Consider the following 144179-nt stretch of genomic DNA (forward strand, 5'->3'; position numbering starts at 1 on the left):
GTGTATACTTGGGATTGTTATGATGGACTGTGCCATGACTAAGGTCCTTGTGGGGACAGAAACGTTGGTTTACATGCAGTCATTTTAAGGAATAAAAACACCTTTATTGCAAAAAGAAGACTGGTGAGTGCCCTGTCTCTGGACTCTGTGTGTATATTATATATACTGGATGAGTGCAGGAGGCTGTTCAATTATATAGGCTGTGTAACAACGGCACTCCGGTCTGCTTGCTAATGCCAGACCATGTGGTGTAGATTTATTCTAGGAAGCAGACCGGAGTGCCGCTGTTACACAGCCTATATAATTGAACAGCCTCCTGCACTCATGCAGAAGGCACCCGGCAATGCAGACATTTGGGAAGCTGCTGTATATAGGATTCATATGGATATTCACACAAATTCTGTCACTCTCCACCAACAAATAAAGCAACCAAACAAAAGGTTTTTAGGTCTTTGACGAGGAGCGTGCCAGAATTTGTGTGAATACCCATATGAATTATATTATTGGCTATCCGTGGCACCCGATTGTTGAATGGCAGCTGGAATGCAGTCTATATTAAGACCCACTTCTTCACCAAACCCAGCAAACTGTCCTCCTAACCTTCTGTTCCTCACCCTGTCTACCCCTCCGGGGTCACCCCTGTCTGTCTGCCCCTCCTCTGTAGAATGTAAGCTCTCACAAGCAGGGACCTCTTACCTCATGTGCTTATCCTTTGTTACTTCAGTAGTCTTCGACTGCACTAAAGCATGCTGTTTGCTGCCACCTGGATACTTATGTTGCAGCAATCGGCTGATGTTCCTATAAGCATTTACCCTGTATTTGTCCTGTATTGTCTTCAACTGTAAGTCACTGTTTTCCTGTTTTGATTATGTGTACTCTGTAACTTGGTGCTGCGGAACCCTTGTGGCGCCATATAAATAAAGGATAATAATAATACAGTAAAACGCAGAAATATACATCAGTATGTTGCAAGATGATAAACCACTGTTTGCCTGATGCCCCTCACCACTCAACACCTTGAACCCCGTGACCTGTCTCCTCCCAATTCTTTCCCCTTTTGTAACCTTCCCCTTGTACCTGAAATAACCATTCGGAGTCAAGTAATTTTGGCGAATTAATTGGTCACAATTTATTAACTTGTTTACAAATTCTCTGTTACTTAATTTGGGTGGCAAAGATAGCACTGCGGGCCACCAGCCCCTTATCAACTGAATCATGTAACCGCCTGGGAGACCGGGATCCCCTTCTCACAACTGACGACCTGTAACCGTGGGTGATCCCGTTTTGCCCCCCGACGCCAGGCCTGGCGCCCTCCGTTGGCTGGCCCGCAGTACTTCCGCCCCCGACGCCAGGCCTAGCGCCATACCATGGCTGGTACGCATTACTCCCGTCTGCTGCTTTGCCATCTTGACGTTGCTTGATGTTGTTCCTTCTTCCTCTTGGGATGGGTGGGTGGGTTCCTTGCTGCGATGACTCTGAGTGTGCTGACACCTATCCTCCCCCCTCCTTAAGTATGGCCTATACCCTGGGCTGCCTATTCCATTGTCTTTTCCCTATCTCCCTCTTGCCCTAATCTGGCCCCTTCCCCCCTGCAGCACCTATGTCTCTATTTTGTGGGACACAGGCTAAGTTTTTATCTTCCTTCGCTGCTGTTTGCAGCTCACTCTCTTTTACTTCCTCTTACCCTTTATTGTACATACAGTCAGCAAATACATTTATTGTGTGTTGTATAATGAACTTTTGAAGAGACAAGATCATAAACCACATGACATTGAAATCAGACTCACGTGTCATATGCCCATGAGAAACTCACCCCACCTTCCCGGGAAGGCGAATAAAAGATCCAATTGGACAGCATTTCCTCTTTCTTTTTTTGCCATTTCTGTAATATAGGGGGTGATTCTGGTTGACATTGTGAAATTCGCAGCTTTGCAAGTTCGGCAAGTCATCTATGCGCCACCCGCACAAACGCCCGCACACTGATATCCCAGTATGCATGCAGATGGATGTTTAGCATAAACATCCATTTATAGCCTTGCGCGTAGTGAAACAATCATTCGATGGTCACAGACCATCAAATGATTTTGCAATCGTTCGCAGATCTAAGGCCCCTCTCTGGAGTCTTAGATCTGTGGGCTCCCTGTATGGGAAGAGGGCAGGCAGCATTACTGGCGCATTTACATGGGAAGGCCCAGTGTTTTCATGGGGATGCCCATGAAATGATGGGTGTTCCCATGGGCACAGCCCCTTGCTGCCACCCCTCACCAACACTGTGGGCCCCAAATAAGTAATTTGCCGCCCCCACTCACACCTTATATGGATAAGAATAACCCCCATAATGTAAAGGCACCAATATTCCTGTTATACCGCAGTTGGCTGCTTGGAAGGTTAGCATAGTCATGTGAAACAAATAAATGCATAATAAATCCCTGCAGCACTGGCATTATCTATTCCATTAGAAGAGAGATTACCACATACTTTTCTTGCACCCCCAGAGGAAGTCTATCGTTAATTTAGGGTGGAATAAAATTCAATTGGGAATGATGTTCAAAAATATCTTGCGGACCATGCACCCTTTTTGGATTACTGCATTTATGCACACTGCCGATATCCGTTGCCATAGCCGCAAATTAGCGGCTACTAATTACCCAGGTCTGACACAAACACACACCCCCCACCCCCCCCACCCCCTTCCTCCTACCCGGGCAGCAGCAGCAGCATGAGCTGTAACGCTGTTACAGTGTATGAGAGCTCATGCTGTGCCTGTCAGCACAGTACATGCTGTAGAGTGTGCTGTGCTGCTCCACCCTCTACTGTTTTAAAAGCTTTTTAATTTTATTCCCACTAAGGGGTCATGGCCACGCCTCCCGCGATAAGGCTACACCACAAACATTTTTACCAGGGCCCGGCTTAGCTCGTGGCGGCTCTGCCCTTTGCATCCAATATGTGGGATGCTGCCAGGGTGCCAGAGCAGGTCCCAGTGATTTCTCCTAAAATGATGGGGGTTATTCAGATCTATTCGGTAATGGGCTATTTTGCAGAGCCCTACAATCAAATAGTCGCCACCCAGACAGATGAAAAACCAGCCCTGTGCAAGTCTGCAAATGGATCACTGATCATCCACCAGCTGCATATCCATTCGCTACTCACCCACCACCAAATTAATTTTCCAGTCTGTGCAAGTGGGTATAACTCTGACCCTTCCATAGCTCTGTGCCAGAGGCAGGCTGATCTATGCTGGAGCTGACATCATAGGCTCTCCCCGAAAATGCCTGGGCAAGCATGAACTAGAATAACCCCCTTAGTGCAATTTTTAGTAATGAGGGGTCCCCCCTCCTGAGCATAACCAGCCCCGGGCTAATCGAGCCAGATCTGGTTCCAAAAATACGGAGGACAAAAGGCGCAGAGGTCCCACGTATTTCTGAAACCAGCCCCGGACTCTTATACCAGTCCTGGTTCCAAAAATACTGGAGGTCCCCCGTAGTTTGGAACCAGTACCTGGCTCCAACAGCCCAGGATGTCATGCCACAGCCGGGGACAGTTTTTACGTAAGGTCCCCCAGTTGTACCATGTGCACCATGGCTGCAGAGCCGTCATTAGCCGCTCCGCAAGTCCTACAAAGCAGGGAGGCGCCGTACTGGATAGGCACTCTCCCCGCTCTGCTATAATGCTGATGTGGACTGCTGCTGTCAGCTGCCGCAGCCTGCGCCTGCCTAAGACACAGTCAGCAAAGAAGATCGCCAAAAAAAGTAATATCCCTAGGGATATTTCAGGAGCGCTGGTAGCACTATAACTATACACTGCTGCTGCCACTTTTATCAAAAGTGGTTGCTTTGAATTAGACAATAGAGGGGGAGGGATAGCAACAACGGCCAAGGTCATTAATGCTAATTAAAGAGGCGCAGCTGTGTTTAGTTGAAATTAATACATAGATAATTGCATTTCAATAAATAGATTTATTAAAAAGCATTAATTCATATTAAACATATTTTCCGAAGTGCACTTCATAATAAAAGATAAAAAAGACAGACAAGACATACAACATTTAACACATACAAGCTGGCAATAATTATTAGTATGGAGGCTTAGAAATTGGCTCAGAATTCTTTAGGCATCAAATTTTCATTGTGATCAGTCTCTGGTAGCTATATAGCTATATTACAGTTGTAATCCTGGAGTTCTTTGTCCAAATATAGAATTGTCCAAGTTGTACTCCAGAGTCCATTGGTTGAAATAGTGACCATATATAATAAGATCCGCCAGACTGTATATAATGAGCGGTGATGGTGTCACACGGCGGTGACTGTGCTGCAGTACTTAATATGCGTTTCTCCACCTTTGTTATGCAACTCAGTGTCTTCCTCAGGCTTTTTAATAAAGCAATATATTGAAATGCAATTATCTATGTATTAAGTTAATCTAAACACAGCTGCGCCTCTTTAGTAAGCATGAAGAGCGGGCAGCGCCTAGTCTCTCCTCCTATACAGCCCTGAGCACTGCCTTTCCTCTCAACATATTGTCTATGGCAAGCCGTGTAATCAATCTAAAATCCCAACAGCATAGCACAGCTTGCATTCCAGAGAGGCTTTTACATTGATTATAATGTCTGCCACAGACTGAATGAGTTGAGTGCTGAGTGAAGCACAAGAGAACCTCTGCCAGGGACCCATACCTCCCAACAGTCCCGATTTTATCGGGACAGTCCCGATTGTCAGGGCCTGTCCCGCTGTCCCACCCGCGGGCGACAGTGTCCCGCGGTGTGGGGGGGCTGTTGGGAGTCCCCCCTGTCAGCTGCTAAACAGCGGGGAATAAACGCTGTGCGCATGCGCACAGCGTCTATTCCCGCAGGCTGGGGGCATGGCTAGAGGCTCACAGAGCCTCTGGGTCATGCCCCCATAGCGGCAAAATGGGGGCGTGGCCTCGCGAAAGAGCCGCAAGTATAGGCCATGTCCCAAATTAGGCCACGCCCCCACGAAAATGTTGGCGCGCATCCGGCGTGCAGCAGCATCCCGCCTGCTGAAGTGCCAAAGTTGGGAGGTATGGGGACCCCAGGCTACCTGCTGAACATCTGTAGGGGCAGAGGGGTGTCCCTATCGGCATCAGGAGGCCCTGACACTCCATCTCTTTCTGCCCTGTGCCAGGTCAGATACTCTGTCACCAGGTTGTATGTGTGTGATGGGGCACAGGATGGATGTGTGATGGGGGCACAGGAGGGATGTGTTTGATGGGCACAGGAGGGATGTGTGGTGGGGGCACAGGAGGGGTGTTTGTGATGGGGGTCTCACAGGAGGAATGTGTGATGGGGGCACAGGGGGATGTGTGTGATGGGGGGCACAGGAGGAATGGACAGAGCCGGCAGGACCTGGTAAGTGGGTTAAGCGTGGTGGTACTACCCTTCGGCATCTATCTCCCGCTGGAACACCTTCCATTTAAAAAAAATTAAACACCAGAGCCAGGATAAGTGGACGAGGGTGGGGGGCAGTGACTCAGGGGCAGAGAGTCTATGTCTACTTACAGACAGAGACCCTGCGCCACTCCGAAAATGGCTGCCATCTTAGCGGAGAAAGACTCTAGCGTCTGTCAGGGCACCCAGTGCTACCCAGAAGTACAGATTCTCAGAGCGCTGGCCTGCTGTGTGCCTGCAACCCCATGGGCATGTAAACCTCCCTAGCAAAGAGCATGTAACCCTCTGGGCAATGAGCATTTAACACCCCCCATGGCAACTAGCATGTAACACTCTGCTGCAAAAAGCATGGTACTCTCTGTTGCAATGAGCATTTTACACCCTGTGGAAATGAGCATGTTACACTCCACGTCAACGAGCATGTAATCCCTCATAGCAACGGGTATGTAACCCCTGGGATCATCAAGAAAACCCTGGCAGCGAGCATGTAGGTAATCAGCACTTATTTAGCATTATATATATATATATAATAGGAATTATGGTGTGTGGCATAATATGTTATAGGCATTACAGTGTGTAGCATAATATATAATAGGCATTATGGTGTGTGTTATAAATATGTAATAGGCATTATTGTGTGTGCGGTATAATGTATACTGAGCATTATGGAATGTGGTATCAAATGTAATAGGCATTACGGTTTGTGACTTAATATGCAATGGGTTTTACGGTGGGAGTGGGATCATTCATCAGACTGCATTTAGGTCTACAAGCATTAGGTCTACACCATTAGGTTGACTTGCATTTAGGTCGTCCTGACTGAAGGTCAACATGGGTTAGTTCGACAGGGTCATTAGGTCGACAGGTATAAGGTCGACATGTTTTTTTTTTTTTTTTAAGCTTCGACAGAGTGTCCCCGTGCTGCGCTGGCCATGCGGGCACGGTGCCTCGCTACGCTCGGCACACTATTTTATTCTCCCACCATGTCTAGTGGATGGTAGGGCAGGAAATACCGCCTGTTGGCACATGTCGACTCATAAAACTGTCAAATGACCCCATGTCGACCTTTTGCCTGTCGACCTTCCCCATGTCGACCTAATGACCCTGTCGACCTTATAAAAGTCGACCTAATGACCCTGTCGACCTTCAGTCATGTCGACCTAAATGCAGGTCGACCTAGTGGTGTAGACCTAAATGCTGTAGACAATATGACCATATCCCTTACGGTGTGCAGCATAATGTGTAATTGGCATTATGGTGTGTGACCATTGGCCTTATTCTAGTTCACTCTTTCTGACAAAATCCTTCTCAGATGGACAAAACCATGTGCACTGCGGGGGGGCAGATGTAAAATGTGCAGAGAGAATTAGATTTGGGTGAGTTATTTTGTTTCTGTGCAGGGTAAATACTGGCTGCTTTATTTTTTACACTGCAATATAGATCTCACTTTGAAGTAAAACCCCACCCAAATCTAATTCTTTCTGCACAAGTAACATCTGCCCCACCTGCAGTAAACATGGTTTTGTTCATCTACAAAGGATTTTGGGTACTTGTTTCCTAGCACGGCCACAATCGCGGCCATCGGGGGTAATTTTTAGTGGCCTGCGACGCGACCGACGCGATGCCCCCGATTTTTCCATTGAAATGCATTGAAAACAGTGAAAATCGCGTCGGTCGGGTCGTATGTGGCCAAAAATGCTTAAATGGTCCACCCGCGATGGCCGCGATTTCCCCATAGGGAACAATGTTAAATGCCTCAATTTACCCGCGATGACCGCGATTTCCCATAGGAAACAATGTTAAATGGGTCAATTTACCCAAATCATCATAGGGAAGAATGGTAAATGGGCCAGAAACCCCCAAAAAAAACCCTGAACATTGACATGTCCCCCCAAAAGTAGTTCACGCCACCCCGCGATCAACATGAACCCGAAGCGTGGCGAGCGCAGCGAGCCCGCGAGGGGTGGCGGTACGCGTCCTCCGACCTTTTCATACCCCCACTATCCACGTCGGCGTGGAGTTGAGAATAGAGAAGTGTGGCGAGCGCAGCGAGCCACCGAGCCCGAAGCGTGGCGAGCGGACGCGGATACCTTCACAGGTAAACGCCTCCCTTCGCGGGCTTCACAGGTGTCCGCGTCGCCATGGACACCTGGGAAGCCCGCGAGGGGACGCGTATAACTGTGAAGGTATCCGCGTGCGCTCGCCACGCTTCGGGCTCGGTGGCTCGCTGCGCTCGCCACACTATTCTATTCTCAACTCCACGCTGACGTGGATAGTGGGGGTATGAAAAGGTCGGAGGACGCGTACCGCCGACCCTCGCGGGCTCGCTGCGCTCGCCACGCTTCGGGTTCACGTTGATCGCGGGGTGGCGTATAGTACTTTTGGGGGGCCATGTCAATGTTCAGGGGGGTTTTTTGGGGTTTCTGGCCCATTTACCATTCTTCCCTATGATGATTTGGGTAAATTGACCCATTTAACATTGTTTCCTATGGGAAATCGCGGTCATCGCGGGTAAATTGAGGCATTTAACATTGTTCTCTATGGGGAAATCCGGTACTTGTTTCCTAGCACGGCCACAACGATCATGATCGCGGTCATCGGGGGTAAAATCGGGGCCATCGCGGGCATCGCATGCACTAAAAAATCGGGTGCGATGGGCCAGACGCGATGCCCGCGATGGCCCCGATTTTACCCCCGATGACCGCGATCATGATCGTTGTGGCCGTGCTAGGAAACAAGTACCGGATTTTGTCAGAAAGAGTGAACTAGAATAAGGCCCCATGTGTAATGGGCATTACAGTGTGTGTAATCCTGGTGCAGTGTGTCTAAGGGGCTCTAGCTGGCGCAATGTTTAAGTGGCACTAATCTGTAATGTGAAATGTGTAAAGGACACAACTGCATGGTGTAATGTGAATTGGTACTATTACGTGGCCATGCACCTTCCCCGCATTCTACATTTTTCTACGCGCACTGTCCCTGTTTTTAGTGTGTGTGTGTGTGTGTGTTTGGGGGAAGAGGCATCAATTCCTTTTGTGCCACAGGGCAGTATAATATCTGCTTATGGCATTGCTGCTGCTGGGCACATTATAGGACTAATTCAGCCCTTGCTCCGATGGCCACGGTTTACGCATACACTTCTCTAAGCAAGTGCACACCGCGAATGAGAAAAGCCTCAGCAATTTACAATGTCGCCGGGTCATTCGCAGAGGGGTAGGAGGGATGGGGGCAGGCAGGTGGCGCTGGGACATGGGAATGCGGGCGGGATGAAGTCTGCTGGGGGCGAGCTGCTGACACCACATGATGTCAGCCGCCTACCCTGTCTTTGTCCTGGCGCCGACAAATATAGGTCAGTCAGACTTATATTTCTGATGACAGGAGAAATCTTTTAATGGTCGACGGCCATCTAATGATTTCTCCTACTGCAGGGGGTTGTATCTCCATAACACATCCCCTCGCATGGCTGCAAGGGGAAACGGCTGCAAGGGGGCGGAGTGTGTATTACCCAGGGCAGCTTCGCAGCGTACAGAGTTAGTTAGAACCACCACTACTACAGGCATTATACAACCTTTTGTAAGCATTTGTAAAGTATTGCAGGGCGCAAAGTTATTTTTTTTTAAATTCCATGAATTTTTATTTGATTTTTCATTGCAGTTTACAACTTATACACAACAGCAAAACAATGACATGAAGACAAAAGAAAGAGGAAGTTTGAAAACAATATAAATTACAGCATATATTGGTGGAGTACTTTCAGCTTCAGATTGTCAACAGCACAAGAATACGTAGAGGCAGCGCGGCTTGATGTTACATTTGTTACTAATATTTATGTAAACAGGTATACTAATACCCCTTTCACATCGCACTTTTAAAACGGTATATTGCCGTTTTTTTCCCTTTTTAAAACGTTTAAGCCTGCACTGTGAATGCACCACAGCCAATTTACCGTTTCAAGTTAACTGGCATTTCGAACCGTGTAAAAAGCAGAGTCCTACACGGTTCCTTGCCGTTTTTTCTGCAATGTGAATGTGTACAATGCTTTGCATACACAGTGCAGGCTTAAACGTTTTAAAAAGGGAAAAAAAAAAAAAAAAACGGCCCCCATGTACCTGGAAGTGTTAGCTGCCCGTGGCTGCCGGGGATTAACATGGAAGCCCCTGAAATGAATCCGGCCGCCTTATAACGGGGATGACCGTGAGTGACGTCAGTCCTATGCCCTCCGTATACTCTTGGTGCAGGTGGACGTGAAAGACCCTCACTTCTCACTGAAGGAACTGGCAAAAATCTGTATCCTGGCAGACTGCACCCTGATACTGAGCTGGAGCCCGGATGAGGCTGCGCGGTACTTGGAGACCTACAAATGCTATGAACAAAAGCCGGCAGATGCCCTGAAAGAGCGGACAGAAAACGGCTTCATGTCCAAAGCGGCGGCATCAGGCTGGGGAGGACTCATGCGGACAGCGGTGGAACATGGCTGACCTGACAGCAGCCTGGCATCCCCTGCCCTCCCCGCACACTCACCTCCTCACACCATCCCTGACGTCTTTCAACTCTAGATAGAGGGGATCATCAGCCCCCCCCCCCCCTTCACACACTCCTGCTCCCCCCCAGTACTCTTTGAGCGCAGCAGCCATTTCATCATCACAAACTATACAAGACATGGCAGAAATGGAAAAAGAAGGGAGACCCCCAGAAAATAAGAGGAGCAGGAAGCCTGCACACCCTGTAAAAAGAGAGATCAACGAGGAGATGAAGGTAAGGTGCTTGCTGTCATTATGTGCAGGATGCATGGGGGTCGCCGAGCCCCGCCTCCCGGGTGCACATCCCCAGTCCTGTCGAAGTGTTGTGCATTCACCAGATCTGATTTTCAGTAGGGCTGTCACATGGCGTGCTCTAGTGTGGTGTGGCCCCCACAGGGGTGGCAGTGTGGCTGCTGTCACCTAGAAACACACCGCGCAGCATCCCTGTCTCCAGTCTGCTGGGTGATTGTCCATACAGTGACTTCTCATGTCGTGTTACATTGTTTCTGATCGCGCTGCTGTTGTAGACTGTGGGATTGTCTGTGTGACAGAGCCCCGGGGACTGTGTGCAACGGTCGTGCAGTGCTCTGGCTGGCCACCCAGATGTGCTACAGAGGTTGCTCTGAGTGTGCTCCATCCGATGCTGCTGCCCGGGAGTCACTGAGACCTCTGCATTCTGTATAACATGACCAGCTAATTTCATGCATTTATAGTCATCACTAAAGTTGTCAGAAAAGTCTGGTAGACTTTTAACAATGTTGTTATAACAGATAGCAGGGGTGCTGTACTACCATCAGACTATTGTGGAAACCGCATACAGGTTGTGGAGAGGCTGCACAGATTATATATACACTGTACATGAACAGATCTGTCATATCTCTGCCTAGTAGATGACCTGGAGGCCACTTCTATATCTTTCCTGTAAAACGTTACTAATAAATAATATAAGTCTGCGACCCGTCACATGTAAAATGAATGTATATGAATTGGCATATGTCAGTGTAACAGAATATAGTTGTACACAGAAGCCATGGTTACTGGGCACAATCTGTACATGATCCCACTGATTTTATTCTTCGTCCCAGAATACAGTAACATAGTAACAACATACAGTACTGGATACAAGGTAAAATGAGTTTGCTACAAAATGTCAAGAAGCACACAATGTGCTCTTGTGTAGTTTCATATCTGTAATGTTCAAACAGCCTGGCTATACTGTGAAGTCCGTGAACAAGACAGACAGCGGCACACTGCTCACCACATTCGGGACCATCGCAGACCTTGCAAACGCAACTAGAGAAGACCTGTCTCTTTGCCCAGGACTCGGTCCCCAGAAAGCAAAGAGGCTGTTTGACACTCTGCATGAACCAAGCTTCAAAAAAAAAAAAAAAAGGGAAAAAAAAAACGGCAATTTACCGTTTTAAAAATGCGATGTGAAAGGGGTATAAACCGGTATTTAAAACGGTAATCTGGGTCACTGTTAAGGCTCTGACCCGTTTTAATTACCGTTTTAAATACCGGTTTTTAAAACGTGTCGGCGATGTGAAAGTGGTATAATCTAACATTCCTCTTGACCACGGAGCCCTGTTATTGATTATAATATGCACAATAAAGAGTAAATAAAAATAACCAAGGAAAAAAAAGTCAAATAAATCCCGGATAGTGTGGTTTCACTTTTTGCTAGTGTGCATTTGGGGTAGTGCATCTGGGTCTGGGTTTCCCTCACGCCCCGTCCCATTCATCTCTCCCTCCCCCGATCTGGCCACAATTAAGCAATGATTATATACATTACTGCCTAGACAGCAGGTTGCATAAGAGGTGAGTCTATCCATGGGTTCCATATTTTGTGGTATTTTCTCTCAGAGGTTCTGGAAGCATATACGAATTTTTCGTGCCTGACCACTGTATTGGTTAGGGAGAGCCATTCCCTCTTCGTGGGGCCCTCTGGGGCCATCCACTTCCTAGCTACACACACTTTGGCCAGAGTACAGAGATTGATCGCGTATCTCACCATATTCTTATCAAGGCTATCTACATCCAAAAATGATAAGATGCAAAACCTCGAGGTGAAAACGTCACAGGGAACGCCTGTGGAGGCTATTGAAGTAATTATTTCCTGCCAAAAAGTAGACAGTACTGGACAGCTCCACAATAAGTGCCAAAAAGAGCCTTCATGTGATTTGCATTTGGGACATATAGAGTCGTTTCTACCTCCCATTCTACATAGTCTAATGGGGGTCAGGTATACCCTGTGTATTATGTATAGTTGGATCTGCTGGTATCTGGAGGATGTGGTTGATATGCGGGGGCTCCCCAGGGCCGACTCCCAGTCCTCCCCCGAGATCGGACCGACTTCCATCTCCCACTTGGCCTTCAAATGAGGCAGACCGGGGGCATGGTGTGCTGTGAGAATGGCTGCGTAAAACCTAGAGACAGCCCGGGAGGGCCCACCAGACACCAGCAGATTTTTAACCGGTGAGGGTCTGAGCTCCGGGGGGCTCACAGGGAACTGCGCCTGACATGCATGGCGGAGTTGAAGATAGCGAAAGAAATGCACATTGGGCACCTGAAATTCGTCCCTTAACTGCTGAAATGATTTGAGTGAGTTATCAGAGTAGATTTGGCCAATTGTAGTAACTCCCCATGTAGCCCAGAATTCACGGAGTTGGAGCCCCAGCAACTCGGGGAGCACTCTGGAGCCATCTAAGGGGGTGTCTGGGTCTATCCCGGTCGCCGAAAGAAAGCGACTAGACTGTCGCCATATCATGACCGCTTGCTTAAACAGTGGCATATCTATTGATTTGACATTGTCGCCCAGTAAGACATGTAGTGGGGTCAGTCCAGGTAGGTTCTGTGTAACCAGCATCGAGGGGAGCCCCGCTGTATTACCCTCACCAACCCAGTTCAAGAGATGTGCCAATTGTGCCGCGAGGTAATATATCCTAAAAGAAGGGACTGCCATGCCTCCATCCTCTCTGGTTCGCGTTAGAGTGTGTAATTTGATACGGGCCCTTTTACCCGCCCATATAATAGAGGAAAGTAGGCCATCTATTTTCCTAAATGTCTGTAGGGGTATATACGTCGGGGCATGTTGTAGTACGTATAGGAGCTTAGGTTGGGCTGTCATTTTAATAAGACTTATTGGTACTTATGTAATATCTGGGCTCCCGTTTTTCTTATGAGACCGCATCCCCTCGCGGGGCTCGCTGCGCTCGCCACGCTTCGGGCACGGTGGCTCGCTGCGCTCGCCACACTATATAAAATCAACTCCATGCGTAGTTGGATAGTAGGGGTATGAAAAAATGGGGTGCATTTAACATGGGAGCCCAGATAATACATAAGTACCGACTTATTCTCCCGGAAACTGTCAAGGGCAACTTGCCCCACACCGAAACCCTGGATTTTAGGTAGTCTAGCTGTGGTTGAATATTTAGTGGGATATATTGGGCTGGGACATTGGATATGTAAATTCCTAGGTACTTAAAAGAGTTTACCCATTTCAGTGGAAGCGCGATGTCAGGGCTCCCCGGGGCATCACCCCTGAATGGGAGTACACAGGACTTGTCCCAGTTTATAATGAGGCCAGAGTAAGTACCAAACATATTGATAATATCTAAAAGTGGGGGCATGGAGGCGGCGTAGTTGGAAATAAACAGTAAAATGTCGTCTGCATACAGTGATATTTTTTCCTCCATGTGCCTCACCTTAAACCCCGCGATCACCGTTGAGTCTCGTATCAGACAGGCCAGGGGTTCTATTGCGATGGCGAACAAGGTGGGTGACAGTGGGCACCCCTGCCGGGTTCCCCTGCCTAGCTCAAATGAAGAGGACATATACCCATTTACAGAAACCCTGGCCCGCGGAGAGGCATAAAGCAGGCAAACCCACTTGATGAAGGCTAGGGCCAATACCAACTTTGGCCAAGGTGAGCCAAAGGAATTCCCACTCAATTGAGTCAAACGCCTTAGCGGCATCTAACGAGACCACTATGGAAGTATCTGCGTCTCCGCGGGGGTTCTGCAAATGGGTAAAACAGCCTACGCAAATTGATCATGGTCGACTTGCCCGGCATGAAGCCGGTCTGGTCAGGGTGTATAATTTTAGTGATCACGGTGTTAAGGCGGAGCGACAAGATTTTAGCGAGGATTTTAATATCAATTGGTAGGAGGGATATTGGCCTATAGGATTCTACAAGACATGGGTTCTTATCTGGTTTCAGCAAAACCACTATAGCAGCCTCCATCATAGACTGAGGCAGGGAACCATGGGAAAACAGTTCATTGTAAAGTTTTAACAGAGTAGGGGCATAAAAGGAAACGTGCTTTTTGTACAAGTCTATCGGAAGACCATCCAGGCCTGGTGCTTTACCAGCCGGGAAGGCCCTGATGGCCAGCTCCACCTCCTCCACTGTGAGGGGCAAGTCCAAGGTCTGCAGGGGTCAATGTAGGCATATCAATTTGGTCCAAATAGCGCTGTATAGCAGGTGTGTCATGGGTCAGTTTAGAGCTATATAGTGTTTGATAATATTTTACAAATTGGCCTGCAATCTCCTGGGTTCCAGTGTGGGCAGCTCCCTGCGGGGAAAGGATCTCGCAAATGGTGTTGCTGTTTCTCTCTGAATCTGCCAGCCGGGCCAAGTAGCTGCCAGGCTTATCCCCAAAGGCATATTGGGAGTGTTTAGAATATAGAAGTTTGTATTTGGCCTTGTCCCCCAGGCATTCCAACCATGCCTCTTGGGCCAATAGCCACTCTCTTCTAGATGAGTCAAGGCCATCCTCCAAGTAGGCCGCCTCAAGCTGTCGGCAGGCAGATTCCAGTTCGTCCTCTGTCTTTTTATAGATTTTTTTAAGGGATACTATCTTTTGGATTAATGAGCCTCTAACGTGGGATTTAAAGGCGTCCCATACTATCGTGACTGGAGCGGTATCTTTATTCAGTTCTATGAATTCTTTCCAAGCGGTTACTAGTTCCACCCCCTCACCCATACCCACCAGCCAGAACTTGTTCAGTTTCCAAAAAGACTGGCCCCTATCTCCACCCATCTGCAGGTCAAGAGTCAAAGGTGAATGATCTGATATGCCTCTGGATTCGTATGTAATGGACTGAATATTAGGGAGGAGGGTTCGGGACACCAAAGCCAGATCGATTCTAGAAAATGTGGAGTGGGTGGGGGAAAAGCAGGAAAACTGTCTGGTGGTGGGGTGTTTTTGGCGCCAAGCGTCGACTAAACCCATGCCTTCTGTCAATGCGCTGAACTGTCTATGACCAGCCCTCCCCGAGGTCCCCACTGCGCGGTGCGTGTCCAGAGTAGGGTCTAATACATTATTATAGTCGCCCACACTAATGATGGGCACCCCTGGGAACTCAGCCGCAAACTCTGCGGCCTGTTTAAGGACTTCAGCCGAATAGGGGGGGGGGGATATATATAGCCAGTATAAGTAGGGGAGTGGAGTGAACAGTACAGAGCATCAACACATATCTACCCCATTTATCAGTCTTCACTCTCTCCATCTTAAAAGGGACATTCCTGCGTACAAGTATTGCCACCCCCCTAGAGGAAGGTGTATGAGAGGAGTGGTAAAGCCAGCCTATCCACGGCTTTTTAAGGGACATGACCTTGGTGCCAGTTAAATGTGTTTCCATCAGGCAAATGATGTCAGACTTGTATTTGCGGATTTGATTAAGCACCAGTGTGCGCTTAACTTTGTCATTAAGACCCCGGACATTCCAGGATGTAATTTTAACTAAATTAGGAGCCATATTTTAACTGGGTAGCCATGGTCACATAGTAATCACCTGTACAAGAGCAGTCTCCCGCCCGCCACCTCTGTGTGTAGTATAGTATCACCCCACCAGCTGTAAATATTTGCAATATTTTAGAGAAAAAGAGATAAAAGAAAATAGAGAAAGGACAATAAAAGAACATAAATAGAAAAAAGAAAAAACAGAACACATGATGCATTGAAAGTAACTTGCATCTATCCCAACCACCCCCCACCCTGCATGTCGCTCGAAACTGTGACATACTTGGATCCCTAACTACCTAAAAAAAAAAAAAAAAAACCCTTTATGTGGATAGGAGAAGCCTATCCACCCCTTTTTTTAAGTGTTAACAGTTTTAGATGAACTCAAACAGTAAACGGTGGGCAAAGTATACAATGACTATCAGGAACAGTGAGCATTCAGTACCCGCTCGCATACAGTATATACATACGCTCAGTTGTCATAAGGTTGTTTCTGTTGTGGCGCAGGTGCCGGGCTCCCGATCCCTATATATAGTCTAGAGTAAATAGTCCCAGCAGCAACATTTTCTTTTAGGGCATCTAATGATGAGCAGCCGGTAGTTTATGAATCATCCAGTACGGCCCGCCTGGCCGGTCTTGTAGTGTCCAACCATGCAGACGCTTCCCTCGGATTGGCGAAAAATTTAGATTCCCCATCCACAATCACCTTCAGTCTTGATGGGAATAGCATGAAGTATGGCAGATTGAGCTCCCTCAGTCGCCTTTTAACTTGTGCATATTGGGCTCGGCTCTTCTGCACCTCCACCGCAAAATCCGGAAATATAGACTCGGTGACCATTCCACATTAGCGGGCCTTTATTGCGGTTAACCCTTAGGACAGTGTCTCTGTCTCTGTAGTGGAGGAGCTTTGCGATTAGGGTGCGGGGGGGGGGGTCCCAGGAGGCAGAGGTCTCATAGGTACCCGGTGTGCCCTTTCCACCGAGAAGAAGGGGGAGAATGCATCAGCTCCATAAGTGTCACGTAGCCACTTCTCGATGAATTCTTCAGGATGCTGGCCTTCCTTCTTCTCCGGGAGGCCCACTATGCGAATATTACACCTCCTCAACCGACCCTCCATGTCTTGCAGTTTGGTCTGAATGGAAGTGACCTGTGATGAGAGGTCCGAGACCTTGTCGGTGAGGGGCGAGATTTTGTCTTCTAATGTGGACGTGCGGGTCTCTACTTCCCCCACTCTTTCACGGACCCTCTGCAGGTCATGATGTATGATGGATAAGTCCGCCTTCACCTGCCCTATTTTATCCATCAGCCTCTGTTCACTGGAGGTCACGGCTTCCAATACTCGCTGCAGGGCCTCTGTTGGGTTCTCAGGTGATGGGGGTGGAGGATTGGATGGGGATGGGGCCCGGGATGAGGGCTGAGAGGTTGCATCAGAGTCAGGATTTTCCGCGACCGATCGCGGGGTTCTAGCAAATCTCTCCAGCTGAGTAGCTGCGGAGCTGCGGTTATTCTTTCCCATGTTAATAGTGGAGAGGAGCTATGCTGTATAAGTATATGAAAGCAGTACAGAGTGAGAGTCTTATAAGCCCAGGGGGTCTAATCTATGCAGATGGGCTCTGGGTATTCGATGAGGGAGTTTGGTAGCCCAGCTCAGGGCTTTGTTTGCCAGCAAGGGAGTCCAGGTGGGCTATATGGCCAGATGCAGAGGGAAGGCACAGGCAGGCCTCAGCAGGGTATATATGGTGTTTAGGCTGTTGGTGTACAGGGTCTGGGACCTATAGCTATGGTCACAGCCCAGCCTGCGTTATTCAGTGGCCGGATTTGTACCTGTTATGGTGTCCAGGAGCTGATCCTCTTTTCAGTGGCTGCGCCTTCCCTGCAGGGAAAATGACGCCAGCGTCATCCCTCCTGACGATCTCCGCCTGAGCCTGTCACTTCTTCCCCCTTTCAAGCAGGAGTCGCTGGGGCTCTGTTGTGCGTGGCCAAGCGGGGAGCCTGTTTTCCTGTGCGCCGTGTAGTCAGGCGCTGCAGCTGCTGCTGCCGGCCACAGTGTCCCGTCCTGCTGCACAATGCGCGCGGCAAGATGGCACCCCGACTCAGGGTAGCGGCGGGGATTCCGGCGTTCAGGGGGAGAGCCAGCTGGCGTAGCGGGACCAAGAGGGCACCGGAGGGATGCTGTTACCTTCCCACACCCGCGCCACCGTTTAGCGGAGTTTCTGAGCGATTTAGGATCTTTTTTCAGGATCTGTGTAGCGGGAGCTGCCAGCAGGTACGTCCGCTCACATGTCCAGCAAAGCCACGCCCCCCCAAAGTGCAATTTTAGTTGATAAATTCCAAATATAATTCCAATTCCTACCTGCTAAAGTCCTGTGCCACTGAGCTGACACTGATTAAAAATGGAGGGCGCAAAGTTATAGTTTGAGGGGGGGCCATGCATGGCTGGTCAAAACTGGAAGGGGTACCTGGGGGAGTGGGGATCCCCCAATAAAGGGGTCCCCACCAGGCTTCACCGGTCCAGGGCTGAAGCCCGGGGCTGTCCCCAGCATCCCAAGGCAGTGGACACCGGGCTGATACGTGTAAAATTACATTTAAAAAAACATTGCTTTTTACGGTCGAACTACAAATCCCAGCCAGCCTCCCCCGCATACTGGGACTTGGCGAACCACAAGTCCCAGCATGCGGGAAGTTAATGGGCCCCCTTGGACTTGTAGTTCGCCTGTAAAAAGAATGTTCAAATAAAAACACAGATACCTAGAATAGTATAGCTTTAATACACACATTACATTTACACCAGTATACATTACCATCCCTAGCTCCAGGGGTGATTCTCCCCTGCAGCTCAGCGACACTGACAGTCCCCCATATTTTTGGAATGAGGACCAGTCCAGTGCTGGTTTCAGAAATACAGGGGACCCCTGCACTTTTTGTCCCCCATACTTTTGGAACCAGGTCCAGTTTAATGAGCCCCGGACTGATTATTCTCAGGAGGGGGGAACCCATGCCATTTTTTTTTATTATTTTTTGTTTTACTTTTACACATTTTATAAGACATAGGTCTGTCTAATTTACCATTCAGAACCTTGTCTATTTTTTTTTTTAAGATTTTTGATAACGTTTACCAAAAATCTCACCCTATAACATTTGCGAGTTGGATACTTTATAATGGAAAAACATCTGGATGCGAATTGAAGTGTGAGAATAAATCGACAGGTGAAATTATGCAATTTTCTCGGCAAAAAGTGAAAATTTTTCCTGCAATTCGCATCCTATTACCTGTGCAATTTTCGCCCAATGTTTTTGTTTTGAAGGCTAATAAAATATTTGTTTATATTTGTTAGTTGTTGTTTGATTTTTTTATGTTGCTGCTATGATCGCTTTTTCCTTCTTATAAGCAAAATTGTACCCTTTCCCTGAGGAGAAGCCCCACGCATAATTTATTGAGGTGATGTGACTGGGCGGGGCAATGTCCTGGAATGCATGGTATGTGCTCAGCAAATTCCTGGAAAGGGATCACACCCAGGGAATCCGTGACAAGCTCACTGTATTAGAGTGTGAGCTGTGGTCTGATATTTGTAGCATTGTTATTACCAACGTTTATTTATAGGGCAGCAAAAGTGTTCTGCAGTGTTTAACAATGCATAAATTCAACTTTTCTATAATCTGTGTTTTATAAAGTACTTAAATCAAGACTGAAAGTGTTAATGTCAACTGATTTATTTATTATTTATTAACAGTTTCTTATATAGCGCACACATATTCCGCAGCGCTGTACAGAGAATATTAGAACATTCACATCAGTCCCTGCCCCAGTGGAGCTTACAGTCTATATTCCCTACCACATGTACACGCACACACAGACATTCTAGGATTAATTTTGTTGGGAGCCAATTAACCTACCAGTATACATTTGGATGGTGGGAGGAAACCGTAATACCCGGAGGAAACCCACGCAAGTACGGGAAGAATATACAAACTCCGCACAGTTAGAGCCATTGTGGGAATCGAACCCATGACCTCAGTGCTGTCAGGCAGTAATGCTAACCATTACTCATCCAAATTGCTAAAGAGTACATTTTGACAATAGCACTTTTGTGTCTGTTATTTCAATAAATAATGCATCAACACTTCTCACATAGATATAGATTTAAAACCATGTCATAAAAAGGTTTTAAATGTCATAAAAAGTATTATTATTATTACACCTTCCAACTATCCAACTGTGGCAATTATGGCGAGACAGTTCCACCAACTGAAGACGGTGCCACTGCCCCATCCGCAGGTCGCATTGTCCTGTGGACAGGGTAGGGGGGTGCACATTTGTGGGAGCCAGTGATTTCCGGCTGCTCCCATCCTATGGAATGCCCTTCCATGCACAATTAGACTCTCCGCTAGCCTCCAAACTTTCAAGCGTTCCCTGAAAACTCACCTCTTCAGGCAAGCCTATCATATTTAAGTTCTACACGCATAACCCTCCGAGGCACTTATGTATTATATAGCTTCCCTTCTGGACTTGTAACTGCTATGCTATTACTGGTGCCTGTCCTTATGTTTCCCCCCTATATCCCTATAGATTGTAAGCTTCCAGCAGGGCTCTCTAACCTCCAAGTCTGTCTGTTACCCAGTTTGTTTTATCACTGTCTACTATTGTAAAGCGCAACGGAATCTGCTGCGCTATATAAGAAACTGCAAATAAATAAATAATAAATAATTTCCATTGCACTCTGGTGATTACTAAATAGATGCCGTGTAGATGCTCCAAAAGTCCTATAATGCATTCAGATGATTCTAAAGTAATGCGTATAGGGTGTGAAAACATCCTTTTTCACATTATGTCAGTAAAAAGGCAGCTCTTTTCGTAATAGTTGTACTTTGCGATACTCATCGCTTATGTTCATACAAATGTGATTAGTATCAATTGTGATGTGTGGTGGGATGTACTGCAATTGCTTAGTACATTCCGGCCATAAAGAGGGCAGTGCATGAAGCTGGAACAATTTTTTTTGCTTCTTGGTTTTTTTTTTTTCTTTTTCATTTTTTTGCATGCATGAAGATGTTGTGGCCTAGGGATCCTAATAACAAAGTTATGTCAGTTTTTAAGGGATAACATTTTTTTTTTTGACAATTTCTTCTAAATGTAACAAAATATCTTCCTCCTTTTACCTCTTCAAATATGACAATAAAGCTAGACGGGGCTCTGGAGCTGGGAGCAGCAAGTCAAGAATTGGAGTTTCACCGATTGACCATTACTTCTTTACTTACTTTAATTACCATCCTGCAATTCCTATTACAGCCTCTAGGTGTCTCCCTATACTGTGTTATACTTTTTCTATGTTCATTATACTGTAGGTGTGGCTGGTGGCTGTTTTTTTAATTATTTTACTGGCTGTGTATGGGAAGGTGACTGAGATTATTATTTCATCAACAACAAAAATGCTTTTAACTCTTGAAAACAGAAGCTCTGGGCATTCAGGTTATATTGCTTTAATTGCTATCCTATGTTGTAAGACTTTTTTATTGCTTTTGCATTTTATTGAGTATTGTAAAACTATATTATTTAGTGCCTGCCATTCACTATTAATTATATAGACAAATTCCTTCCTTTCCCATTAGTTTGCTAATCTACTGTATACTTTAATGTGGGACTAACGTTCTTTTATGTGGGAATCTTGCATTTGCCGAGGATACACATGACAGTCACTGTGTAACATCCATTAGCAGGCCCTGCGAGCGAATCACCCTCGACCATCGATGATTTGAAATCATCGATGGTTAATGGCTGATGTTGAATACTTTTGCCATCGATGGGGGAGAACCAGATGGTTTCCCTCCATCGATGTTTTGCTTTTTTTTTTTCAAAGTGCCGGGACACTGAGCATAGCTCCGCCCCCTGACACCCGTGAAGCCCCGCCCCCATGTTTTGATTGGCCCACAGGCCAAACACAATGGATGACCATCGATATGTAAAAATATCGATGGTCATCCATTGCATAGTTTAGCACTATCGATGGCCTGTTGCAGAATTGCCATCGATGGCAACCATCGATGGCAACGATGGCCATCCCTAGCTCACTGCCACATGCTGCTGTGCTGTCATTGGCTGCTGCCCTGTGACTGTGCCGTCAGTCAATCAGAGCTTGCGTGCTGGCAGCCAATCAGGAGCCGGCCCGCAAGCTTTGATTTTCAGATGACCCAGTCATGGAAGAGAGGGGATGGTGGAGTGAGGGGACGCGCGCAATGTGAAGGGAAGCCGCGGAGGAGGAGGCGGAGATGCCATGGAGGAGACAGACAGGACAGGATAAACAACCAGGCCAGCCAGCAGGGGAACTCTCCTCCACCCAGCAGCAGCAGGAGAAACAATGGTGAGTTGTGCTGCTGCTGGCACAGTGGGGGCATATCTGTCACAGTGGGAGCATATGTGTACCTGGCACTATTGGGGACATCTGTGTACCTGGCACTATTGGGGACATCTGTGTATCTGGCACTATTGGGGACATCTGTGTACCTGGCACTATTATTGCAACAAGCTATTTCAGTCCCCCTTGGCAACAAGCTATTTCAGTCCCCCTTGGAAACAAGCTATTTCAGTCCCCCTTGGCAACAAGCTATTTCAGTCCCTCTTGGCTTCAAGCATGAAGCCCCTTGGCATCAAGCATGAAGCCCCTAGCATCGAACATGAAGTTCCTAGCAATGAGCATGTAGGTAAGTGGCACTTATGTGTCAAATGTGTAATGGGCATTACGGTTTGTTATACAGTATGCAATGGGCATCATGTGTGGCCTTATGTTTAATTGGCATTACGTCATGCGGCTTAATGTGTAATGGATATTACAAAGTTCGCAAAAACTTGCAATGGTCATTACGGTGTGTGGTGCACCCCCTTTTTTCCACGCAAGAGCCCCGCTTACTACAAATTGCGATGGGGGGGGGGGGGACATGGCCTTGCTCCGGGCACCATGGCACCTAGCTACACCACTGCATATCTTGAATTTGGGGCATTACTGTCTGCCATATTACCAGTCTACATAACTGCAGTCCCGGCTGGAAACATCCAGGACCAGAGGAATGAGGACCAGAAGGAGCGCGCTGGACACCAGGACAGAGGTGTACTGCGGCAAGGGGACGGGGCGCCAGCCCCCCACACCACCCGCCTGAGCATCCTGCTGCAGACTTCGCAGACCTTTAACTTTCCAGGTACTTTCCAGTGCGTAGCCACCGCGGTGACTACACACCACTATCCCCATTTTCCAGTGACAGACAGCACAGACCTCTGTCATCCAGGTTGGACACCACGACCACAAACCCCCCGACCCCCCCCCCCCACCTCCAGCACTCACCCCGCCCCATTGCCAGCAACACAGGACTCTGCTAAAGTAGCACGATTGTACCAACCTGTTTCTGTGCAATAAATGTTATGTGCATCATACACCTCTGTCTACTTTGTTTTACAAGTACTGCATCCTCTAAAACCCAATAGTGCACACCTGACACCGCAGCATCACCGCACAGACATAAGTACGCCCGACAGGGAGTTTTTTTGATCTCCAGTGGGCCACAATCACAGAGTGCGCATTTCTACCCCCAATACAATATCGATCTATACCAGGCCCCAGGACAGGACCCAGAAACTGCTGCACCGCTACACACCCATCAGGGTAGAGCGCAATACTGAAACCCCAATTACCATATTATCAATTAAGGCAATACTATGGCGCTTATTCAGATCTAATCGTAGTACAAATTTGTTCTCAAAATGGGCAAAACCATGTGCACTGCAGGTGGGGCAGATGTAACATGTGCAAAGAGAGTTAGATTTGGGTGGAGTGTGTTGAAACTGAAATCTAAATTGCAGCGTAAAATTAAAGCAGCCAGTATTTACCCTCCACAGAAACAAAATAACTCACCCAAATCTAACTCTCTGCACGTTACATCTGCCCCACCTGCAGTGCACATGGTTTTGTCCATTTTGGGAACAAATTTGTACTGCGATCAGATATGAATAAGGGCCTATGTATCATATGAATTTAGGGGCATTTCTGTGTGGCATATTACCAGTTAGGGCTACTTGGAGGGCTGGACTTCACAATGCTAACCGTAGTTTGTAAGGTTATTATTTTATGAAGGGGATATAATTACACTCAGGTATAGCCACAGCACAGGTATAGCCACGCACAGGTATAGCCGCGCACCTGTATTAGCAGAATGTAAGTAAACCTGTTTCCTGCAGGCAGCTGCTCACTGTGGTTAATCTGCAGGAATTTCATGCAGAAAATGGCAGATTTGATCACGTACTCTGTTATCCCACAAACGCTGCCTTGAGAACCTCAGACCTGTGTTGGAGTTTTATCATTACGAAATCTTTATTTTGTAAAATCAGGGGCACGTGCTATTTCCAGGCCTTCATTTCTCCAACTCACTAATCCTGAGCTTAATCCTAATCTCTGCAGGATAATTTGTAGAATGATGGAGAATCTGAGACCTTTATTCACTGCCAGTTCATCTATAAACAGACATTGGGCCTGATTCTCGCAGTTGCACATTACGTTCACAGTGAGGATTTATTTGCAAGTGATTGACAGGAAGCTCTGCTTGGGGAGCCTATCAACCGCACACTGGTATTGGGTCTTGGCTACGGCATCTCAGTTGCTGCAACCATTCTGAGTCACCATAGACCAATGATAGCTAACCTTGCCACTCCAGCTGCTGTTGAACTACACATCCCAGCATGCCCTGCTACAGTTTTATTATTTGGCCATGCTAAAACTGATGCAGGGCATGCTGGGATGTATAGTTCAACAACAGCTGGTGTCTCAAGTTTAGCCATCATTGCCATAGACCAGAACATTTGTTTCCTGACTCTGCGTCGATGCAGAAGACTGTGTATGCAGCTGCGGGTAGCTGTAAATACCCTTGTGGGCATCTCTATATAAATCCCTACGGCTGTCACAAGTATGTTTTGGGTACCAGATAACGCTCCAACAGTCGGGATTCCGACATTCATTCTTCCAACATCAGAATCCAGAGGTAAATGACCGACAGTTGGAATCCCAACTGACAGAGGAGATTGCCCTTGTAGGGGTCCATGACCCCCATATACTCAAGGCACCCCTGGAAGAGTCCAGTGGCAGTAGTACGTATGCTCAATATGGTTAACAATTTTACATGCATGTGGAGTCCAAGCGGACCACACACACAGTGGGCTGGTGCACAATGCACCAGCCCATTGCACTATTCACAATGTAGATTACATACTATATAAGAAACTGTTAATAAATAAATGAAAAGAGAATGACAACACAGATTTGGGGTTCTGGGGTTGGGGTTCCGAATCTACTATACCCCCAGCTGTATTATTGTAATAGTATTATCATACATAATTGAGATTAACAGCACTGGTTGGGGAGGCGGATTAAAAGATTATAAACAGACAATATTAAATACAAATGGTTATTTAGGGGAGTACAAGGACAATTTGTGGCAAATTTATAGAATAAAAATCCCACAGCAATTTTTAAGATTATCATCTCAATGTATACGTTAAAAAAAAAACCTTTTTATAACCACCTTTAAATGCAACATTTAAATATTATGTTGAGCACAGGACCTGCACCGGTTATGAGCAGCAGTGTAGCAATGTTCCGGAGAAATGGAGCAGGCTACAGCACAATCACAGTACATCCAGTCCTCTACTGTAGCATTCAGTGTACCAGAGCAGCATAAATCTGGTATTACTGTGTCTTAATGCTTGGACACATGGTAGCTCTGGATTCAGGTAATAGGGCATTGCAGGTCACATAATGAGCAAAGAAGAAAAGAAAAACAATTAAAGAAAGGAGCAAGTACTGTAATCATCTTGGCAAAACAGCATTGCATTGGCAGTGGGGCGACGAGATTTGGGGACATATTTAATTACATGTGCTGCGTGTAGATCATATATATTTACGGTAGGCTAATCACTGCCCACAGTTCCACATGCTGCAAGCAGAAATCTCCCTTCCACATGTTAACTTTAGAACAGCACCGTGCCCGAAGCATTGCGAGCGAAGCGAGGGGATGCGGTGCACTTCAAACTCTGTCCATGTCAACTGTGTCGACATTCGGGTAAAAAAAAAAAAAACGTAAAAAACCCATGTCGACCTTTTGACTGTCGACCTAATGTCATGTCGACCTTGACCCATGTCGACCAAACTATCCACACCCCTTATCCCTACATGAAAAAACAAATACATCTGCATCTGGCGTCCTGCAACATGGTTGATCTAGAACAGTGGTTCCTAAACTATTTTGAATCATGATGCCCTAGAGCAGTGGTAGCCAACCCTAGTCCTCGAGAGCTACCAACAGTTCACATTTTCCAGACAACCTAGCTGCTGCACTCAATCACTGACACATTTTAAAAGATACAAAGATGGAGCTAATTAGCTCACTAGTGATTCTGTGAGGAGACCTGCAAAACATGCTCTGTTGGTAGCTCTCGAGGACTAGGGTTGGCTACCCCAGCCCTAGAGCATGAACAATGTTTTAAAGACACCAAACGGTTCTTATTGAGAAATTCAGAAACCAATATTAAATGAAGTATTTCAGTTATGCGGCAAGGGACATGATTCATTTCTGAATATGTCAGAGTCAAACATAGAATACCACCTTTATAATTAAATGGTACCATACTAAAACAGATCTTTTTCTCCTGTTCATGAAGTTCGACCCTTGTGAAAGGAAGACGTAAAATGAATACAGATGTACATCACAATAGTACTAGTGGTATTTTCTGCTACCACTATAGAAGTTTATAGCTGCTTTCTTATAAATGCACTGGTGAAGCCACTTTCCCTTTGGTGGGGTGCTGGAATCACAAGCTGCACAGTACCATAGACCACTCTCTGGCCTACTATACAAGAGGACATTAAAGTGGTTAAAGCTTTTCTGTTTTTTTCTACATTATTTTCGCACATGATCATTATATGTATGTCTGTTAGTAACTGAGAATAGGTCATATAAATGCTCATCACTTTTCTTCTTTGTACTTTTATTATTTAACCTTATATGCATTCTTCTAAATACATTACAAAAATTAGAATAAATGGTACATAACAAAGGTGCATACACTGTGCGATTTTAGCTATGGCCAATTTGGACTATACTACCAATAGATTATACACTTTCTCAGAGGCAATAGAGTCATCTGCCGCCGGCCTCCTGCTCCCAAGGGGGCACCTCTCCTCCCTGGTAAGTTTGAATCAGTTAATTGAAAGCCATCGATATCTATATATAAACATATACATACACACATGCATACATATATTAATATAAGGTGGGGGTGTGTATCTTGCCTCCGGGCAACTGGAACGAACTTACACCACTGCACTTTCTACTCAAAATTGTGCTGCCTGCACATTATTTTTAACTGCGATACCAACCCAACATTGGGGCGGTACGTACTAGGTTTTCTACTAATATCAACTATATAGTCCATAGTTGTTATTTATCTCACACAGGGGGTTATTCTAGTTCATTCTTTCTGACAAAATCCTTCTTAGATGGACAAAACCATGTGCACTGCGGGTGGGGCAGATGTAACTTGTGCAGAGAGAATTAGATTTGGGTGGGGTTTTTCTTCAAAGTGAGATCTATATTGCAGTGTAAAATCATGCAGTCAGTATTTTCCCTGCACAGAAACAAAATAACTCACCCAAATCTAATTCTCTCTGCACATGTTACATCTGCCCCCCCCCCCCCTGCAGTGCACATGGTTTTGTCCATCTAAGAAGGATTTTGTCAGAAAGAATGAACTAGAATAAACCCCACAGTGTGTATGCCCCATTTAGCCCCATATACAATTTAATACAAAAATAAAACAAGTTGCTGTCAGTAAACCAGAAGATCAGCTGCTTATGTTTATCTGACTAATGATAGCAACATAATTACTTTGTAAAAATGAAAGGAACAGAGGCTGCTGTGCACAGAGACAAGGCCAGTACTTGTTCTTCTTACAAAGAAAACTCTTACTAAATAACTTTCTGCACATGTGACCTGACCCCCAGATATAACATATTTAAGGCATAAGGACTGGGGAAAATAGCGCATGGTTTTAGGTGAAGAGCTCTCCCACACACACTGTATCGGTGTCTTTCCATAGAAAGCAGTGTCCCAGTAATCAAGACTAGATGGATCAAAATATGTAAGTGAGCATAAGCCCAGCTATACAAATGCAGATGTAGAACACTGGATTCAAATGGTAAATATCTGGAATTTAAATAACGATTGTCCTTAACAAGAGAAAAGGTAGTGCAGCATTTCTCAACTCCAATACTCATTGTTCTATCCCTACAAAGAAGTGGTTTAACTGACACAACAGAATAGATGAACTTACCTGTGCTTCATGTAAGTCATCCAGAAACCTTGCCTGTCGAGGGTACTTTGAGTTGAAAAGTACAGATGTTACGAGATTCGGACTGGCTATGGTCAACGCTTCAGAGCATTGGTTAGAACCCTGGGGCGGGTCTGCAACAGTTGGTGATCAGTCTTTGGAGTGAATTTAATAGAATTTTGGCATAAGCATGTTAAAAAAATATTGCATATGGCAGTGGTTCCCAAACGGTGTACCTAGGCACCCTGGGGTGCCTCAGGACACTTGCAGGGGTGCCTTGGGTTGGTGGACCAAGATCAATTCATATTATTTATGGCCAATGTACCAGGCAAAACGAGTGCTTGTGGCTGCCAATCATAATATATGTGGACAAACAGAAGCAAATCCTGTCCCTCACCAGATAACTGTGACATATAAACACAATGCACTTAATTTTATATTTTTTTTCTGAATTTCTCAATAAAGAAACATTTGACCTAGGGGTGCCTTGAAAATATTTTGATGCTCTAGGGTGCCGTGATTCAAAAAAGTTTGGGAACCACTGGCATATGGTAAACAGTCCTCCAGCCAATCAGCCTGTATCACGTGTTTGAAAAAATTACAGTTGGGAGTTTATTGGCTGAAGCATCATTTAAAAGTTCATTGTTCAGAGATAGTCATGTAATCAAGAGTATTCTGATCGCATGACAAATTAATATAAAAAGAATAGAAGGATTACAGAGTAAGACTAGGGGATGCCTTGAGTCCTATTGAGCATTCTAGAAATTAAACTACTACTACTACTACTACTTTTGGGTGGGGAGTACACCTACACTATAAAGTAATTATTCATGTGGTCAATGGCTGGGAGGTACAGTCTACTCTAGAGTCAGAGACAGATTCATACTCACGGATGCCCCTTTCAGACCGCACATATTACCCAGTATCTTGCAGGGTTTTTTACCGTTTCAAAACTGTAATATGTGCGGTTTGAAAGGTCCAGAGTGAATTTACCATTTCCCCAAAAAAAAAAAAAACAACAACAGTATTTGGAAACTGTAAAAAAGCAGCTACCTGTTTTTTTTGCTGTCTGAATGGGTCTGAAACAGTATTTAGGACCCCGCCAACAGTGAGCACAAGCTGGTCCCTCTCTGTGCATCTATTGAGTGGAACCCAGCGCAGTGCATATTTAATGAGCGGGTCCCCGTCCCCTGCATATGGAATGAGCGGGACCTGCTCCGTGCAGAGAATATTTAATGAGCGGGTCCCTGTCCCCTGCATATGGAATGAGCGGTACCCGCTCATTCCATATGCAGGGGCCGGGACCCACTGCACTGGGTCCCGCTCATTAGATATGCACAGAGCGGGACCTCAACATGCGATGTGAAAGGGGTTTAACCTGCTTTGACCCGTTTTAAGAAACGTTTTAAAGACCGGGTTTTGCGGTGTGAACACAGCGTAAGTTGGTGATGAGTTTTGACTATAAAAAAGATGAATAATACAAATTGGGGTGTATACAATGCGGCCGGCGAGGGGGTTAAATGGCATAAAATAAGAAATCCTTGCTTTTAAACGCCCGCACTAGCCGCTCACCCTATTCAATGCGGCAGGGAAATCCTCGCGATCAGAGAACAGCGATGATTCCCCCAAACAGCAAGGCTCGCGGCTAATGCAGGGAGCCCGCTGCATTTAGCCATGAGCCTCACTGTTTTAGCAGCCACACACGCCGTTTCTCCCTTGCTCCAAAAACCTAGAAAGGGGAAGGGGGGACTGCGTGTGGCAGGGGGTCAGTTGAATATTGACCCTGCAAGCTGTGACAGCGAGCACAAAGCATTGAATACACCCCAGCAATTTAATTTTAAAAATAATAATAATTTTTTTTTCTAATAATTTGTAGAAAACATTCTGGCAGTATGACAGCTAGGTCTCCTCCTCCCTTCCCTACACCTGGCCGGGAAGGGGAGATATATCAAGCCTAGGAGCATGATAAAGAGATTTCCCACTGCAGCCAGTCAGCTTCTAAAGGACATTTACATAGCAGAGTTGTGAGGGAACTTTTCATAGAATAAATTAGTTTAGTTGTTGTGTGTACAGAAGTCCGTTCCAGGAAAGAAAAAAGTTACACTGCAGATATAATAGGACCATGTAATGCACTGATCAACTACATTCGTTATATTCTTTAATAATGATTATCCCCTTACCCAACGTATGTATAAGCCCTATTGCTAGTAGCATGAGGCAATCTCATCCTAGTGTGGAGTACTAATTCCAGTCCTTTGCTGACTGGCTAAGGCTTTATGGCAGAGGTAATCCTGCTGCATTTCAACCCACCCCCAGCTACTGTGTTACCATCAGCCTTGCCTAGCAACAGCTATAGCTTTGACACAGCCAAAATTCCCAGGGTTAACTCAGGGAACAAACCGCGACTAGCCCAGGTGTGAAAGGCTACAGGGCCAAAATCCCAGGACCGATGTGTCAGGATTTCAACCCTGCTAGGTAGCAGGGTTGCTCCCTGGACCTTCATGGGTTACTGGCCGGTGTGAAAAGGAACTTACCCGGCTTGCTGTCAAAGCGTCCAACCATCATTCATGGGAGCTGGGTCAGCGGCGTGACGATTGGCTGCAACGCGCCGTTTCTAGAATCGCCAGGGCGATCTCTGGTTAGCTGGTGGAGTGTGGTTGTGGAGCTCCTGTGTCCCACAAGCAGAGGATACTGCAAAGCCACTGCAAAGCCGCTGCTAGTCTCCACGTCCCATCAGAGCCAGCAGGGATGCACTCTATTGAGCATGCTTACACCATCAAGTCAAACCTGATACACCCAGTGGAGTAGTCTCAGAATTTCATTGGTCACCTGTCACAGTCATTAGCAAAGCCTTCCTAGCAACCACACCGACAAGCTATATCCTCCCACACACCGCTCCAAGCGCCTGGCCAAAACCAGGCAGGCCCCACCAGCATCATCCCACTCAACCACACCTCCTATACTCTCTCCCCCCTCACACCAGAAAATGCAGCGACTAGGCTGGTGTGAAAGGGGCCAAACCAGGAATGTCCCTGCATGATTCCTGGACTATATTACCAGGTGAGTCCCTGCATTTTTGGGTGTGAAAGGGGTATTTAGTGGACACTGGCATATTTTCCCCCTTGCAGCCTAAGTTTAAAGTCCTTTAAAAGGTGCCCATATACTGAGCCGATTTGGACCATGAAATTGGCTGTTTGATGTCCCTCCGTTCCGATGCGCGCTCACGTGTGTGCATCGGACCTGATCAGGTGGTCGGACCCGGGACCTCCCTCCCCGTGCAGTGGGGGGTGGGCTGCAGGGTCAGTCAGAGCAGCGGCAGCAGCTGGGATCCTGTAGCCACATTTTGCCAGGGGGCGGGATACGGCTGCTGAATATTTTTTAAATGACTGGCCAGATATTGATTGGCTAAAATGAATTCTCTCAGCCAATCAGCAGCATTCAACCTAATCCAACAGACCCCTTGCCCCCCACCAGCCCACGGGAGAATTACATGCAATAAATCACACACAATTTATTGCATGTCAAAACGGCACATCAAGTGCCAGATCGGGGGGGGGGGGCCTCAAGGGAAAACTAGTCCGACTTTTCTTAAGGACAAATCGGACCAGTTAAGACCCCAGACTCTTCTTCTATTTTCCCAACTCCACTAATAAAAGCAATGGCTGTACAGCTGCTAAGGACCCACACAGTTTCTAAACTATGGCTGGTTACAGCAGGGTTAACGTTTGGATACAGATGAACAGTTGGCATGCAGAGTTTAAAAAAAAAAAAATCTTTAATTCAGTGGTTGCGATTAAATAGTAGATTGAGCTGTCTGAGGTTATATTATAATAATATTTATATAACACTTTTCTCCCAATAGGACTCAAAGTGCTAACAGTAGATATATGTAAAATGCTTTAGTAAATATGTACGTTTTTAGTCTATTTTTAAAGGATTCTACAGTGGGGGCCTCTCGCACTGTGCGAGGAAGAGAGTGCCATAGAGTTGGAGCAACAAAGTTGAAAACTCGACCCCCAGATGAATCAGGGAAATTCTGGGTACTGTTAGCAGTCCTCCTTCAATGGATCGTAGTAATCTAGTAGAAGATTAAGGAATCAGCAGCTGCTGCAGGTACCTTGGGCCTTGGTCATGTAGGGCCTTGAAAGTGAGTAAGCCAATCTTGAAAACAATTAGCCATTTTACATGTAGCCAGTGATGGGAGTTATGTGGCAGGAGCAGGGCTGGTTAGTTAATAGTCTGGCGGCTGCATTTTGTACCAGCTGCAAGCTGGTACATTTACATGGAAACTCCAACTTCATGCATGGATGTTTGAGATTTCCAGATAGCACCAAAACACAAACACTTCCAAACAAGGAACCTTTGTAAGCATTTGTGTAGATTCTGTTCCCCAAACGAAAATACTCTTTTGTACAATGATATCAATGACACCAGAAGATGAACCAGAGATGAAAAGAAGGATGTGTGTAAATCATTAACAAAAGCAAAGGCTTTTCATAGACTAATGGGCCCTACACACAGAGCGATATTCAGCCACTTTGAGCGATTTTACAAAAGAAAGTGGTTGACTATCGCTGTGTGTGTGGGCCACAGCATTCCGATGCCAGTTATTGTCGCTCAGAGGCCCACACATCTCTGCTTGTGTGGTGGCCTTCTGAGCGATTGAAGCCGCCTTGTATACCCCGGAACTATGCGTCACTGACCCGCTCTCCGGGTGACGGCTGCCGCTATTGCTGCCTGGACACCCACCACATTAGGACCTTGAAAAAGCTGTAGTTGTACAGTGAAACGTGTTGGTATTTTCCAGGGACCTGTCTGAGACCCGCCATCTTTTTCCTGCCCAATTTTCTGGACTTGCACTTTGCTCCCATAAATTTGGGACAACTCTCACCCCAAGCACTAAGGCACTTTAGAGAGGACCCCCACACCACTGAAGTCCTAACGGACTGGGACACCTCCAGAGTACCATATGGAGATTGTGGATTGGAGTACCATTTTCTAACAAGCACAGCCGCACTTTAGAGAGGATCCTCACAAGCCACTTTTGTCCTCCAAAAGGAACGGGACACCTCCAGCAGCAAACTGGGATTATACAAATTGGACTCCACACTTCATCCCTCTCCAATCATGCTGGGACTTTTGAGTGACCAGAGCAGGTTATACATTTTGTTTTCCTTGGCAAGTCCGCATATCATACCATTTTTAATCAAAATTTGCCACACTGTTTTTTACTGTTGTTTTTTTTATTACATTTCATTATTAATAAATATGTATTGTACAATATATTGTTTGTATCATTAAAAGAGCACTGCATACCCCTCTTTTTGTTCTGAATCTTCTAAGGGACTTGACTAATCCCTCCTGCAACAGCTCATCTTGAGTAAACAGCCCTGACAAGCGCACTACACAGTTTACAGTATTTTTGTACTTCCACAAATAAACCTATGAGAAAAGATGGAGGACCAGATGAACTAAGCTTCAAAAGTGATAAAATGGAGAATGATAAACAATCATCCAATCTGCCTGACATTTTTCAAACACAGTCTGTGACATGGCAGGTAGGAGCCGATTGGCTGTCTTTTTAACACTCTCCATTTTATCACTTTTGGAGCTTAGTGCATCTGGACCAGAGGCATAGAAGAGATAGAGACAGAGAAAAGAAAGTAAAAAAAACAACTCTGAATAAAAAATCTCTTTATTATCAGATTGGATTGGAAGCAAATATATTACAACTTTTCTTTGTAAAATACAGTACCAACTTATCATACACTTGCATCTTGTATAAAAAAAAGAAACTGAACCTTTCAAAAAGATGAGAAAGATATCTGAGAAATAAACCCACAAAAAAAAAAAAAAAAAAAAAGGAAATACAAGCCCTTTAAAACTAATCTCATTTGTACTGTACCCTACGGTTTTATTCAACTGTATTAAAATGAAATGCTCTGCTAGAAATTACACTACGGTCACCTCATACTTTGCAATGTTTGCGTTGCCATAAACATTCCAAGTGTAGAAAACACTCTGATTAAGTGTCATATACATTCATCAGCAGCAAACCAGGAATGTACAAGTATTCCAGTCTGTAACGTTACACATATTGCATAGTTGTGACACCTATTGATTCCAGTGCAAAATGTACATTTAAATGCAGAACAAGAAGGTGCCAATTTGGTCCGACTCCGCATTAATACACCATGCACAATGGAGGCCGCCATTTTGTGGGCTGAACCAATACTCATGAGAAAGTAGTTTAACTGCCAGGTTGCATTCCCATGAATAGGACATCAGACAAAATATCCGCTTCCATTCTATATAGTGAGCAGGTACATTTTATGCCAGTTCCTAAATCTTTAGTAAGTATAATAATGAGGAACACATTGCACTTGAGAACCCAAAATATGTTCAGGGTTATTAATACGATTAGCCAACCAGAACTCAAGGCTCCAGTTGGTCCAGGACTTTGGACTTGTTCCAGTTCTTTTTCCAGAACTTCCTCTCCTCACAAAGGAATTTAAAATTCATTGCACCTTAAAGACTAATGTTTGAGAGATTTATAATGGAGAGCACCTACAGGCTTAAAGAGAAACTTTATATAAAAAAAAAAGATATTTAAAAATAAAAGTTTCTGCAGTTCTTAGCTGTGCAAAACAAATGTATATAAACCTGCAGAACCACCTACCCGCGTGCCCTCAATAGCCTGTAGTGCCATGTAGGAGAACCTCACTGTAATCAATATAGAAAAGTCTTATGTAAAAGGAGAACAGTGTACACAGCTTTAAATATCTATGAAAAGACATGGAATGTTTTACATGAATACAGTGAACTTTACAATATCATCATTTCAAAAACAGTATCTTGAATGTTTGCTATAGATTATGCAGCTTACAAAATAAAATTACCAGCTGCCTGAGATTTCAGAAAAGACTAACAGCCTAGAACGCTCGATGTGAAGCTCCGCCCAATGAGGTTTCTTCTTCAATTTGAGCAACATTAAATATTTTTTAATTAAAAAAAAAGGGGGACAACGGTTTTAAAAGAGCAACTTTACACTAAATACAAAAGGATCACTATTACCAGGACAGCTAATAGATATTAAGGCTCAGCCATACACAGCATAAAAACCATTGAAGAAACTCGGTATTAATCAGAATCGTCTTCGTCATAATAACGATTCCTCTTGATCTGTTCTTCCACACTGAGTTCCTCCACATCTTCTCCTTCCCAGTAGCCAATATCTTGAGACTTGCGGTTCTGAACTGGAGAAAGGTCCTCCTTCACCATCTCTAGATCTTCCGTGCTCCAGTGTTTAGAAAGTGGGGATTCTTCAGGGGAGAGTTGCTGTTCAGAAACCTCCAGCTCAGAAGAGTCCCCATTTTCAAAGAAACTTTGATCATCTATTTTATTAGAAGCATCTTCCTTGGCTTCAGGTTGTCTGAGAAAAGTGTCTGGAAGATCTGGTGCAAGCTGTTCCTCTTTAGCTACTGGTTTTTCTTCAGGCTCTCCCTGAAAATCATCTTTAAGACTTACGGACTCAAGCTTTTTCAATACAGGTGATGGCGCAGAAAAGGTGTCTGTCTCTCTCTCACTTTTGGCGACGACTGGTTTTGCCACACTTAACGTAAACGGACGGCTGCGCTCTTTCAGAGAGGATGTTCTTCTGAGTTTCTTCAGTTCAGAGTATTCCTCACTTTCTGGTTTCACAAGGTCTTCGCTTGGTGGCCATTTTGGCTTAAAAACTTTAACGTTCTCTTCCCCAGAGGCACCTGAGCCAGAGGATTCAGCTGGAGGCGGCCAAGCAATTCTCAGCTTTTTGGTCTCCACCTGTTTTTCCTGTTCATGTGTATTACTACTAGTTTTGGCTTCCATGGATGCTGCCAGGAAACCAACCTTAGCAATTGGTGCATTTTCTACAACAGGACTACTAGGATCTTCAGTAGTGTTATTTGGTCGGACTTTGTTTTCCTGGTTTTCATTGGAGTCCTTCTTACCCTCCCACAGTTCTTTGTGGGGTTTGTGCCCAAAGCCTTCATCATAGTTCCCTTTTGACTTGAAGAGCTGGTTAAAGTGAGGCTTGCAATAGGCATTCCCATACAGCGAGGCATAGCTCCCAAGACTGTTGGGAGAACAAAACAATATATTATTAATGTAAAAAAAAAAAAAAAACACAACAAACATTCATAATTTAAATGAACCAAAAGCATATATCTGGTTACTAAAGTCGGACACACACTAGCCAATTATAGGGCCAGTCAGCTGATAATTGGATAGTGTGTACGCTGGAGCATCTGACGGGAAATTAATGGACAGATCAGAACGACGTTCTAGCATGTGCTACAAACACCATCATTGCCAACCTCCTAATCCCGTTGCAGAGAGCAAAAGAAAGTACTCTACAAGAAACTGTTCAGCGGTACCTTTCGGTCTATGCAATGGGAAGGATGTAGTGTGCCTTCCAGTCCCAAAATTGCTGTTTGATTGGAGTGTTTATTGGATGGGCACACTTTTTTGGGTAGTGTGTTCATTCGTGCAGCCTGCATCTTTTCAAAAGCCATGCAGTTCTTCCCTGCCTGGCATGTCACGCTCTGCTGTGTTGCTTCTAGCACAGTGTGGTCTGTATTTCAGCACTTTTATGCAGAACAGATATGTGCTAGAAACGCCACAGCAGAGAGCAGGCCAAGTAATTTGAACTGCACGGATGCTAGAATGAACACTAGTGTACCATTAAGTTTTGTAAACTCGGTCACATGGGAGCTGTCCTACTTAGTCCTCCAGCTGTTAAGAAAATCCATCCTGCTTATGTGGGTGGTGTCACAGGTGTGATATTAAGAGGTTGTGGTGCCGGAAAAGTAGGCGTTCTGCCACTGGGAAACTATTACAGCTGGGGAATCCACTGCCACAGGGGTGGGATATGTACTGTTACAAGGAGGGGGATGGAGGAAGGTGTTCCTATTAAAATACTTTAAAAATATTTTTGAAATATGTTCAAAAGATTTACTTTTTTTTTTTTTTTTTAAAGGGGAGAAAAAGAAAAAGCCATAGTATTTACACAAATGAAACCGTATTCTCTCGCCAATGTCATATGTAAAGGACACCAGAAACCTGTCCACTGCAAAACTCAGTTGCAGGGGTACCACATACCAGTCTAGTACCATTTTGTACTCTGAATGAGAAGTGCAATGCTTGCTTTTATTTGCATGCACCCGATTGGTGACCATCCAGGAGGAAGTTAGTGATAGAGAGCATTAAAAGTGAAAAGGTTACATCTGATCTATTAAATATTTGGTATTCTGATTCATTAAACAAAGCAGGATACAATAGTGCTCAGACTGATGATCTCTTGTACTTAACAATCTAGAATAAGCAAAGGGTTTCCATTCATTGGCAATACTCATGTGTGAGCAGGTCAGCTGTTCAGATAACTGAACCACAGGCAGAACGTACAAACGGTCTCCAGCCTTTATTTCTATACACATTGACCTTATTCAGATCTGTTCTCAAAATGGGCAAAACCATGCGCACTACAGGTGGGGCAGATGTAACATGTGCAGAGAGTTAGATTTGTGCGAGTTATTTTGTTTCTGTGCAGGGTAAATACTGGCTGCATTTTTTATTTACACTGCAATTAAGATTTCAGTTTCAACACACCCCACCCAATCTAACTCTCTCTATACAGGTTACATCTGCCCCACCTGCAGTGCAGATAGTTTTGCCCATCTGAATAAGGCCCACTATCCAAACCGCGTACAGAATTGTTCTGTGCATAGCAGGCGGAGAGGCGTGTGTGTGTGTACATTAACCAGAATCCCTCTCTGGAGCATTAGAACGGAACGTACTTGAGCTTGGTGGAGCAATGAGTACAACGGAAGCAGCTGTTGTGATACACCTGCTGATTAGCAAAAAGGCGCTCCATGGGGTAAACCGTCTTCTGACAGGCAAAGCAGCTCTCTCTCGCTGGCAGCTGAAACTTCTGTTTGGAATACAATAAATGAACAGCCATTAGATATGAAGTCACACCCTTCTCAGGACAGCAAGTTTAAAGGTCACACAAGAGGAAACCCATGCAAATGGAAGAATGGAAACCGTAACCGCAAGGTCTGGAGTCATTCAGCGGCATCAAGTAATGCAGGCTTGTAGCAGTCACCTGGGTTATTAAATTGCAGTTTGCGCTTACATTGATTTCTGTTCCCTGCCCTTAGAGCGCGTGCTGCAAAACAAATGAATCCATAGCTTCAAGGACACATCCCAGAATCTATGTGTTAACATGCGTTAGTGAGGAAAAGGGCTTATGATATAGCTCAAGGTGTACACGTCAGAGGTATCCTCTGCCGTGTACACCTGGAGCTATATAATAAGCCACATGTACCGCAGCTAATGAATCCAGTCCACACACACATTAGAAAAACACTAATTACATTCCAGGAAAGGCAGGGTATGACTGATTTACATGGGATATTACAGTAAAGAAATATAAACAAGCCACTTGAATTTAATAGACTGCAAATATACAGACTCCTAAAATCACCATAAAAATCCTTCATCTACTTTTAATTGGGAATGGGGGAACACGTACAATAGAAATAGAACCGCATATGCTGAAATGAGTTGTCAGAGGGTATGCTTGTTCTGTAAGGTTGGAATTCTCCCAGCTAGACTAGGTCATGTGCTACAAAAGGTCACCTGCATTACTAAAATACCTCCTTGGGAAGCAGCATGCAGTGAACAAAGCCATCTCATATGACATCTGAATTAATTATGGACTAGGCCAAATGTAGTGAATGGGTGAATGGAATAATGCAGTATGTAAAAGACACGTACAGAGGGTTGTACGCGCTACAGCTCGGAGGAAGAGGCGGCCTTGGGGTGGAAGCTGCAGAGGCCAGACTACAGGGGGAGAGGAGAACAGGAGCGAATAGGAGGAATCAGGAGACAGAAGCTGGAAGAGAGAAAATGAAAAAGCAGTCAAACAGTTTGTGACTAAAAAGGAGACGCAACTGAGCCGCCCCAAGTACCAGGGAATGCATCTGGTTTGAAACTTTTTTTTAGAACAAAATGTTCAGAAACTGTATGAGCTAATGCGCTGTTCTGTGGTCCCTATTGGGTATAAATCATAATGGTAATGCAATCATTAGCTCCTGGTCACCCCAATACACTTTCCTACTGTATATTCGTGGTTGGCAGCTCAGCTCCCAAAATATTGATGGGTGTATCAACAAGAAAACGCATGAGCAATAGACACAGGGCTAGCACCGGATAGTGTAGTCATTTGGACATGCTGAATACCAGGATATCCAGCACAGATTATATTTTGTATTTGAACCATATATCTGGTTCAAAAGGACTACACTATCAGGTGCTAGCCCTGTCTCATTCATATACTATAGGTATGCGATACATTAAATATTGCACATTAAATATTGCATATTCATTGAAATGATCTAGTACTGATCTTAAGCCACACCACACACACAGCCAGCAATACTTGTCAATTGGATAAGCTGTTGTATGTGCGTGACCCTAAACCAATCAATCATAATCCGAAAAAGCAGAACAGATGAAAAAAAGACCTATTGGAGGTGTGCAATATAATTTGTAAACCACACATCTGTTCTGATAACAAGTGCAGTATGAGCCCCTGCTGGACTGTACTGCATTAATCCACTGTGTAGGTGTGTAAGTTGTACAGATTCAGCAATGCAGCCATACCGTAACATGAGGCCAGGCTCATTGAGCAACTTTACAGTCAAAAATACAGAGTGGATTATATATAGGTACTGTGCAACAAATCTGTCAATTTGAGCCCCCCCCCCAAAAAAAAAGCATGTGGACAAGATTTGTAGTATGATGTAGATTAAAGGTGCGTATACATTAAATGATTGCTATATCAATGGACCATCAGCTAGTGTGTACCATCGATATATCTGAACAGAGTATTTCAGAGATATATAGCATTGGCTGTGCAACACAGCCGATGCCCGATCTATCTAAAGATATTGGTGTATCATTCTGTGTGTACGGGTGATCCACCAAATGCCCGTACAGTCGCTGCAGGAGCCACCGGTGATTAACAGCGACAAGTGGTGGATGCATGCAAATGGATTGTTGCAATCCAGTCCCACGTGTGCTATCTCAAAGTCAAAGTTTAAATCCTATACATTGATTTAGCCCTAATCAGATTAAGTTCTGACAATAATTAGAATTGATATATTTTTTAAGTTTTTTTTTTTTTATAGAGCTGGTTATCCACTAATGTCAGGGAACAATCAATTGTAGCCATCAATGATGGAATTGCAGTGATGCGTTACAGCACTTGTTCCTGCAAAAACAATAACCTGCATTTGGAGCACAGAAACCGGGATAAATTGTAAGATAGGATTTGCAGACCAGCTCCGTGTCGTTCGGAATTAGGAGCTACTCACCTTCGTGATTTTGGGAGGGGAGGACTCCAGGTGGTTTAATGCTCTTGTTTGGGGGTTATAACCAGGAGAAGTGCTGGGTCTTGGCAACTCTTCTTCCAATTTGCCTGTAGAAATTAATAATAATAATAAAATTAATAAACTATCCACACACTTCTCTAAATGTAATACGTTACTAGAAAACCTGATGAGCAACGATGACATCTGAGTCTCTTATAATTTCATATTGCTGTACGCCAGGGATGGGGAATCTTTGGCCCTCCAGCTTTTGTTGAACTACACATCCCAGCATGCCCTGCTACAGTTTTGCAATTTGGCCATGCTAAAACTGTTGCCGGGCATGCTGGGATGTGTAGTTCAACAACAGATGGAAGGCCAAAAGGTTCCTCATTCCTGCTGTATGACCTTAGAGTGCCAATGTTGCTGTGAGAGATCCTCAAAATATCTGCTAAAAGGGTCACTCACAGCGATTTTTCTTTTATATAAAAAAAATTACAAATACAGTCAAGTCCTTAAAGTTTAGTTCAATATTGCACTCAAAAAACCCGAACCATCGCTGTGAGGGACCTGGCACTTTTAGTGCCTATTTTGAGGATTTCTCACAGCAACATTGGCACTCAAAAGGGTTAAGTTATATATAAGCCAGTTGCCCCTTTCTAAAGGTTTCAGGGCCAAATAGGTCAAGCCTCAAAAAGTTTAAAGATGGAGAGTGTTAAACAGCCAGCAAATCAGATCCTAACTGCTACATTACAGGCTGGGTTTGAAAAAAATGGCAGGTAGAAGCTGATGGGCTGGTTGTTTATCACTCTACACCAGGCATGTCCAAACCTCCAGCTGTTGTAAAACTACACATCCCAGCATGCCTTGTCATAGCTTTAACATTCCCTAATAACAAGACATGATGGGACTTGTAGTTTCACAACAGCTGGATGGCCATAGTTTGGACATGCCTGCTCTACACTATGACTTTTTGCAGCTTAATACATCGGGCCCTCTGTACGAAACATTTAATTCGCACCACCTGAGCACAATGACTGGACGTGGTGAACACAGCAGAAGATAAAAACAAGGGAGCATAGGAGGAGATTACCCTTAAGGCCCCCATACATTAGTCCGACTTGTCCTAAGGACAAGTCGGACCTGATTTCCCCCGGCAACTCCCCGGGAGGGGGACACACGATTTGGCACTTGATGTGCCAAGTTTTGCAAATGATAAATCGCATGCGATGTATCATTTGCAACTCCCGGGGAGCTGCAATGTGGAGCGAGCAGGGGGGCCGGGGTCATTGAGGTGGCGGGCGGGGGATGCTGCAAGGCGGCTGGGGGGACGGACGCACGCTGCTAGTAGTGCGGACGCTGCGGGGGACATAGGCGGCAGTAACATAGAGCCGGGCAGGGGGAGCCGGGAGCTGTCAGTACTGAAAAAAAAAAGCCCATACAATGAATGGGCAGCCTGTGATTGGCTGAGCGCTCTCTCAGCCTGTCAGCAATTATACACAGGCTCTAGATTAGATTTCAACTAAAGGTCAAGAAACATCCATCCAAAACTTACCATTACTGTCCGTTAGGCTGCTGGGGGTAATGGGACTGTTTTCACCGAGAGATCTCTGCAAGAGTTGGAGAATAAAAGGATTAGTGAAATCCCATTTACCAAATGTAAAAACCCATCATTCACCCCCTGCTGTACTCTATTACCTTATCACCATCAAGAGAGGAGCCGGAACGTACAGGACTAGGGGGGACATTCTCCTTTTGTTCTGACTTGTGGTTTATCACATCGTTCCAAACTATTTTCGTATCATTCTGCTGAAGATTTAAAAAGGAGGATAAAATAGGTTATTGTGTATGAAACATACAGGACAACAAACACCCCAAGCTATCTTGGGACCGTAACACTGCACAGAGAGGTTTACAGGTTACTGATGGAGACCGATAGGTTTTGTAACTCATGGGAAGAACACTTGCGGATGATCAATTTTTTTACACTGGTTTCAATTAAGGTGGTAAATCCCAGGATAGGCGAGATCACAGGAATTAGCTCTAAAATGGTCGGGAGTGTCTAATCCCGGGATTAGACTGCACATGGGCAGTCTAATGCTGGCCAGCATCAGTGCACCTGCTCCTGTCTCTGTCTGAGTACGTAGCCCACCGGCCACACTGTATGCACTTTTAAGCCAATGAATGCAGCTCTATTATGGTCTGCCACTGCACAGATCGTGGGGGACAGTTGCACTACAACATAAGTGATATGTGGCTTCCCATTGGTTCTTCACATAAGCATGGCACTTTTTTCTTTAAGATTCATGCCCAAGGGGCACAATAATTACACGTGTTTTTACCAGAGACATCACATGGATATAATGCTATACCAGGCTGTACTGGAACAGAAGAGATTACGGCTGACGGTACTTATGTAGTAACTGGGCTGCCGATTTTGAAATCGGGTCCATCGCATCGCACCCGACCATATCGCATGCGATGCGATGGACCCGATTTTTCCATAGGATTCAATGTTAAAATGGACTGAGTCCATTTCAACATGGAATTCAATGGGAAAAAGGGGTCCTTTTCATACCCCTACTATCCAAGTGGGCATGGAGTTGGATATAAACCTGTGGCGAGCGTAGCGAGCCACCGTGCCCGAAGCGTGGCGAGCGTAGCGAGCCCCGCGAGGGGACACAGAATACCGTTCGCTCGCCACGCTTCGGGCTCGGTGGCTCGCTACAGGTTTATATCCAACTCCATGCCCACTTGGATAGTAGGGGTATGAAAAGGACCCCTTTTTCCCATTGAATTCCATGTTAAAATGGACTCAGTCCATTTTAACATTGAATCCTATGGAAAAATCGGGTCATCGCATCGCATGCGATATGGTCGTATGCGATGCGGTATCGCATCTGATTGTATGCCTTAACTTAAGGCATACAATCAAAAAAATCGGCAGCCCAGATACTACATAAGTACCCCGCTGACTATCAGCAAAGGGAAGGAGCTGGCGAATATTTCCATGTAGAAGTAGACCGACCAGTTCACCTGCCTGACAAGTCATTGCGAGGCACAAGGTACACAGGATATCACTCAGCTCTATTCAACGTCACTGATTACTAACCAGATCTCTGCATAGCCCCTTGGAAGAACCACAGACGGCTAAATGTCCCATTGTGGATTCTTTCCTATTTAAATGGCATGATGACAAATTATGTGCAAACAGAAACAATCCGGTAAACACTAGGAACACCCTTACTTCCTGCACAGAGACATTAATGAGAAGCGAAGGGGGTTTTATAATGCTATAATTAGGACTAACTAAAGGCTGCATCCTGCTGATAAACTCATTTCCCAGGATAATGTCTCCAGATTCCCCCAAATTAGAGCAGGCTGTATCCATGTGCAGTGCAGCCATAGAGAGCAAGCCATCAGTAAGCCCCAGCAGCGTAACACAGGAAGTGGATACTGCACTACTCTGCAAGAACATATGGCTTATCCTCTGTAGCATGCCATCTCTGTAAAGGGGCATACACACAGAGCTAAGTTTCTGACTAGATTGCTTAGAAAGTAAGCACAGATCTATCTGTGTGTATGCTCCGAGAGATTAATTATCTCCTGCTAACTAAGTCAGTGCATGCAGTCAAAATCTAGTCAAATTGCTTAGCAAGTGACTGCAAATCTCTGTGTGTACAGAATGAGAGATACTAATTGCAATCTCTCATTCTGAACCTCCACCCGGCCTTTTTTTCTTAAGCAAAATTGCTTAGCAAAATCACTTCGAACAAATCTATGCATGTGTATGTGCTCCCCATGGGAGATGTGGACACAAATAAAGGTACTCGTTTCCTAGCACGGCCACAACGATCATAATCGCGGTCATCGGGGGTAAAATCGCGGGCATCGCATGCGCAAAAAAATCGGGTGCGATGGCCAGACGCGATGCCCGCGATTTCCCCATAGAGAACAATGTTAAATGCCTCAATTTACCCGCGATGACCACGATTTCCCATAGGAAACAATGTTAAATGCCTCAATTGACCCAAATTATCATAGGAACAATGGTAAATGGGCCAAAAACACCCCTGAACATTGAAATGTCCCCCCAAAAGTATTTCATGCCACCACGTGAGCAACGTGAACCCGAAGCGTGGCGAGCGGCGGCGGTACGTGTCCTCCGACCTTTTCATACCCCCACTATCCACGTCGGCGTGGAGTGAGAATAGAATAGTGTGGCGAGCGCAGCGAGCCACCGAGCCCGAAGCGTGGCGAGCGCAGCGAGGGGACGCGGATACCCGCGAAGGGACGCGTTTACCTGTGAAGGTATCCGCGTCCGCTCGCCACGCTTCGGGCTCGGTGGCTCGCTGCGCTCGCCACACTATTCTATTCTCACTCCACGCCCTAGTGGATAGTGGGGGTATGAAAAGGTCGGAGGACGCGTACCGCTGCGCTCGCCACGCTTCGGGTTCACGTTCATCGCGGGGTGGCGTGAACTACTTTTGGGGGACATTTCACTGGTCAGGGGTGTTTTTTGGGCTTTCTGGCCCATTTACCATGCTTCCCTATGATGATTTGGGTAAATTGACCCATTTAACATTGTTTCCTATGGGAAATCGTGGTCATCGCCGGTAAATTGAGGCATTTAACATTGTTCCCTATGGGGAAATCGCGGCCATCGCGGGTGGACCATTTAAGCATTTTTAGCCGCACACGACGCGACCGACCCGATTTTTCCCTGTTTTCAATGGAAAAATCGGGGGCATCGCAGGCCACTAAAATTACCCCCGATGGCCAAGATTTGTGGCCGTGCTAGGAAACAAGTACCCAAATAAATAGTCTACCCTAAACAGCTTAGCACACATCTATGTTTCTATGCCCCTTAAGGCATACAGTGGTATTCCACAGGGATATTATAGCATGTAAAAACCATTTACTCCCAGATTAGCATATTTTGAGGCATCTAGCATGCCAAAGCTGCAACCGGCTGCTGTGCAACTACAACCCCCAACACATTCTGGTAGCTACATGCTGGTGTGATCAGCGCTACGGAATCTGCTGCGCTATATAAGAAACTGTTAATAAATAAATAAGCTGGGAAACGTTTTGAAACAGATAAATGGTGCTCAACCCTGCCATAGACAGTGGATCATGTGACCATGACATCTCTATACACACACACACACACACACACACACGAACCATTTTACATGGCAGAGGCATTGTGGGACTATTCCTGAAGTAAAGCTACTGCAAAATCCAGCAGGAAGCCAGTCACATATAGGAGGCTTGGAGCAGTCACATTTAGCCATACATCATAACACACCAGAAAAAACACTGGGAAATGGACCGAGCCAACCCCCCAAATAGGACACTCTTTTAAAGAAGATAGCAAACATGGCAATGTGGGCAGTACGGATGGTGTAATGGTTAGCATTACTACCTCACAGCACTGAGGTCATGGGTTCCATTCCCACCATGTCTCTATCTGTGTGGAGTTTGTATAATCTCCCCGTACTTGCATGGGTTTACTCCGGATTCCCTCACACAATCCAAAAACATACTGGTAGGTTAACTGGCTCCCAACAAATTAACCCTAGAATGCCTGTGTGCATGTACATGTGGAAGGGGAAATAGATTGTAAGCTCCACTGGGGCAGGGACTGATGTGAATGTTCAAATATTCTTTGTATAGCGCTGCAGAATGTGTGCGCTATATAAGAAACTGTTAATAAATGAATAATAAATGTAAGACAGCCACAACACAAGGGGTTAGTGGTTTCCCCATTCCAGGAATAGTTTCAGCATTCCCTTCCTTTATCAGTTAGTGTCAAGTTTCTTTAACGAAAAAAAAAAAAAAAAGGTTCTCTTCTTCACCAAGTAGAGCATCAGATCACATATGAAGTTATACTGTAGCTGTGCTAAACTAGCATATGCAAACACCTCTCAGTGGTCTCAAAAACTGCGTATATGGTCAGTTGTGCCATCTGCACTTGGCTTAATTGTACACACACACACACACACACACACACAGTGTGTAATTCATGATCAACCATGACCATCAACCCTCAGGAGGCACATCTGTATTGTATACAGATGGAGCCATTCTGCCACTTCACCCTCCCCTGTACTGGTCAGGAAGAAAGCAGCGCATGGTAAGTGGCACTTTTTGCAGAAGATTGCAGACCGGAAAGTACCACATAACACAATCCAGTTTAATTTATCTCCATGTCGTAAACTGAAAAAAAATATATACATTCCAGTCCCCATACAGGGATATGCGACATCACAGGAACCATGTGAGAAATAAATGCAGTAACCTATTAAATTGCTTAAAACGCAAGTATATTCTGTACCCAGACGTACCGTGGGAGACACAGGCTTTGACGGCTTGCTCAGGGCAGCTTGGTACTTGGCCATTCTGTCCTTCAGAGAGGCAGTCTCCAAAATATGAGAAATCTCCAGGCTTTTCTGAGCAGTAAGCTTACTGGGACTGTTGTCAGAACTGATGGAAGGACCTGAAAGAGAACACCCAAATATATAGGTCTTATTAGGCTACATAACTGTAGTGAGCATTGCATAGCCGCATGCAGTATATCCTTCCATTTAAAATCAATAGTCAGAAACTGAGCATACACACTTCATGCTGGTTAATACATCTATCCTAGTGTATGCCAATGTTCACCAAGAAGATTCTCAAATAAATCCTGGTATCATGAGGTTCTTGCCGAGAGGGTGCTAGCCACATGTGACCTCATTCTAGGAGGTAGTGTATGTGGCTGACCATCACCCCCATGCCTGGAGCAGGATCCATTCGTGACAGACACCAATTTTAGAGTATCAGTATAGTCTCATGCTGGAAGAATCACTGGCCAGGTGGTACAACCCCTCCCTCAGAGCTACTGTACCAAGTATAGGTTGGAAAGCAAAACAAAAATGTGCCAATGTAGAGCAGGATTACAGTGTAACCCAAAGAGATCACACACATGAGGTTCCAAAAATATGTCCTCAAGGCACCCTAACAGTCCAGGTTTTCAGTATATCCATGTCGGAGTAATAAAATCTATTTGCTTTAACCCTCTGTGCTCAACAATGGATATCCCTAAGAACTGGATTGTGGACAGATCTGTGAAACACCAACATATACCAAAAGAGTTCAATCAGGTCACCTATTACCCAACAGTAAGGACATTTATGTCATATACAATTCAAATAGAGAGCACTTTGTCAGACTACTTTATGGTTCAGGTTTTTTTTTTTTTTTTATTTCTTCTAGACAGACCTAACCATTTGTAGTCAGTTATCCTACTACAGGAAGCAAATAAAGTTCCCATTTATTGCCCATCCCTGAATTACAGTAATGCTGCTTTCACACCGCAAAACCTGCTTAGACCAGGTATTTAAAACATGTTTGTTTTTTTTTAAACTGGTCAGAGCAAGTTTAACCCCTTTCACACCGCATTTAAATACCTGGTCTAAAGCAGGTTTGCGGTGTGAAAGCACTATGGAAAAGCGGTACAAAAGTTAATTGCAGCCCCCCCCCCCCGACAGCCACCTTTCCCACCACCTGCCCGGACAGCCCCAATACCCACAGCTGGGGCGCCACGGACCTGGAAACACAACAGCGTGCCGTTAATGCTGCTGTGTGCGGGTCACGGTGCCGGAGATGGGGGACCAGCAGGACGTGTACTCCGCCTGCAGCGAGGATGTACAGGACGGAGTGAGGAGAATGGCAGCGGGGGCGCTACAGCTGGAGCCCGTGTCTGGGTGCTGTGACCACAGTGCCGGACTCGCAGTGAGCCCTCTGCCTGAACATTCCCGTGTCCCCCCCTCCTGTCTCGGCTCCTGCCAGCACCTCGGTCCAAGTCCCGGCTCCTGCCAGCACCTCGGTCCATGTCCCGGCTCCTGCCAGCACCTCGGTCCATGAGTGGGATCGGGGCCACCGCCGGCTCCCTCCTCACCTGAGCAGCGGGAGGATGCCAACCCCTCACCCAGAGCCACAGGTCTCCTGCAGCAGCAACTCCCACCAGCAGTCCCTGCAGACAGGAGCCTGACCACCGGAGGAAGGGTCTGGCGTTCCTGGATGAGCTGCGGCAGTTCCATGGGAGAACTGGGTGAGTGCTGCAGGGGAAGATGGACCTCACCGTCCTGTGTATGTGTGGAAGGAGATCCCGCACATGCACAGGGGATAGCCGGGGTAGGGGTCCATGCATATCTAATGACAGCAGTGCTCATTAAATATTCACTGCACTGCTGTCATTAGATGTGCACAGAGCGGACCACTATTGGCTGGGTCCTAAATACCGTTTCAGACCCGATTTTGGTGCCAAAATACCGGGTCTGAAACGGGTAGGACCCTGCTTTATTACAGTTTCAAAAAACCAGTTTTTTGGAAACGGTAAAATCTCTCTGGACCTTTCAGACCGCACAGATTACCGTTTTAAAACTGTAAAAAAAAAAAAAATCAGCAAAATACTGTTTTTTTTGTGCGGTCTGAAAGGGGCATTAGTGAGTGCATGGGCAAGCAACAGGCACTGCTCACCGTCAGAGCTCTCTATGGGTCACTAAATATACCCCACTGCTGTAGCGGAGAGGAGCAGAAATATTTTCCCTTTCACATTTGGCATAAAATCTAAGCACTGAGGGGTGCATCTGTGCTATTACAGGCAGCAACTAGGAGCTGCCCTGTAATAAATAAGTGTGTGCCACAAAGCATAATCCTCAGATGCAATGATCTGGAACAGAATAAACCAGATATTTGTGCCCAAGGCAAAGGCTCCACAATGTTTGACAAATCTCATTTAAACAAATTCAAATGAAACCAGGTCAAGTGTTAGGGAAGGTCATCCACGGACACACAGATTAACCCCGCTCCACATGTACAGCACTGCAATGTGTTTAGCGAGTAAAGAAGCAATGAATTGTAAGCCAGGTTATAACAGATCAGATTTTAAGATCAGATTTTAAGGCAAAACTGACAAGATTTTTGGATTAACCCATTATCGATATGGTTGCCAAAGGCTGCAACTACATCATGTTTTTTTAGTGTCCTTGCAATGTAATTTAATCAAAATCCAGACGTTGTGGCCATTTGGCAACATTAGATTGACCATTACCATCTTGTGGTGAAACTTGAATACTGCAGCCACTAGGAAAAATACTTTTTAAATTACAAAAGGCAAGGTCACCTAAAGCCCCATACACATTTGCCGATGCAGGTGAGGAAGGGAATGAAGTTGGAGCGGCAGGCAGGGCCGGTGCAAGGCACCGGAGCGCCCCAGGCGAGTCGGGGAGGGGGCGCCCCGGTGCCCGGGGGGTGGTACCTGTATTATAAAACTGGCGGCGTCGGCGTCCCTGCAGTGCTGGAGCGGGCAGAGTGTCCGTGCCTGCGGCGCTGTCACTGTGTATAAAGCTGCTGGCGGCGGCGGGGTCCCTGCAGTGAATAGAGAATAACTAGCTCTATGCGGTGGCGCGGGAAGCGCTTCTGATTTTCAAAAAACACTTGCCGCATGCTGATTGGCTGAATCTCAGCCAATCAGCGTGCGGCAAGTGTTTTCAAACCCAGAAGCGCTTCCCTCGCCGCCGCATAGCGCTAGTTATTTTCTATTCACTGCAGGGACCCCGCCGCTGCCAGCAGCAGCTTTATACACAGTGACATTGCCGCAGGTACCCCCGCGGCACGGACACCCCTGCACGCTCCAGCACTGCAGGGACGCCGACAGCTATATACACATGCTGGGGGTGAGGGACGAACTGCCGCCCTAGGCAAATACCTAGAGCTGCCTAGTGGTGGCGCCGGCCCTGGCGGCAGGGTGGCCATTGTTAGGACCTCCCTCATCAGAACATGTAGGATGAGGGAGGGGGAGAGTTGACTATGCATGGGAGTGGAAGCACAGGCGCACTTAAGCTGGGTACACAATAGACAATATTTTGAATTATTTTTGCCGATTTGGAATGCCAAACCATTCATTCAAATAGTATAGTGTGTATGCCGTAAGTTGCTGACGATGTCCTCAATTGGAGGACACCGCTGACAAGGGCTATGATCAATGGCATTGGCAAGGGATTCCCCCCCCCAATTGATGAGTCCAGCCTCCTGCAATCTTGCTGGGTACATAGTCTAATGCTGGGGTAGCCAACCCTAGTCCTCGAGAGCTAACAACAGTGCATGTTTCTCAATATCTTTATAGATGTACACTCCCTGGCATCGATAACCACTGAGGCCTGCTGAACATGCGATAGAGATAGATAGATAGATAGATAGATAGATACACACACACACACACACACACACACACACACGCACCAAGTCCAAGTGACGTTACTGAACGATAGTGTACACTGAATATCGGCCACCTGTGGCCGATATTAACTATAATCGGCGGCAGCCAGGATGGCCTGGTGTGTATGGGCCCTTCGTGTACCTTGAGAACAGTTTGGAAATGCTTGGCCTACACAACATTTTATTTAAATGCATCCTCACTGCATCATATCCTGGTTGTATACAGTACAGTGAGCAGTTTGGTGTGATAAAAGTACAAATTACCAGAAACGTGCACATTTTTTGCCACAGACATTAACAAACTTCCTTTTTTTTCTTTTTTTAAAGGAACTATATTAAGAAGAAGTTGTACCTCAGGGGAGGCAAGGGGTTAAAAAAAAGTTCATATGCTTGAATATGTATCCAAACAGTAAAAAAGAAAATGTTTTTTTGAGAAGTAAAAAAAGAAATAAACTATGCTTTTTCACCTTGGAGCCTACAACTCACATTTAAGCAGTGCAACTGACACTTTACAGATTCCCGTATGGCGTACACCAGTGGTTCTCAACCTCGGATCTCAGGGACACCAACCAGTACGTTTTCCAGGTCTCCACACACAATCACAGGTGAAATAATTAGCTCCCCCTGTGATCTTTTAAAGTGTGCAAGTGAGTAATTAGTGCACCTGTGTATCTGTGATGACCTGGAAAACCGTTGAGGGTTCCTGAGGACCGAGGTTGAGAACCACTGGTGTGCACGATTAGATGTTCATCATTGTCTAGAACAGTGGTTCCCAACCCTGGTCCTCAAGTACCCCTGACAGTGCACGTTTTCCAGGTCACCCAGCAGGTGCACAGATTATTCAGGCACATTTGAAAAGATCCTCAGGTGGAGCTAATTATAGCTCTTGTGATTCTGTGTGGAGATCTGGAAAACGTGCACTGTTGGGGGTACTTGAGGACCAGGGTTGGGAACCACTGGTCTAGAAGAGAACATTTGGCACATTCTTATAATTAATATAAACTATTGTCCTTTTTGACAATCAGCTCGCTACTTATTGAGAAGTCAATTTTAGCGAAAATGACATCAAATGGAACTAGAAGTCATTGAGTATGTTCTACTCTGGAACAGAGCTAACTACAGTACGTATTAGCAAGGAGAGAAAGCATAGGATCACTCATGGGGTTAAAGTTATTAAGATGCACACAAAAAAAAAAAAAAAAGGTGAACCTGAAAATATAAATCACACCACAAACTTACTTCTCTCATGGAAGGTAGCATCAGAGTCTTCATTTGAGATATAATTTTCAGAATTCAGCTTTCCAACATTAATTTTCCCAGGTTCACGCTGAGGATGCTTTAGTGAAGGGGAGGGAAAAAAAAAAAAAAAAAAAGTCACCTCTCTACTCACAAAAATACAGGATATCAAGACAGACCAGAAAAGGGGGGGTTCAACACTTGTACTCATCATTCAAACATCTAGTCATAATAAAGGACTAAACAAACATTTACATAAGCTGTTCCTTCATCAGAAGCTTTTCAGCTCCAAATGTACATACACAGTGGTCGGTGCCTTTAGTGAACATAGAACACCTGGATCTCTGCTCTATGAATAAGAAGAAACACAGAAATGAGTTAAGGTACGTACAGTACACGGGCATTTATCGCTGGCAATATGGTCACTGAACGACCCTATTGCCAGCGATTGGAGTGTGCACTGGCTATAAATTGCCGGTTGCACACTCCCGTTTTTAGCCCCCTTATGATCGCTGTTCGCAGGAGCTTGCTCCTGCGACCAGCTGATTCCCTCTGTGGCTCCCCCCAGAAGAGGTTCCCTTTCATCAGCTACCATCTCTGGTCGCTGATGAAAAGGAGACACTGAGCAATATATCTCCCCCGTGTGTACACACCTTTAACTACTTTAATTCACCAGTACATAATTAGATTTGATTTTGCTTATAGAAGCAAAGTAAAAAAATATAGAGTGGAATGAATGGTTTTAAGCCGCATTTGTTGAAAATGCGCTCCTGACGCGCTGCTCTGAAACCGAATTGAAAAATAAACTGCAGTCAAGACTATATAGTACTATATATAGTCCAAATCTAATTACCACGTTATTCGATCCTGATCAAATCGGGATCCAATCGCAAGAAAAAAAAAAAAATATTATATTATTTTGCAAATGCATACATAAAATGATACAGATAATAGCATTTATGGGCAGTTTCCTTTAGATTTGTGCAGATTTCCAAACCACAATGTCCTCTACCAGAACCTCGATTACCAAGAAATCTGGTTGGTTAATGTTAGCCTTACCATCTACTACTCAGTGAGCGCCAGCCACAAAAATTACCTACCAAATACTAAGGAAAAGCACCTGAGATGGGGTAAAAAAGCCAGTTGATACGGAGTATATACACAACTTGACTGGTTTCAGGACATTTACACATGGACATTAATAGTTGGCTCATTGGAGGGTGGGCGGGAGAGTGTATTGCATTTTAAGACCAGCATTACACAGAAGGTGCTCGCTACCCTATAGGACAGCGACCACGTTTGTGCGATATCAGGTTGGAATACAGCCCGGCTATTGTCAGTGATTCAGTTAACCAAATGGTTTCGCCGAGAATTTAAATTCCCTCCTTTAGCTCTCATCAAGATTTGCATTAAAAACTCCAAAACTTTTACTGGCTAAGGTCATGAACAAAGTCGGTCTAGATCAGGGGTAGCCAACTCCAATCCTTGAGAGCTACCAACAGTTCACGTTTTCCAGCTCACCTCGCAGGTACACAGGTGCACTCATTAGTGACACAATTTAAAAGATCCACAGGTGGAACTAAATCCTTCACTTGTGATTCTGTGAGGAGACCTGGAAAACGATAACTGTTGGTAGCTCTCGAGGACTGGAGTAGCCTATCCCTGGTCTAGATGAACAAGTACCGTATACTGCACATCACACATCATATTTTCCATGCAACCAAGCCTGGGAAACCGCAACTAATCCAGCAGGAAAATGTAGGACCGTGGTTCCCATGTTTATGAAGATATTCAGCATCAGTCTCACTATAGGGAGACTCCACCATTAGAGGATATTCACTGCTCAGCATTTATCACTTCAAAACATTATGTGTTTTTTACATAGTACTCACATATTACACATTGTACCCAATGGAGCTTATTTGTATATCCTGCACAGACATACAGATTTTTAGTGTACAGCCAATTAAGCTAATCAGACATTAAAATCTGAGTGCCTGAAGCAACCAAGAACATACAAACTCCACACCGATGAGTTACAAGTGGGAATTAAATAACTCCAGCGCTGGGGGAAACAAAGCAAACCACCATACTGTCCAACACAATTGCAGTACAGTGCCTGAAATACATCACCACACTACAATTATAATGGGACAGGTACTGCACGGTTTGGGTGCTAGCCTTTTAGTGAGCCAGGTTTGAAATGTATCCATTGACGGCAATAGAAATGCCTGCCAACTGGTGCCTATGAAATGTCCATAGTAAGGTATGCAAGACTCACAGCTTATAGCTCACCAATGCCCTGGAACTACAATAACCAGCATGCTCTGATGAAGATCACCACCCAGTTCGTAGTATACACTGAAAGACTGACGTACGGAACTGCATTTACACATGATTAGTCGTTAGTAGCTACATTGTTTCAATTTACAGAGTAAAGGAACCTTTACAATAACTCCATTATCCAACTAGCAAAGAAACTTAAGACACAGGCAGACACTGGTCCTCTCATGCTGACCAGGGCCTCCCAGTCTCTTTAGGTTTCCTTACAGCTGAGGACAGCGCTGTGGACAAACAATGGACCTGTGTTACAGTCCACAAAGTGTTAATCATCCTTTAGTGCTGCTGCTCAGATCCCTGCTGTTAAACCCTGGGTGGGGGAGGGAGATTTACAGTATGACCTCATATTATAGCTGCTCTAGGCACTGTAACCAGAGCCTGGGATGCAGGAACACAGGGATAGGAAGAGCGAGCCACAAGGAGTGAATAGACTATTGCTGGACAAAGGCCATGATATAGGGAGCCTGTGTATTAGATTTCCCAGCAGGCGGAAGGCAGGCACACCCAGGCACTCATTATCTTTGGGAGAAAAGTTGGCTTATCAGGAAGCAGGCATGCTGGGAGTCACTGCTGCAAATTTAAAATAAAAACCTTTGCCCATTTGTGTAACCCTCCTCCGTTAAACAAGGAGAACTAAGACACCAGTTTCATTTTCACTTTATACTGTGTAAGAAAACAAAAAGACCACATAAGAGGTGTAACTAGATCCCCGCACATTTCCAAGGTCACACATGGCATCGGCAAAAAATATCACATTGATGACATCACAGAACGATCTGGCTCTACCAAGAAAGAGCCTGCAGAGATGGGAGTACCATTGTTTGTGGCAGAATGACAATGTGGCCTATGAGAAATGCAGCTGGGGTCCAAATCAAGCCACGTTCTTCATAACAAAACCCGCACATCGAATGGTCACCTAAATTTAGAATATTCAATTTTTCTTAGATTTAAAAAGTTACACAGGTCAAGAGATATACACGGCTGTGTCTGTATAGCAGGGGGAAGCCAGGTTTTTCTCTATCTCCACACGCAAGACTGAAAGTAATCTTTGCACATAATCTACTTTATCCCCAAGTAATCAAATTAGCACACAACTGCATATCTACCATTCCGATCTGGACCCTAGGCAAGCCGACACTAGTTACTCGCAGAACTGAATTCCACTGCACGAGGCCAAACATCTGCCACTTCCAGAATACAAAAAGCTACTTTACACCCTCTGCAAGATCTAGACACAAACATGTAACACTGAACAGAAAAGGTCAATTCAGATCCTGTGCCCATTGTATGTTAGTGACCAGGAGGTGCAGGAAGAGAAAGTGAGCGCACAGGCCAGCTGTTTCCTGATCAAAGGAGGCTTAGACACGTCGGATTCAGTCGCAAAGTGCTGACATGACTATTTAGCCAGGTGTATGTTTACCACATACATGGATGTCATACAGAAGGAATGGATTCTTTGGCAGAATTACACTAACCACAAGAGTTTAAGGCCAGAAGAGGGGAGGGAGAGGAACAGTTACTTCATCTGCTTTTGTAGTTCAACAATTTAGACTGAAGATGTAAAAGGCATGCTGGGAGCAGTAGTTCAGCACAAAAGCTATCAGTGCCTGCTACAAAGAATTTCTGAAATACTTAGTTTTACAGTATAACTGGGAAATGTGGATTAATCATCCAGGCAGTGTAAAATCTCCATGTTTTCCTGCTCAGCCCTAGGCACAGACAGCTGTGGGACCTCACGACAAACTTTGGCAACTTCAGTTACCACTGCTGAATGATGTGCTGAACGCAGACTGCAGTGCCTGGCGTTCCATCTGTCACAAGACCAACTGTCTGAAACAATGGGGAAGGGAGGGGGTATTGTACACAACAATAATAATGCTCATGTATTTTATATTAAATATATGCAAATTCCTTGGCTAAATCTTACCTTGTGGTTAGCAGGTTCACCTTTCTCAAACATCATCTTTAGGCTGTTCAAGGGGACATTAAACTTTTCAATCTTAGGAGAAGGCTCAGGGTTGTCCACTGTTGCAGTGTCCAAATTCTGCTCCTCCATGTTTTCTACTTCAGTGGAGTGAGAGTGGAGCTCTGTGGCACTGGGGTAGCGGAAGCGGCTTTGTTCCTGTACTGGGGAGCGGACTTTTGTGCTGCTGACTTCAGAAAGGCTGCCAGGGACTGACTCAGTCTTAGGACTGCTGACCCTTTGCCTCTGCGCAAAGCTGACAGTGTGCTTAACTTCCGTCCGGGCAGGAGGACCGGGAGTCTCCCACTTCTTCCTCAGTACGCTCAGGGACCCCCGGTTAAAGGACTGAGGAAGAGTTTCTGTGTTCTGGAAAGGAGTAGAAAGTGGATTCCAGTAAGTATTGGAAGTGCCTGCCTACACAGGGAAGAGGTTTGCAGTACAGGAGGAGATCCACATCCAGGCAGCTTCTAAAGGAAAGTTTGGTGTATGCCACATGTAAAAAGCATTTAGCCCAGGGGGATTTAGGAGGCGGAGGAAAGATTGGGCAGGAAGTTTAAATGAAAAAAAAAAAAAAAGAGGATATCCTTATAAGGACAAACAGATGGGAAGAACAAGGGGGGAAAAAAATGATGTGAAAGTGACTCATTTAACAAGGAAGAAGCTAAAAGAGTTAATGAGACAGAAAACTAAACTCAATAATCAAAGTCTTTTCTTTTGTCCTCATTCCTGCTGACACATCTGTAACAAGAGTCTAGGATACAATACGCATTAGGAGATTGTACACTTCAAAAAAAAAAAAAAAAAGACATAGCAGCCTCTAAACCAATAGTCTGCATGAGAAGTGACCGATGCTGCACTTAAGCCACTTATTCAATATAAGAGTGCCCGCAGACCATATGAGAGGAAATGCAAGGTCTTCCCAGCATTAACATTGGGGTGTGAATAAACTAGCACGCAACTAAAACTAGTCTATAGGATACGATTATAAAAGGATACACTCCACACTCCACACTCAAGCCTTCCATCGAACATAATTTGGGCCTACATATACAACTAACAGACATTGGTCCAATTACCGCCCTTCATACAATTTATTGTGTGGTAAAAAAAATGGAACAAACCAGTGATTGATTGATCACAGAAGCACTGTACCTGTCGAAGCTGCATTACTGCGGCCTCCGTGCCAAGAGCAGCCACCGGTATTACTGCATCTGCTGTGACAGCCTGCTAGGCTTTATAGAATTAGATGCGATTAGCAGCTATATTGGGATTCTAAAGTCGTTGTGTCTTCCCCCCTCCCGTCACGTTAAAGAAAAACTGTCCATCTTTGTTACGCAGTGACAAGTAAGCGTGCAAAGAACAAAAATAAGGGCTGCCAAGGTAACAAAGGCATGATGGGAAAAGGACTTCAATCAATGGCTGGAGCATATGAAAAGGAGGCAGTGTTAAAAAAAAAAACACAACTCATGCTGAGAAAGTTTTAGAAGAAATCACACAGAACAGATGTAGATTAATTTTAGAACCCAAGCTTAAAATTTTGACCATTACACCACCCAACCCCAAAAAAAAAAAAAAAAAAAAAAAAAAAAAAAGGCCTAAAAGCACATATTGGAACTTAAACAGCGTCACCATATTTTCATTAAGGTCAGAGTTCATGCAACAAGAAAATCTCATTATATCTCCCAAGTCCAACAATATAAGATAAGAAAAGGCAATCAATCTGTGCAGGATTACAGCTCATCACTTGCTCATGCCCCCCACTGTCCATCTCAGGCACGTCTGACAGCTAAGGCAGCCTGAGTGATGTGATTAATCACAGCCTGAATACACAATGGCCTCCAACAAACTTTCAGTAGCTCTTGGGCAAAATGCCCAAACAGGGCCCTGTCTACTACAGATAATACGCACATCAAGCTCCGAGAACAGATCTGGCTAATGAAGAGTCTGGAAACCACCAAACGCAAGCATTGGAGAAAGCACCTAACATTTTATTCATGTAGATTTCCAATCTAGGTAGGGAATAAACATCACACATTCATACATATATACACACACATATATATACACATACACACACACACACACACACACACACACACACACACACACACACACACACACACACACACACACACCCCAGGTATAGGAATCCCTGTACGTACAATTTAATGGAAAATGATTTGTGAACATAAAACCCAGAGCAGTTACAAGAATCCAATACACAAATCCATGTTTCCTCAATCAACACCTCTATCCTGAAAGAGCCTCATTTACATTTCAGTTAGTGGGACCTACACACATAGTGATTAAGGGGCATTTTCTATGCCATCTCATTAGATTGCTTAGAAATTGCCCCTACATCACTCTGTGGAGGGGCAATTAATGTCCAGCATGCTGGTAAATCTAGTTAAACTACAAGGGTTTAGGTGCGTACACACTGATAGATTTGGTAAAAGATCTGGGCGTTCCCGACCGATTGAAACGACCAATCGCTCAAATAGTTCCGTGTGTATGAACGATATATCGGATGATGCACGTACCCGACGGTCGGTGATAGAGGTCGCTGATCTTTCCTGCATGCAGAAAGATCAGCGACCAATCGTTTCATGTGTATGCACGATGAACGATTTGGTAAGGCTAATTAACTGTCTCCCTCTCCCTCCACCATCATTAAAGCTCAATCGTTCATGTGTAATCGTTTGCTCAATCGTTCATCATTTGTGCAGGAGGTTCAGAGGAAATTGTTAACGAGATTGAATCGTTGGCCAAATCTTTCCGTGTGTACGCACCTTTAGGGCTAATGTTCTCAGCGGAGAACACAGGCCCTGACAGACCGCTCAGCACATCGCTGTACACTGAGCGATTTTGCAGGGCGGTCGGAGCTACCTAGCATCGCTAAGAATGTCGCACAACATCTCCTCGCGTGTAGGCCCCTTATCGGATTTGCAGTTGACTGATCAGATAGCGAGTGCCCAGACAGATAAATTACTGGTGACCCAATGAGCATATCCTGATGAGGGCAACTACGTAGTATTTATTATAATTAATACAAACATTTGTTTACAGCCAGGGACAACAGTCCTGACTATTTCACCGTTTTGGCCACCCCCTCCTAGCACTCTTGGCATCCCCTGGCATTATGCTCGGTGGGCGACGCCGGTGAAGAGAGGACATCTCCAAGCACCAGGAAACCCACCAGCCGGGACCCCGGCAACACCGACCAACATGCTGGGGGCAAGCCCATAACCCAGGAAAGTTGCTGGGCTGCCCCCAGCCTCCGTCCATGAGGTGAATGGATGCCACACAAGGGCATCCATTCACCTCCTCCCTGCCTCCGCTGCTGTCTGCATAGTACCGCAGACAGCAGTGGAGGCTGTACACGGCCCCTGCTCAACCTCTGGAATGATGGCAGGATGCTGTGGTCCGGAGGTTGGGGCTCCCTGATTGGAGGAATGGGTCCCTGGGTCGGATGACCCGGGTTACCCATTTATATGGCCCCTGACTCCGGGGAAGCCCCGTGTCCGACCCTGAACATTTGCAGGGTCGGACACGGGGGGGTTACCCCCTTTTACACCAAGCCCCGGCCCGTACTGGAGCGGCAGTAACCCGGGTCGAGGCTTTAGTGTAAAAGGGGTATCAGTACCTCAGCTTAAAATAGGAGGTCAAAGTTAAATTTTTTATCAGACCTCTATTTGTGTACTAATTTCAGGTCATGACGTGTTGCAGATATTTTGGTAAATGAAGCTGGCCATACACTTGTCCGATTTGGCCACTTTTCACCCGATTTTGACAGATCGGGCAGAGAAATCAGTTAAAAAGATGCCAAATTGGAGGCGGTCGACATTTGATCCAATCCGCGGTCCCCTGCGCATCAGCTCGGAGCGGCTTACACGGCGACCTCACATTCATTCACCTCCCGCCTGCAGGATTACATGCGATATATAACCTGCACAAGTAACGCATTGGAAGGTCCCAGGTGGCTCAAGGGGGAAATCAGCTGTGACTTCTCCAAGGGGAATAGTTGCAGTAGTGTATGGCCACCTTAAAATGTTTCGGGGGAGCTGGTACAGTTGGATAGAGGAATGACTCGCTTCTCATACTACATGGATTCAAGTATCCATTGTCAGCAGCTGGGATGTAGACAGCAGCGACATTTCACTGTACAGAACCCCGACAGGAGACGGGCAGATATACTTACCATCTCCCGCTAACCCACCGAACATACAGCCTAAACCCACACCCCACCAGCTAACCCCAATTTAGCCCTAGTGCTATATCACCAAGGCATACCTATAATCTGCTGTTAACAGTATTCCGCCTGGCGGCAACCCTATCGCTTGCCATGTATAGTTATTGTGAGACATCACCAAGACAACAAAATTCTCATTATCACTGTACAGATCTGCTGGCGAAGTAAGGGATAAACATAAATTACAGATGTTATTCAAAGGTTGCCAAGTAACAATGCCTCCATCCCCAGGAGTATCCTCAGCCTCAGAAAACCCAATATTAAAAGTAAGTAGCAATTATCAGATGTATTAAAATGAGCTGAATAATAGCAGCTGTGATCCACGGTTTGTTGTATTTAATCAACAGGATACAGACGCCCTTATCAGAGAGCATGCAAATTGTATTTCAATAGCAGCTAGCAAATTTGCATTTGTCTGGTCTGAATGTGTATCACAATGATGCAATCACAAGACACCACATGCTGTTGAGGTCATCCGTCAATAAGATTTAGGAACATAGCCTTAAAATAACCCGCTCACATGACGTTTTATATATTTCTTTTAAAAATCCAAGATTCACAGCAAAACCATGCAGCCACGCAACATTGATCATTGGTGTCCATCAACGCTACGCAATAATCTTGCCACATTTACATTAATATGCTTGTAATTCAAATTACTAATCTCATTCACAACTCATGCAAAGAGGCTATGAAAATGGATAGATATGGCAAGGACAATGTACAGCCTCTGGCACCTAAGGGGCCTACACACGGGGAGATTTGACTAGCGTTCTGAGCGATAGGTCAGGGACAGTGTTCTCCCTTGAGAACAGTGGTCCTGACACCGGTGATTATAGATTTATCCAGAATGCTGGATATTAATCGCAGGGCGATAGGGCCGCACATCACCGTCAAACTACACATGGGGCCTTATTCTAGTTCACTCTTTCTGACAAAATCCTTCTTAGATGGACAAAACCATGTGCACTGCAGGGGGGCAGATGTAACATGTTGCAGAGAGTTAGATTTGGGCGAGTTATTTTGTTTCTGTGCAGGGTAAATCCTGGCTGCTATATTTTTACACTGCAATTTAGATCTCACTTTGAAGTAAAACCCCACCCAAATCTAATTATATCTGCACAAGTAACATCTGCCCCACCTGCAGTGCACATGGTTTTGTCCATCTAAGAAGGATTTAGGGGCATTTTCTAAGCAGTCTAGAGCAGTGGTTGCCAACCTTTTTTCTCTTCCATACCCCTTGATTAAGCTTTTCATTTAGGAGTACCCCTTCCTCTCAATTTGAAATATTCACAGAACTTCTGAGTGAAGTGGAAGTGAGTGGTATGTGTGTACTTAGGAGTAGTAGTACTTGTACAAGGAGTAGATGAGGAGTAGTGTGCGGTGAGGAACCCGTTCCCTCTGTGTCTGGCCACTGGCTGTGTCCGGGGGTTCCCACTAACGCCTGTAGAATTAAAGCACTGTTTCCTCCACCCGTGTCAGATCGCTGATGTCTGAGGGCAGCTCCCAGTGGATTGGAGTCAGGCAAAAGCAGGAGGAGATGCAAATGATGCTGCCGTCGGAACCAAATATGACGCAACGTGGTTTGTCTCAATGTCAATGGGAGATTTTTTCCACCATCGGGAAACTTCTTTTTATGTTTCCGCCATTATCAATATTATTTTCAAGTACCCCCAACAGGTCTACAAAGTACCCCAGGTTGGGAACCACTGGTCTAGAGAGATCACTTAGAAAATGCCCTCAAATTTACCCGTGTATAGGGCCAGTTAGAGGTCAGACCTCAGGCACAAGTACAGAATGTTTGAATGCATGGAGACACTGGGCCACGTTGTCACAATATGCTGTCGGGATTCCAAACAGTCAGAATACAGACATTGGAATCTCAATTGCCGGTATTCCAACAGAGGGGTGGGCACAGCGAAGCCCCTTGCGGGCTTACTGCACTCCCCATGCTGCAAGCTCTGTGGCTCGCCAAAAGTTCTATTCTCCACTATGGGGGTTGTGGACCCCACAAGTGAGTATAACCTGTCAGACGAGATTCTGATGTCTGTGTACAGACAGTCGGATTCCCAACTGTTGTGCAGTCATCCGAAACAAATGCAGGACCATTTTTTGAGTTCATTGGTTAGTGAAAATCCCCATCAAGTCATACAACTGAACAAATAGCTTAGATATTAGACATTTCTGGGACTGACAGGTGATTTCCCCTTCAGGATTGGTCTATATATGGATTGTAACATTATGTACTTTCCCACAAAAAAAAACATTTTTTTCTACTGCAAAAAAATAAACTATAGATGTTTGGTTGTTATATGGAACATACCTTTTGTTTTTTCCCCATTCCATGTCTGAAAAGTGAATTCCCAGAATACGCTAGCCTAGTGGTTCCCAAACTTTTTGAATCATAGCACCCTGGAGCAGGCATGTCCAAACTGTGGTCCTCCAACTACACCTCCCAGCATGCCTTGCCATAGTTTTAGCATTGCTTAACAGTAAAATTGTGGCAAGATATGATGGGACTTGTAGTTTTACAAACGCTGGAGTGCCATAGTGTGGACATGCCTGCCCTAGAGTATCAGAATTTATTCAAGGCACCCCTAGGCCAAGAGAAATTTAGAAAAGAATAAAATAAAATTAAGTAGATTGTGTTTATAGGTCAACCTTAGGTTCGGAGATGTGGTGAGGGACTGGACTCACCAACACTGGTATTGTCCATTCTTTTTGTAGCCTCGATGGAATACATCACTTGCCTACAAAGTGATTACGTTACAGGTTGAGTATCCCTTATCCGAAATGCTCGGGACCACGAGCATTCCGGATAAGGGAAAATTCCGGTTTTTGGAATAATTTTTTTTTTGCCATACTTACCTGCCCCTGGTGGGTCCCCGATGGTCCCTCGGCGTCCATGGCAGGCCACCAGCACCGTCTCCGGCATCTCCAGCGGTCCCAGGAGTGCTTTGCGCAAGTTCCCAGGCGCGCCGGTGACGTCACCGGTGCACTCGCGCAAAGCACTCCTGGGACCGCTGGAGACGCCGGAGAGGATGCTGAAGGCCTGCCGTGGACGCCGGAGGACTTGGTAAGTATTAAAAGAGGGTTAGGGGGAAAAAATAATAATAATAATAATAATAATAATAATAATAATAATAATTTGAATTATTCCAAAAAAAACACGGTTTTTGGAATAATTCGGATACGGGATGCCCGGATACGGGATACCCGACCTACCTTCCACAAAATATGGTCCCCTTGGTAGAACTTCAACTGCTACCCCCTCCATGGACTCTGCAAATTACTTTTTTATATTTACATTCAGTTTTGCTTTTCTTACATTTATGCAGTCTTTTTTGTACCATTTTATCAGAAAATGTTGTATCTACTGTATATGATTTTTATATGCTTATTTTCAATACTGGCTATAATTGAAGTTACATTTCTCTGTACTTTGAATGGTTTTCAAAGTGTACAATTGTTTTGTTATTTCTCTGCATAAGTTTATTTATTTTTATATAAAAAAAAAAGTTTTCAAAAACAAAAACCATGACAGTTGGTGATACACAGTGCAACGGCTGGGTGACTTGGAAACCGTGAACCATTAGGGGTAGTTTAGGACCAGGGTTGAAACCACCACTATATAGTATAAAGCCAATGAACAGGTTATTGAGAGTAGAGCTCTAGCACTGTAAACTAGACACTGGAATAGGAAGTGGGCCGTAAGGGGGATGCGGTCATTAGGTCGACGCAGGGTTTTTCACTGTTTTTTTGAGCCAACATGTAATACGTGAAATACAGGCAAGAAATACAGGTGGTATTACATGCCCTACCAGCCACTAGGGCGTGGTGGGAGAACAAAATAGTGTGCCTGAAGTATCACGAGTGATGCGGTGCACTGCAAACTGTTGTCCATGTCCACTGTCGACATTCGGGTAAAAAAAGAATTGAAAAACCCCATGTCGACCTTTTGACTGTCGACCTAGCCCCATGTCGACCAAACGATCCACACCCGGTAAGGGATAGAGCATAGCCCAAACGAAACCCGCAGACACACGTTTGCAACTATAAATATGAGCAAACCTAAAAAAAAAAAATATTTAAAAAAGGCAGTTAAAATGCTCCTAATAAGCCTGTATATAGGTAAACCCTACATTTCTACAGTAAGGACTGTTGTCAGGTCACTTACAGTTCTTTTCTTTTCCACACTGGATTCTTCAGCAGCTTTCTGATACCTAAGGGAAAACATAAGAAAACAAAAATATAATGTTAGTAGAATAGAGGCAAACCCCAATAAGGATTTACCTGTGCAGGACTGACCATGATGTACAAAGGTGCTGTTGGTGATCCATGATCTCAGTGTGACACATGTAATGGAGCAAAACATTTTTATACAGCAGTTTCAAGTGCAAAACAAAAAATGCAATAAAGCAGTAACATAACAGTAGAACCAATTACAAATTTCCTGTTTATCATGTTGCATGCCATGTCAGGACATGATTTTAGTCACATTGTTAGTCTCATGACAGCAACACTGACTAGCCTTCATTTTCTTTGCGAATATTAGCAAAGAGTACCAAAAACAAGCTAACCGAATAGGTTTTGCAGGAGATTCCAAGTTGCGAGAACTTGCAGGTTACAAGCGACAGTGGCCACCATGCAGCTATGCACTATACTTTGAACGGGCAATTCCATGGTGCTGTATTGCAATATTGGGGACTCTCTGGTGCAATTTCAACAAAGCCAAGTAAAGGTGGGTACACACGGAACGATGTCGGAAGCGTTCCGACATCGTTAACGAGTATCAAATCGTACACACGGAACGATTTGATACAATTGACAAAAGATTTGTCTATGATCTTCCTGCATGCAGGAAAGATCATAGACCATAGTTAACGATGCACGGAACGATTTAAATGATTGGTCGTACCCAACGGTCGGGAACGCCCACATCGGGCTTCAAATCTATCCATGTGTACCCAGCTTAAGGATGCATTTGTACAATGTAACAAACTGTAATAATTAAAAATCTCTATTATAGCCAGATGTACCAAGCTTCAAAAAGTGATAAATAACCAGTCAATCAGCTCCTACCTGTCATTTTTCAAACACAGCCTGTAACATGACAGGTAGGAGCTGATTGGCTGGCTGTTTATCACTTTTTGAAGCTTGATACATCTGGCAAAACATGTTCTAATGTTCTATATTATATACACGATCTTAGACCCAACATTTCCCATTTAAACGCAAAAAAACAAACAAATGAAGAGCATTTGTTTACGTGCAATTTAAACACGTTTTAGTATAGAAATATACCTCTATAAAAGTAGTTAAACCACATCTTCCATTGTAGAAGTCTGTATGGAATACTCCATGCTACCTGGTTTCCTCATGGCATAGCACACAAATCAATAGATCTACTTTAATAACTTCCTCCCCCAGCTGTACTAATTTGCCTGACTCAGTCATGCCAACACTAGGTGGTGCAGTCAGGTGGGAAACATTTTCCCTTGGACAGAGGTGTGAATGAGACCTGTGACTGGATTGGCCGCAGCTCCAGTTTGCCACGGAAAACCAACTGAACTTGAAAGCGTAACTAAAATAAAGTAATGAGGATTTTATCTTTAGTTGATGTGTGCTTTCCTATCAATGTTATCACTGAGCCATGACCTACATAGGTGACTCCAGGTAACACCCCAGGGATTGGCTGCACCTGGAATTTCAGGCAACAAAAACGCACTGATTTCCCCAGTTATTTTTAGATTAATGCAGGACAGGATGTGTAGCCGTTGATTTTTCAACAGTCAGGATCCCGGTGGTCAAAGTCAACACCGAAATCCAGACTGTTCAACTGCCCGACCGTCGCCACCCCGACACGGGGCTATTTTCCCCTGTGGGGGTCCATGACAGAGCCTGCCATGTGGCGAGCACACAAGGGCTTTTTTGCTATCCCCCTGTCAGCATACAAACAGTCAGGATCCTGGTCATTGACAAATCATACTGAACCCATCTAGAACCTCTAAAGCAGGCATTCCCAACCACGGTGCTCAAGGCACACCAACAGTGCAGGTTTTGTAGATATCCAGGCTTGGGCACAGGTAACTTAATTAGTATCTGAGGGATTCTGTTTAAACCATCTGTGCTGAAGCCTGGATATCACTAAAACCTGCAGTGTTGGTGTGCCTTGAGGACCGTGGTTAGGAATGCCTGCTCTAAAGAAACTTTTTTTTTTTTTTCCTCTTCTTTTTTACACTTCGAGGATTTATAAAGAACAGATAGAAATAAAATATGCAATAAACTCACATAGAATAAGGCTAGCTTTAGGGTAGGATTACAGGTTTTAGGTCAGCAGGACTTCACTTAATTCCTATGTATGACTAGATCTTGGTCAACAAAGTAGCACCACAGTCTCCCTGGCAGATCTGTACAATATCATTTTTCCTTTATATACACATAGGCCACAGAGGGCAGGAATCACCATTATTGTACAATGGAACCATATGCCCTATAAAGCAGACAAACCACTCCACCAAAACACTGCCAAGTAGCATGCAATAAACATTTCTTGGATAAAAATATATTTAGAATAAAATCTGACTGATTGACAGTTAGTGAGAGCACCGGCAACATTCCAAAGAGCAATAGGTAACCAATAACCCACCTGCGTGACAAAGTCACTGAATAATTAACTACAGTAACGGGCTGTAGGCACAGCAATAAAGCAGATTACTTATTCACGCAACGCAGGACAATGGGCGAGAATATTTATACTTGCTCAAAGCAGTCGCATGGGACGTTTATTAAGAGGTTCGCAATCAATACCAGATATTGAACATGAGATCACATGGCCACAGTGACTAATGCAAATGGCATGACCCAGTATGTGTCTGAGTAAACCGCATAATGCTGGCTTTCCTGGTGGAGGCAGAACAGAAAACAAATGCACTGAAAAGTCTATTATACTACACAGGATCTCTTTGGTGCATAACACAGAAAGTATATAAAGGGGTAAATGGAATTGTGTGCGAACTGCAGGCATCAGCGTATTCCCAGCTGGTCTGCCAGATGTTGCCAAGTAGCATTCATATAATTAGCAAAAGAATGTGGAATTAGAAGATCGCGTAGATGTGCCAAGAAGCCATCGATGTCTGCAGTTCATATGCGATGGCTTCTCCACAGCGTCAATGCAACAATGAATCAGATTTTTCTAGAATGCCCAAGTTTGCATAAAATACATCTGTATTTTAATGCAAAAGGCTAATATATGGTGAATCCAGCCGCTGTGGAACTACTCATACCAGCATGCCTTGCCACAAATTTAGCATGAAGAGCAATACTATGGCAGGGCATGCTGGGATGTGTAGTACCACAACATCTAAAGTTCCACACATTGCCTACCCATGCAGTAGACTTTCCATAGAACAAATAACTGATTTTATTACACATACAAACATGCTCACACATTTTGGGATTGTGATGAAATACAGAAAAATAGAGGCGATGCCGGCATCCTAAAGGAGGATATGCAGACTGATGGTGTGTACACACGGCAAGATTCATTTGCTAGTCGATTGCTATGCAATCTTTGCTAACACCGTACAATTTGAAATTTGATTTTGACTAGTTAAAAATCGAATTGGGATCGCATATACATCGTATGGAGATAGAACAGGTTTTTAAGCTTTCGATGCCAATGCACGCTCCTGTTCAGCTGAAATCAAAAAGCCAATTAATTAGACAGGGCAGCAATGACTATATAGTGCAAATCAAAAGTAGATGGCATGCATTGTATGGAAATAGTACAGAATTAGAAAATAAATCAAAAGTAAGTCGAATAGCAAAGGAATCTCACCATGTGTACACACCATTAAGCTGCCCCCCCCCCCCCCCCCCCCCCAACCATCCTTTAGCAGACTAAACCCCAATTCCCACCACTAGTGCCTAAACTAATCCAACCCTTCCCAAGCCCGACCTTAACCTGCACACTGCATACTTAACTTCAGGCGACAACATCCCAATCCTTTCCTAGTCTGGGTGCTGGCATTGGTATGCTGAATGCATCCAGATAAAGCAGAACCCGTATAGACATCATTGCAATGCATTAGTGTTTGGAAAATGGCACTAATGCACGAGCAGCATTTTCAGGGACCAATAAGCAGATATTATGTCCAATCTTCCACTTGTGTACTAACATGCACCATAATTTGCAAGCTCTAACATGCCCAATTCCAATGCCCACGGCAATGCAACGCCGCTATAAATGCATCATCAACACTTCAGCCAGCCTATGGCCAGCACATGGTTTCCTTCTGAAATTCCTTTAATCTTTCATGAACCAGGTGGATAAAATACAGATGGCCCTCTACATACCTCCAACATTACACACATTAAAAAATAAACATCAAAAGTTCAACATGACTGCAAATCTGCATGAGACCGTCATAATCATTGTGATCTTCTGCAGGATCCACTAGCTGCAAGACATAATGCCCTAAACTAACAGCGTTTAGGTTCTGTTACCACCAGATTTCAAAGTGGAAAGACAGAGATAGCTCTTAACACACAAGTCTTGTTTTGTTAAGAGTTTGTTCCCAATTATAAAGCACTAGAGAACATCTCAAGTCGTTGTACTATAAATAAACTGTTAATAAATAATGATGCACTGTGTAAATAGACAAGCTGCCGATGTAACCCTTATGACACTTAGGGCCTTATTCTAGTTCACTCTTAAGGCCCCCATACATTAGTCTGACTTGTCCTAGGGACAAGACAGACCTGATTTCCCCTGCAGCTCCCCGGGAGGGGAACACACGATTAGACACTTGATGTGCCAAGGTTTGCATATGATAAATCGCATGGATTTATCATATGCAGTCCCCGGGGAGCTGCAGGAGGAGGGAGCCGTGTGGGGGATGCTGGCTAATCTAGAGCCAGGCAGGAGGAAGCTGTTGCGGTGACAGCGGGGTGCCGGGCAGTGAGAAGACGCTGGCTGCCAGGCAGCAGCGGGAGCTGGGAGAAGCAGAGCACTTAAAAAAAAAAAAAAAAACCCACACGCCCATACCGATCACTAGGAAGCCATTGATTGGATGAGACCTCTCTCAGTCAATCAAAAAAAAAAAAAAAAAAAACCAATGTAAAAACCATCAGTATATAAGAAATTCGCCATCAAGATGAAAGCCGTCCACCGTGATAGAAAATCTTCCAGGATTAAGACGGAGTGATCTTACTGGATCCCTCTCAGGGGACACTGCAGAGGGAAGCCCACATAAAATATGGCATTACCCAACATATAGAAGCTCTGGAATGCATCGCATTCAGGAGCTTGGTACATATGGATACGCGGACAAATTCTGTAAATTTAAGTTTTTAGATTTTTGGCCAGAGCCCACCCCTATTAGAGTTGGTAGGCTGCATTCTGAGAAATATTTTCATAGATCATATTTCATAGGAAAATCTCCCAGGAGGTGGATTGGATCAGGCGAGGAGTTTCCTACCCAGCACTTTAATCTGTTGTAGCCCAGTACCTGAATAAATTGGAATTTTTGAAGTTTCTTAAGGAGTGGCTAATTGTGTCCCAATATAGAAAAATCTGGTGGAGATTTTTTTTAAATCAATATACAGTTTAATTAGGACAAAATTGACAAGGACTTAGTGATACTTTACCATCCCAGGAGACATGGAGTGTGAAACCGTGTGCTGAGTGCAGCAAGGCTCCGTGGCCGGAGGAAAGCCATGCAAGGGAACCCGGCGGCGATGTTGCCTGACACCAATGTCAAACACTAGTCGTTGACCTACTGACAGTTAACCCATACCCTCAGCTACCAGGACAAAACAGACAAGCAAATTGCAGCCACATGCACACTACCCTACCCACTGTCAGCAGGGACGATTCCAATACTCCAGGTTTGGTCTGTGCGCCGGGAAAACCTATTCAGTAGTAGCTGGCAAGCAGCACATATTGGGATATCCTTGGCGACTGTCAGAGGACTATCTATTTTAAAGAGGGGACATTTAATAAGATGTGTATTCTACTTCACATGTGATGTTTCTATGAATCAGAATCTAATTTATTTAGCACCCTCTAGATAGAATATAGTAGACAGGATCTGATTGGCTGCCCATAGCATCATCACATGTGAAGTAGAATACACATCTTAGTAAACTTCGCTATTTTGATTCGATCGCTCCCCCGCACGTTCACTTGGTGCAAGCAGGCGAGGAGAACCAGAATAACCTCCATAGGGTGGTATCCAATTAGCCCCAAAAAGTCAGCATGTACCACAGCTTAAACTATTTTGCTCTGGGACCCCATCAGTTGATAAAAATAATGACAGGACAACAGCGAGTTACTGCAGAAGGCCATCACATCACATGTGTTGTCAGCAGACAGCACATACATGGCAGCATTGTGGAGGCAAAATGATGGGAGGAGTCTGAAAATTTTGTTGGATTGTCTGTTATTTTAGACTCCTTGAATCACTGACTGACATTAGCGAAGTCGCAACCCCATGCTGAGTAGGTCGGGACCCACAGTTTGAGAACCGCTGGGATAATCTAATCGGAAAGTGCAGTAAACGTCAGTGAACCATCTGGAAGTGGCGTTTATCGCTAATGTTGTTTTACTGGGGGTAACTGGATACTCCCAGTAATCTTGCTACAAGCGATCTCCTATGAGATATTTTTCTATGAAATAGATTTTTATATTGTATTAAACCTCAGATGAACTTCATTTTACTGGCATTTCAGTTGTTGTGGTACTACACAATAGTGAATTCATGTGTGGCTTTTTCTTTCATATTTGTCCTTTGGTTTATGAGTGCAGAATTACCCTAACAGTGTGTGCGCAGGTGCCTGGGAGGAGGAGTGTGCGCAGGTGCCTGGGAGGAGGAGTTTTAAGTTTAGCGCGCATCCACAAGTACAGCTGCAACAATGAATACTACATTCACTGAGTATTTCATTCAAAAATGGTCTACACCAGGGGTATTCAACAAAGTTCTCCAGCTGCTGTTGAACTGCATATCCCACCATGCATTTACCCTGATAGCAAAAGCAAAACTGTGGCAGGGCATGTGTTCTTCCACAGCAGCTGGGGTCCCCATGCTAACTACCCCTGTTCTATGTATATAGGAACTTATGGTGCTATTTATCTTTTTAGTTCAAATTGCATCGCATTAAGTGTTTGCCTTTACAAGTCAATATCACAAAGCAAAAAGTATGTGCATGCAGGTATATTTTTGTACTACATACTATAGTAATGTAGTCAAAATCTGGTGTAGTTCAAAATAGCGTAGTGTGTACAGACCAAATTGTACCTAGCACACATCTCATCACGTGTGGGCACCAACAGAACACTCTACACAGAACTCATTTCAAGCAACGAGCTGACTGCAGTGCCAATCAGACATTACACCAGCAGTTTGTGCGCTTTTCAAAGCCAAGCTGATTACTTTCCTGTAATACAGAGCAGTGTGGTGTCACACAGGTGTGGCTTCCTGCAGCAAACAATGGGAAGGGTTAACTTGATTTCACATAGACCTCTGACTAATCTTACCAGGAGTGGTAGGGCAGGATTCTGCATGTTTCTATGTACCTGAACCAGGTGCACTGGAGTTCCTATCAGTGAAGGAATCACACATGAAGCCGCATTCGCTGCTAAGAACAGCACCGGCTATACACAGATAACATCGCTTGTAACAAAAATGTAATATGCTCCAGATCATTCGCAGTAATAGAATCCACCTTACTCCCACAGGTATGGGTCATAGGGTTGACACATACGAGGGGACGTGGTACACTTTGACAGTTTCCATGTTGACCATGTCAACATATGGAACAAAAAAAAAAGGGAAACTCGTGTCGACATTTTGACTGTCAACCTTCTGTTTTCAACCCAATGCATATTGATTTAACGACCGTATATCATTCCCACAGAGCTCCCTTGTTTATTCCCATAAAGTGCAAGCTATGTTCTCTGCACTGTACAGAACTGTGGCATCCGACAAACCATTCACAACACATCTTCCAACTACATATACCTTACAGCCGGCCAGTCTGGAAAATAGTCCATGTCTGGAGACTGTATAGCCCCTTACACACGGGGGAGATATATTGCTCAGTTTCTCCTTTTCATCAGCGACCAGATATGGTCGCTGATGAAAGGGAACCTCTGCCGGCGGTGCCGCAGAGGTAATCAGATTGTCGCAGGAGCAAGCTCCTGCGACGAGAGTTTAGAATGGGGCTGAAAACGGGAGCGAGCACCCGGCGATTTATCGCCAGGGCACACTCCCTTCACTGGCAATATGGTCGCCAGCGACCATATTCCCAGCGATTTTCAGCCCCTATCTTAAGGGCCAGATGTACCAAGCTTCAAAAAGTGATGAAGTGGAGAGTGATAAACAACCAGCTCCTACCTGTAATTTTCCAAAGCCAGCCTGTAACACGGCAATTAGCAGCTGATTGGCTGGCTGTTTATCACTCTTCATGTTATCACTTTTTGAAGCTTGATACATCTAGCTCTAAGTCTAAGTGCACACATCTGTTGCTCTACCCCAGGGATCCGAGACACGTCAGGCACGTTGTCTAGTGTGTACCCATTCAATGCACGCTCCCGTGGGTAGCGCCATCTCTCGTCAGCTATGCAGTAGGGTAGGGCTGATTGGGGATGTCGGTAGTGATGACATTCTGCAGAAGGCCGTATGTCATGTTGTTGCCGCATGCTGGGTCCTGTCGGCAGCATTGTCAGGCTGGGTACACATCGCTAGAGGCCCCCATAAACTAGGGCAAGGAATCGCATGCGACACCTCTTCAAATAAACCGGCAGCTAGATCACATGCTATACATTGTATACAATCCCATTCACCACCCAGGATCTGATAAGTCCTTGCTGCAGCAGTGACAATCTGTGGATATGACTTGCGACGTAAGGGACATCAGGTAAGAATTGTATTCAGGTAAGAAGTGTAAGTAAATGACATAGGATTTGACATTTCTCACTGTGTATGGGCCCCTTAAGTCTGCAGCGCACATGATTTAATATGACAATTTTGTTAAAGGGCAATTAAATAATGCACAAAACAGTATATACACATACGATTCTGTGGTCCACTGCCGCATCTTCAGGTTACTGAGGATGGCCAGTTCTGTCACGATGCTAGGGCGAGTGTGTGAGGTGGGAAGCTGCAGATAAAACAGGGTCGAAACCCCCAGACATGTAGAACGTATCACCGCAGCTCCTGCAAACATCCGCAGGCTGTTGCTCAGTTGAGGTCTAATGCCGCACTGCATCCAACAATGCAGGGCCAAATCTACAAATGTGCAGTACAGATTCTGTGCAGGCGCAGTTATACAACAGGTGCCCACAAGCCGTTGGATTTGCCTGCCTCCCTGAATGAGGCACCATGTGAAGAACTGCAGGAGGGAACACACTTTCTATCCTGCATCATATTAGTAAGCAACGTTCTCTCAGAGCTCAATTAAGTGATGTTATTGCTCCCCATTAACTTAGTAAGCTGGACTTTGGCTACCACATGATAATTTTGCTTCTTCTGAAAGTAGATAACATTTATGCTTGGTATATAGACAATTTTACTAAACAGCTGCACTACTTCCGTATTCTATCTAAGTAATCACAGCCTACAATAGCAATACTGTACATGAATGTTGCCAGCAATGAACTTACTTGGAGAATCGTTCCATGATAGCGGCATTCTTTGGCTTTACAAGAGACAGCTCCCTTGCGGTTACTCGGAGAGACTGGGAGGTCCACTGACCCCTCTTAAACCGAGAGTCCATCTTCAGAGACCTAAAGAGTTAAAAATTAAATATTAATCATTGGTGGATCCAGCCAAAAGAGTACAAGCAGAACCTTCTGCTGGCTGCAACTTCTGTGAGTTATTTGTGGTAAACAGGCCCAGAACAGTCTTGTCTAATGGTTTGCCCGCTCTGGGTGGGTGAGGCCTACGAAACAGTTTCCAGTACACACAGATAAGGAAGGTAATATACAGGTAATGAGGGTGTGCCGGACTTTGTACACCAAACAAAGCACACCGCAATAAATGATACCCCTTTGAGACAGTAAAGTCTGAAAATCCCGGCAAATACACAGCATTTCAAATGCAGTGTGATTTTGCCGGGAGCAGCCTGACCCCCCCTTCACACAGAACAAATTACCGGGTTGAAAATTTCTACCCGGTAATTTGCTGAATAACACGGGTATTTCTTCTGTGTGAAAGGGTCAACACGGGTCATAAATCCCATGTCCTCGACCCTGGTCAATTCCAGGGTCGGAGACACAGGATTTCCGACACGGGTGTGCCCTTTCACACAGAAAAAGAACCCGGGTACTTGTGTACTTTCACGGCTCCCACCGCATGCCATATGTAGTGGCATGCGATTTTTGCCGTTTTTAAGCATTTAAAAAAATAAATAAAAATCGCATGCGATTTTTAACAGAAATGCGTCCAAATGCATTGGTCCTACGACCTTTTCATACCCCCACTATCCACGTCGGCGTGGAGTTGTGAATAGAAAGTGTGGCGAGCGCAGCGAGCCACAAGCGTGGCGAGCGCCGCGGACACCTGTGAAGCCCGCGAGGGGATGCGTATACCTGTGAAGGTATCCGTGTCCGCTCGCCACACTTTCTATTCTCAACTCCACACCGACGTGGATAGTGGGGGTATGAAAAGGTCGTAGGACGCGTACCGCCGCCGCTCGCCACGCTTCGGGTTCGCGTTGATAGTGGGGGTGGTACAGCCTGAAAAATGACATTTGGGGGCAATTGAACATGTTTGATACTAATTTCAATGCATTTGGACGCATTTCTGTTAAAATGTGCATGCGATCAAATCGCCCATAATGCAACATGTGTACACACCTTAAGACTTGTACTTTTTTTCGTTTCTTTTTTTTAATGCACATGTGTTATTCGGGGAAAAGTATAGTCACTTAACGTGCATCTCTCAGGATCTGTCTATATATCACTCTATACGTCTACATACATAAAGCATGTTCATCTAATCAATGCCAAGCCTTGGACACACCCATTAGCTGCCATAAAGCAAAGTAAGGTTCACAGGTTGTTTCGGGAAATCAGAGCGGTTATGGCATGTTAACACAAAAACCCAGTGTGTGTGGAAGCAGATGTGTGTATTTATCACATGTACAAACTAAGTGCATACATTAGAAGACTCTTTGGGTCACTTTTTCAGTGGCATCAACTGAACAAGAATAGAGTCAGAACACAGTAACCTGCAGCATTAAAATCTAGACAAACTTGTCACACCCCAGTGACCACAAAGAGCTTTTCCTATGAATACTGCCCTCATTCCTGCTGCATTTGTCATCCGGCGCACTTGCATACATTAACTCCATGATGTAGCTCTACAAAAAGGAGGTTACAACATGTACAATTAGAATCGTGCATTCCAATGGTGCAAGCTGAAGTTCCAGTGCCAAAAACATGTGCATAATGAAATCTTGGATTTTTCCTCATGCTCACGCTTTTACGGATTAATGTAAAGCATATCTCAAAAGATGCAGTATTACAGGGGTTTAAAAGGGAAAGTTATAAAAACTACCAAGCATACAAAAGAAGCAGATATTTGGCCTCGGTTTACAATCTGTTGCCAAATAAAAGCGGATTACGAAATGATTGTCAACACGTCTGGGGGATTATTTTGTTCTTGACAAAAGTCCATTTAGATAGCAAAACATGCTTCTGCTTTTCATTTAGGAGTCTATGTATTTATAATGGTGTCAATTCATCCGTATTGCAACGGATTCTCATGCAATAGGAAAATATCCCTACTATGTACCAAGATTAACCCGCAGGAAGGGTCAGCTATAACTGCCATCCCTTACAATTAATTCCCCAGCATTTTAATGGGGGGTGGGGGTCTTTCACATTTGTACAGTACTATACTGTACTCCTCCAGTGGAATCAGAAACTGAGCATGTGCAAAAATTGTAAAACCCCTGGGCTAGGTGCATATTGAAATATCAACAAAAGATGGCATTACCAGTAGCCTATGATTTCCTTTCCACATCCTTACGAAGAGGGATCAATACAGAAGACCAGCGCACATAATAAAGGGGCGCTCTAATTAGTACCTATGCAATTAGTATCAGTGCAATTGTGGCACTGGATGGAGGTCACAGGAGAGGGAATGTAAGGACTCTCTCATGCCAGTAAGCCTCCCATAAGCTTAGTTTATGCCATCTGAGGATGGTGAAAGCAAAAATCTATGCTTTCATTATAAAATCAAACAATTTACACTTCTAGAACACGTTCTCTCAATTTATGCTAGGTACACACTATGCAGTAACCAGCTTGGTTTGTAATCTCACCTGGGGCAGATTATCATTTCCAAACCAGTCAGATCGGGTGATTGGAGAAATGTTGTGCAGCTGATCAGTTGCAGATGCAATATCGTGCACATTAGGCAGTCTGTACAAGCTACCGTCTGACATTCTGCCCAGTCAATAGAAAGACCATCTTTTTTCTGGGTTTAAACATCTTAGTAGTACAGGTGAAGGTTTGGATAAGAATAATAAATCAATACACTAGAGAACAGATTCTCAAAAGTGTAAACACTCAGAAAGTCATAACATATCAGTCAGATCAGGAGTAATACCACTCAGGTGTGTATGCAGCATGAGAGGAAGAGACCTACTTCACATAGCAGCCAGATACTAGAAGCTGTGCATAGAAGCACAGGTGCATGAGGCTGGCCAGGATCAGGTTTCTGTCCTGGGCTCACAAGGGGAACACAGCCAGCCTCCATCACTACATGCATGTTACTACTACCATGTATATGGACATGCACCAGTTACCCTGATACCTGCCCACACCTCATTGACCCATGGCAATAAACTAAAGGAGCAGCAGGCAGCCCTATATATGCCTGCAATAGGGTAATGACCAGGACTTACACAACAGCTACAGCGCATGATACAGCAGGCTATACATATACTCCAGCTATATATCATGGCAAGCATCAGATGTGTACATACAGCACTCACCGTATATGTCACGTCTGTCCCGGGAGGTGTGAGAGCTCGCTAGTCCCGCAGCGCCGATCCGTCACTACCGCACCTGCTGCTGCTGCACCCGGCGCCTGTCTGACTTCTGCTCACACACCTGCGCCTCCGCCTACACTGTAGCGTCACCGGGCACTGCCAGCCTGCTCCTGATATAAGGGGGCGGAGATCGCGCAGCGCCATCTACAGGGTGCAGGCTGGTAATGCTGCCAGTGCTGTGCTGCTGTGCGTTTTCATTAAAAATATGATCAGTTCTAGCACTGGTTCCAAAATATTTCTTCAACCACGGCACCATAAAGTATCAGCATTTTTTTCATGGCACCCCGTAGGATAAAAGTTTTTTATTGATACATTTGAAATTAAAATTCAATCTGTGCCTACCTTACCCTTGCAGGTATGTCCAAACTATGGCCCTCCAGCTGTTGTCAAACTTCAAGTCCCATCATGCCTTGCCATAGTTCTAACATTCTCTATTAGCAAAACTGTGGCAAGGCATGATGGGACTTGTAGTTTGACAACAGCTGGAGGGCCATAGTTTGGACATGCATGCCTTATGGTCAGTTATTTGGTGGGGTACAGTTGTGCTGATGATTGTCCACATGTTTATTACTGACAGCCACCAGCACTGGTTTTGCCAGTGCTGGTGGCACATTGACTGTCATTTGCAGTGCACTGTAAATAATTTGGTTTAGAAATGGACCAATGGGATGCAGTTAAAATCCCGGCGGTCGGGATCCCGGCGTTCAGAATCCCGGCGTTCAGAATCCCGACGCCGGAATCCCGACCGCCGAAATCCCGACCGCCGAATTCCCGACACTTTCTCCCTCCGTGGGTGTCCACGACACCCCTGGAGGGAGAATAAATTAGCGTGCTGAGCGTAGCGAGTGCACCGGGCCCATCCACGTCCCCCCCTTGTCGGGATTTCGGCGGTCGGGATTCCGGCGTCGGGATTTTGAACGCCGGGATCCCGACCGCCGGGATTTCATACTGAATCCGGACCAATAACCAGAGGCAAGAGCCTTGTGGAACCCAATGGTGCATTGGAACACAGCAGGGGCGTAACTACCATAGGTGCAGGGGGTGCAGCTGCTATGGGGCCCAGAGCTGAAGGGGGCCCATCTTTGCTGTCAAACTAATGTTTTGCATACATTTATCACCATCAGTTGCTAAACAGGGGGCCCTTACAAACTTTTGCTATGGGGCCTACGGATATCTAGTTACGCCTCTGTTCAACACAGGGTGGGATGTCCTCCTGCTGCCCAAGTCTGGCGGCTGTGTGGGATGCCAGCTGAACTCGGATGTTATTTAAATGGGCAATGCAAAACCATGCCTTGTAAGGATATAAATATCCATATAGATATTTCTACCTACAGCTGAAACCAAATCACCCAAACAGCCCTAGCGCAGTGGCGTAACAATATCGCCACAGACCCCGCAGTGCCGGGAAAGCGCTGAGTAAGTGTGGGTGCCGGAGGTCTGCGGGGGCTATTGTTACATCGTCTGTGGCCGGGAGTTGGGACCCGCAGATCTACTTGTCAGTTTTTGAGAATGCTAGCGGAGGCGGCCTCCTCTAGCATGCTTAAAAATGGTCTGTTGTAAAGGGGTGGCCATTTTGTGAGGGACATTTTTTCATAAGGATCCAGGAGGAGCGCCTGGATGCAGACAAGCAGATCTGCGGGTCCCAGCAACAGATGCGGAGGGGGTTAAAGCAAGACAGAGGGGGAGAGTCTTAACTTTACTGGAGGAGGGGGGGCACCAACATTTGTCACTGCGCCACTGCCCTAGTGGATAAATGTAGTTGGTCGCCGGGGTCAGGGCCAGTGTTCTCAGCAGAGAACACTGGCCTGACAGATCGCTCAGCGGCACATCATTTAGTATCACACAGAATGCTCCCGAGGCACATCTCCCTGTGTGTAGGCCCCATTACAGAATGCAAGCGACAATTCAGAGCAGGGAAGTTTTACATGTCATCCAATATGTACACAAGTGTTCCTAATGAATATGTAAGTACATCCACCAGTAAGAAGATACGTATGATGCAAGAACTCACCACCCTCATACGTTTAGTTCCCTAGTTTGCCAGATGGGATAACCTAGCATTACTTGTATCATTTAATCTTTTAATACACTGTTATGTTTATGCAATCCCTGTACATTTGTGAAGCATTGGCAGCATGTAACTGCATCTTATTGTGGGACTGATGTTAATGAGGGCAGCATTGTGTAGCTGACATGCTAAGATGTACTAGTGAAACAATTCCCGGCTGTACTGTTAAGTACGTATTATTGTCGCACACAATGACTACTGTTTGTGAGTGTAGCTTTCACACAATACTCTGTCTAGTGGCTATTGTATACGGTCAGGATATAACAGCAGATAGAGAATTATTAACTCGATTAAGCAAATGTCAATATTGACTTAAATGGGTAATCATATTGTATGTACCAAAAAGCTGTGATTAACCCGTGCCGTCATTTATATGTTATAGATTTCATTTCTCTCTGTGGGGTAAATTTACTAAAATGGGAGTTCTATAGAAGATGGGATGCCCATAGCAACCAATCAGAGACTATCTATTATCTTCTAGAAGATGCTAAATAAATAAAAAGTAGATTGGTTGCTATGGGCAACACCACATCTTCGGTAGAACTTCCATTTTAGTAAATGTACCACATAGTTTTGTGTGACACAAGTACTTTGTTTAATCTATTTCATGGATGTATTTTATTCTCCAACTAGTAAGCCCGCTCGAAGCAATAGCTTCAAATGCTAGTCTGCTACCTTCTGTGTTTGTGCGTGTGGGAGAAAGAGATGTAGTTTCACTCTCTGCCAGCAGGGGATGCGGTCATGTGCCGACAGGCGGTATTTCATGCCCTACCATCCACTAGGGCATGGTGGGAGAATAAAATAGTGTGCCGAGCGTAGCGAGGCACTGTGCCCGAAGCACTGCGAGCACAGCGAGCGATGCAAGGGGATGCGGTGCACTTTAAACTGTGTCCATGTTGACTGTCTTGACTGTCGGGTCAAAAAAACTGTGAAAAACCCCATGTCGACCTTTTGACTGTCGACCTAGACACTGTCGAACTAATGACCAGTCGAACTAATGACCTGTCAAACTAATGACCTTTCAACCTAGAACCATGTCAACCTTTTCCCAGGACACTGGGTGTGGGTGTGTGTGCAAGGCCACACCCCCTCCCAAAGGTTATGCTCCTGGTGGTGCACTGGGAGTCAAATATTTTTCCAACCCATGACCTGCGCAACATCAACTCACCAACCTGGTTTAGATTGAGGTGGTCTCCAGGCAAGGCTACAGAACCGACACTTAAAACTTTGTTAAAGCCCTCATACATTATTTTACATTTTTGAGAAGATACTTTCTGAACTAATACAGCATATGTCTCTTCTTTTTGAGTTTGAGCACCATCAGTTAACATACAGAATGCCTGCCCTGCTTCTCTATGTATTTATTAAGCAATGGGCTGTTTCATGGCTATCAATCACTGTGACATTCACCATTATATTGCTCACTCTCAAGGTTGGCTGAGTTGTTCACTACCAATTGCCATACTCAGTTATTTAACTACACAAATTTCAACATCTACATCTTTTGTATACACAGATTTCATGGAATGTTTATGAGCAATCAGGTTAGGTCAGCTACATCCCCCCGGAGGATAATGACATCATGTAAACAACAAGTTTTAGATTGTTACGGCATGCTCTTGTTATTGCTGATAGCTACCTATAAAAGGTGTAAGTGATGTTTCATTCTACAGTAGTTGCCAAATTATTATTTTAAATAATACCAGTACTGACACCCACTTAACCTGCAATTTTTATGATGAAATCAGTGACTAATTAGTTCTTGTCACAAAATGGAGTTATTCAATGCTCCGCAGACGCACACACACACACTCACCTGCGCATACCTCCCAACTTTGGCAGACCAGCAGGCGGGACGCTGCTGCTGCGCGCCTCTGGCGAGCCGAAATTTTCGGGGGGGTGGCCTAATTTGGGGGCATGGCCTATACTCGCGACTCTCCCGCGAGGCCATGCCCCCATTTTGCCGCTATGGGGGCATGACCCAGAGGCTCTGTGCTGCGGGAATAGACGCTGTGCGCATGCGCACAGCGTTTATTCCCCGCTGCTTAGCAACTGACAGGGGGGACTCCCAACAGCCCCCCCACACCGCGGGACACTGCCGCCCGCGGGTGGGACAGGCCCTGACAATCGGGACTGTCCCGATAAAATCGGGACTGTTGGGAGGTATGCCTGCGTACCACCATAGTCTGGCATTCTGAATTGTCTGCTGTGCATCCCATGCTGGCACTCTATGGCTAGGGTGACATTACCACTTTCCCCTGCAATCACCATGCCGGCAGTTCCCTCCAACACCAGCCATGGATGGCACCATGACACTTCTGGTCAGCTGACCACCCAGAGACCAATCCAGAACCACTTCACAGTCATTTGATTATCACCTCCAATCAGCTCCTAGCCATGGGTATAAATCACAAGAACTAGCACAGACTACGTGCCAGTGCTTTGTTCAGTGGCGTAGCTAGAAATTTTTCTCCCCCTGACAAAAAATTCCGGCAACCCCCCCCCCAAGAAGGGGTGAGGTGATTGACTATGGGTGCCACTGGCTGAGCTGACAGGCAACCCAGGCAGCAGGGAGCAATGAGCTGGTCCCGCCCTGTGCATATCTAATGACCGGAGACCCAGCGCAGTGTATATTTAATGAGCGGGTCCCCACCCCGTGCATATGTAATGAGCGGGACCCCAAGCCACTGCAGGGTCTGCCACGTATGTAGCTACGACACTGGCTTTGTTTTCTATGACCCGCTGTGAGCTCCTGTTTTCTCCTATTGGACTTCTAGACAAAGTGCAGATACCAACGCAAGCATCCCCAGCTTCATGAGCTATGTTAGAGGACCGCTTCCACTGCAGCATTTCCAGCTTCACTGGTAAAGCCAATCCAGTGATCCTGAAGAGCTGCTTCTACTTACCTCTGCATCATTTCCAAGCTTCAACAGCCCAACCCAGTGATCCTGAAGGGCTGCTTCTGCTTGTCTCTGGAGCATTTTCAAGTTTCACCAGCAAAACCAAACCCAGTGTTCCTGAAGGGCTGCTTCTGCTTCACCTCTGCAGCATTTCCAGACTCACACGTAAAGCTAATCCCGGCTGTCCTAAAAGATTGCTCCTGCAATATCCTTGCAGTCTCATCTGACTCATCCCAGCATTCCTGCAAACCTACCACTGCAATACCCGTGAAGTCCTGCTTCACTTTCTGGAACAGCTCATCCCAGCGACTCGGTGCTATGATGGCCAGGGAGAGATGGATGCTGCTCCCTCCCCATGACCGGGTCCACCTGTGTTTTTAGGCGGCACCATGAAAACGCTGGATTGCCATCTACAAATGCCCACTGGCTGTCAATCAACTTACAAACAGCCAATTATGGCTAGCCATCGCTGTCTTTGTTCACAAGGGCACCCCGCACATGCACACAGTGTACTGTGCACTGTGTGGTCATTCGATTATCAGCAGCCCTGCGATATGGTCTGATTCACAGCCCTTAGTCCGGATTCACAGACAACTTCAGCTGTGATACTTCTTTATTTTTCCTTCTCTAATGTGAAAGCTGAAAGTGAAACAAGTGAGGTTTGCCAGATACCTAAGAAACATGGCCGTAATATGGGCTCATGTCATACTTGTCGTTTTGAAGGCTTAACCAGGAATGTGGTTTATTTGTAGTAATGAGCATAGAGTTTTAACAGTAGCACTGAAATGGTTAACTTGCAGGTATGCAGTATATAGCATTCAGGTACAGATGTAGCATGTAATTACAGGCAGGTATACACAGGTGTATGGTGCAGGTACTTATCATATCCTTGTAGTTGCAATGGATACATGAGGCTATTGAGGTCTCTTTGAACCAGGCTTGAAGTCTGCACAGCGTGCACACTAACATCTGTGGTCTGTGAGGGTCTCAGCGGCTCTAGCGCTGCAGGCGAACTCTCCAGTGTTAACTGACAGCGGGCTCCCCCTCTGGCGGGAGGGGGGGTTTGCAAGTGCAGTCCACTATATTCCACTACACAGAACATTGGAGTAAATAATGGAGTCTGGGTGAGCGGTAGAAGAACCTAATAATGACACTGGACATCCTGCAGTGGGGGGGGGGGGGGGCAGTTGGGAACCCCCCTGTCTGCCACTGCTCTGCCCAGTGAAACAGATGGACTGAGGGCATGGCCAGCAGCTTACACATGCCTCCATAGTGATGGAAAATGGGACGTGGTCATGCCAGCCCACAAGTCCATGCCCCCTTTTGTGGAGGCCATACCACAGGTCATGTGCAGCAGCTCTACTCTGTTGTTTAAACTGCATCAAATGGTGGCAGCTCTAAGATTTGTACTATATAATACTAGTGAGCTCAAAGGAAATGCTTTGAAAACTAGTAGACGTAGTTTCACTTGCTGCCAACAGATGGCAGTGTTTCGGAGTCACACAGGCACTAGACACATATATATAGATTATAGATAATACCATTGATATTCTTGTCATAATTTCAGCCACTTGCCAAGGAGGTGGATTTCCGGGCAACTGGAAGCCCCCTGTGCTTGCCTATGTTGTTGACACATTTCTGGGCTTGTTCTTGTATTGTGTTCTACTCGCATGTGATTCCATGTAAGTGACCATGAGAAACCTTATTGTAAAATGCAAGTAGGCATAGGGATCATTGTGCAGGGAAATGGTACTAATGATCCCATATGAATATAAATATCTCTATATAGTACATAACAGTTACATAATGGGCCTTATTCTGGTCCACACTCAATGCTGCAAAATTTGAAGCATTGCGTGTTGATTGTAACTCCACCTGCCGCCAACACCCACCCCCCCCCCCCCCCCCGCTAATCGAGTTCCCCGCACGACCCGCGTCATGGCGCCATTTGCATGGGAACTCCCAGCGTTTGCATGGGAATGCTCATGAAATGCTGGGCGTTCCCATGGGCACAGCCCGTCGCCGCCACCTCCCCTCCCCCTGGTTTCACTGCTAGGGGGAGGAGAGATGAAACCAGAATAAGGCCTAATGTGGCTAAGGTGCAATCAGAGGGATTGCAAGACTCTTCAGAGTGTCAGGGAGATTGCTGCTAGTTCCATAATAAAGGTTTTATTGCTGGTTCAGTCCCCAAATCTTGGGTGAGATTTAATGGGATCAGACTAGAGATTCAGAAAGTGAGAGATTTGTTGAGAAATTGCCAGTTTTTTTTAAAGCGGCAATCATTTACACTTCAAAATCAAACTGGTTTTGCCGTGTAAATGATTGCTGCTTTAAAAAAAAAATGGAGATTTCTTACCAAATCTCTCACTTTCGGAATCTCTCATCTTATTAAATCTCACCCCTTATGTCTGACAAAGTAAAATACTGTAACATATAAAGTGCTCACTTTAGTTAATTATTTTATATCTAATAATCAAATAATTATAATCACAAATTACAAGGAGACGAAATGACATAAACAAAAAATGATTTCCCACACACAGGGAAGATACTGTAAATAAAATATTATTTATTAAAGAGTAATAACAATTTCCTAATTTAATCTCTACACAGGGAAAAATCAAAGACAATCTATTTTAACTTAATTTATGATTTACTTGACCAGACAAAACTAATCTCTGAGGTTAATATGTATTTACTGTCCTTATTCTGTCCTGAAAGTAAACAGAATAAATATTATATTATCCTTTATGTTACAGTAATCAAGTTAGATCAGTGGTTCTCAAACTGTGGGTTCTGACCCCAAAGTGGGTCCCGACCTTCTCAGCATGGGGTCCCGACTCCATGTTGCTGACCATCAGGCTGATGACTTTTCTAATCTAATCAGTTGAATTGTCTGTTATTTTAGACTCCTCCCATATTTTTTTGCATTTGCTGTCTGCTGACTGCTAATTATTTTTATTATCTGATGGGGTCCCAGAGCAAAATAGTTTGAGGAACCCTCGGTTAGATAAATCCTAAATACATCTACAGTGAACTACAACCAGAATTACATATATATCCCCCGACCCACCAGCATTTTGGTGACCGGGAATCGGCAGTCAGCAATGATCGGGGATCTACTGATGGATTGGGAATACTTAGCACGTAAAAAAAGTCCAGATTCCACTATCCTGCCGGGATCAGGGAATCGCATGTTAAATGTTCCCGAATCCTCCAACACGACAGGCAGTGTATCGGGGGACTGCCCCAATACACAGCAGGGGTATCATCCCCATTACAAAAATGTACCTGTTCATAACGTGTCGGATTATGCCGATGGTCAAGGTTTGCACAAACCCCGTACGTGAATGGCTTAGTCGAGCTCACACTCGTCAAACCGTTTGCTCCATAATGGGAGGGCAGGGGAAGGACAGGGGGCTGGACCAGTGTTTTATGGGCAACCCCATAAAAATGCTGGGCGTTACCCTGAGAACGCAGGCCCATCGATTCTTTAGTGCCCAGCCTGAATTCAGAGGACAGCAGGCTGACTTTTCATTATGAACGGAGCGAATGTGTTAGCATACAAGTCCCCTCGCATGGTAGTGAGGAGATTCATACAGAGGGGTTGGAGTTCACCCCACCCCTAAAATGCTTCTTACATAAGTACTGTATTCACTTATTTTGCTGTGGAAGTTCCCAATTTACTTATAAATGATATTACCCGGTACTGCTTTCCTAGCACGGCGCCCATCGCATTAATCGTGTACATTTTTATAAGGCATACAATCTGTGTGATACGTGCGATTTCGGTTTTGAAATCGCATGTAAATCGCATGTATGAAAAACAGTAGTATTGTAAGGTACAATGCATGCGATTCGATGACTGCGATGTATGCGTTTAAATCGCATGCATCACACTCATCGTTTACTTACTCATCGTCGAGGGGACGCGGATACCTGTGAAGCTCGCGAGGGGACGCGGATACCTGTGAAATATATATAAATAAAATCAACTCCACGCCGACGTGGATAGTGGGGGTATGAAAAGGTCGGAGGACGCGTACCGCCGCCTCTCGCCACACTTTGGATTGCCGTTGATAGTTTGGGAAAGCATTAACAATGGAAGTGGAGTTGACGTTATAAGCACCCAATTTGATGCATCAACACTTAAAAATCACATATCATCTCATTATAAACCACTAAATACAGTGTCATTTTAAATGCACCCCATTCTTAACACCACTCCCACTATGAACGCCAACCCGAAGCGTGGCGAGCGTAGCGAGCCCCGCGAGTACGCGTCCTCCGACCTTTTCATGCCCCCACTATCCACGTCGGCATGGTGTTGAATTTATAAAGTGTGTCGAGCGCAGCGAGCCACCGAGCCCAAAGCGCGGTGAGCGCAGCGAGCCCCGCGAGGGGACGCGGATACCTGTGAAGCCCGCGAGGGGACGCGGATACCTGTGAAGGTATCCGCGTCCGCTCGCCACGCTTCGGGCTCGGTGGCTCGCTGCGCTCGCCATACTTTAGAAATTCAACTCCACGCCGACGTGGATAGAGGGGGTATGAAAAGGTCGGAGGACGCGTACCGCCGCCCCTCGCGGGGTCGCATCAATCGCATGCATCACATGCATCTTATGACATTAAAACAGTACGACCGATGCGATACATGTGATAAAAATGGAAACGATGAAAAATCACTGTAGTCGCATAAATCGTATACATCGCATGCATCTTATGGTGCAGAAACACATAAGATGCATGCGATGCTTGCGATTAAGGACCGATACATGCGATGCTTATCGTGGGCGCCGTGCTAGGAAAGCAGTACCTATTACCCTAACCCAGTGGTTCTCAAACGCAGCTCTCAAGGTACCATAAAGGTGTGTACACAATGTGCAATATATCGTCCATTCGATTGAACAACCGATATAATCGACAGACCATCGGCCAGTGTGTACCATAGATATATCTGTGAATGGCGCCGTTCACAGATATATTGTGTCGGCTGTGCAACACATCGTTCAGTGTGTATGGGCAATCTGCCAACCCCCCCTACAGTCACTGCAAGAGCCGCAGGTGATTGCCTAATGCATGCCAATGTGCCCACCCAGTTTCATGATGGATCGGGCAGTGTATATGGAGAACACACTGCCCGATCCATCTGTACTGTAGATATATCTGCAAATCAATTGATCCGCAGATATATCTACTAGTGTGTACCCTGATTAACAGTTTAGGTTTTAAGGCTATCCATGCTTTGGCACAGATGAATTAATTAGTACCTCAGTCAGTTTGATTATATCATACATGCAGGTGGTGATAATTCGGCCCCTTAAATTGGATGAAAACCTTTATAAGGAACCCTTTAAAAGTACAAGTATTGTTAGGTAATGAATCCTATGGAAGCGTCGGACATCACCAGTCTTTGAAATAAGAAAACACAACAGAACAAGAAATAGCTTTTGGTGTGACATGCAAATAGAGTATGTAAATGTAAATGTTCAACTCCTGTTACTGATGTCATTATATTCATAATGGCACAAATTAAATCTTAATGACTTCAAAGATAGATCTGTCTACAGCAAGCGCAGCTCACGGCCCGAAGCATTCATTAATTCACATACTGGTTTGCCAAACATATTCCTTCATGTTATATTTATAGGTAAGTACAAGATGTTCTGTGTAAAGTACATTTTGGATCATACACAAAAGCTTTTACATGTTTATAACAAAGGTAACAAACTGGTGTCCACACGATGAACAGATGTGGAAGTTTTGGCCAACAATTCATACCTCCCAACATGACCCCCTCCAGGAGGGACACAATGCTCTGCTTCTGGACTTCCCTCTTAATGTATGATTACCATCACCTGTGTTAAACACCTTTCTTATCAATTAACCTGTTCAACAGGGGGGGGGGGGGGGGGTTATGGCAATCATACATTACGAGGGAAGACCAGAAACAGAGCATTGTGTCCCTCCTGGAGAGGGTCATGTTGGGAGGTATGCAACATTCATGCACAGGATTTGCAGTGGCCAGCTTCAGGGCAGGATCTCCATGCACTGCAGAAAGAACTTTCCCACTGCACACTGGTAGCAAAGTGCATACCGTCTGCTGTTAGCCAGCAATCTCCCAGCTGATTATCCCCAGCTTTACCGATCTTCCAGCTGGTATTCATAGCATGGTTAGGGTCCAATCTTCCTCCAAATGGCAAATATATCTCTGGGGCAAAGTGGAGGTCATATAGGGTCATCCATGGACAATATGTGGTTTACAGGCAGCTTAGTCCTATATAGTGGGAGCTTTTTCAATTTGCCCCAGAGAGAAATTTGCCATTGGACCCTAGCCATGCTGTGAGTATTCCATCATCCAAGAGATGCTGGTTTGTATATTAGTAAAATGTCAAATAGATTGTTTTGTAGAATCCAGCCAATGGGATTCGGATATCATCCTGGCAGTCGGGATTCCGGCAGTCATAATACCTAAAATCCAGACTTGCGGGCAGAAGACCGATGCTGGAATACCGACACTGCTGGAGATGCCAATGCATCCTGACTGCTGATGGTAGGTATTAGGGTTAGGGTTTAGCCGCATGGGAGAGTTAAGTTGAGGTACTAGGGGGTGGGCTAAGTGCAGGGGAGAAACATTAGGGTTAGGGTGCAGGGTGGAATGGTTAAGGTTAGGAACTAACAGGGAGGGTTAGGGTTAAGCTGTGGGGAGGGAGAGTTAGAGTCAGGCTGCAGTAAGGGATGTTTAGGGGGTCAGGAAGAAGGTAAGTATAGTCACCTGACCCCTGTCGGAATTATCTCCATCGTTATGCCACTGCCGGTCTACTGACCACTGCCATCCCATCTGGCAATCATCCATATTTATCCCCAGCCAATGGTAGCAAATCTGCCCAGTGGATTTGCGAAGAGGAAGTGTATATGTGGAGAAATGTCTCCAAATCCTGTATCACCCTCTTAGTTTGGCCATTGAATTGAGGGTGATACGCAGAAGAGAAACAGTTTTTTTTGGAAAGATAAACACTGAATGTGATTTATTGATTTGTTGTGGGACCGGCTGAGGCTCGAGTGTAGGTTGGTTTGGTGACAGAGCTTGTAACTTAGCGGGTTGAATGTAATTTCAGTGCATAAAGATGTAGCTACAGTAATAGTGAGGTGGTTTGGTAAGACCCAGAGCGGGGACACAGAATCTAATGCTCAGAGTGGTCTTCACAAGGAACTGCCGCAAGGAGGCATGAACTTAGAGATCCCCAACGTGCAGATCATGGTCCCCCACCTGGGCCCACTCACTACGGGAAGTAGAGTTACTAAAAAGCCGAAGCCAGAATCCAGTAGCTGTCTGTTGATTGAAGAATAGGATCTGTTAGCAGTGAACTGTATATATAAGAACCAGAAGGTAACAATTGGAAGAATCGACCTGAAGAATAAACAAGAACCAGACTTGGATAAGAATATTTTGTGGCTGATTCAGACCTGCTTGCTGGGCTGAGAGTATTTGGAGCCCAGCGAGCAGGTAAATGCCACCCTCACCATGCCCCTGTGCACGGCTGCAAATGCCTTTGCAGCCGTGCACACAGGGGGGAAATCACAGCACCACGTAAATCTAGACTCACTCGGCGCACCACCATCACCTGCTCGGATATGTAGTGTATACACAATATATCTAGCACCATCGCCGGGGCTAGATCTCTTAGCATCTCTTATCATATGATCGCTCTGTGTAAATGCGGCATTAAGATATCATCATTTATGAATTGTGTTATACATTGTAGCACCCATACTGAAGATGAGTGTCTAAAAGGCTGAATAGCTATCATTGTTATGGGACCTTGGAGACGGGCCACCAACATCACAGTTGTGTACTGCACATGCCCAACACAGATCTGCAAAGTGCCGAACATCTGTACTTTACAGCATTCGCCGCTACTACAATGGGGCCTGATTTCGGGGCCAGTATTTGCTAAAGGTGTAACATTACTAATGTCATGGACCATAAGATGAAGAATGTAAGCTTGTATTTCTGTGTTACCTATAGGAACATAAGTCTAAATATGAATACCTGCTGTTTTATAATGATATCAGGTGACTTAGGGCCTTATTCAGATAGGGCATTCAGGAGACGTCTCAGTAGAAGAGGCCACTCCTGAATGTAGCTCTGATCCCGGTACTGCGATCAACATTGCAAGCTGGGATCCAACGTCGCTACCATCAGCTGCAATGTTCCACCAAATGGCCAGCAGCTTAAGTTCCAGCTATATCCCAGAAACATAGGCGGTGATTCACATTGGCTCAGCCGATGGTGCGGCTCTGTGCATGCATGCATATCAGCCAATACGCATGGCGGGTCGAAGCCAGCCTGACGTCACATGACGTCAGTGCTCGCCTCTTTCTCTGCCATTTACGAGTCGAATAAAAGTCTCAGTCTAGACTGACTTTGATTTGCGGACGTACATGCCACCACATATATACATAGGACGGGTGTTCATTCGCCCGGGGGGGGGGGATGTGGGCTTTAACCCACTTGCTAAGCAGCGAATGAGTGCTGCTTAGCGAGCCAACCTGAATTTGACCCATTGACATTTATCCTCCTTAATGATATGGTTTTAGACTACCACATCAGATGACTTTCTTATTCCACAGTTCATTTACTTTAGTAATAATTAACTTTAAACATGCTTTGTGATCATGAGAGCAATAAAAGACTTGTCTTCTAGTCCTTGTCGCCCCGGGGCACTGATGCCTGTTCTTGTAAAACAGTGACTCTTACAGGACTGTGACATCACACATTTGTCTGCTTGGTTATGCCTGGGAGAATATAGATACTAGACATAGCTGTATACTATACTTCCCTTTTGTAGCAGGTTATGAGCATATTTGTGTGTGTGTGTCATCTACCTGTCTGTTCTCTATCATACTTTATGTACAATCCAAATTGGTCATGCAGCCAATAATGACTCACACACACAGTGGCATAAGTTCCTCTCAGGCGCCCGAAGGCAAGATGAATGTTGGTGCCAGAGGCGCTGGAACGTTTTTAGGTTGGGGGGGGCAAGATATAATCTCATTTTGGCGCCCCCTAAATTGCTATATGTTACCCCCGGGCACTATACACACTGGCAGCGGCATATATGCATGGGCATTATACACAGGGCAGCGGCATATATGCGTGGGCATTATACACAAGGCAGCGGCATTTACGCATGGGCATTATACACAGGGCAGCGGCATATACACGTGGGCATTATACACCGGGCAGCGGCATATACATGTGGCCAGAGACACCAGGACTGACATTAATCCAGGGGTTGTCATTTACTCGTAAAAAGTGGAAAAAGTGGCAGTGTCACCCCCAAACAGATTTATGTGATTATGTCTGATTATGATAATCAGACATAATTACATAAACCTGTTTGGGTGTGAATCCAGGGGTAAATGACAACCCCTGGATGTGTCAGTCACTGGGGAAGGGAGGGTGAGAGAAGCAGCATTGGCGGGCGCACATCTTCCCTGCCACCCGCCCGGCTATATTACTGATTAATCAGCTGCCTACCCGCCCGCCAGGCATGTTTCGCGCCCCCCCCCCCCCCCAATTTGTAGTAGGTGAGGCTCCTGCTCCGTGAAAAGTGGGCACGGCCCAACATTATACCACACAACGTAATGCCCATTGCACATTTTAGCAAACTTTGTAATACCAATTACACATAAAGCCACATGCCATAATGACAATTACACATAAGGCCACACATGATGCCAATTGCATACTATAGAACACACCGTAATGCCCGTCGCATACTAACACACCGCAATGCCCGTCGCATACTAACACACCGCAATGCCCATCGCACACTATTTAACAAATCGTAATGTCTATTACACATTTAACACATAAGTGCCACTTACCTACATGCTCGGTGCCAGGGGCTTCATGCTCGATGCCATGGGCTTCATGCTCGATGCCAAGGGGGACTGAAATTGCTCGTTGCCAAGGGGGACTGAAATTTGCTCGCAGGGCGGGAAGGTGTGAGTAAATGATAGTGCAGAGCAGGGAGGGTGGGAGTGATAGTGCAGAGCAGGGTGGGTGGGTGAGTGAGTGAGGATAGTGCACAGCAGGGTGGGTGGGTGGGTGAGGATAGAGTGCACAGCAGGGTGGGTGGGTGAGGATAGTGCACAGCAGGGTGGGTGGGTGGGTGAGGATAGTGCACAGCAGGGTGGGTGAGGATAGTGCACAGCAGGGTGAGTGAGGATAGTACACAGCAGGGTAGGTGGGTGAGGATAGTGCACAGGTGGGTGAGGATAGTGCACAGCAGGGTGGGTGGGTGAGGATAGTGCATGGGTGGGTGGGTGTTGGAGGATAGTGCACAGCAGGGTGGGTGGGCGAGGATAGTGCACAGCAGGGTGGGTGGGCGAGGATAGTGCACAGCAGGGTGGGTGGGTGGGCGAGGATAGTGCAGAGATTAGTGCACCCCACCCCACCCACAGTCGGCAAAGCAGCAGCGGTGCTTTCCGCGCACCCCCTCCCCCCTGTCGCCGGGGTTGCCCGCTCCCGGCTCCCTGCTGTGCACAGTGCTGCTATTCAAAAGTCACTCACATCTCCCGCTGGACCGCGCTAGCCAATAGGCGCTTGCGGTCCAGCAGGCAATCAACTGGTGGCTACTGGACCGCGAGCGCCTATTGGCTAGCGCGGTCCAGCGGGAGATGTGAGTGACTTTTAAATATACCACGTCTCCTGGGGGCAGCGGGCAGCGGGCAGCCGGCGGGGGAGCCGCACTGACTTGGGCACCTGAGCGGGCGTGATGGCTACGCCTCTGGTATTATCATCCGCCCGCCCGCCCTCCTATATTACATACCAGGCGCCGTGGATGGCTGCTGCTGCTGCCGCCGGGGAGATGTGTAGAAGACGCGCCCGCCAATCACAGTGTATGTGGAGGGGATGCGCCGGCAGTGATTGGCTGGCGCGTCTTATGCACATCTCCCCGGCGGCAGCAGCAGCAGCCATCCCCGGCGCCTGGTATGAAATATAGGCAGCCGGGCGGATGATACTTTTTTAATATAGGCGGGCGGGCGGCTGTAATATAGGCGGGCCGGACATACTGGCGCCTCAGTCATTTTGGGGGGGGGCAAGCTGCCCCCTCGCCCCCCCCGTTCCGGCGCCACTGGTTGGTGCTAAGATTAAGCGAGGGCTGCATAGCCATGAGGGCATTTAAAAGCCTGCGAATTTTGTGATTGTCCCAATAAAGTTATGTGAATAGTTCTTACCCATAGAAGTCAGTGATTGATGGTTGGTGTAGCCAATTAGGTGTAGAAAGGGTGGTAGCTTATGCAGGGGTATATAAAGGGGAGTCAGATGATGCTGCTTCCTCTTTGAGTCTGGATTCCCACCCTCCCTCCCTTGCCTTTTTCAATTGCTACCTGGGCCTTTCGGCCGTCACCCAATTTGGCTTCACAAAAATTAATTAATAATTGGTGGGAAGGCGCTCTCGACAATCGGTCAATTTTGAGGTACAGGTGGTCACTGTGAGGTATTTCCCTCTACTGTCAGGACGGCTGTGAGTCCTGCCCCCGAGGGGGGACATTGGCCACTTCCTGGAAGTGTCCTCGCCATGCCATAGGAGGGGTGGTAAGACCATCACGGTGCGGGCTTTGCCTTAAATTCAATGGGGGCGGTTCATCGCCCTGGTTATAAGTTGGGGCGTTGTAGTCGCCGCCATTACTAACATTTTCTGACTTAGCTGGTCTCCAAGCGCTTACCTGGCCATCCATTTAAATAGGGTCATACCACTAAATAAATACTGTTGACCTTTTAATTTATGCAGTTGTTGTCCGTGTGATTATTTTTAGGATTAGGTGTCCATGTGATTTATTTCTAGGGGTAATTTAGAGTTAAGGTAAATGTCAATCATGATAATTGGTACTTGTTTCCTATCTGGGCGCCCAGGTTTTCTACGTACGGCACCGTACTGAAATCGGATCGCATCGCATCGTACACATACACGATATTGAACGATGCGATGCGATGCGATGCGATGCGATCCGATTTCCCATAGGAAACAATGTTAAATGGCTCAATTTAGCCAAATTATCATAGGAACAATAGTAAATGGGCCAAAAACACCCCTGAACATTGAAATGTCCCCCCAAAAGTAGTTGACGCCACCCCGCCATCAACGTGAACCCGAAGCGTGGCGAGCGCAGCGAGCCCGCGAGGGGCGGCGGTACGCGTCCTCCGACCTTTTCATGCCCTACTATCCACTAGGGCGTGGAGTGAGAATAGAATAGTGTGGCGAGCGCAGCGAGCCACCGAGCCCGAAGCGTGGCGAGCGCAGCGAGCCCCGCGAGGGGACGCGGATACCTTCACAGTTATACGCGTCCCCTCGCGGGCTTCCCAGGTGTCCATGGCGACGCGGACACCTGGGAAGCCCGCAAAGGGACGCGTTTACCTGTGAAGGTATCCGCGTCCCCTCGCGGGGCTCGCTGCGCTCGCCACGCTTCGGGCTCGGTGGCTCGCTGCGCTCGCCACACTATTCTATTCTCACTCCACGCCCTAGTGGATAGTAGGGCATGAAAAGGTCGGAGGACGCGTACCGCCGCCCCTCGCGGGCTCGCTGCGCTCGCCACGCTTCGGGTTCACGTTGATGGTGGGGTGGCGTCAACTACTTTTGGGGGGACATTTCAATGTTCAGGGGTGTTTTTGGCCCATTTACTATTGTTCCTATGATAATTTGGCTAAATTGAGCCATTTAACATTGTTTCCTATGGGAAATCGAATCGGATCGCATCGCATCGCATCGCATCGTTCAATATCGTGTATGTGTACGATGCGATGCGATCAGATTTCACTACGGAGAATAGCATGGTGCTCAATTTACTTAGTGGGCGCCCAGATAGGAAACAAGTACCTGATAATTCAATAGGCGCCTTATTCAAATTGAAGTCCATAGTTAATTATATATGTACATGTTTTGGGCCATCAAATGACTAAAATTTGAAAAAATTTGAGAAAAGCTTCACAAATCATTATATTTAAAGTGAGATACTTACAGTACCTAATTTTTCTTCTCCCCTCCAGGACAAGCCCAGAATGTAACTGCACTGAAGTCATGGGTTCGATTCTCACTATGGCCCTCACTGTGCGGAGTTTGTATATTGTCACTGTACTTGGGTGTGTTTCCTCCGGATACTCCAGTTTCCTCCCACAATCCAAAAATATATTGGTAGGTTAATTGGCTCCCAACAAAATTACCCCTAGACTGTCTGTGTGTACCTGTAAATGTGGTAGGGTATGGAATATAGATTGTAAGCTCCACTGGGGCAGGGACTGATGAGAATGTTCAAATATACTCTGCTGCGCTGCGGAATATGTGTGCGCTATATAAGAAACTGTTAATAAATAAAAAAATTATCATCAGACATAAAGACATAAGGTGACTTTTGTAAACGTGTCTGGGAATTCCAGCAAGAATTCCTGTATTTTTAAAGTGATATCATTTACAAGGCTTTAAAAATACAGATACAGTATACTCACCAGAATTCCCACACAAAGCCCACATCTCACAAGATAATACATAAGCCTCCAGGGAGAAGGCACCATTTATTTCGTATCGGCATTACTGGATAAAGTCTAGCCAGTGACTCAGCTGAATGTCCTTGACTGTGTCCTATTGTCAATATTTGGCAAAGAGCCAGACCTCAGGTGATTGCAGTGCCTGCCTGCCTGCCGAAGAGAGATGTACACATATTGTATACAGCGCCAGGTATAGACCTGCTGAGCGAATGTGTAGCGGGGCAGCCATCAGGTAGACTCCGCCCCGTTATAGCGAAATCCCACCTTGTGAATGAATATGTGTGCTGTGCGAATAGATGTGTACGGCTAGCAAAGAATTCGCAGCTGAACAAAAATGACCAAAATTCTTTAGTAGAGGCTCCCCATGGAATTTTTTCGCCACTCTGCACCCCCAGTCATTGCTTGCTAGGAGTAGCCAGGGGTGCGATAAATACAGGCATATCCGGCCTGGAGCTGACGTCACACACCCTCCCATAAAGTGCTCGGGCACACTTGCATTTTCTTTGGCACGCCCAGTGTTTTTTCTGGCACACCATTTTCTAAACGGCTGGTTAGCACACCCAATTTTCTGTCAATCACCATGCAAAACAACTAGGGAAGGGGAAAAGTTGCAGGACTTCTTCACTAGCAGGCGTCGTGCTTGCGTATTACGGCTATACGCGTGCGCAGTCTATTGATAATGGGGCGATAAAGGGAATTCGCACAGCAGCGGTCATGTCTAAATCGGACCCATAGAGTACATTCAGATTAAACAGTTGCTTATGCTATATGAGAAAGGTCTATAAAGCAGGTATAAGGTAGGGGACTAGGGTGAGATAAGTATACTAGGCCAGTCAACCTATTGCATGTCAACCTTTTGTGTTGATCTAGTGCATGTTGACCTTTTGTCTGTGTCGGTTTGTTCCATGTCAACCTTTGTTGTCAACTTATTAACTATCTACCGAGACACAGTAGACCGTACACTCCACACCCGATGGCTCGTCATCTGTACTTTTTATTTTTTTACATCTCTGGTGTTCTTTGTCTTCCCACAGACTCACAGGCAGCAATTCTGGCACGCATTGACTGAAATGCTTCCACCATGATCACAGCCTTTCCTTCCATGAAGTTCATGCAACCTGTGTTGTCTATTTCAGGGTTGCCGACCCTCCCGGAATTTGTGGGAGTCTCCCGAAAATCGGGTCCCCCCTCCCGGCCCCCAGAAGGGTGGGCAACCCTCCCGGAATCATTTAAATGCCGCAATCCGCGGGTCTCAGAGGAGGGGGCGGAGCTAAAATGGCACAATCGTGTCATTTTAGCCCCGCCCCCTCCATGAAGATCAGTTATTTCAGCTATTTGCCGTAATGGGGCGGTGGCTTAATGGCGTCACCGTTAAGCGTCCCCCCCCCCCCTTCCCCCCAACTCGTAATGAAAGATTCCTCTCCGGGCTTCTCCCGGAGAGGATTTTTTGCAAGTCTGCAACCCTGGTCTGTTTGCGAGTGCTACTATTTGTGTTTGATTTGTTTTTTAGGTTTAATGGATATAAGGCCAGATTCTCTATGCTTCAAAAGTGATAAAATGGAGAGTTATAAACAGCCAGCCAATCAGCTCCTACCTGCCATGTCACAGGCTGTGTTTGAAAAATGCCAGGAGCTGATTGGCTGGCTGTTTATCACTCTGCATTTTATCACTTTTGGAGCTTAGAGAATCTGGCCCATAGATTGTTAGACTACACCTATTGTATGGGCAGACAGTAAAAGCTTGCATCATTGTCATCATTGCTGAAATATTATCACTTGCCCACGTCAGGCAGTCATTGCAGAACCTGTTTTAGATCCTGTTGGTGTGTCACTGCAGTAGGTTTATGAGTCAATATTCTTTTTAACCTGCAGAACACCTTGCTGTGGGTAACAGCCAATTGTTCTGCAACATTCTGCAGAAAATATACAAATTTATTAAAATGACTAGGTGACAAATCTGCTTTCAAATGGGAAGTCAGCATTCTAGCAAACAGGATGCAAGTAAGTATACCTGACCCCCGTCAGGATTCCCTCCATCAGGAGACCAGCATTGGAATTCTGACTGACTCTACCGCCACTCATCCATATGTATTCCTTTTAGATGTCATTACTTTCAGAAATATTAATTTAATACTGAACATTTTACACCTAATCACACTAATCACAAGTAATACAATTATGAAACTATTATCCTGGAAACTTCTACCACAGCTGTAGTGTGGTACAAATGTACCAGACTGACAGCCAGATTTATCAAGCTTCAGAAAGCGGTAAAATGGTGAGTGATAAACAGCCAGCCAATCAGCTCCTGTCATGTTACAAGGTGGGTTTGAAAAATGACAGGAAAGAGCTGATTGGCTGGTTGTTTATCACTTTCCACTTTATCACATTTTGAAGCTTGATACATCTGTCCCTGAGAGGGATCGATAGTGAGAGATGTAATATGTAGCTATTAACAGCTGTTGGAAATAACAAGTGTCCAGAGGTTGGACCACTTTCTAAACCAGGCATGTCCAAACTGTGGCCCTCCAGCTGTTGTGAAACTACACATCCCAGCATTCCATGCCACAGTTTTAGCAGTCCCTAATAACAACACTGTGTCAAGGCATGATGGGACTTTTTCACAACAGCTGGGTGGCCATATGTTGGACATGCCTGCTCTAAACCTACTCAGAAGGACACTTCCTACTAGGGATGCCAATCCCGGGGCATTTTTTCATTTGAAAAATGCTCAATCCCGGGATTGACATCTCTAAGCAGTTTAGGCAGGTAGCATGGGCAAAAAACAAGCCCTGTCCCCCCCACTCCGGCCGCCCCGCACATTAATTTACTTACATGGGAGGGTGGGCGGGCGGCCGGGAGCAGGGCAGACATCAGCGGGTGTAGGGAGAGGGAGCAGGGCAGACAGGAGCAGGCGTGTGGTGGCAGCAACAGCAGCAGCAGAGCCGCGCAGGAGGGCGGGCGGGCGAAGCTGCAACAGGACTCAATGGTGAGGGCTGAGGGATCACTCTGGAGCTGATATGGGCGGTGCGGCCTGTGCAGCATGACAGTCAGAGGTGACGCTGCGTAGGTAGGACTGCCTATACCCGCTCCAGACTGCAGCCTGGAGATCGGGAACTCCTGGGCAGCGTCTGAGCGTTCGCTCAGACGCTGCCCGGCATCAGATATGCGCATCTAATCCTGGAATCCCGGGATTGGGCCTTCAAATCCCAGGATTCAAATCCCGGCATTTTTTAGGCCAAATCCCGGGATCCCATCGATCCCGATCCCGGGATTGGCCACCCTACTTCCTACACAGCAACTGTCCATCCAGTAAGATGGTCAGAGCATACTTGCCTACCCTTCCAGAATCACAGGGAGGCTTCCAAAAATTGGATAACACTCCTGGCCCCACAGAATGGAGGGAAAGTCTCCAGAAGCCTACCCACACAAGCCAGCCTCCTCGCCCCACCCTTTTCCCAGCTGCCCACAAACTCCTGTACACCCCCAAGCAGCCTGGTAACCTAGTGAAAGTGGGCTGGGCATAGCCCTGACCCCCTCTGTACAGTGCTGATAGTCAGGCCATTGTAGAGTGGAGCAAGGCCCTTGATGATACAGTAGCACCTCCAGACCCCCACACTGCTCATCTATCCTGATGCCATGCCCCATGTTGTGGCAACCAGAAGTCGGCAAGTGTGGGCAAGATGTATATTTTTTAATTATGCAATGTGACCTTGAAAATTAAGTAATCCTTATGGCGGGACATGGGCTTTAAAATGGGCCCATTACAGAGATAAAAAAGAAGTAAAGTCATTGCAGTACAGTCCTGCAGCTCATCATAGAGGGATCGCAGGATCCCTCACCAGCAGAACAGCCCCATAGCACATAATGGGCTAATGCTATCTGAAGACAGATGCATCTCATGCAGGCTGCTATGGAAACGGCTGATGTGGCTGCTGGCGGATGGAAAGCAGGAAGCTTCTCCGCTATCCCCTGCTTGCCACTTTTGTACAGTATGCATAAAGGCGTTTCTGCATAGTTCAAATGCAGAAATGATGTATAAATAAGACTCACAGTGATAATCCTTAGTAAGCTAATCATTTATCCTACATGATAAAACAATCTGCTGTAATTCTGCATGGTTTGCTAATGGCATATGTCTATAAAGTGTCTGCTCTCATTTTCCTGTACTGGATTAAAATATCTAGAAAAGTGATGGTTCCGCACAGAATCAAATATTAGTGAAGAGAATATTTATAAGCTTCCTTGTTCCTCTATGATTTTTAATGTGAGGTTAATTTCTTCTAAAGGGTTATATTTAACCTATATTCATATATTATCATCTATATGTATGTCTAGTGTCCGTGAGTCTCCGAAACACTGCCATCTGCTGCCAGAGATGCTTTCGAAGCTTTTGCTTCGAGCGGGCTTACTAGTAAATCACATATGTATCATATTCGGAGAAAGTGCTGCTACCAGTCTCACAATATACAATTTAAATAATCTTCTTTATTTAACTGGACTAAAATGCTCAATATACTGAACTTGTGTTATGTTGCTGACAGTGGAATGTTAGGTGATAATAGACATTTTAGGACCAATACTGAATTGCTCCAGCATTGAGTGCACTGTGCACAGAACTAGAGGTATAATTGGTTCCTGTATGAGTTTTACACATCTTTGCGAATAGACTTCCTCTATCCCTAGCACTGCATAAAAGCTGGCATTGTCAGAACAACGTAATGACTGCCATAGGAATGTAGTGAATTAAACATCCAAGGCTGTGTGTACCTAAGAAAGCATGTGACTCGGATCCAATAAGGAAGCAGGGGAGGGCAGAGTTAGCTGGGATAATAGGGACAGGGAAGGAGGAGTCTTTAATTGATTGAGGTCTTCATTAAGCGATGATTATGCATCACATCGGTTGTTTCGGTGCGGGTGCGCTCACCTTTCATTGACTATAGGCCTGCGCTGGATCACCTGCTCGGGGACAGCAACACCACCCGGTCAGGTGTGCAGTCAATGTAGTAGGTGGAGCCATACCGCTTGTTGTTTAGGGAAAATGTCGTTATCACGTCAGTCGTGGGGTGGAGCTTAGATCACTAGCCGTTCTTTCTGGGTCACCATTAATTAAGGAATTATAGTAAAATCAATTAGCTTAAAGTGCTTTAAATAAATTCAGCTAACAATTTCTGCCAAACCCAAGTCTCAGAGTCGTTATTTCAGGTTTATATAAGTAACTTGTGAAATGTAAAAATGTATACATGCATAAGGTTGCATAAGGTTGCATGCATAACATTGTTACAAATCCCCCGTGCAGCGCTTAGAGGGATCAGACTCTAATGCGAATGCGCAAATCGCGGTGGACATTCTTCTGTTCATTTCCACAGCGCTGCTGCTCTCATTACTGGACTTATTAAAAAAATGGGTGCAGAGAGTGCGATGTTGGGCCCCCCTGGACGCAGGGCCCCATGTGCACCGCACACAATGCATCCATTATAAATATGTTACTGATGCTATAGGCTGCACCAAAGAAAGGACCTGATTCAGACCTGCTCGCTAGGCTGCGTATATTTGCTGCCCAGCGAGCAGGTAAATGCCACCCTGCCGAACGCATGTCCCCCAAACATGAGGATATCCACACTAGCATGCGAGCAGACGTGTACGCTTACACATCCGCTCACATGCGGCCGCACGGAGGAAAAGTAAGTGTATACTTTCTTTTTAGATGGCTGCTATCTGCTGAATCATCTTGACATCTTGTGACGTCAGTCCCCCGCCTCAAGAATGCATGGGCACGCCTGCGTTCGTAGGGGTACACCCAACGATTCCATGGGCGCGACACCTCCTGCCTGCCCTGTCCCTGCCCACCATTGTGCAAACGCTCCAGCAAGTGTAAAACTCACTAAAGGCGTTTGCTCTGGGGGCTTGCACATGCGCATATATGTGCATACACAAACTCCCACCTTTGCCCGGGGTAGCGAATTCGACCTGAGCAATCAGGTCTGAATTGCCCACAAAGTGCAGTATAGCAATATGGCACTTCAGGCATGTGTAGACCCAATGATCATGGTTAACCACTAAGCAAGATTCTCTCTGGTGTGAGGACTGAGCGCTCAGATTTACAGACACGCAGAGACTTGGTAGGAAAATCTGTTGCCACTGGTCAGATCTGTTGCCAATCTGCTCTTTATACTTACACAGTGGCTGCTGGCCAGGCTATGGGAAACAGGGGATTTTCAGCCTTATATAACCTAAACAAGGCTTAAAGTGGTATGTGGAGGTGGTGGAGCTCCTTTCCCCTAACACCGACACCCCCCTCCTGACCCCCCCCCCCCCCCCCCACACACACACACACACACACACATTAGGCAGAGCCTAGACCAGTGCCAGGGAATTTGTGCCCTACCACCCATAAAGGGTAAATGGTCCCACAAGGAAGGGGTGTGGTTACACAATAAATAATAACTTCATTACAATTACAACACACGATAGCACAATCGTATACACATTACACCGCATGTAGTGCCCTTGATTCATATTAATTCACACAGTAATGCCCCTTGTACACACAGGGGGGTATTCAGACTTTTGCGTTAGGTAGTTTTAAGCTTAATCTGTTCACTTTTTCTTATTTTTTCGAATGCGAACTCTCATCGGGTATTCAAACTTTGATTTTTTCACAAAGGGGGGTATTCAATCTGTATCGAAACGGATTTTTTCTCATTTTTTTTTTCACTTTTTCACATGGAAGAGTCCCCAGCTATTCAATCTAGTAATTTTTCGAGTAAGTGAAATGTTTTTTTTCACGATGCATTTTCGTTTGATTCGTTAGCGATATTTCCACTTTTTCACTTTTTTTTCTCCTTTTTTTTCGACTTTTCACTCAGACATATTCAATGATATGATACCGATATGAATGTTTCCGCGTGTATGCTCTTCTTCTCAATTTTCCTTTCACCATGTGACGGGTGATGAATTAATACATTGAACTCTGTATTTTGTTAAGTAATGGCTCGTTTGATCTCCTGCATAAAATATATGAAGGATTGTTTGCCCTTATTGTTTTTTTTGGGTTATTTGTGTGAAATATTAGTTGTTTTATTACAATTCACTTCCCAGCATGCCTTTCTTTTCTCCCATCATGCACCTCACCACACCTCCTCACTCCTGCGTTTGGGATTTCATGGAGTAGCAGCCTTGTGCAGTCAGCTGTATTTGGAAGCGTTTTTATAGGTCAATTTGCGTTTTTGGATAAAAAATCCTTACTTTTTTATCACTGTCTGCAAGAATGGATTATTTTGCTGACTTGCTTGTTATGTTCATGATCGTGTCAACATACCTGATGCGCTGTCGACGTCGTCGTTTGGCAAGTGGCTATCGGTGTCCTGTTCAGGGTCGTGGATATCAGCATCGTGGTCAGCATCTTACTCCTTCTGGTGAGTCAGTGCGTGTTTCAATTCCACGTCCACGCCAGTATCGTACTAGGCGTGTACTGGATGGTCTCTCTGAGACGGAAGTGATTGGTACCTTTCGCTTGTCGTCTCAGGATATATATTCGCTGTACGATCTGTTGGAAGCTGACCTTGAGCCCCGGGTACGGTCAAACCATGCAGTCAGCGGTTTCCAGAAACTGCTGGCTGCATTGCAATTTTTTGCGTCTGGCACCTTCCAGCCAACTTTATCCCAGACATGCGGTTTTTCCCAGCCAACGATGTCTCGCTGTTTATCTCAGGTCATTAAAGCTTTCCGTAAATTAACGGCCCAGGTTATAAAATTTCCAGACACTGACAGCGAATGTAATGAGATCAAATTTGGCTTCTTTCAAAAATGGAGATTCCCCAATGTGCTGGGCGCGATTGACTGCACCCATGTGCAACTCACACCTCCCAGGGAATCGGAAGAATGTTATCGGAATCGAAAACACTTCCATTCCCTGAATGTCCAGATGGTGTGTGATTCCACAATGCGGTTATTGGACATCTGTGTGGGTTTTCCTGGGTCGACCCACGACTCCTTCGTTTTAAGCCAGTCATCTATTTTCCGTGATTTTGAGGAAGGAAGAATGCCAGATGGCTGGTTGTTAGGTATGTAATCTATATATATATATATATATATATTTTATAACGCATGATTTTTTAGCAAATATGTTACAACTTTTTATTGATATTTTAGGTGATGCGGGTTATCCGAATAAACCGTGGCTGTTGACCCCATTGCTTAATCCTGTAGGTGATGCTGAAAAAAGGTACCAGGAGTTACACATTGCATCGAGGGGTGTAATTGAAAGGACCTTCGGTGTACTTAAGAGCCGGTTTAGATGTTTAGACATCTCCGGTGGTAGCCTCTTATATTCTCCGGGAAAAGTCTGCGGTATTATTAATGCATGTTGCATTCTGCATAATATATGTGTCGCAAGACGTTTGCCGGTGAATATTCGTGCTAGTGTTAACCAGCATGGGGATCTTTCTTCAGTGTTACCTGTGGGCATGGACGAAGGAGCAGAAACCAGAAGAAATCTGATCAATACTTTTTTCGCATGTGAGTATTTCTGTGTTTTTTTTTCGTTTAAACAGATATCTCTATATATCATGATCCGTATCATTAACGATACATATGTATATACACACATGTCTGTATGCAAAGGCGTAACTACCATAGGTGCAAGGGGTGCAGCTGCTATGGGGCCCAGAGCTGAAGGGGGCCCATCTTTCCTGTCTAAGTAATGTGTTTTACATACATTTATCACCATTAGTTGCAAAATAGGGGGCCCTTACAAACTTTTGCTATGGGGCCCACGAATATCTAGTTACGCCCCTGTCTGTATGGTTGACAGACCTTGTAATATTATTGTTTTAACGATTGCTATCGTATTGGGACATGTGTGTATAGCACACATTAGTTCTTTACATGTAAATGCACATGGACTTTACATATATATATTTGGTGTTTGTAATGTGATGCAATGGAACTGATTTTTCCGTGGTATTCAATTTGTACAATATTTAACTACGCATGGCGGTGGATAGAAACCTGTGCCAAGGGTAGTGACCCTCCGTGGCCCAACGAGGCAAGCACAGCGAGCCCTGCAAGGGGACGTTGATTTGTTTTTAACTAATCAGCATCCCCTTGCGTGGATAGCTGATCATGTCCCCGATCTGGGTGGGTGCCTCTTGACGCTTGTCCCAGGTTTAGATCCAACTGAATGCCTTGTTGGATAGTGGGGATTTGCAAAGCTTACTTCCCATACAACCCTTTGAAAAATCGGGACCATCACATTGCATCGCAGTGCATATAAATTTGTTACATGCGATGTGATGCGATTATGGAGTTGCAACACACCAGATTGTGTGCCATGTTTCTGAACAAGTCCCTGAATATTTTTTAACGATATACTTTATCCCTTTCTAATTACAGAGTTGATCCATGTTGGTTCTTGTTGGCCTAGTTGGTTCTTGTTGGCCTTGTTCGGCTTGAAGTTTTCTGTGTTTTTTGGAGTTGTTGATTCAAAGTTCATTTTCGATATAATTATGGTTATATTTGCAAAGAGTCTGCATCACAAAATTATTGGGGTTCATTTGCAATGGATGTAAGTAGCAATCTGCCAGGTGTAACTCGGTGCCATGTCCGTCTGCAACAGGGCCACTACTGACCATCTCTCTATGTTCCCATTCATGTTTCCCCCTGCAGGTCCTTATGTCTCCTGCTGCCTCTGCAAACATCCCTTTGCAGTTTGATGTCTGCCTTGACGCCACATCCAGGTCATTCCCAAGTGCCAGAGACAGGCCCCACTTCTCAGCTGCTGTGTGAAATTGGTAAGTAGCTCATTCATGTGCCCCCGCACCACTGGTGTTCAATCTGTGGCACTCCTGATGGAGGGCCACAGCTTGAAGACCCATCCCCTAGGTTAAACCCCAAACATACCAAGGGCGCATGCGCTGTGGGCCAGGTGTAACTCGGTGCCATGTCCGTCTGCAACAGGGCCACTACTGACCATCTCTCTATGTTCCCATTCATGTTTCCTCCTGCAGGTCCTTATGTCTCCTGCTGCCTCTGCAAACATCCCTTTGCAGTTTGATGTCTGCCTTGACGCCACATCCAGGTCATTCCCAAGTGCCAGAGACAGGCCCCACTTCTCAGCTGCTGTGTGAAATTGGTAAGTAGCTCATTCATGTGCCCCCGCACCACTGGTGTTCAATCTGTGGCACTCCTGATGGAGGGCCACAGCTTGAAGACCCATCCCCTAGGTTAAACCCCAAACATACCAAGGGCGCATGCGCTGTGGGCCAGGTGTAACTCGGTGCCATGTCCGTCTGCAACAGGGCCACTACTGACCAGCACGCTATGTTCCCATTCATGTTTCCCCCTGCAGGTCCTTATGTCTCCTGCTGCCTCTGCAAACATCCCTTTGCAGTTTGATGTCTGCCTTGACGCCACATCCAGGTCATTCCCAAGTGCCAGAGACAGGCCCCACTTCTCAGCTGCTGTGTGAAATTGGTAAGTAGCTCATTCATGTGCCCCCGCACCACTGGTGTTCAATCTGTGGCACTCCTGATGGAGGGCCACAGCTTGAAGACCCATCCCCTAGGTTAAACCCCAAACATACCAAGGGCGCATGCGCTGTGGGCCAGGTGTAACTCAGTTCCATGTCTGTTTATAACAGGGCCACTACTAACCATTAATTTTTCCCCTTGCAGGTCCATATGTCTACTGCTGGCCACACGGAGAACACTGTGCTTGATGACCGGTTGAACCGAGGGCAAAATCTTTGCATTACACCACTTGCATCGTGTGTCATAAAATTGTATTGTTATACTATAATAGTTCAATGTAAATAATTGTATACGAAAAATGATTCTTGAAATGTTGTTTGGTTCAATAAAATTTTATTGAACAATTTTGGATTTTCGACTGACATGAATCATGACCTTTGATGTTGTTTCATTTATAAATAGTTAGAAAGATATAAAAACGCTCAAAAAATGAGAAAATATTCAAAGTGTTTAGAGAAACAGAGAACCAAGATACGCCACAAGGTAAAGTTTCAGAACTGTCATTTGTTTGTAACAATGACCATTGTCACCACTGACCACGCTGCTCCTTCCAAATGTGCAGTGCGTCACATCTGGGGGGAGAAGGTTGGCCAGTGTTGACAATGGAACATTGAAATCAGCACAAATGATATACGCCACAAGGTAAAGTTTCAGAACTGTCATTTGTTTGTAACAATGACCATTTTCACCACTGACCACGCTGCTCCTTCCAAATGTGCAGTGCGTCACATCTGGGGGGAGAAGGTTGGCCAGTGTTGACAATGGTTCCTATGTTGCTGCATTGAAAAAAATAACTTATAGATAATAAACAATAAAAACTTAAATAAGTGCAATTTCACAATAAAAATACCTATTCCTTCCTAAAGAGACCAGAGTCAGATCTGGATGGAGATGGATGTTACAAGTTATTACTGTGAAAACATTGTAATTTTAAACTTTTTATAATTCCTGTGAAATCTGAGTTTCATCGTCATCGTGTGTAGGTGCTGATAATGACAGATCGTTAGCTAACGATTCAGGTTGCACACAAGATGTTGTCGCATGATCTGGCTCTCTAACATTTGGAAACATGCCTGAATATCCTGTGTACATTTGGGAATAGGAATAGGTATTTTGTGTGGGAAATACACCCCCTTTCCTCTCGTTTACTGATGCTTTTCTTTGTTTTTCACTTATGTTTTTTTTGTGCGACTTTGCAATCATGTCCTCTGCAATTAACTTCAGAGAAGTAGCAATCAACCCTGTACTGGCAGAAGTTTGTCGATGGCACTCTAACATGATATTAAAGGTATTTGCTGATTGTGCATTAGCATCTGAAATTTTCATTAAACTGTGTGCGTGGCTAGTTGTATTGTCAACCAATTTGTTGATTGACACAGCTATAATATTCAGTATATCCTGAGTAGTTTTGTATTGGCTCTGGCGGTTTACATCAATCTGTTTTACTATGTCTATAAAACCTTTAAAAGTGTTTTCTAAGCTATCTAGTCTTTTGTTTAAAACTTTTTCAAAGTCAACATGTCTCCGCTGCATTTGATCTGCCAAAGCTCTGATATGCAGATATTCTGGTTCTTCTGATGTGTCGTTGTTTCCAAGCTGCCTTGCTTGAGATGCTGTAAGGATAGAGAAATTTTGAAGAACATTCAATTACTTGATTTTATTTGTAAATAATGAAGATTGTAGTAGAAAACCAAAGATATTGCTGAAATATATTATTACTTACGTATAGGTGTTGATTCCGATTGTCGCACCTCCACATCTCCATCGTCAGACAAATTTTCAATTAAATCAGGCCTAAAAAAACGACCAATTCCGGAGGAAAGTCCTCCACTTGTCATAGGCATATCTTCTGTAATTAAAATTCCCATTAAATTTATTATAAACAAATAAATCACACTTTTCATGTAAGGAGTGCATAACATTTCCAAAAAAGTATTACTGTTTAATAAAATACATCCCTTGATTATAAACTGGTTTTATGCCGCAATACACAGCTATTTTTTAAAAAAAAACTAACCTTTTCCTTTTGGATTTACAGTACTCTCGCATTCCATCTGTTGAGAATTTCTCTCCCTTGAGGATCGGTTACCGGAATAATTATCTATGGAACTGCTGTTGAAACCCTCAAACGTTACGTCGGTTACATCAGATGATTCAAGGAAGCATGTGGGTATACTTTGCAATTCAGCCATACCACTGCCATCATTATCTTTCGAACGTTCAAGAACTCGATTGCTGGAATTATTGTGCCTTCTTTCCGCTTGCATTAAATGTTGACGCTCATCTAATGAAGGGAAAAATATTATTAATAACATTTCATTACATTTTGGTACATAGATTTTATGCTATTAAATTATTACCATTTTTACTAGACATATTTTTCTCATTGCTAATTCTGCTGCCTCTTTTCTTTCTAGGATTCTCCTCTTCCTCCTGAATGCCTCCTCGTCTAGAGTCAACACCTCCTTTCACTCCATAAATCATTATTGGGTTTAATCGTTTCTTGATTATTTCCTCCCAGGAAAGCCACTTTATTTTCATCTCCGGTCCGCCACCTGTACCTATCTCATGTCTTCTTTGCATACCCATTTTTTTTTTAGTTTGCCTGCGGCAGTCACTATACCTTTTGATACAATGTTTGGAATCTCTTTGAACACCTGATATAGAGGTGACTTTTTCGGCAATATTATTCCACAGCTTTCTTTTCAATTTTGGAGCTGTAGTTGGTGCCCTTGGACCAAACAACATATCATAATATCTATCAACTGCCTCCACCAGAGCATAATTCTCGGACTCATTGAACCGTACGCCACGTTGAGCCTTTTTCAGATTTTCACCACCGGATCCTTCACCAGAAGAATGATGAGATGCTGAGTCATCAGAAAACCTTGCAACCTCATTTGTATCACTTTGCATGCTTTCTTGACTACGGATATTTGATCGCTGCCTATCATTGGGACGCTTCTTTTCTTGACTGTTTTGTGGCCGGCTGTGATGAACATTTTGTAAATGTTGCCTTTTGCTGTGGAACATCTGCAAACAGAATGAGAATTTACAAATTAAACATCATTACATTGCAAAATTGAAATCATCTTTGGTTGAAATAAAAATAAATACCATCGAATGTCCACTTGTGGTGGCTTTTTGTTTATTGCGCGATGCTTCAACTTTCGCCCTCCAGATTCTAAATTCGGCACTTTGCTCCCAATCCTCCTCAAATCTTTCAAAATCTTCCTCCGTTGTAGAAATATCGGAACGATGTGGGCTTCTCAATGTAGGAGACTGTATAAAAAAGATGTAGTGTTATTGTTTTTAAACAAGCACATAATAAAAATTATTTGCCATGTTCAATTTGCCCTCAGTTTACCTATCTCTTTCAGGAATTTTTCTTGTATGTCTAAATAAAAGGCATGTGTGCCAATGACATTCATTGATCACCCAGTTTAAGAAACCATAATGGTTATAGACCCAGCACCCACCCATGTTTTACCAAAGCACACCAAGCTGTAGCCGCTACGTTTTGCCTTATAGAAGGCTGCTGTGTCTGTTCCAACTTCTCGAATAATGTGTTGTACTTGTGAGAGCCAAATACCATTTCTTTCAATAAATTATGGTTGGATATTAGGACAACATTTTAAGAAATTGGCGTGTTATAAAATCACCATAAACAAATAAATGGATGTTAGTATTGATGTACCGACACATGGTGATTTTTAAAATCGCATTGGGGCGTGGTGTGAGGGTTGTTGGGGTTGGAATATCATATAGGAGGGTTCACTCAGAGGTGGCAACAGTATGAGCCGCACACCCACAGGCCTTGTCCGTGACACTCAATGCAATGCATATTTACTGATCCAGACTATCATTACATATTGGTGATACTATATTCTTAAACCCAAAATAATTTTAATTACCCGATGTCTTCCATTGCTTTTCTTTCTAGTTCCAACAAGGCTTGTCGTCTTCAAAGCCATCTCATCCAGTTCTTGATGTTCTGTATTTTTATGCACTGAATCTTCTGAAGAGGAATCCACTGGTGAAAAAAGACTTCTTTCTGTAGACATTCCTAATAAATACAAATGTCATGATTGAGCATGGTCGTTTCAATGTACAACAAAAGATCCCCATGTGCTAAACTTGCACAGTGAATACACCCAGTTGAATAACTTTATAACAGATGCCCATAGGCGGGGTGTGGATCATGTGTGAGAATGAAATTATATATGTACAGTCATAAAGTCGTCCCCACTAGTGCAACTTCCCTGGAAGGTCGACCTGACTTAGGTCTAAAAAGGACAAGGTCTTAATGAGTTATGTTGGAATTTAAATAGAGATCGACAGGTCATAAGATGAGCAGGGAATTTCCAGCACTTATGTGGGCACGACATATAACTGTAGAAATAAGGTCAGTCTGATTGATTACCGCTTCTATTAGAATGACTACTGTTTATGCCAGACTAATATACAGACACACCCGCATAGGCACACACAGCAACTCACACACATATAAAATCCACATATATAGAAACTGCAACATACTTCACATGTACACACATAACAGGACGGACATATGCACATACACCCACAATTCATATATGGCATTAACAGACACAAATCCATGTATACACACAACAACATATGCACATACACCCACATCCATACACACAGCGTTATATGCACAAGAACCACCATCTATACACACTTCCACAAACATCACATGTATACACATGCAGTTGCTACAGATGCACATACACCCACAATTATAAACTGCAACTTTCAGGTACACAGACACATGTATACACACAGCTACATGTGCCCATACATCCACATGTACTGTAGACCAACCTCTCTAAATACAGTGACATAATAGCCCTTACATACACACAAGCAACACACACATAAATAAACAAAGCAGCATCTACATAAACACACAATACACATACAAATCCTCACACACTGCGACTGCCCCCTCACACCTCTAAAAGAGCCATCTAGCTATTTCTTTATTCATAAGATAGTTGGAGGTGGTCAGCTGGATGGGCTTTATGGCTGCGAGGAAGACACAGGGGCTTTCTGCGTGTGACAGGAAGTCACGTCTCCTCCTGTGACTGAGCTCCTCCAGCAATGCTGCTATTCACTGCAGCGCTGCTCCATCACAAAGCATTCTGGCTGGCACGCAGGGGCTGGAGTTTAACAAATGCTGCTGGTCAGGCAGGGTGCACCCTTAAGACGTACCCCAACAAGAAAGTGCAAAGCTTTGAAAAGTGGCCATGCTGACCCACCCCAACCGTGCACACTTCAAAGCTCATATAACAGTACAAATTGAATTTATCCCCTTAACAACCAAGCACTAAAAAGAACCAATTTGGAAATATGAAAGACATGCCACACACAAGGAGAGTATCGTTTAAAGGACATGCTAAAATCTCACTAACAACGGACAAAACTAAAAAGCCCTAACCTGTGGTTAAATTCAAGGACAACGCTGTCGAGCAGAAGGTTCCATTTTAAAGAAAATAAACAATAGAAACAGCGCAGCAATACTGTACAAAACAACTAATAAAATAAAGGATATTACTCACTCTGTTTGAAGACACGCGGTCCGAACGTGGAAGGGGGCTGCTGTGATCCACTGCACTACGGCCATTAGACACAACACTGTCGGCATCCCAAAATGGTGGATGCGTTGCGCAGCACGTTCTTTTTATACAATACGCGTAAGTTTCGCTTAGCGAAAAAGTCACGCCCATTTTTCGATACATTTCACTTTTTTCACTTCTTGCTGTCTCCGGAAAAAAAACCTTTGAATACCTCGAAAAAAAAAATAGCGAAAAAGGATTCTTGATGCGAAATAAACGAAAACATAATGTTAAACGTAAAATAGTTTTTTTCGGAGCACATTGAATACCCCCCAAAGTCGTTGTTTGCGATGTTTGTGAAAGTTTTGTTTCTTTCGACCTTATTTATGTGAAAACTTTTTTTTTTTCACATTTTTCCACATTTCACTTTTTCGTAATATCAATGTCCTTTTCACTTTTGAATGTTTTCTCTTATTCACACTTTTTAAACGAACTTGTTTTCACACTTTTTTCGGTGTATTTACGGGATTCTGTTTGCGCTTTTTTTCTGCCGCGTTACCATGTTGCATTAGCATTCTCCTCTTTATTTGTTCATATTTGTTATATTCGTTGGTTCCTTTAAATGTATTTGTTTAATTTTTCCCATTATTTTTACCAGAATGTATGTTACTGAATATATATTTAATTTTAAAGTAATATTATTTTTCTCCCATGAGGCTCTGTTCTGACATGTGATCCATTTTTAAACCCAGAATGCAGTTCTTCCCTTGTTTAGACACTCCTGTTTGAGACTTCAGGGAGTTCACAGCATCGTGCAGTCTGCTGATATCTATCGAAAGGATTGCAGTCCGCAGTCCGTGCACGAAGTACTGCTCCCTCTTCGGAAAATGGCGTCTAATCACGAGGAGCGAAAACTGCGTAGGGCAGAAATGCCTCTTTTCACCTTCACCTCTTTTCACCTTGTTGGTCAAATTTCACGGGTGAAAAGCTTTTCACTTTTCAAGTCTGAATACATGAAAACTTTTCATAAGTGAAATCAATTCACATCGCGAATTACCCGAAAAATAAAACACATCGCATTTTATACACTTATCGGACATCTCTGAATACCCCCCACAATGTCTACAGTTGTCCATCTTCACTTTACATACACTGTGCCAGAAGAAGCTGCTACTGGACTGTGGTAGATGTGGAACTCAGTTCCCCCTACCATTAGAGGTGAGCTTGTGTGACCTGGGATCTGCTTTGCATTGCCACCAAATACAGTAATTCTGCAGTAGTTCTGCAAATTATAGCCACCAAAGTTCTGCAATGTGTAGTCACCAGAGACCTGGGGTATTGGGAATAGGATTTATATTTTCACTGTGATTTATAGATTTATATATTGGTCACTAAGACGGTCTCTGGCAAATGGTAAAATTCTGCTTTATCGCCCAATACCTCCACCAACCCAAACTGTCTATCACCATGGCATTTTCCTGTGTATATTCTGATCGGTACTCGTTTCCTAGCACGGCACCCATCGCATACCATAAGCCTTACAATGGTATGCGATGCGATGTTGCGCGATGGCACCCGATGTTATACAATTTAAAATCGTATACCATCGCATTGTATGCCATATACAATGATATACGATTTTAAATTGTATAAGCACCCTAATGGGTGTTTTTAATGTTAAATGGCCCCCCTATAAGATTATTAATTGTATAAGCACCGTAATGGGTGCTTACAATGTTAAAAGCACCCCCACTCCATCCCCAGCGCCAACCCAAAGCATGGCGAGTGCAGAGAGCCCACGAGGGGCGGCGGTACGCGTCCTCCGACCTTTTCCTACCTCCACCATCCACGTCGGCGTGGAGTTGACTGTAGATAGTGTGGCGAGCACAGCGAGCCACCGAGCCCGAAGCGTGGCGAGCGTAGCGAGCCCCGCGAGGGGCCGCGGAATACATGTAAAGTAATACGCATCAGCTCGCCACGCTTCAGACTCGGTGGCACGCTGCGCTCGCCACACTATCTGAAATCAACTCCACGCCGACGTGGATAGTGGGGGTATGAAGAGGTCGGAGGACACATACCACCGCATGCTCGCCACGCTTCGGGTTGGCGTTCATAGTGGGGGTGGCGTGGGGGTGCATTTAACATTGTAAGCACCCATTAGGGTGCTTATACAATTAGAAATCGTATAGGGGGACAAAATCGCATCGCATGCGGCTATATGGCATGCGATGCGATACAATGCATAAGATGCCATACGATTGAAAATCGTGGGCGCCGTGCGAGGAAACAAGTACCTTCTGATCAATTGTTTAAAAAACTTTTAACTGTTTGGTACCAATCCTAAACTCTACTTTTGTTCACAGGGACGACACAGGAAATTAAAAATCTCTAAAAATCTTTCACTTACAGATTAACTAAAAAATTTCAGAAATCTCTAAGCATGTTTGGTCATTAGCTATAGACTGAAAGTTGTATAATGAGTATAATGGCCTCTCCCTAGGCTCATTTGTGGTTCCTGGCCCTGTCATGTGATACATATTTGTAGAGCATGGGAATTAGTGTTCTGGACTCTGGCCATGTAATCACTGCTTCATTGATCTTTGCACTGTCAGTTTGGGAGTTTTGATTCCACTGTTCCACAAAAGCTTGTAATAGCCCTGGGATTATGTGAAAAGCTCAGTGTAAAAACAGTATCATCTCATTCATTTTTCAATTTAGCTGATGCATTTCTGCCTCATTTACTTTATGAGACTGACTGCAAAATAACAGTGCTTCATTTATCTTTAAATTACAATATAAAAAAGGACCTTATGTAACTAAACTGAAAATTGCTGCAAATAACTAAAATAATGAAAATCAGAATCAGAAGAATCAGAATCAACTCAATTGGCCAGGTATACTTGTGTACACTAGAAATTATTTGCAGTAACATTGCATCGCCAAGCAGAAATATGTAGGGAAAATACATAATACACATTACAAGCATTAAACATCCAGGGTCAAAATGGACACTTCGGGCCAAATGTAATAGGGTGAGAGTTTCAGAAAGTGAGAGATTTTGGGAGAGTTTTCCCATGTTTTTTAAAGCAGCAATCAATTACACTGCAAAACCAGGTTGATTTTGCCATGTAATTGATTGCTGCTTTAAAAAACATGGGAAAACTCTACCAAAATCTCTCACTTTCTGAAACTCTCACCCTATTACATTTGGCCCTTCTCATCTATCTATGAGTGCGCAAACATTTTGACTTATTAAATGTTAATTTACATATAAGATATTGTTCAGTTGACGGACAGCTATTGGGAAGAAGCTTTTAGACGTTGTGGTCGACTTCGCATGGATGGACCTGCAGCATCTTCCTGATATAAGCAATTCAAATAGGTTGTGGCCATGGTGCAGCTTATCCACCACAATTTTCCCAGCAAGCTTCTTGACCCTGGACAGGCGGGAGGTCAGCCCCAACAATCTTTTCTGCTGACTTTACTACCCTTTGCAGCCTCAGTCTGTCATTCTTGTTGGCAGCTCCAGTCCATACCAGACCGTGATCAAAGAGCATAGGACTGACTCTACAATGGCGGTGTAGAAGATTAGTAGCAGCTCCGGAGGATGTTGAATTTCCTGAGTTGCCTCAGGAAGAACATCCGCTGCTGAACCTCCTTGACAACAGCACTTATGTTGGTTCCCCATTCGAGGTCTCTGGAGATTTTTGACCCTAGAAATTTGAAGGAGTCGACCCACAACACCACGTCTTCTATAACAAGCGTGTGCATGGCGTTTGGTTTCCTTCTAAAGTCCACCACCATCTTGAAGTTTTGAGGGGGTTAAGGTCAAGATTGTTCCTGCGCACCACTGTGTTAGCCGGACCACTCTACGTCTCTATGCAGACTCGTCTTCATCCTTGATTAGGCCAATGACAGTGGTGTCATCTGCAAATGTTATGGTTTTGACTGATTGCCTAGCCGAGGTGCTGTCATTAGTGTACAGGGAGAAGAGCAGGAGCAAGAGGACACATCCTTGAGAATGCAAGGGATGATTGTTTTGAATGATGAGCTGAAGTCAACAAATAGGAGCCTCATATAGGTTCATGGATAGTCCAGGTGCTGCAGGATGTGGTGCTGCACTAGGTTGACTGCATCCACTTCTGTTTGCTTATTAAGGGAACTGTAAGGGGTCCTGATAAGTGTTAGTCACTTCTCTCAGGGTGTTCAGCACCTGTTGGTCAAACACTTTCATGATCAGTGATGTTAGTGCAATAGGCCTGTAGTCGGTCACGTCTTTTGCAGTAGAGTTCTTGGGAACCGGGACAATTGTTGAGCATTTGAAGCAGGAGGGAACCTTGCATGTCTCCAGTGAGGTGTTAAAGATCCTGGAGCAAGCTGAACAGCGCAGGTCTTTAAGCCAAATGGTGACACTCCGTCCGGGCCTGCAGCTTTCCTGCGTTTGACCCTTTTGAACATAACTCCTACCTTACCTTGGTCAACCTGTAGAGCCTGGGGGGGGGGATTTACTAACATCAGTCGTATACGGCTGATCCTCTTACGAACGGAATCAGCCGTATACAACCCGAAATACGAATGAGAAATATGAAATATGGTGGTATATGCATTTGGTGGGCGTATATATGACAGCAATATATATATATATATATATATATATATATATATATATATATATATATATATATATATATATATATATATATATATATATATATATATATATATATATATATATATATATATATATATATATATATATATATATATATATATATATATATATATATATATATATATATATATATATATATATATATATATATATATATATATATATATATATATATATATATATATATATATATATATATATATATATATATATATATATATATATATATATATATATATATGGAGTGGCATATTTACCATAAAGATGTCAGGCTTATGAATAGCGGGATGCTGCTGACAATTCTTCTGACCAATTACATCCCAAGCTCCGGGATCTCGATACCATCCCATTTTCCAGGGGCAGATTAGGAACTAAAAGTGTCTAGAAAATTTTTGCATAAACGTCCCATTTTTGGGGGATGTTCCCCTGTCCTGTCCAGGGCTGGCAGTATCCTGTGGCAGGGTGGTGGCAGTTGGGAGTCCCCCCTCTCACCCACTGCACATCTATTTCCATGGGCAGTGGGGCTGAGGGCCGGACAGCAGCTTACAGAGCCGCTGGCCATGCCCCCACAGCGGCAAAACGGGGTGTGGCTAGCTGAGATGCCGTAATTTGTAGGTAATGCCCCCTTGCTGGTAGGCCAGAGACCCGAATTTTGGGCGCGCTCCTTCGGCGTGATTGTCCGTCCTGCCATGAATCAAAAGTTGGGAAGTATGCGTGAGGCCAGGGCAGCATCACTGTATGGCAAAGTTTCTGTGCTGCAGAGATGGAATAATACAATGAATGGGTACAATTCAGTGAAAAGAGCGTGGTGGGCTGTCTGTCATGTGGGGCCACATGTCTGCAAACAAAACAGTCCTCAGGTATGTCAACCTACCAGGAATCTTCACTGTAGGCAATATATACAACCCGTCCCTGACCTTTTCATGCGCTTCATTGCAGCCCTATAAAATGCTCACAACCAGCTCTGTTCCCTTGTACCACATTACATACTATGCATTTTATGCATTTGTATAAAGCAAAGTTCATGTCTCTTCCAAATTGCTTGTTTATATTATAGAGCAATGTCCTGATATCACTGGGGAAAATATCCTGATGTAGCGTCCTGTCCTGCCCTCCATTCTCTGCTTCACATTAGCCGGAACCTGTAAAAAGGTTTATGTGTATCACATGAGCGTCCCATGTAGGTTATGTGAGATCACTTTTTATTTTATGTGTAGTGATTTGCACTGACCCTATTACTAACACTGTTTGTTTGGCTTACTCACTTTCCCTGCACGGACAAGTTCTTCATCCTTCAGATTGCGTAAAATCTGCTTTACAGCTGCAGGCACTTCCAGCTGGGGGAGTGATGTCATTTCGGGATTACTCATGTCTTATTTATATTTCATGTTGCAAACCTAAAGCCGAGCTAGATAAGTTCCTGTGGCTTATGTCCTCACTATGGGGTCTATGTTTCTTCCACCAGGTTAACTGTTTCTCGTGTGGAAACTATGGGCCTGATTCAGACCTGATTGTAAAATGATCAGGCCGTGATCAGTTGAGCCTCTGCTGCACTCCAGTGAAATCCCACCTTGCGAATGAATGTGTTCTCTGTGCAAATTGATGTGTAGGGCTACACATTCGTTTGCACCCAAGCTAAATGTTCAAATCGCATCGGGCGCCATTCACCGTGGAATGCTTTTTACACTGGACACAGTCATCACATCAGGACTTATTCAGCGGCTTATATTAAAACAGGCACATCCGGGCTGCTACTGATGTCACACCCCCCCCCCCCCCTAACAAGCTTTGGCACACCTGCGTTTTTCCTGACACTTTTCGGCATGCCCTACATTTTTCTTGCCACTCCCAAAAAACGGTCGGTTACCACCCTCATACACCCACTCCCTGTTAATTACCTTGCGAAAGGCCAGCGTATAGACAAATTTACAGAACTTGATCATAGCCAGACGGCGCGCACGCGCATTGCGGACCATATGCATGCCTACTTCATCGATAATCGTCTGCTGTGCATATTCACAACATGCATTCAGGTCTGAATAGGACCTCTGTTATATCGTATTCTGTCCTGCAATGATGTCATTAGTTCTGTCTCAGGGAAAGTGTGGACCCCACTAGCAGAACACTGCTAGTAAAGCCCATTATACGCTAGACAATTCACTCCGGGAGTGTTATCATTAACAATATCAGAGATAAAAGAGCTCCTGGGCAAATGATACAGCGCATACACACGGAATGATCTTGTCAGTGATGTCACCCGGCACCCGCTGCTAGCATGTCTCTATGACAATATAGTCAAACATTGATCATGCAATCCGAAGTGGATAAGGCGGCTTGTTAACAATGCACGGGAGCTCTCACCATAACCAATATTGAGCGTACACACTATCTAAATTATAAATTATATTGTACAGAAGGGCCAAACTGAGCGATATCATTTATAATATCGCTTAGTGTGTATGGAACTTAGTGATGACTAGGAGGGTTATTCAGAGTAAATCCCTGGTTCAAAGAAAAAGGTAACAGAGGTACACGCAACAATGGAACCACATGGACACATTGCGAAGGTCAGACAACTCGCACACAGTGGACCATGAAACATTGTTCTGGCAAACTGGAGTCCTGGAAATACCCCACCTTCAGTAGAACATCCATCTTAGTAAATTTACCCCTAGGAGTAAGGTGATGAGGAAGCTCCTATAATTGGCCAGAAGTTGGTCAGATGGTCCAGGCAACATGGCGGTGATCATAACAAAATGCTTGAAATGTTGCTTGATAAATAGAACTCTATGTTGTACCTGCTTATTTACTGGGGTATAATGACATGACCTACTACTGAAGGAGGATGGGGGGCCTTCATGCCCCAGTACAACCCTATATGGCAGGGGCTGATTTCCAAAACCTGGCATTGGGTGCTCGCATACGCATGTCACATGGGTGCTATTGCTGCTCACGGAAGTATGCCAGAAGTGTTAGGCATGGCCATTTTTAGCATCCACCCCCACACACACAGTAATACTCAAAACTTGAACTGTGTAGGGTACTTGAGGTTTGGATTTGAGAACCACTGCTGCATGGTACAGTATATCTCTGTCAGCATTTCTGGCACATTGTGGCCAACTGCTGGTGAAAGGACTCCTACAAAGTCTTAAGCCTTCGGGCAACACAAAAGCTAGGAGCTCCTCAACTGAACTTGGTGCCCTGGTGACCATGACTGACAGCTCCTTTAGAGGTCATGTTAAGGCTTCTATCGGTGTATTTGGAACCATCTGACTGCACCTGAGAAAAGTATATACAACATATCTGGAAAATCATATCATTACATGTAAAGTTACATTTGGCATGTCACGAGTAAGGTTATTTGTGGACCTGGACAAGGCTTGAGTATGGGCCTTGACTTGAACAGGCGATAAACATAGCAGGTTTGATAAAAGGTTTATTCATGCATTAGCATGAATATAACAAGATAATCTTAAATGGGAACAGAAATGAAAATAGACCACAGTGATTTTGAATGTCCTGTTTCATAGAGTGCTGAGTGGATGCAGGTCAGTCACACTAGCGTTCTTGCTACTGGTGGTGAGCTAAAAGAATGCCGACCAGCTGGGTGGAAACACAGTGCTTGGAAGAATGCAGGCCAAGCACACTGTAGCAGATTAGTACTTTGAGCGGAGTCTAGTGGTGAGCTGGAAGAATGCAGGCCAGTTTGCAGAGCTGGACACAACATACAAGTAGTCAGAATGATCCAATGGGCAGAGCACAGCAGATGCAGTTACCAGGATCCTACCGTAGCACAGCCAGCAGTGCCAGTTACCGGGATTGAACAGTAAGAGTAGATCACAGCAGGTGCAGGGACCAGGATTGAACCAAAGTGCAGTCAGCAGTGCAGGTTATGAGGATTGAACCGGATGAGCAGACCACAGCAGGTGCAGGGACCGGAACTGAACCAAAGTGCAGCCAGCATTTTAGGTTATTGGGTTTGAACCGGATAAACATACAATGGCAGCTGCAGGAACCGGGATTAACCAATGAGCAACAGCAGTGTAGAGCAGCTAACTGGGAATGCCGGGGTAGAACCGATGAGAGCAGTGGTGCAGCTACTCAGAATAGCTGTGAAGCCGGCAGTGCTATGGATGGAGAAGCACAGGAGTTCTTTGGACAACCAGGAGCAGGATAGCAGTCTGCATACATGGGTATGTACAACAAAGCACTGTCAATTCCCCCAGTGCTGGAGGGCAGACTTATACTGCTAACTGAAAGGTGATTGGCCATGACACCTTAGCTGAGCAGAGTGTATAAGGTCACTGAGTCCAGAGTTGTCAGCTGACAGAGGAGCAGATGCACTAAGCTTCAAAAGTGGTACAATGGAGAGTGATAAACAACCAGCCAATCAGCTCCTGCCTGACATTTTTCAAACACAGTCTGTGACATGGCGGGCAGGAGCTGATTGGCTGGCTGTTTATCATTCTCCACTTTATCACTTTTGAAGCTTAGTGCATCTGGCCTTCAGACTGTCATGGCCATGCCCAGAACTGGGTTTAGAGGGAAACTTCCAAGTATATGACATGTAGGTGACTGCCCGGCAGGCCAGCGATTCCAAACCATGCTTTCTGACATGTCAATTGTTAATTATTGGTGATAGGAGGATCTTGAACCCCTATTTTTGCAAAGCCTGGCACCTTGTTCCCGCCATCTGGCTGTCACATCCCACAAAAATTGGCAAACACGTAGGCTCTTCTGCAAGTACTGAGACCCACAGCCTTATCACAAGAGGTCTGTACTGCACTTCTGCTGTTTTGTGCTTAGAAAATAACGTTCTACAGTATATCTCTATATATAAATATAGTACAAATTACAGTCCTGTAAACTGTGTATGACATCCAATATTCCAACAGTCACAACAGATAAAATCCAGCTGGATCCCAGTAAGTACTTAAACCCTACTCCACACACAGCCTAAACCTAACTACCCCCCTTTCCCACAGTCTATATCTAACCAAACCTCCATTGGAGTAATTACAACCCCCACCATTGTCATTGCAATGACCCTGCCTTAAGGGAGAAAGAGAGAAAGAAAGAGTGAGCAGAGGATGTTAGGGGGCGGGAGGAGTGAGAAAGAGTAGTAGATAGAGAGATGGGAGGGTTTGTGGGGAAGAAAGAGAGAGGGTTTCATGACAAAAGAGGTAATGAGTAAAGATTGAAAGAGAGAGAGAGAGAGAGAGAGAGAGAGAAATGTCAGGGAGTAAGGGAAAGAGTAAGACGCAGGGGATCTGTGGGCCCTGGAAACAGCTCAGTCCCCACAGCAGCTGCACCCTTGGTAGTAACGCCACCGGAAACATCCCCTTCCCGCAGACTATCCCTACCCCTAGTGCCTAACCCTATCCACCCATACTTACCGGCTACCAGTTACATCCACTGGGATTCTGACAATTGTGATCCCGTTGTTGGGATTCTGACTGTCGGATCCTGATTGCATCGCGTTACAACAGGCGGCTCATTTTCCGAGCTAGAAGCTAGAGACACAACATGGTATCTCTAGGGGAATTCTGGTCCTCTATAAGCTTAGCAATGCTTCTGTCATCTGGATGGATGACATATCTTGGCCGTGCATGTGTACAAAAAATTTATCTTGACTACTGAGTATACAATGTTTTATAACAAATTCCTCCCTTTGGACAGCTGCCCATATTCCAGCCTATGAAGACTCCATCGTACATCACTGCCAGTTCAACTGAGTCAAATGTTGACCTGCTCAATCTCTACCTCGCCTGATATACGAATAAACTATATTGTTTACTCTGAGTTGTGATCATTATTTACTAACAATTAAAGAACAAATGCAGATGGATAACACAGAGACAGTAACTATGGATGATAAATAATCTGCGCAAACAATGTCTGCCTTTGCAATGGGAATATTTGCTTAGGTCTATAAACAGATACACATGTATTCTACGACAGCATTAAATAATGGTTTGGTTTGTTCGGATCTCTCCAGCATTCTATTTATGTATCACATGGTCATGTTTTGATCTGGAATTATTTCACATGTCTGTGCCTGTAAGATAGGCATCAATGCACTTAATGCAAGTCACACATGGGAGTAAATAAACTATCCAGTCACAATTAGGGATGCCAATAGCGGGGCATTTTTTAAATCCCGGGATTCGGGATTGAAAAATGCCCAATCCTGGGATTCCCAGGATCCCGGGATTGGCTTCCCTTATACAAAAACCCGCCCCAGCCGCCCGCATATTTACTTACAGGTGCGGTGCGGCCGGGTGGGTGGTTGATGGAGCTGGGCTGTAGGCAGGAGGATGCAGCCTGGGTGGGTGGGTGTCAGGCGATGGTGTGGGGTCCGTGAAAAGCCGAATACAGGCAGCCTGGGTGGGTGGTACGGCGGGAGGTCAGCGCGGTGCACACAGGATCAGGCGGCTGTTGTGTGGCCTGCGCAGTGTGACCTCTGACGTCGTCACACTGCGCAGAGCCGCACTGCCCGGGAGAAGCTGGGCAGCGTCTGAGCACTAGCTCCAATCCTGGGATTGAAATCCCGGCGTTTTAGGGGCCAAATCCAGGGATGGCCACCCTAGTCAGAATGCGGACAGTGGCATCCAGAATCCCGACAAATCCTAGCAAGTGTTTTAACCCTAACCACCCATCCAGGGTGTCAGGAGCCTGAGAAACGACCCTCGGAGTCCTGACTGTCGGTGAGGCATCCGGCACCCCTACAGCCTAACCGTATCTGCCCACCCCTACCCCCACAGCCTAATCCTAACTCTTACATTATTGTCTAACCCTAATTCCTGTACTTAGCTTCAGCATCTATGGGTATTCTGTTCTGACCGCTGGTATTCTGTTGTCGGCAGGCTAACCACATCCCATTTGGGTTCTTAAAATACAGGACTAACAAAACATCGGATTCGATGCAGTTGTTTAACCTGCCATCAATGGGATTATTCTGAGGAGGATGGCAGAGGCAAATTTAGACCTTCAAGATACCAGTTTGGGGCCCTCCTCAAAAAATCTATAGCATTATATTATTGCTGCTGATTGCAGGCTGCATCAATAGAGTATGGTGTAAGCACAGTCTACAGATAAATGCTCCACTGAACGAACATCGCCATCGCGTATAAATCTGAAATCTTTGGAAGTAGGCTTAATACCTGTGTCACATTTAAACAGTAAACTGACTGCCCACATACAGGGAATGAACCCTATTTGTGTGTCCAAAGATTTTTTATCCTATCAAAGAACATCAAAGAACTTTGGGAGTGTGTGCAGGTCCACGTGATGTCATAAGGTCACATGGGGCCTTATTCTGATCGGTGCGGATATTCCCGCATGCGTACGGACCGCCGATGTTGATCGTCTGCGCATGTGCAGAGGTCACTCTGCGCATGTGCAGGCGATTTCGCCGCACGGATTCTTTATACGCCGCACAGGGGGCGTAGAGGGGCGTGAGGGGCTACTTAGCCTCATTACCCTATGCATACGCCCCGCGTTTCATGGGCGTTCCCATGCAAACGCGGGGCGTATGCATGGTAATGAGGCCGTGACGCGTGGGTACGGGGCGGGCATCTGACATCGCCGGATGTCAGCTGCCCGCCCCCATACATGATTTCACACGGACAAGTGTCCGTTTGGTCTTGTGTGGCGGGACCTAGTGGAGCGTGCGGCCCTGCATTCGATGTTCGGCGACCATCGAATGCAGGGGCTGCTCCCAAGACGGAGGAGGCGTATCCCCGTCCAATTTCATGCGGATCGCCACATATCCGCGTACGGACGGCAGGTGGCGATCCGTATGGAAGGCGGGGATTCGCCTGCACTGTCGCGGCCGCATATTCTGATCGGGCCGCACCGATCAGAATAAGGCCCATGGTAGTTCTTAAATGCTCCTGGGGCCTCACATATGGGAGATATTGTAGCTGTCCATTGCCTCAGGGGACCAAAGGCACAATAAAGTGTATAAGGATATTGGTGTTACCGTCCACTTTTGCTGAAGACCATGGTGTCTCTTGTTCCTCCCAGGGATTCAAAGCCTGGATAAACGGGGCCGAGTTGCCATCCTGAAATAAGACAGTGCACTGTATCCTTATACACTTCATTGTGCTTTTGGTCCCCTGAGGCATACCAGTAACAGACAGCTACAATATCCCCCATATGTGAGGCCCCACTTGCATCCTATATACCAGCATTTTTCCCCCAAACGGCGATTCGTTGTATCAATCAATTATATTTTAATGTAAAATCAGTCCAATCTTATTATGTTTGTTTACTGTTTATAATTGATTTTTATTATTTACAAATTGGCTAGCGCTGCTACTCCTAACCTTTTGCTTTTGTTTATTCACAGTTCAGGCCTGACTAGCCTGATATTTCAGCAGCTGCTAGTGACTCAACTCAAAGCGCCACCTTCCCATTTTCCCTCTTAAAGGGGGGATACATATTTTTTTCAATGGGGATACCTGACTGCATCCTGCACTCACATCATGATCTCGCAGATGCATTCAGTGCATGCAGAAGGTGTCTATCTCCTACAGACGCCTCCTTTTGTATCTGAATTTTAATTACACAGAACTGTACAGCCAGGGCCGGTGCTAGGGTGTCCGGCGCCCTCCTGCAAACCATAAATTTTGCGCCTTTTCACATTGCCATTGCAACAAGCTGCAGCCCGATTGTGGGAGCATATGCAACATGCGATCCTATGGAGGATCTCGGGTGCATGTACATGTATGCATACACCATCTCAGTGCTGTGTCCGCAAAATTTTGCAGGCACTAAAGGTGCCCATACACGCTGCGAGAATCGCATACGTTATGGGCTAGATCGCATCGCACGGCATGCATGCAATGTGTGTGCGATGCGATCTGAAAACTGTACAAAAAGTATGTGCAGCACATACTTTTTGTACTGTGCGATGCCCGCAGGAGTGCACATCGCATTGCACGCGGCTATTGCACCGTGTATGGCCACCTTTACTCACATATCCCAGCCCATTGCTTAAAAAGTCTCTAAATTAATATTTTAAAAAATCTACAATTATTAAAAAATTTGTTATAAACATGCAAGTGTCCGTGAGGAAGAGGGGGCAGGTCACAGGACAGTGTGTGCGCAGTGCAGGGAGCTGCTCAGCCTCTCCATACTGTGGCCCGCTGTCAGACAGGCACTGCGGGCGGTGTGCAGGCTGTGTGCACTCGCGGTACAGGGAGCAACTCTTTATACTGCAGCCCGCCCGCTCGCTGTCAGACAGGCGCTGCAGGAGGCAGTGACAGTGAGAGCTGAGGCAGCTTTAGCAGAGCAGGGAGGGAGACAGCGCCTTTTCAGCATGGCGCCTCCCTGCTTTGCAGGAGCTGCTGAGTGGGTAGCGCCGGCCCTGTGTACAGCCACTTCCTTGTGCTTCGGCTGTGCAATTCATCCAAACATGAATTAGGCCCAGTTCAGTTGTTCATTTATTGATTTGCAGAAAAATGTGTACATAGGACAGTTTCACACGCAAGTCACAATACGTACAGATCTTGAGGAATTGCGCATGCCCCAAATAAATCATCTTCTGGGCGGTTACTGAGCGCCTACCTTGCAATAACTCAGAACTCTTCTTTTCCATAATGGGCCTTTCATGGACAAGTAATGAGCATGTTAGATAACCTCCTTGTCCCATTCTAGTGTTTTGACAGAAACAGAACATCTGTTTAAGCCTTTTGCATCTGACATGGGCTAAGAATTAGACCCAATACCAATGATCAGGGCAGAAGAAAGTTTGGCTGGGCCCAGGTAATATTGTGGGGGTGTGGCCTAATCACAGGAGGTGTGGCCATGTACCCTTAAAATAAAATACAAAAAAAAAGTACTTTAAGCACCTCCTTGACCACACTGCACCTCAGAACACAGCAGCGTGTGCTGGGTTGAGGAGAAGAGTTGCTACAGCTCCTGCTTCCGGGTAATGAGGGGAAGACCAGGGCTCCCACTGTGCCCCTCTATCAGATCTGAGCAAAGGTAATTAGTACCCCCCCTCCCCTCCTTTCTTGGCACCCCTGCCGATGATAACAGTTGTATATGTAAGAATAGTGGGTAGGATAGGCAGAGCCGGCCCTAGGCATAGGCAAACTAGGCAAATGCCTAGGGCATTTGGAATACCTAGGGGCACCAGCAGCTTCTGCTGATTAAAATGATATGCTGTGTGTCAGTGAGGCTGTATCTGCATATGAAATAGTGTAATCATGAAAATCACTATAACATAGCATTCCGTATTCAGGTACAGCCGCAGTCGCACACAGCATATAGGCATGCAGCATATCATTTTAATCATCGGAAGCTCATTGTGTGTTCTGGTCACATAACAATGCAATAAGACGAATTTTCAGCAAAATAGGCACCCAACGTTAGCAGAACTGGCCAGGAGCTGCATGGCCTATTGAGGCAAGATGTATGAGGAAACATCTGTATCCAAGCAGAGGCAGAGGTCACAGTGTTAGCGGCTGTGCGAGTGCTGTCTGCGGGTGGGTTGGTTGTGCAATAGTGTTCGGCATATGTGTACCCCTTACACATATGCTGAACACTATGTGTGTCATGTATAAATGCATTAATAATGTGCGAAATATATGTAACAGGCATTATGTGTGTCATGTGTATAAGGGCATTAATAATGTGCAACATATGTGTAAAGGGCATTATGTGTGTCATTATGTGTATGAAGGGCATTAATAAAGGTTGGCATAATGTGTAAGGGGCATTATGTTTATAAAGACATTAATAACGTTTGTCATGTGTAAGGGGCATTACTGTGTGGTATTATCAGGGGTGCCGAGAGAAAGGGGTAGGGGGTACAAATTATCCAGGCCAAAGTCTGATGGAAGGGCCCAGTGGGGGCCCCGGGCCCCCTCCCCTTAAGTGACAGCAGCAGCTGCAGCTCTTCTCCTCTGCCCAGCACTCACTGCTTTGGGCTGGGTTTCAGTGTGGCCATGGAGGTGCTTAAAATACAATATTTTCTCAGGATTTTTTTCTAAGGGTAAAATGTGAATAATGTTTGGAGTATTGTATATAAGGTAAAGTTGTACCAAAATGATGACTGGTATGATGAGGGATGATGGTGCTGGGAAAGGGGAGCAGGGTCAGAGGCGGAACTAGTGGCGGTGCTAGGGGGCACCAACCAAAATCTTGCCTAGGGCGTCATTTAGGCTAGGGCCGGCTCTGAGGATAGGCAGACGCTCAGATTATTATCAGCATTATCATAAACTAGTAAGAAGCTGCCACCGCCATACAGAAAATCCACAGGGATCTGTTCAATTTAGGATAAGCTTGATAATATTCATATGTGTATTTCTATGGGTATATGAATGATATATCTACAATGCTGTTGTCAACCCTTTTTGTGTCAATCATTGTCAAGTTGACCTTTAGACCCTGTTTACCTTAACCTTTGTCAACCTGTCTCCTGTCTATTTTTTGTACCTGTCGACTTAATGCATATTGAATATCTGGTGTTGACTTATTGGCCCTTATTCATGTTCATTCTCTTTGTTCAGTCAGGGGAGAGATTTTTTGAGACTACGCATGCTCATAGTCAGTTTTGCGCATGTGCAGCCGCTGTGTGCGGGTGGCCACAGCGATCAGATTATTCGCTGGCACTTGCACACATCAGTGCGGGCGGGGAGCATGGGTTTGTGTGCCGGGGGATTCGCCCATGGGAACGCCCAGGGTTTCATGGGCATTCTCATGGTAATTCCCAGATGAGGTGGGTGTGGTAGGGCAGGCGGCCATCTGAATAAGGGCCATTGACTGTACCTATACCTCACTGAAGCATTCCAGATACTCGTAAGCCTGGCCAAGGCATATGTGCCGGTACTAGTAGGTACACACTGCTGTGTGCCACTGTTAGAGGACATGGCCATGCTTCTTGTGCTACCAGGCCCAAACAGGGTTGCTGAGAGGGGGGGAGCAGGTACAGTTTACCCGGGCCCAGGCCTGTCAGGGTGGCCCGGGTCTGGACACACAGTTTCTTTTAATTTGGTGGCAAGTGTGCTGGGTCTGAGTGCGCCGTAGTCAACTTTTCAGCGGCGGCATTGGGAGTGCAGATGTGGGCGGACGTGGGCCGGCATGGGGGCAGCAGCATCACAGAGGTCCTTCCCCTCTCCGACTCCAGGGCCTGCTGAGAGCCTGCAACGTGATTTGGGAGTTTACTTCTGGCAGAGCATGTAACTGGGCAGATCCTGTAACCCAATGCAGAGCATTTAACCCCTGGCAGAGCATGTTAATCCATGGCAGAGCATGTAACTCTGGGCAGAGCATGTAACCCATGGCAGAGCATGTAACTCCGGCCAGAGTATGTAACCCATGGCAGAGCATGTAACTCCGGGCAGAGCATGTAACCCATGGCAGAGCATGTAACTCCGAACAGAGCATGTAACCCCTGGCAGAGCATGTAACTCCGGGCAGAGTATGTAACCCATGGCAGAGCATGTAACCCCTGGCAGAGCATGTAACTCCGGGCAGAGTATGTAACCCATGGCAGAGCATGTAACCCCTGGCAGAGTATGTAACCCCTGGCAGAGCATGTAACCCCTGGCAGAGCATGTAACCCATGGCAGAGCAGGTTAATCCCATGGCAAAGAGCATGTTAACCCCTGGCAGAGAATGTTAACAACTGGCAGAGCATGTAACTCCGGGCAGAGTATGTAACCAATGGCAGAGCATGTAACTCCAGGCAGAGCATGTAAACCCATGGCAACGAGCATGTTAACCCCTGGTAGAGCATGTTAACCCTTGGCATCAAGCATGAATCCCATAGCAATGAGCATTTAGGTAAGTGGAACTTACAGTATGTGGCATAATATGTGTGGTATTATATGTAATAGACATTACAGTGTGTGGCATAATATGCAATGAGCATTGCAGTGTGTGGAATAATGTGTAATGGGCATTATGGCATGTGGTAAAATATGTAATAGGTATTACAGTGTATAGTATAATGTGTACTGGCCACTACAGTGTGGCATAACGTGTAATAAGCATTATGGCATGTGGTATAATATGTAATGGATGTGTGACATGTGTAATAGGCATTAAGGTGTAAAGTTTTGTCCCTGTATCCACCTTGGAAGCAGTGGCGTAACAAGGGTCAACAGAGGGGAGCTCCATCCATGGGGGCCCGAGGAAGTTGTTGTACCAGGGCCCAGGATTTCTCTTGGCAGCCCTGGACCCATGCAGAGATGCACCTGTGGACCAGGAACATATGCGTTACTGATTTTAAAATATGATGCATTACTAAGGTTAACAGGGTTTACACCAAGAGAGAGCAGTTTGCAAACAAAGATCAAAGTAATAATGATAAAAGTGGCTGATGTGCATGCTGGAATCACAGCTACTTGATAAGGAAGAGGTCTGTGTTAAGACTGATAAGGCTATTGCAGAGTTATATACAGCTCTCAGGCGTTTGGATATGTCTAATGCTGCCCAGTGGGTATTAGTGCAGTCTGCACCCATTCTACTTTTCTACACCTATAAAAGACCACATGGTCTACCTGCAGTGGGTCCACTCCTGCAGTGCCACATTTTATGTGATAGATTTGGAAAGATGGGCCCCCTGTATCTCCAGGCCCCATAGCTACAGTTTTCCCTGCAGCCACTATAGTGACACCATTATTCAGTGATAATAATGGTGGGGTTTAAAACCCAGTAATGTCTGGGTGAATGACACAGTGCTAGGGGAAGAACATTCTGCAGTTACTATGTCTCAGTGCAGGGGCGTAACTAGATATTCGTAGGCCCCATAGCAAATGTTTGTAAGAGCCCCTAATTTAGCAACTGATGGTGATAAATGTATGTGAAACATTACTTAGACAGTAAAGATGGGGTCCCTTCAGCTCTGGACCCCATAGCAGCGGAACCCCTTGCACCTATGGTAGTTACGACCTTGTGCAGTTGTGTGTGAGTGCTTCTACCAGGTACTCAGCAGTACATACTACGGGTACCTTTTATTTGGTGTAAATATTACATTCTTGTGATTACCTCCAAAAACAGGATGAAATCAGTAAAAAAATAGTAAATTAAAAAAAATGTAAGCGTATGGAAGCTAGTAGAGACCTTTGACTGAATTGTAATTTTAGGTGAGGACCTTTTTCCTGAGTACCGGTCCCTTTTTTCATAAAAAGTGTTAGTACTGTAGTGAGCTATAATGATCTGCAAACCAACGTTTATCCCAGTCACTGATGCATGCCACCCAAGGGTGTGGATAAAGATACCTGCAGCACCACCTATTGTAACTGCAGAATCCTACTATTCAATCAGTAAGTTTTTGTATGTTGCTAGGGACACATAACAATCCAGAGTCCAGGTATGATTGACCTTTATCCTTCAGCTACTAAAGTAGTAGCTTATTAACTCTTTTCTGCCACTTCATCTGAAGGGTGGAAATCGGTACACACCCAGAAAGGGGGCCATGAGTAAAGTGGGTGTGTGTCCACTGGTAAAGGGGGCATGGCCATCCCTCTTTCCGTATGTGTACTGGCTGGGCATTTAAAATAAAATAACCAGCTCCCATCTACCCACTGCCAATACTTTTCCCCAATTAACTCTCACATAGGGCAGCTCCCTACACCCCCACTACAGTGGATACTGCACCAGTGATCCCCAATATTCCCTGCTCTCGCATAGGACACCTACAGCACCATGCTCTCTGCACCGGGCAGGCACTCACACAAAGGAATCCAAGTAGCGCCCTCACATACCCCACTAGCAGACTGCAGGAACCCCGAACGTACATACGTGACATTACCGTGCCCTCCCCGCTCAGCACACGACACACTATGGCCCTTGCCCCACATATTACCGGCCCGTTCCCTTACCGGCATGTCACATGTCTGATGCTCTTGGCTCTGACAAGTCCCCCACGTCACGCGTGTTATTGTTTCCGATACCTCTTCCAAAAGTCCCCTCCTTTCTCACACCAGGGCCCGCCCCTCGCCGGAAGTCATCACATGTGCAACGCGGTCAACGCCCCTGGGAATTTCAGAAGCGGTGGGTCAGTTCCGGGCCATGTATATGTACTGTACGTAACGTAACCCGAAATGCACCCCCTGGGAATGGGTCCAGAACTGTTTGAAAGGGCCGCATTTCATTCTCTAAGTACCGCCAGGCCTGATCAATCATCAACACTTGTGAAGCCGAGGAGGAGAAGCAAAAACCGGTATAATCGGTACAATTTATTTTAGCCGGTACAGACCGTTAAGAAAAAAACAGTTAAATAGGTACAGTTGGAGGGTATGTTATAGTTGTAAAAGAACAAAAGAACAGGTATGCAGCGCTGATTTAAAAAATATACCAATTACGGTGGATTGACTTTACTAATTTTTTTATTTCTTAAAATGCATGTAAATTTAATACACACTGGTATGGGGTATATCACATGAAAGAAAACAATAAAAACATTGTTTAAAAAAACATTATAGATCTCATCTAAAAACGTGGTGGGGGGACTCTTTAAGTGGATGTTTGTGAGTCCACACTGGCCGTTCCTATTAATGCCTGGAGAATCAATGGACCACCTCTATAATGGTTTAGAGTGGTTATATTTACGGTCCACCTGTAGGATTGGGAACATGGGTCCAAATGATGGTAGGGTAGTTCCTTTAGTTGGTCCAAATGTCCCTTTTATATCCAATTGTGGTGTGGCTTGCACCTTTGATGTTGTCTGGTGGGCAATATGGTTCTGGTCCGTCCAAGCTGGTTCGGGCAGCTGATTTGAGGGTTGTAGTTCCACTGGGGCTTGTAGTCCTCCTCCACTGTGGCTTAGATACCATCCTCTAACGCGTTTCGCTCATAAAGCTTTCTCAAAGGCAATGTGGGTGATGCTTATAGTTGTTCATTATTTATTATGACTGTTAGAGAGGTTTTCCTGTGAACTGAGAATTCTGGTCTTGACGAATGTGTTCTTATTAAAGCCTATTAATTGACTGTCTATTTAGTCATGCAGCAATTGGATCATTAACTAATGAGGATAAAAGGAAAGTAGATAGATAGATAGACAGACAGACAAAGGGCTGGACCACTAATGACCCAGTGCAGATAACAGAATGGGCCCTGATGTCTATTGGGGACAGGGCTGAGCTTGTGTGCAGGATTCAGCAAGGCTCCATTTTATCACTTTTCAACTTAAGGCCTCCATACATTAGGCTGACTTGTTCTAGGGACAATTAGGAACCAATCTCCTGTGAGCCGCCTGACAGCACCCAGGGAGGCTCACATACTACTTGGCGGCATTTCAGCGCTCGTAAGCAGCGATTTTCGTAAGCAGCGATTTTCGTAAGCAGCGATTTTCGTAAGCAGCGATATTCGCTGCATGCCGAGCTTTACAGAATCAACCCTTTAATATGGAACCCGGAGGCTTGATAGGCCCCTATATGAGTTTTTTTGAAGGTTTCAGGGTAAATACTGCCATCTTGTGGTATAATAATGCAAGTGCAGCATCCCAATTCTCTAATAATTTAAAAACAAATAAAATAAAAAAGAAATACATTTTTATTACCATACCTACTAACATTGCTAATATATCCACATGAAAGCGTACATGTGAGCTTCTTTATAAGATTTGTGGCGTGAGGTGAACCCATAAAGGATTCTTTTAGACCACCCATAAGAGGAGAGGGACTGTGTGAGTTCATGACAAAATCTCCCCTTCATCCTTTTGATAAATTCCACTGGACTTTTATTAAGACTGTACTACACATATTGAATTCTTTCTATTTATTTATTTTTTTAATGTCAAAACTGTGGAACCTGTTTAAGTAGCATAAAATCCGGAGAACAGAGGATGGATTAGACTTTGGACCTTATTCTGGTCCACACTCAGCGCTGCAAATGTTGCAACCTTAAACTAAACACCACCCGCAGGGAGGGCTACTCCCCTCTCGCATGCAGGCAGCAATCGTAGGGACCCACTGTGCCCACAAGGGGCTTCATTGCGTTCCCCCCGCTGTCTGAGTTCCCACAGTCGGGATTCCAACGTCGGGCTAATGACTGTCGGAATCTGGACTGTCGGAGTGTTATACCACACCCATGCAGTCATTATATCTACAGTGTCTAGGTCGACAGTTAAAAGGTCAACAACTTTTGGACAACAGTCAAATGGTTGATAGGGGTATACACCAGATGACACTCTGTGAGCTGCCGGTGAGAAATTATTTGAACCAGCTAAGGACTGTGCCATTCAGTCCACATAAATGCTGCAGCGAGATCCAGAAGCATTAAGATTGAGCAGTCACCTCTGTCTCTTTTCATTAGAAGATCACTCAGCACCTACCAGGGCTGTTTTGGTCCTATGTCATCTCCTGAATGCTGACTGGAATGGGTCAGGGTCCTTATTTTGGTTCACTCGCAAAGGCAAATTCCTGCTCAGATTGAAAAAAAAACATGTGCACTGCAGGTGGGGCAGATGAAACTTGTGCAGAGAGAATAAGATGTGGGTGGGGGTTTTACTTCAAAGTGAGATCTATATTGCAGTGTAAAAATAAAGCAGTCTGTATTTTCCCTGCATAGAAACAAAATAACCCACCCAAACCTAAATCTCTCTGCACATCTGCCCCACCTGCAGTGCACATGGTTTTGTCCATTTGAGAAGGAATTTGCCTTTGTGAGTGAACCAGAATAAGGGCCCATATATATTATGGGTTGACAGAGAGGTTTCTTGTTAAGTGCAACTACTTTCTCGGTACTTGTGAGTTATCTGGGCGTCCGATTTTGGATCCGATATCGTATGCGATATCGTATGCGATATCGCATGCAAATCGCATGCAAATCGTAAATACAAAATCGGGAGCCTCACAAGTACCGATTTGCTATTCATTTCATTACCCCACTATCCCCAAAGTGTGTCTATCAACGTGAACCCGAAGCGTGGCGAGCGCAGCGAGCCCGCGAGGGGCGGCGGTACGCGTCCTCCGACCTTTTCATGCCCTACTATCCACTAGGGCGTGGAGTGAGAATAGAATAGTGTGGCGAGCGCAGCGAGCCACCGAGCCCGAAGCGTGGCGAGCGCAGCGAGCCCCGCGAGGGGACGCGGACACCTTCACAGGTATCCGCGTGCCCTTGCGGGCTTCACAGGTGTCCGCGTCCCCTCGCGGGGCTCGCTGCGCTCGCCACGCTTCGGGCTCGGTGGCTCGCTGCGCTCGCCACACTATTCTATTCTCACTCCACGCCCTAGTGGATAGTAGGGCATGAAAAGGTCGGAGGACGCGTACCGCCGCCCCTCGCGGGCTCGCTGCGCTCGCCACGCTTCGGGTTCACGTTGATAGACACACTTTGGGGATAGTGGGGTAATGAAATGAATAGCAAATCTGATGCAAATCGCATGCTAAATCGCATGTAAATCGCATGTAAATCGCAAATCGGATCCGATATCGTATGCGATATCGTATGCGATATCGCATGCAAATCGCATGCAAATCGTAAATACAAAATCGGACGCCCGGATAACTCACAAGTACCACTTTCTCAATAGCCTTTCCTGGCAAAGAAAGGTTTGAAAAAGTTCTGCAGCCAGGATACAAATGAAGCTTTTTAAAGAGTGGTCTAACAATTGCTTCCTTTAGTGGTTCAGGAAAAAATGTCTGCCTGCAAAGAGCATTAAACTATCTTGGAAAATACAGGGCCAGTTATGTCCATACACCGTATTAGAAGCTTGGTTGAGCCTAGGCATATTTCAGATCACAGGGAGTGGGATGCAACCTTCAGGTGATTTCAGCTATGGCTTTACTACCCGGATGTCGGAATGCAAGTAGTTAGAATACCAATGCTGAAAAGGGAATAGCAACCTCCTAACTGTCCTGCTATTCGCGGTAACATCCCATTTTTTGGGGATGTTTCCGCGTCCCTCCCAGGGCCGGCAGTGTCCCGCGGCAGGGGGAGGGCAGTTGGGAGACCCTCCTGTCACCCCCCCCGTCCCTATCTCCCCAGCCCCACAGGCGGAAGAATAGACGCTGCTCGCATGCGCACAGCATCTATGCTGCAATTCTCGAAAAGTATAGAAAATGACCTGTGATGGCGCTATGCTGCCTATGGACTGTACAGACCCCCAGTTATCACCCAATAACCGAAAAAACGATACAATACACAAAGATTGGGGATTTCCAACCACGGGCGCAAGTTGAATTTGTAGTCTTATGAATCCTCCTGGATTCTTCTTAGCAGTGTCTCGACCATGTAAGGGAAATTCAGAAGGAAAGGTCGTGGTTACTACTACCCATAATATAGTTTTACTGCAGTAAACATATAAGGTGTTTCTTGTAAATCAAAAAGAGGCGTACCCTACTTACAGTAAGCAGGGCAGCGTAAATACACGTAGCGGTTTCTTTTTTTCTTTTTTCCTCTTGTCCTCCTTCTTAATTTTTCTTCCTTTTTCTTGTTTTCTCTCTTTCTGCGGACCACCTCTCACAATATATACCTCGGTATTGTAGGGAAAGTATACAATATGTATGGTTAGTGATTTGTTCTCAGTGTAATGGAAAATTAGAAAGAAACACCCAGTGGTCGAATGAAGTGAAGAACTGGTGATTGGATCGTACCTTACTCACCAAGGTAGAGGTAAGGTACACATATAAAGGTTTCTTTATCTTGGAGAGGTTCTAATAGACCTAAAGAATGATGGCGTACCTCTACTCACGTCAGTAGAGATTTCTTTACACCCGTAGCGTGTTCTTTAGAGGGGCTTTGACCTTGGCCGGAAAACAGCAATTTTTCTCTCCAGGTTGTGTGGTGTGGGTGTGGATACAGAATAATATAATAAAGATATGTTAAATCTTGGTGGATCTCTAAATCATATGTAAAAACACCCGGTGATCACATGGAATGGAGTGGTGATAATCGGGTCGTACCTTACTCACCAAAGTGATATAAAATGTATGATTCACATGGTGTACTTAAGGTTTGAATAATCTAGTGCAATGTCAATTACTTCACTTCCTGTGTACCCTTATTGGCTGCTCCCAGTATAAAAGATGGTAGCTCACTGTCCACAGATATGTCTTGAAAAAGGTGTGTAGACACCGAAACGCGTTGACAAATTTCTGTGGAAGGTGAGCAGCCATTATTCCCCCCGGATACCTTCGTTCTGGACTTTGTATGTATTTTTAAAAAAAAAAAATTTTAGGATTTTTTATCATGTTTTGTATTTTTATACGTTTTTTGTAAATTTTGGGACTGTTTGTGGAAATCCCCTGGAATTATTATTGATATCCTTTCATTGTTGGGATGAAGGATATTTCTTGCCATTGTTTTTATAAATAAATAATTTTTCTGAAGAGACTATCTCCCCCTTTTTTGGACCCACCTGTTTGGAATTACTTTTATCAATTACCAAGCCCAGGCCTAGGCCCAGGATTAAAGAAACCGCTATAGGTGGTGAAAACGCTATATAACTGTGAGTTTGGGTACGCCAAAATAATCTTCTGTTGGGATCCCCCTATCTTACACCGTCTAATAGAAGCACTTTCACTGTGGAAAAACCTCACCTCCAGATAAAGATACCTTTACAGGTGTTTAATTGCACTATCACGTGTGAGTTATGGTACGATACTAGTACCTCTCGGTTACACTATATACTCTCTAATAGGAGTAATCTCTATACATTTATGACATAGAGACCCACTGTACAGATTTAACACATCTTTTTTCATATTATATTGTTTTCTGCACTATATCATTCGGAGAGAAAAATTGTCATCTTAGGGCCAAGGTCAAGCCCCCCTCCCCATATAAAGAACACGCTACGTGTATAAAGAAATCTCCCTTGACGTGAGTTGGGGTACGCCATTACCTCTTGGGTCTATAAAGGAAATAGAATTTCTCCGAATGAAAGAAACCTTTATATATGTACCTTACCCTTTTCTTTGGTGAGTAAGGTACGACCCGATTATCACCACTCCATTCCATGTGATCACCGGGTGTTTTTACATATGATTTAGAGATCCACCAAGATTTAACATATCTTTATTATATTATTCTGTATCCACACCCACACCACACAACCTGGAGAGAACAATTGCTGTTTTCCGGCCAAGGTCAAAGCCCCTCTAAAGAACACGCTACGGGTGTAAAGAAATCTCTACTGACGTGAGTAGGGGTACGCCATCATTCTTTAGGTCTATTAGAACCTCTCCAAGATAAAGAAACCTTTATATGTGTACCTTACCTCTACCTTGGTGAGTAAGGTACAATCCAATCACCAGTTCTTCACTTCATTCGACCACTGGGTGTTTCTTTCTAATTTTCCATTACACTGAGAACAAATCACTAACCATACATATTGTATACTTTCCCTACAATACCGAGATATATATTGTGAGAGGTGGTCCGCAGAAAGAGAGAAAACAAGAAAAAGGAAGAAAAATTAAGAAGGAGGACAAGAGGAAAAAAGAAAAAAAAGAAACCGCTACGTGTATTTACGCTGCCCTGCTTACTGTAAGTAGGGTACGCCTCTTTTTGATTTACAAGAAACACCTTATATGTTTACTGCAGTAAAACTATATTATGGGTAGTAGTAACCACGACCTTTCCTTCTGAATTTCCCTTACATGGTCGAGACACTGCTAAGGAGAATCCAGGAGGATTCATAAGACTACAAATTCAACTTGCGCCCGTGGTTGGAAATCCCCAATCTTTGTGTATAGCATCTATGCTGCAGCCTGAGGAGCTGGGAACATAGCCAGTATCTCAGAGAGCCGCTAGCCATGCCCTCACAGTGGCGAAAATGGGGCGTGGCCTTGTGGAAATAGGCCATGCCTCATATCACTAGGCCACACCCCAAAAAAATTGGTCCCACTCTAGACGCAGACAAATTTGGGAGGTATGCAAGTATGCGGGGTGGGTTAGCATTAGGCCCCCTCAACCTAACGCTAACCCAGGGGCACTCATGGGGGGTTTAGGTTAGGCTGTGCGGGTAGGTTAAAGTTAGGCTGTAGGGAGGGTGGATTAGCTTTAGGCATTTAGGAGAGGGGGGTAGGGTTAAACTCCAGGGTGGGAGGGTTGCGGCGCAGGGCAGGGATGTTAGACTTAGACTTTTAAGGGGAGGGTAAGGGTTAGGCTGCAACATTCTCAACGCTGGCATCCTAATGCCGGTCATCTGTATGTATTCCAAAACTGATGAATAGTTATGTAGTCGGGTGCCCAAGGACTCACCAGAAGTAGGGACTCCAACAGTCATTACCCCGACGAGTGGTCAGTGTGATAACCTTGATAAAGCCACTATACTGGCGAAACACGTTGGTGGATGAGAGGGAGCCTGTTACCCAGTACTTTCGCCACGCTATACCTCTGAGATTCACCTTGAGACCGGACCAGCCTCTTTTACCACAATCACTGCAAAACTTCACCACTGCTCCCCCCTAGCCCCACAGGGGTGGCTTGCAGTTAAATCGAGTGGACTCTTTTCACACACCTGCTGGGTAGTGCAACCCCATATGTGAATTTCCACCCAAGAAAGATCTTTTAAGGGAAGGAATACGTGGTTTAATTGGATTTACCATCATATTGGATCCATCATATCACGGCCCCGGCTGGTCTGCACCGCTTACCTGTAACTCTCCGGCGGCGGGACTTGCTCTCCGTCCGTCCGGGTACAGGCAGCGGTAGTGTAGCAGTCCAGTCGCATCGGCCGCGTCCATCTTCTGCCCGGGGTCTTCGGCGTGCCCGGCCGGCGGGGGAACACGAGTAGCTTCCTGCCACCTGCTGGGCGCCGCAATTTTGTCATAGCCGGCCAATAGCGCAGACTATGGCTGAAGCCCACCAATCAGCAGTTGCTCGGGGGGATAATACAGATCCTCTTGGGGCACAGTCCTTCGGGAGAAAGCCTCAGACTGTGCTCCAGTTTCTGCTGAATCTTGCTTTTGTTACCTGTATCCAGTACCTGCTACCTGTCCAACACCTGTGCCTGTATCCAGTACCTGCTACCTGTCCCAGCACCTGTGCTTCCAAGTTACCTGCACCTGTGCTTCCAAGTTACCTGCACCTGTGCTTCCAAGTTACCTGCACCTGTGCTTCCAAGTTACCTGCGCCTGTGAACAATTGCACTCACACGCTCTAGCATCTGCACCCGGTGACCACCTGCCTCTGCGTGCCTCAGTACCTGCACCCGCGACCATCTTCTCCGCTGCATACCAAGCCACCTGCACCTGTGCTCCGGCAGCATCACTCCGTGCTCTGTGCTCTCAAGCACCTGCGCTCCAGTGGTCTCTACGCCGTGCTCCTAGGCACCTGGGCCCCAGTGATGGTAACCGCTAACCTGAGACTGTTACCCGCCACTAGCCCTGTGGTCGCATACACTGTCAGTTTCCAGCCTCCAGCATCAGGGAACAGTAATTCACGCTTGTAACTGGTCTTACTCCAGAGATCGGTAATCCACGGCTGTAATCCATGGCTGTCCCTACTCCAAGGTGCTTTTCCTATGAGAAAGACTTACATTCGGCCAGCTACTCTACAATCACCTCCAGACCGAGACTCCCAACCTTCCAGGCCTCAGACGGATTCACCATACCCTCCAACATTTGTAAGGTAGAAATCGGTACACATTCAGAAGGGGGCGTGGCCATTGACATATGGCCGTGGGGAAAAGGGGCGCGGCCCCTTTCCGAATGTGTACTAGGCTTTTTTCCCCAAAAAAACTAATGGGGGAAGACACCAGACTGGGGAGAGAATAACAGCTGGATGCCAGTTGGCATCCTAAACACATCCCATTAGGGATCCACATATGTACTGCAATGCACTCCCTCCCACTAATGCTGCATATACTGCACTCACCGGTGCCCCCACATGCACTAATCCCTTCCCCCTGATGCCCCATACACATGCACTTCACTCACCCTCCCAGCTGAGCCTTTGGGCACTGCACACAGGAAAGTTTGCCAGCCTCGTAGTACTCCTGCACCGAGCAGTCCTACGGGCGCTGCAGGGGGATGGAGTAGCTGAGGCCGCGGCCTGAGAGGCAGCATATCATGGCCAGGCCACAGCACAGCATCCGCAGCCCTCCGAGCCGGGACCTAGCAGAGAGCAACATCCCGGTCTCAATGGCCCCGGTTCCCGTCATACAGCCGGACCCAGACCCTTGAGCGGCGGGGGGAGGGGAGAGAGAATGAGTAAAGACACAAGGCGGCGGGAGGAGGTAGCAACCGGCCGGGCCGGGGCAGAGAGTCGCACATGTGAGGGGACATGGTGCTGCTGTGTAACACGGCTACTTTCAGATTGTCATTGCACCGCTGTGATTGGACGCAGTGCAAGCCTCACTCTGTAGCCAGCCCCTCTTTCCCGTCACCCACCTCCAATCACACCACCACTTATGATTGGCTGCCCGGTCGCTGTGTACAGTAACCTCCGAGACGGATGCCCGCTCTCCAAAAACCGGTACATTCGGTACACTTTGATTTAGCCGGTACAGACTGTAAAAAAATGGTACTGAACCGGCTAAATCGGTACAGTTGAGGGGTATGATTCACAAGATACCCCTAGCGTGACACATCACAGGACCCTGATAAGAGGCATCATAGGAACGGAGCTCATCACCTAACAGAGGCAGTTACAGTACCGTATGGACTGGCTCACAATACCAATTCCCTCTCAGGTATATATACTGTATTTAGTAGCATTCTTTCTTAATTTGTTATTGTTGATATTATTGATTTATATATTTTAATGGTTGTCAATTATTATTAAATGTGTTTTTATTAATGAACGCTATTGGCATTCCGGGAGGGTAGGCAAGTATGTACTTACCACTTTACGGCTGCTCCCTCCTCAATGTGCATTTGGATGTAAGTCCGTTTCATGACATGACTCTCAGATGGAGCCACTCTTGTTGCGCCCGCCTGCACAAAATATCTCTAGCGCTGGCGGGGGGGTGCGTGGCCGGCACACAGGGACGTGCGAGCGTCTCACGTGTTCGCCTGTCCCATTGCCGAGAATGTGCATGCCTCGTTCTGGCGGCAGGGGAGGCACAGACTGACGGGGGCTGGTGATCAGATTGCCAAGAGCCGCTCCAATGAGAGCGGCTCCATCTGTACGTCCAATGTAACGCAGCACTCATAGGTGTTTTCACAGTTTGCCCTGAAGTGTTTTTTTTAAAGTAGTCAAGTATGTCATTACTGAACCAGTGCCTCTGCCTCTGATGCTGATCCTAAGTCTGACACCAGGGACGGATTATAATGGAGGCACAAGGGGTCAGTGCCCCTGGGCCCCCCACTAGCTAAAGGTTTTGTGCATGGGAGTGGGGTAGTGCTGCAGCTTCACCTATCTGCCAATGTGACAATGATTAATGGGAGCCAAGGCACACTGATTGCACAAGTGTGCAGTGCATTACTGGGAGTTGACTAAGTCCCATGATACTTTAAACCCGAGGGCAGAGGCTGAGAGGTTTGTGCTGAGCTCTAATTGATGGAGCTCATTACATGCCCATGGAGAACAGCAGCAGCAGCTTAGTCATGGGAGGGTTTTTAATCAAAGGCAGCACTAGGACTGTGAGGTCTCCTACAGAGTAAGGTGCAGAGGGACAAACACAGGCTTTTCATATGGTATGTATTTATGTGTATGTGTGTGTGTGTGTGTGTGTGTGTGTGTGTATGTGTGTGTGTGTGTATGTATATATATATATATATATATATATATATATATACATTATATGCAGTTACCCATTGACCAAGTTTATACTGCCTTTACTCTGTGTTTTGACAGTGTAATATTCTCCTTTGCCAGGGCTGGGCAACACTGGCCCTCCAGATTTTAATGAACTACACATCCCAGGATGCTTTGTATTAGTTTTGCTATGTGGCCATGCTGAAACTGATGCAAGGCATGCTGGGATGTGTAGTTCATCAACATCTGGAGGGCCGGTGTTTCCCAGCCCTGTCCTATGCAGTGTGCGGCCATTAATGACAAGTGCAAGGGGGACCCCTGGCTAAAGTACCCAATGCCCCCCGAAGGCTTAATCTGGCACTGGAGTCTGACCACTCTTATGATCATGAATCCATACCTCTCAACATCGGTGGCAGTGGAGGAGGGACACAAGCTCATGCCCAAAATTAGGGGCACATGGCCTATGTCCACAGTGCTCCTGTGAGGCCACACCCCTCATTTTTGCCACTGTTTGGGGCATGGCCAGCGTTGTGAAACTGTGCGCATGCGTACACTTGCTTAGACAGTCATATTGCATTGCAAGCATTCAGCTCTTCTTCAGAACCGACCTACTTATGGTATGGAGGGTTTGTAGCCATTTGTTGTTACCTTATGGCTGCTGATATTTTCTGTTTTATCTCTCCAGAACGGAGTTTATTTTTTGATGTTTACTGCTCTATTTGAGACGCAAAATCTAATTTATTTTAATTTAATAAATGTTATGTTATATTTTAATGTGACAATATCTCTCTATTTTGTGTTTTATTTCTCCCTGTATGCTAGAAAACCACTTTATTGAGACAGAGAACAACAATAGGGAAGTAATTATTTTTTATTTCATTCATCCGCGGCTTGGTGCAGTGGTTTTTGCACATTGTTGCATCCTTTTTGGCTCTGGCCACCATTGCCATTTCACTTTAATGCCCTTCGATACATTTATCTAAGCATTTCATTAACAGGGTGTACAGTTCTAAAACTGCCACTAGATGTCCTCACAAACCAAATTTGTGAGCTTCAAATACTTTTGGCTTTTTTTGTTTTGTTTTTTTTAATTGAGAGGCCTATTTATTAGCCTAATTTTCTCTAATAACCACTTAATTTTAGTTTATTTTGAAAAAAGTTATTATTCTTACATGTACAAAAACCAATAAAAATGATGCATTAAAAAAATGATACATATACAGTAAAAGTGAAGATAATCATATAATCAGATAAATTGTGAAAATATCATTGGTATGTGGGCAGTCAGAATATTGATGATGGAATTCAGACTCATGGCCCTTCTGGCGCCAGAATGTTGACACCGATGGAGATGCCAATGTTGAAATCCTGACTGCCAACATCCTGATTGTTAAGGTGTGTACACACTTGTACAATCTGCATGAGATCCAGATGCGATTACAATTTAGACTATCTGCATACAATTTAGACTATCTGCATACAATTTAGACTATATAGTGCAGATATGCACTATATAGACAGGGCAGCCAAGACTTTCTGGCTAAAGGTGCCCACAGACACTACAATTGTACTGTGCTATGCGTTTTTGTCTGTACAATGGTTCTATAAAATTTTTCTTCCAGCTTGCTATGCAATGTGCACTTGGATGCATGTGATGTGATGTGATGAACCCATGTTTGTAATGTTAAATTTCAGATGTAGTCTAAAAAGTACGGGCA

At 45.3% G+C, this 144179-nt stretch overlaps 2 protein-coding genes across 4 annotated transcripts; both read right to left on the reverse strand.

Annotated features, from left to right (window-relative positions):
- Window positions 1-33703: 33703 nt before the first annotated feature.
- LIMA1 (LIM domain and actin binding 1) lies at window positions 33704-77651 on the reverse strand. 3 transcript variants are annotated; one of them, XM_083169657.1, is made up of 11 exons: window positions 77498-77651; window positions 74157-74279; window positions 64668-64713; window positions 56206-56607; window positions 51942-52038; window positions 46787-46938; window positions 42135-42242; window positions 41992-42046; window positions 40443-40546; window positions 37860-37993; window positions 33704-36139 (listed from the first exon to the last, which is right to left on the reverse strand). In XM_083169657.1, exons 2-11 carry the CDS (start codon window positions 74267-74269, stop codon window positions 35167-35169), a joined length of 2184 nt encoding a protein of 727 aa, XP_083025783.1. In that variant the 5' UTR covers window positions 74270-74279; window positions 77498-77651; the 3' UTR covers window positions 33704-35166. The 3 variants fall into 3 exon arrangements, with proteins under 3 accessions (XP_083025783.1, XP_083025782.1, XP_083025784.1); XM_083169656.1 differs by having other exon boundaries at window positions 42135-42245; XM_083169658.1 differs by lacking the exon at window positions 56206-56607 and having other exon boundaries at window positions 42135-42245.
- A 30966-nt stretch (window positions 77652-108617) lies between these two features.
- LOC146058545 (uncharacterized) lies at window positions 108618-112510 on the reverse strand. Its single transcript, XM_083170831.1, has 5 exons — window positions 112188-112510; window positions 110520-110671; window positions 109723-109887; window positions 108966-109638; window positions 108618-108889 (listed from the first exon to the last, which is right to left on the reverse strand). The coding sequence occupies exons 2-5, from the start codon at window positions 110667-110669 to the stop codon at window positions 108618-108620; spliced, it is 1260 nt and encodes a 419-aa protein (XP_083026957.1). The 5' UTR covers window positions 110670-110671; window positions 112188-112510.
- Window positions 112511-144179: the final 31669 nt, after the last annotated feature.

The sequence above is a fragment of the Crinia signifera genome, chromosome 2, assembly GCF_055691185.1.
Source record: "Crinia signifera chromosome 2, ASM5569118v1, whole genome shotgun sequence".
Taxonomy (NCBI): Eukaryota; Metazoa; Chordata; class Amphibia; order Anura; family Myobatrachidae; genus Crinia; species Crinia signifera.

Excerpts from the sequence above, each read along its gene's own strand:
- LOC146058545 (XM_083170831.1), bottom strand. The coding sequence starts at position 110,669 with ATGTCTACAGAAAGAAGTCTTTTTTCACCAGTGGATTCCTCTTCAGAA. Across the intron at positions 109,888-110,519 it reads AAAGCAATGGAAGACATCGG|TCTCCTACATTGAGAAGCCC; the intron begins GTAATTAAAATT and ends TTTTTTATACAG. Across the intron at positions 108,890-108,965 it reads AAATATGTCTAGTAAAAATG|ATGAGCGTCAACATTTAATG; the intron begins GTAATAATTTAA and ends TCCCTTCATTAG.
- LIMA1 (XM_083169656.1), bottom strand. The coding sequence starts at position 74,269 with ATGGACTCTCGGTTTAAGAGGGGTCAGTGGACCTCCCAGTCTCTCCGA. Across the intron at positions 64,714-74,156 it reads ATCATGGAACGATTCTCCAA|GTATCAGAAAGCTGCTGAAG; the intron begins GTAAGTTCATTG and ends GTTTTCCCTTAG. Across the intron at positions 36,140-37,859 it reads CATTGCTCCACCAAGCTCAA|TCTTGGGAGCTATGCCTCGC; the intron begins GTACGTTCCGTT and ends TTCTCCCAACAG.